This window comes from Lissotriton vulgaris, chromosome 7 (assembly GCF_964263255.1).
Source record: "Lissotriton vulgaris chromosome 7, aLisVul1.2, whole genome shotgun sequence".
Taxonomy (NCBI): Eukaryota; Metazoa; Chordata; class Amphibia; order Caudata; family Salamandridae; genus Lissotriton; species Lissotriton vulgaris.
In genome coordinates this window covers 1065454534-1065598712 of record NC_141695.1, presented here as the reverse complement: position 1 = coordinate 1065598712, position 144179 = coordinate 1065454534, and positions in this window count along the sequence as shown.

Genomic DNA, 144179 nt, shown 5'->3' with positions numbered 1-144179 from the left:
TTCCCCCATCCTTCTTTCCTCCCTTGCTGCATTTCTTCTTTCTTCCTTCATTCGTTCCTTACTTTCTTTTTTTCCTGGTCCTTCCTTCATCCCTTCTTTAAGTTCTTCCTCAACCCTTTCTTCGGCTTTTCCTCTTCCTTTCCTTTCCTTTCCTTTCCTTTCCTTTGCTTTCCTTTCCTTTCCTTTCCTTTCCTTTCCTTTCCTTTCCTTTCCTTTCCTCCATCACACACCATTCACTTCCTTTCTCCCTCCATTTCTTCCTTTCACATTCTTTTCTTATTTCCTTCTTCTTTCATCCATTACTTATTTATTTACTCCCTTTCCTACCAGCAGATTTCCCTGTTTTCTGTAATATATTACTTCCTTCACCCCTTCCTATCTTTTAAACAGCACAGTGCAAGAACATTGTCTTTAGATTGTAAAGCTGACTCAAGTCCTCAAATAACCTTTCCTAAAGCCGCAATTTGAGATTTACATGCATTCCCTAATTTGAGTTCACTTTTAAGTTGTCATAGGTGTTTCATATTTTATATTAAGTTATTTTATATTGATTTGTATAGCACACTAATGACCCGAGAGGGTGTCTACACACTTGGGCAGGTATGTAGATGTGAGGTGCCAAGGTGCTTATGTGAAAAGCCAGGTCTTCCGCTTCTTGTGGAACTCGAGGAGTGAGGAAGCCACTCTGATGTGTTGAGGCTTGTGGATGTGAGTGGACCCAATAAAGGAAGTGGGTGGGGCCACAGTATGAAGTTGGCAGGTCGGAGAATTAGGTGTTTCCTCCTAAAAAAATTTGAGCACCTGCGCTTAATATTTTACAAATTATGCACTGGTGTCAATCAGTCATTAAGCTCCACCTCCTACATCTGCCCTCACTCTCCAGAAACTGGCAAACTCTGCTCCAGCATGCTGAAATGAAAGCAGTGTGCTGCCTGCAGCCAGGTGAAATTAAATCAAAATATTATGGTTCCTGGGGAAAAAAACTAAACAGGGGGCAATGTCCCCATGCACCAATAAAGAAATCACCCCTGTTCCTACTGAGGGCACTGGCACTTATTTTTCTTTACAAATTAAGCACTGATTGACACGCAGGAGTTCAGCTCGGCCTTGCATTAAAGTGTGAAAGTCAGGCTGGACAGGTGCCCAGTCTGACATGCGCATTCACTCCAACCTTCTCCTACCTATGTTAAAGGATAAACAGTGAAGATTGGCCAGCCCATTGAGGCTGAGAGGCTACGTCCCCTCTACTTTTGCCCCTCTCGACAATGTCTGTCAGGCAGAGCAAGGATCATCCTGAATGACACTGTTCATTTTCAGGGTAGGCAGCCAGGTGGTAGTCATGCGCTAAATGCTCTGACTCCTCGCTACCTGGGCTGAAATTTGCCGGACTGAGGAAGTCACAGCTCTTGTGGGCATGACCTCCTCAGGCCAGCAAAGGCCCTTGCAACCCTCCCCCTCGTGATGAGGGGTAGCGTCACTCATTGCCTCACACCTGGGCGCTTCAGTTTTAAGCCCTGAAGCACCCAGGGTGGAGTGTCAATCAGTGACACGTTATCACAGAGTGGGGTGGGGTCAGCAATCTCACTGACCCAATCTCACTTGTGACGACGGAGGTACTGTTGTCTTCCCTCATTCGATGAACTTAGGTCAGCCAATGAGGGAAGATAGTAGTCCAAAGCCTCCTTGGACCTCCAAGGAAGAGCTGCAGGTAAGTGTGATTTTTTATTTTTATTAATGTTTGGTGTGTTCATGTACATTTGAATATTTAGTAATGAGTGTTGTGAATGGATGTGTGGTGCACATGTGTCAATACATTGTGAGTCTGTATGTGTGCATCCCATTCACCCCCATCCTTCAGTTACCAGCCGCCACTGGAAGATTGTAGTTTATTCAGGCTTTGATGACGGTCAGGAAGTCATTTTTTAAAAGGTGGATATCCACTAATGATGAAACTCAGAACAGATAGTGTGCTTGTTTTATACCTTCAGCAGTAAAATAGAGCTATCTCAGCACAATCAAGAGTGCATCATTTGTTACACGCTGTAACCGCCTACAGAAGATGCTCTGTGTTTGATTTCTAAAGTTTAATATATTTTCTTTTATACCACAATACTCAGCATGTATTGTTTGAGAAATGTGTGAATATCTGAACAATTTAACACCTACAGTTACACATTTCATTTTGAGTCTACCGCACTATTCTCACCCCGAGTTCAACACCTTGTCAGCTCTAAGAAGGGTACTCAGCTAAAAGCTTTTGGGTGGGAGTGAGAAAGGATAATGCAATTCAATATACATTTCATGTCTGAAACTGTTCGATGTGCTAAACGTACACCCCAGAGACTGAGTTACTGTATTTCAGTGATAGTTCTGCAGCTGTTATTAGTTAGGAAATCTGACCAGTTTATTGAAGAAAATGCTTGCATTTGTTATAAAAATATTTACTTTATTGCATGGTACTTCTTGCCCATTTTGGCAGCGTTCTGGAGCAATGGTTTGCGGATGCTTATATGAAAGAACTATAAACTACAAATGTAATCAACCTTTAAACATAGAAGAATAGGTGTATCAACTAGAAGTTAAAATATTGACCCTGTGAATATATATGTTTCTGCTGAAGGCGTATCCCTTCTAAAGCACACTAACCCATGACTTGCCCTAACATCTTTAAAATATATGATGCCAAGCAAGGATCGGGGCTGGCCCTAGATATTTACACAGCAATGTCTAGTTAAACAAAGCAGTGACTATCTCTTGCTCCTTCTCCTGGCTATGCTCACAAATCTTCATGTCTTTGTGTAATTAACATTCAGATTGTATATTTTCTGCAGTAGTTTGGCAGAGAAAAGATGGCACATAGTGGCTTACATGAATAAACCTCACTTCTGATGACTTGCAGGGCCTTATGTGGATGAGCCATGTCTTGTTGGTCGAGGGCTCTGGCTCAGACTCATTCTAAAACACAATATTTTTTAAATCAAGGGTAAATGCTGACAGTCCTCAGAGTCAAAACAAAGTGAGGCATAGAGCATTTCCATAATTGATAGTTGTGAGGAATTGGGTTTTTGGTTGAGGGGGATGTGACTCATGTGAGCCCTTCTCAAGCAGCAGCCAAAATCCTTGTCAGGGTTTACCACAAAAGTCACTAAATTAACCTGTGCTTAAACCTCTGGTAGCTTGTCACAGAAGCAGTCAGTCTTAACGTAGAGACAATGTGTACTTTTTATGCAGTACTCAAACAATAATACAGTGAAAACACACAAAAGAAGAATCCCACACCAATTTGAAAAAAAAATTGTAAAATGTAATACATTATTTGGAACCAGTGTGATAAAAATCCAATCAGTAGAACCTGAGATATGTAATTTCAAAGATTTAAGCAGGTATAGCTCCTAACAACAACAAAAGCACCACTCATGGCCATCCGGTTGTGCTAAACTGTAGGAAAGTCACAGGTTTAGGCCGACCACAGTGGATTGCGGACTGGACACAGAAAGCAGTTTGGACCAGCTGAAAAAGTGACCCTCTCAAAGTCTGTCACAAAGTGTCCAGTTTGGGGTGGAGGATGCAGCGAGGAGTAGGGAGAGTGTTGCAGATGGTAGTTACGGTAGCATGTAGAGTTGGCCGGGTGGCACAGACAGTTGTTTCTGTAGCACGACCGATCGGTTGGGGCTCTGGGACTTTGTTGCTGGAGCTCCACATTGATGGTCACAGTGGGCTGTCGATGCTGTAGTGCAAAGTGCAGATCTCGCATTGCCAGTTGTCGCTCGTGGTCACATTGGGCAAACACACACAACCACACACAACCACACACACAACCACACACACACAACCACACACACAACCAGACATACAACCAAACACACACAACCACACACACAACCACACACACACACAACCACACACATACACACACAACCACACACAGCCCCACACACACCCACACAAACACAACCACACACACAACCACACGCACAGCCACATAACCACACACACAACCACACAAAACAACACACACAGCCACACCCAACCACCCAAACAAACAACCACAACCACACACATAACCACAACCACACACACATAAACACACACAACCACAAACACAGAACCACACTCACAACCAGACACACAACCACAACCACACGTACAACCACACAACCCTACACACTACACACAACCACACACACACAACCACCCCCACAACCACACACACAACCACACACAACCACACACAACCACAACACACAACCACACACACAACCACACAAACACACACAACCACAACTACACACAACCACACACACACAACCACACACATAACCACACACACAACAACACACACACAACCACACACCCATACACAACTACACACACACAACCACACACATACATACACACACAACCACACCCACAGCCACACACACACAACAACCACACAACCACACACACATACACACACAACCCCATACACAACCACACACATAACCACACACACAACCCACACACAACCACACACAACCACACACACAACCACAGACAGAATCACATAACTACACACAACCACACACACAACCACACAAAACAACACACATAACCACACACAACCACCCAACCCCACAACCACAACCACACACACAACCACAACTACACACACAACCACACCCACAACACACCCTACCACACAACCACTCACAGCCACACAACCACACACACAACCACAGCCACACACACAACCACACACACACAACCACACACACATAAACACTCACAACCACACACACAACCACACACCACACACACAAACACACAAACACACACACATAAACACACCCAACCACACCCAACCACACACACACACAATGACACACACAACCACACACCCAACCACACCCACACAACCACACCCATACAACTACTCCCACAACCCCAACCACACAACCACACAACCCTACACACACAACCACACATGCACACACATACCCAACGACACAACCACACACACAACCACAACCACACACACATTCACACACACAAACACACACAACCACACTCACACACAACCACACACAACCACAAACACAACCACACACACACAACCACACCCACACAACCACACCCACAACCACACACACACACCCAACCACAACCACACCCAACCACGCAACCACACACACAACCACACACACAACTGCACACAGAACAACAACCATACACACAACCACACACAACCACACACACAACCACACACTGGGCGCAAACACCACCAGCCATCAGTGCACGCTTCCACCAGGCACACACCACCAGATGTCAGTGCATGCTTTCACCAGGCCCACACACCACCAGCTGTCAGTGCACGCTTTAACCAGGCACACACACATCACCAGCCATCAGTGCACACTTTCACCAGGCACACACAACCAGCCGTCAGTGCACGATTTCACCAGGCACACACACACCACCAGCCGTCTCTGCACGCTTCTGCCAGGCACATACACCACCAGCCATCAGTGCACAATTGCTACAGGCACTCACACCACAAGTCATCAGTGCACACATCAATTGTTAACGCATCCACAATTAACTATTGTAGCAATCGCAGTATGGTGCACTTAATTTTAAACAAATTAATCTAAAGCACAGCATGCCACCATTGCTAACAAAAATAAATACACATTTTTTTGGCTTATAATTTATAGACTTTTGTTGCAATTGGTGTTGCAATATTTAGCAATGCCTTTAGCTCAAACGTAATTAATGCAAGACCTATTGCATTGCAAATGCTAGTTAAATTCTGTGTTTGAAAATGCCCCTGTTAGAAAGTGGTTAAGAACAAAGTGGTTCTGTTGGGCAGCTAACAATTGCTTTAAAGATGGCTATATTAGCTCATTAAACATTGAAATGAATAAACCTCTCTGCAAACAACTGAAATTCAAGTTTTTATATCAGTAAAAAGTAAAAAACACAATCACGATATACAGGAATTACTTCATTCCATGATGACACAAGTTTCAATACGTGATGAACCGTTACGAAAACATGTGATAAACGTGACTGTTGGTGAACAAAGTGATCAGTGCATTGAGTTCAGTGACACAAATATACAATTTTTACCCTTCGGCGCCCCAGTTGGTGGTCGCGGCGGGTCTTTATCAAGACAGGGGAAGGTATTGGGAATGGGTCAAGCAGGTGGAATTATCACAGCCTGGGGGGCAGCAAAATGGTCAACCCCGAGTAAATCAAGTTGGCAGTCCGTCCGATCACGATTGCTGCCAAAGGGTTGAAACGTCGACGCTCAATATTGGCTAAGATAATTCCAGGCACCTGCAAAGTTACCTCTTGTTTCCTTGGAGTATTAACTCAACACTCTGGCCTTTTTAACAATCCCCATGATGCTGAAGTGGCCAGTGAAGGGTGTTGTGCCCCTTCATTTCATTTAAAGTGTGTGAGGAGCACTTTCGTCTGCCCTGCAGCGCATGCAGCGATGCACTTTCCAAATAATTCTGTAGGGGAATTCCTGGAAATTAACCGGCCCCCGCTGCTGCTAGTTCCGGAGTTCTGGGCTGAGCCCCACTCACTGCTGACCTTGCCTTGATGAGGTGTAAATTGGAGACAGCCCGGCCCCAGCAGGTTGATGTAGTGACAAGAGAGCCACGAAGGAGACTGGCCCCACCCTCTTATTGCCATAGCAGCCCTTGAGTTGGACGAGGCAAGGCTTCTACAAAAGGAGAGCAAGGTATCATTGTGAGCCAGATCCTACAAAGCGGAGCACCTCAGAAGCCTCCCTTAAGCAGGTTGGGCCTGTGAGGGTAAGTACACCCGTAATCTCACCGCTCACTCTGGCACCATGCAAGAAGGAGCTGCTCCATGTGTCTGGGGTAGCAGCTGCCTTGTGTAGAAGTGAGCAGCTGCCCTGCACAGACTGAGGGGTTCTGGCTACCCACGGGTGACCACCAGAGGTCGCCCCACAGTGGGAGATGGTCTGCCCCCCCCCCCCCCTCCCCCGTCCTGACATGTAGCTTGGGGGCATTAGTGGTGCTCCTAGTGCATTTGGGACATGGCTTGGTGACTGGCATATCTTCCACAGTCTACGAGGAATTAAGATTATGGAGGACAGTGTCAATTACCGTAGGACAGGTAATCAGCATACAGGAGTTAGTAGGGGCTACAATTGAAGCCCCAGTTACCCCGTGTCCATGGTAGTGCAGGTGTGCTGCATCCTATGCATGGTGGTGATTGTGTGTTTTACTCATCACAGGCTGCATGTAGTAGCTGACCCCAGTTGGTGATGAGGGGTTTCATTCAGCCATGATCTATGTATGACCTAAACTGCAGTTTATGCACTGATGTGGAGATGTATGTTGTGGTTATGCTTTATACTGACAAGCTAGCGAAAACATTTCCAGGACCTGCATAAATGTGCAACGTGATGGTGTAAAATGGTGTTAGACCTAATGTCTTCACTGGGGTTTATGGCGTGTGCCCCATAGAAGTATTGACTTTAGTTCACTAACTATGATCATGTGCCTACTATTTCCTAACGTGTGCAATCTATGAGTATTTACCCTATTGCACCACCTAAGCTGTTATGACCATTGACTAGTGGCAAAGTGATTTTATGATCTATGTGAAGTTATGATAAGTGCCTAGTGGCACTGTGATGTATGTGACTGTGTTCTACTGTGTTTTAAGTATAATACAAAAGATATTTTTATATAGCGTTTAGTGGAGTCTCTTTTTGTGGTGTGCCTAGTGTGTCACTGATATGTGTGTGTGTTGCACAAAAGCTTTACACATTGCTTCTGGGATAAGCCTGACTGCTCTGCCAAGCTACTAAGGAAGTGAGCTGGAGTTATCTAGGGTGTGTAACTCCCTTATCCTACTAGAGTGGTGGGTTCTGCCTGGCTTAGGTGAATACCGTCGCCAACCAGAAACCCCATTTCTAACAGTCAGTCAGCTGACCCTTCCAGTCACTTCAGGTAGCCTGGGATGAAGGGAGCAAGGTCAAGTCTACTTTCTCAGACAGCAGAGCAGGCTTTAAGCAGCAGGGCAGTCCTTATTCTGTTGCATCAACAGGCCCAGAAGTGTACTGAAGAGTTGGTCTGAGGGTCCAGTATTTATACCTGGTGGCAGCTTTGAAGTGGGCGAAACTTCTAGGCTTCCTCCCACATCTGGTTCTGAAATTTCTTTGTTCCCTGTCGTGGTCAGAGAATGTCTGGAGTCACAAAAGGCTAGTGTGAAGTTCTTTGTGTGTGCTGTAGATGTAGATTTAAAATGCAAGTGTGGTAGATGACAGCTCCGCCCCTCCCATCAGGTCAGAATGGCCTATCCTGCCAAAACCGAGCTCTCCTGGTCGGTATCGATATTTCAGCTCCATACGCCTGGGAGCTGCTTTCTATATGCAATGCCATGCCAAGTACTACTCCCACCTTAGGTTCTTATAACCTATTCACATGGAAAGTTCGTGGGCTGGGTGCAGTCCGGAAGCGTCATCGAGTACATGCATTCCTCCTTAGGCGCAGGGCACACACAGTATTCTTGCAGGAATCCCACTTCACTGACTCGGAGACACAAAAAACTCGCAGAAAATGGTGGGGTCATATATACTCCACTAAGTACTCGGCATTTGCCAGGGGAGCTACTATCTGAATACATCACGGGGTCCCCTTTGTTGAACTGGAGCCCGGGGTTGATGATCAGGGGAGGTACATACTGTTAAAAGGCATACTAGATGAAACCTTGGTGATCCTGAGCAGTGTTTATTCCCCTAACTTTGAACAGGACCGCTTCCTGCACCGGCTGGGTGAGGCGCTGGTGGACTGGGACGGTATCCCCTGGGTGTTGGGAGGAGACCGGGACGCTGTCCTAGATATTACCCTAGATAGATCTCATCCCCCCCTTCACGGTACGATGGCCAGTTAACTGGCTTACATATTTGCTACCTGGGCTGACGGATGGGCGCTCTCTGACGCGTGGTGATGTCTTCACCCTATTCTTAAAGAATACTCCTTTTACTCCCCAGTCCACGGTCTTCATACAAGGATTGACATATTTATTTGCTCTAAATCCTTTATTCCACTGGTCTGCCAATCCACATACCTAGCTAAAACTTTCTCCGAGCACAACCTCTTAGAGCTCACACTTAATTGGGGAAAGGTACCCACTCCAGTGCCCACTTGAAAGTTGCACCCACAATTATTGGAGGACGGCCCATTTTGGAGGGCCCTTTCCAATATTATCACTACTTACCTTGCCAAAAATTGGAACACAGCCTCTTCTAACCTGACTGAATGGGACACACTGAAGGTGGTGGTGTGAGGAAGATCTATAGGTCAATTAGTAGGGGCACGGCAAGAAACACACCATAAATAACTTAGAGTGGAACAGCGGCTGACTACGCTAGAACAGGAAGTAGTAGCAAACCCAGACAAAAAAGAAGAGCTGTAGACTGCCCGTATTGAACACACCGAAACGCTAGAAACTCTGAGAAAAATTGATTATAGGGCATTCCTGCAACGCAAACACACTGAGGCAGACAGGTCCTGCACGCTGCTAGCCCGCATCATCCAGGATAGGCCTGACCCACCGGTCATCACTAGCATTCGTACACCTACTGGACGTATAGTCCATACTCAACAAGAAATAAACTTGGCCTTCCAAGATGACCTTACTACACTTTATGCTGCGCCCACATAGGTGGAACACTCCTCCATGACTGAATTCTTGCAGGATTTACCCATCCTGGTACTTCCTGATGAGATACGAAAAGGAATGGACGGTCCTATAACTCAACCGGAAATTCGAGCTACGATAAAAGGGCTAAATCGTAATAAAACTCCTGGGATGGACGGGCTACCCACTGAGTTCTATCACACATACTCGGAAACTCTGGTACCCATGCTAGAACTAGTATATAAAGCTGCTTATGAGGCTGGACATCAACCACACTCCACCATGCAAGCAATGGCCACATCCATACCTATGCCGGGCCGTGACAGCCTGGACTTGCCTAATTCCAGACCCCTCTCCCTACTGGCTACCAAATACAACATTTTAAGTAAGGCTCTGGCCAATCGCATACAGCCCTACCTCATTACACTCATACACACTAACCAGTGCGGATTTCTGTCGAATCGAAGCACATCTCTCAACACCAGGCGGTTACATTATGTAATGAAGGCCACACCAAGGGCTTACCAGTCTGCGGGTTGCATAGCACTTGACCTCCGACAGGCCTTTGATTCCCTCTTGTGGAACTTTATGTTCATAGCTCTCCAACTGTTTGGGTTTCCCAAAACATTTCTCAAATGGGTATGCCTATTATATATGTCCCCCACAGCCGGAGCCCGTACAGGGGGGTACATCTCTAAGCAATACACAATCCATAGAGGCACACAACAGGGATGTCCATTATTCCTACTTTTGTTTGTCCTTGCACTGGAACCCCTGGCTATAGCGCTTTGAGAGTCGACAAAACGGCTGGGTATACCTATTGATGGTGCAACTCACTTAACATCCATCTATGCTGATGAAATTTTTTTGTATTTAAGGGACCTGACGGCCAAAAATGCTCCCCTCCCCAATATTTTCGCCACCTTTGAGCGCCTCTCTGGCTTGGTCATTAACCCAGGGAAATCTATGGCATTCTTTTTCCAGGGCATACAATTCCCAAATAGTTTACGGTTTGGCGATTATGCCTTGCCAGTGGCTCCCACCACCTTCAAATACTTAGGGATTCAAATCTACAGAACACAAGGGGATCAAATCAAAGGTAACATAATGGGAGCCATAACGGCTCTCCGTGCTAGTATGGCCTTCTGGTCCTCCCTGCCGTTGTCAGTGATGGGCCGTATCGCCATATCAAAGATTGTGATGCTCCCTCGTCTACTATACTACTTTGTGAACCTACCGGTCGTAATCCCACTGTCTGTTTTCAAAACATTGGATACACTGCTGATAGATCTTATCCGGGGAAAGGGCCGCAGACAAATGAGTCTACAGAAACTCGAACTGGGGACGGGCAGTGGTGGACTGGGAGTACCTGACTTCAGAGCCTATTACTACACTAGTCAACTCCAATGGCTGTCTTTGTGGATGATTTAGAAAAGGGGGTGGTGATGAACAGAGTGTCTGAATTGAGCAGACCACTCTTACCCAGTCCAAAGATCAGGGCTTGATCCATCACCGTTATTTATCTCACTGCCCCACCCCGGCTCAGAACCTGGCTATATGCAAATCAGTCTGTCCCTGGCCCAGTGCATCATGGGAACAGGGCAGACTAAACTACCAAGCCAATTCTTCACCAGAAAGGAGACAAGCTACCGGGGACCGGTTTCTGGCATTTCAGCCGTCTTCGGCCCGGCTTGCTTGAATCCTGATGGAGCAGTGAGAAAGGGACTCATGTCTGAGTATACCCTGCCACACCTATAGTGGCCAAAAACGGTGTTGGATCTAGCCCTGATCTCTTGACTGGGTGAGAGCTTTCTGCTTAATTCAGAGACTCTGTCCCTCACCACCCCTTGTTGTAAATATTTTTGTCCATCCTTGCACCATCAGGATTCAAGCAAACCGGGCCGAAGACGGCTGTAATGCCAGAAACCGGTCCCCGGGAGCTTGTTTCCTTCCCAGTGTAAGAATTGGCTTTTGTAGTTTGGTTTGCCCTGTTCCCATCATGCACTGGGACAGGAACAGACTAATTTGCATACAGCCAGGTTCTGAAACTGGGATGGTGCAGTGAGCTAAAAAACGGTGTTGGATCTAGCCCTGATCTCTTGACTGGGTGAGAGCTTTCTGCTTAATTCAGAGACTCTGTCCCTCACCACCCCTTGTTGTAAATATTTTTGTCCACCCTAAGCGTGGAAGGGTATTCTCAGATGTGAGACCCTTGCTCATTGCACCATCAGGATTCAAGTAAACCGGGCCGAAGACGGCTGTAATGCCAGAAACCGGTCCCCGGGAGCTTGTTTCCTTCCCAGTGTAAGAATTGGCTTTTGTAGTTTGGTTTGCCCTGTTCCCATCATGCACTGGGACAGGAACAGACTAATTTGCATACAGCCAGGTTCTGAAACTGGGATGGTGCAGTGAGCTAAAAAACGGTGTTGGATCTAGCCCTGATCTCTTGACTGGGTGAGAGCTTTCTGCTTAATTCAGAGACTCTGTCCCTCACCACCCCTTGTTGTAAATATTTTTGTCCACCCTAAGCGTGGAAGGGTATTCTCAGATGTGAGACCCTTGCTCATTGGACCATCAGGATTCAAGCAAACCGGGCCGAAGACGGCTGTAATGCCAGAAACCGGTCCCCGGGAGCTTGTTTCCTTCCCAGTGTAAGAATTGGCTTTTGTAGTTTGGTTTGCCCTGTTCCCATCATGCACTGGGACAGGAACAGACTAATTTGCATACAGCCAGGTTCTGTAACTGGGATGGTGCAGTGAGCTAAAAAACGGTGTTGGATCTAGCCCTGATCTCTTGACTGGGTGAGAGCTTTCTGCTTAATTCAGAGACTCTGTCCCTCACCACCCCTTGTTGTAAATATTTTTGTCCACCCTAAGCGTGGAAGGGTATTCTCAGATGTGAGACCCTTGCTCATTGCACCATCAGGATTCAAGCAAACCGGGCCGAAGACGGCTGTAATGCCAGAAACCGGTCCCCGGGAGCTTGTTTCCTTCCCAGTGTAAGAATTGGCTTTTGTAGTTTGGTTTGCCCTGTTCCCATCATGCACTGGGACAGGAACAGACTAATTTGCATACAGCCAGGTTCTGAAACTGGGGTGGTGCAGTGAGCTAAAAAACGGTGTTGGATCTAGCCCTGATCTCTTGACTGGGTGAGAGCTTTCTGCTTAATTCAGAGACTCTGTCCCTCACCACCCCTTGTTGTAAATGTCTTTGTGGATGGCGGGCAAAAACTTACGAGAGGTTGGGCTCACACCAAGAGATCTGGACCTGGGCGCACTGCACTCCTTACTCTTACCCAAGACCAAAATTCCCAGAGACAGCCCCCCCCCTATTACAGATGGCCCCGCACTGCTGGAAGAAGGCACTGGGTTATACTCCCCGGGTAGTCCCCTATTCGTCAAACATTCCCCTCCTAGACATACCCACCCCGCAAGGTAGACTCACAAAGGCTCAGATAGGGGTGGAGGACGTTGGGGCGTTCTTTAGTGATGGCGGCCTGTTAGACCACGACTCCTTCCTGCAGAGTACGGGCGCACCGGCACGACTATACTTACTACATGCTACCGTATCCCACTACATAAAAAACACATGGGCCCCACAGGGCAGTGAACCCCCACAACATGACCTGGTACTGCTCTTATACTACATGGGTAGGGGGGGGACACTTAGTACATTGGTTATATACAGGTATAAGGGCACACGCTGCAATTACACTTACCTCACTTAGAGAACAGTGATCTGAGGTCTCAGCTGTGGAGATTACAGACAAAGCATGGCAGAGCATGCTTGATCACCCAAAAAGGGCGTAATGGCAAACTAAAATAGATCCAAACTATGGTTCTTCCCAGATCATATCTCACCCCAAGCAGATTCACCGCATGTTTCCCGACGCCTCACACCGTTGTCCCCAATGTCAAGAAGAGGAGGCTGACTTCCTCCACATTCTTTGGTCCTGCCCTCGCCTCCAGGGTTTCTGGGAGTGGGTTTGTCAATCCCTGTCGGAAGTCACACATATTCCTTTATCGGATGATGCCCTGTCCTGCCTTGTGGGCCTCCGCAGACGATCGAAGGTCCAGAAGGTACTACTGAAGTTCACTGACTTGGCCCTCATATTAGCAATTAGAGCCCTCACCATGAGATGCAAATCCCCTAGATGCTCAACATTATCCAGCTGGCAAGATGACATGGTACAATGGGGAAAGACCGAAGGCGCAGCTCTTCAGAGGGAAGAAGTAAGGGGCCTTCCAAAACAACCCATTTCCATGGACTGGGAGATCATGCTACATGAGTTTGAATCGCTTGACCTACTGCCCCAGGGGATGCCCGACCCCATAATACACTGAGTCAGAATACGACTCGTTCAGGATGGGTTTCGGGACCCTGACCTACAAGTCACGTCCCATGTTCCCTGCGGACCCCCTAACACTGCATTGCTGGCACCCTTTCAGACCCTAATTACCAATGTAGACATCAACCGACCAGGAGCAGGGCTTGGGTGGGTTAGAGTGGGAGAGGACATGGTTTGAATCTGTTGTTCATGTTGACTAGAAACGTAACTACTTTATGCTGCACGTTTATCCGTTATACCTGCAATGGCTGATTACTTACATTAGCTACTGATACCATTTATCCTCTGTTTCTTGTTAACCATTACGGAAGCAAAAGGGCAGATTCATGACATATATCTGCTGCAATTACTGTAAGTCCAAAAGGACTGTATATGCATGTTGTTCCTTGCACTGACTTTGAAATTACGGTCATTATTAAAGTATGTTAAAAAAAAATCCTGCCAAAACAGAGCTCCCCTTTGTGATACTGTCTGGGAGGAATGCACAAAGGCCAACTGCCAACTATACCTAGTCATGTGAACTAGGAAACAGGCTGCAGCTACCAAATGGTTAGGACAAGAAAATGCCAACTTTCGAAAAGTGGCATTTTTAGAATTGTGACATAAAATCCAAATTTACTATTAAAGAGTGTTTTTAATTATAATTCATTAGAGACCAAACATGTTATTTTTACTCATTCCCAAGCACAAGCTATCACTTATAAAATGTGATAAGGTAACCCAATGTTATCATTTAGAAGAGGTAGTTCTTGTAATAGTTAAAAAGTAACAAGAGTTTTTCACTTAAAAGTCCATATCCACATTTTTTAATACACTGCACTCTGCCCTAAGAGCCGTTTAGCGCCTACACAAGAGTGGCTTATATGTATTAAAAAAAGAAGGATTAGGCCTGGCAATATGTTTGTTTTCCATCAGGTGTGGAGTGTAGTTTTCGAGTCCATTAGTACACACAATATAGCATCTCAATAAGGTAATCCATGTTTATACATTTTATTCCAATTCATCCAGTATCTTTTCAATTCTTTCACTGTCCACATGTAAGGTAGCATGCTTTTCCATAGTTTCTAATGCTAGAGATTTTACATAATGCGTGCCACTGGGGCAAAGCACATGCCTAAGTCTGCACGCGCAAATTGAAACATTTTGTGTTCAAAATAACTGTGAAAAAATCGGCATAAAAACTTGAGTGCATTCTATCACCTATTTTGTAATTGAATTTACTCATTGCCCTTTCAGAGCGTTTGCACCCGAAGGACACACAGGATTAACAGGTAGATTCCTCAAAGACCCATTTTACGAGTCTTTAATAGCGATTCATAAGGAATCGCTATTACAGACTCGCAAAACGGGATTCATGTAGGAATCGCAAAATAAATTGCGATTCCTACACATTCCTTATTTGCGATTAGCAAATTGCTAATCGCAAATAAGGAATAACTCCCCATTCATCCCTATGGGCCTAATAGGAATGAATGGGGAGTATTCCTTATTTGCGATTAGCAATTAGCTAATCGCAAATAAGATAGCGATTTCAAGGGTGCCCGGGGTGTCCAAAGGACACCCTGTAGCACCCCTGAAATGCAAATTTACACAGGTGTTGCGCACACACATGTCCAAAGGACATGTGTGTGTGTAACATGCCACAGAGAAAAATGCACTAAAGTGCTTTTTTCAATATTTTCGCAATTTACGACGAAGTCAGACTTCGTGGTAAATAGCGACCAAATATTGCGAATTCGCAATTTCAAATTGGTTAATGAATTGCATGTAAGGAATCTTTAATAGAGATTCCTTAAATCCAATTCCTCGCAAATATGCGATTTCGCAAATAGCGATTTTTGCATTTGGGATGATGAATCCCAAATGCAAAAATTGCACTCGCAAAGGGCCATATTCTCAGAATCTGGCCCTTTGCGAGCGCAATTTAGCTTGATGAATCTACCTGTAAATATTAAATTTTAAAGCCACATGTAAGGCGGAAAATCAAGTTCATAAGTGGATGTTATTCTTGCTTAATGAGAACCATCAGAGCGTTTTCATGTCTTTTATTGTGAAGATATTGTAAAGATTTTCGATTTGACCTGTGAAAATACCTATTGAGTGTAACAACGAAAGGCTGTCAACCGAAATGTATAATGTAAATTATATCCAGCAAAACATCAACACAAGCGATGTAGTGTCCTATGGGATTTGTAGTTTTTGGAGCACGTGGGGCTCTTAGACAGGTAGTTTCGAGTAACTTGGGTGATTGGCACTTACATAGGAGGGAGTGGTAACGTTTTTTCAGTTTATAATGGGTGAGTCAAGTGGGAGATGATAGCTAAGCACTTTAACGGTGGAGTTTCGTAAACGACTGAGGCTGTTTTTCTGTCAAGCGTAAGACAATGTTTTTGCAGGTATTGTTTGAAGCTTAGATTGCTTTTGCATTTTGAACATGGTATGGCTGAGTTGCATTTTGAACACAGTATGGGTGTGTTGTTTAGTAGCATAAGTGGGGTGGTTACACAGGTGAGTCCGGATTGGTTAGAGGAGGGAGAGCGTTTGTTTGTGAGGCAATGATGAGGATTGTCACTGATCCAATGGTGTAATGTAGGGCACAACGGGTGTTACTTTTGATGAAAATTGTGAAAGAACCAAGCCACTAGGGGTCTCAATAAACATTATAGAAAAGCATTGGCAGAAGAACGGTCACATTTTGTAATGAAGAGATCAGAGTCTTTTTACATTGTGATGAGAGACGCATAGATCGTGTTACTTGCTAAAAAGTGATAACACAAGTGATATCTGGTTTTAGGTCGAGCCTAGTGCAGCGTGCATGCAAATTGAAACATTTTGTGTTAAAAATAACTGTGAAAAATTGGCATAAAAACTGGAGTGCGTTCTATCACCTATTTTGAACATGTTTGTTTTGCCAGGTCGAAATGGTAGTTTAAAACTGCACCCAGGCTGCAATGGCAAACCTGAGCCATATTTAAAAAGGCTACTTGAGTGGGTGGCAGAATAAGCGTTGTAGGCCCACTAGTAGCATATAATTTACAGGCCCTGGGTGCACGTAGTACCACTTTACCTGGGACTTACAAGTAAAACAATGTGCCATTTGGGTACAAGCCAATTTCACCATGTTTAAAGGAGAAAGCACAAGCACCTTAACACTGGTTAGCAGTGGTAAAGTGCAAAGAGCCCTAAAAGCCAACACAAAGGGTTTAAGGAAACAAGAGGGATAGCAGCAAAGGGTTTGGGGGTTACCCTGAAGAGAAGGTCAAGTCCAACTTAAACCCCCTCTAGACAAATGCTACGTTAGAGTAAACAATACCTTGATAGGGTTCCGTGTTTAGGCGATAGAACATGGACAGTGGGCCTCTTCTGCAGAGTCGCTTGTCAGCTCTATGCCCCTCTGAACTCAGTTGAATCCCTCTGTTGCTACTCTCCTGAGCCACTGAAGTGACCCATGGGGAACTTTTCTCCCCACATGTGGATACCTTCTGTGATATTCCCAAATTACTTTGCTCACATATGCATTTCAGTAGGCAGACAGTACCACCATTGCCAACAAAGTGAAATGGCCAGTTCCACTGCTTGGATTAGACTTTTGTCTGCAACCCAAGGAAACCTCTTGCCATAAGGGCAGCAACCAGCAGAGGCCACTGACAGCAGTCAGTGTCAAGAGACAGGCCCCAGGTCACCCGCTTCCAGATGGAGGCTCCAAGCAGGGGCCTTGGGTATGCCTCTCTTCCCGCCTTGTGACTAGCAGGTGCTCCCTTACTACTTTGAGGGTTCTCTGACCTCTGAGGTTTCTCAGAGAAGGGGGAAGCAACCTGGGTTTTAGGCACCCAACTTTTACTCTCTCTCCTACCAGTCCAGGGGCGGTAGCCTAAAACTAGCCAATCAACCTAGGGTCTGTGTACAAGGGCAGGAGGGACCAGAAGCCCCCTCAAGGGTGACACATTGTGTCTGTGTCATGCAGGGGTCTGCATGATGCATGTCTTCAAGACCTCTGTCTCTGTGACAGTGCAAGCCACCTCCCTTGCTGCAACCATTTTGGCCCATCACTGAGGGCCATCATAGTGTGAATTTATATGCATGGCTTATTGGTGACTGCATAGTGCATGCCTCCAATTGTCTGACCATTCATCATCTTGAAAATTAGTGTGGGTAGGGGCATGTGAAAGTTTAATGTGGCTGCATCACACGATTTTAAATGCTCCTCTTTAAGATATTCATCCCTGTACTATGAGCCATCTCATTGCCACACCTTCTAATTTTCTCTTATGGGTCCTTATTACAGTAATGGTGCACTGAAAGAGTGTCACCTTCTTCTGCTGCCTTGTGAGCAGTACATTAGTAAAAGACAAACCGACTGGTTGAAGCAGCATGTCCCTACTCACAGTGTAGGTGGCCCATGGCCTGCATTTTCAAGGGGGACAGAGATACACCTGCAGGTGGTGGAGTGAGTAACTGCACCTGTCTGCTGGGGGGCATTGAACCTCTTTTCTCCCCTCCAGAGGGGCACCCTTGGGAGGTGCACTGACTGTGCACTTCTTCTTTGTTGCACATAGTCTGGGCACCTACTGATAGATGGTGACTTTGCCTCCACATCCACAGTACAGTTCCGGAGCAGTTGCAAAGTGTTTCCCTAATTTGCATAAGGGCATTCTACTCTTGTAAATAAGGGACCACCTCTTGATGTTAGCACTGTGTGCTGGTGTTATCTGCATTAAAGAAGGGCCTGTGAAAGCATATATGGCCCCTTCCAGAATTCCAAGGTACCCCAGGATGCAGAAAGCGGGCACACTCACCATTGGTGGCCCCGGGGCACTTTACATAATATGGCCTATGTGGTATGCCTGGGCAGCATATTTTGAAAAATGTCCAATTATGCAACCATGTTAGCCTGGGTGGCACATGTACACAGTAGAGCTATTGATACTGTGGGATATAAGCTGTTGTAGACATCAATGACTGTCGCATTGTCATTAAGCCCTTTGCTTCTAATCTGTGCATATGAATCTGAACTGTTAAAAAGTTGGTTAAGAATTCTTACATCCTACCAAACTGATTTGGACTGCTTTGTAGCATTGTAGCATAGAAGCAGCAATTGTCCGGATACTGGCACATTGCATGATGATGAACCCTGAACCCTGAATGCTCTTACTTTTAAACTTCCCAGATACATTAATCACATTCAACCATGCACTTCTATGAAACACTCTTTCCATGAGAGCAAATGTGGGTGTACTAATTTAAGCTGGCTCCCACCATTTCTCATTGTTAGGTCTCAATTTGTAAGGTCTGAGATCCTAATGTAGACTCTGCAGACAGAGTAAAGGCAGTCAGGGTGGTGGAGGACTTTAAGTCCACCACTCTGCCTTTACTCTGGCCACCACATTTAGAGTCCACCTCTGGTCCTGCAGTTATCTCTGAGACTTTGAAAGGCAGAACAGTTCAGACAAAGCAATTCAAAGTTTGGTGTGCGTCTGTCATTGGTGATGGATGCTTATACACAACTTTTGAAAGCTTTTTCTTTTCCAAAAAACAAACTCCCGTTTTGGGAGTTTGATTTTGGTAAATAAAAAAGTAATTGCTTCAACACCATGGGAGTTTTCCCTCTAGAGGAATCACTCCCTGGGCGGATAATTGCTTTTTACTAGTATGCAAAGGACACACATATTATATTTAAAAAAAATTATATTATTATAATTTACAAATACAATCAATACATGAACAAGATAACAGGTAACATGTTGCCAAAGAAAATCTGCTATTTTACACATTAGTTATAAAAAATGTACATTACTTTGTTACATATCTTTTCCTACAAAAATAAACAAACTACATTTGCATATTGCACACGTAAGAATTTTTTTACATTTTTCACTTATAAAAAGAAAAACATGAGATTCAAAGGAAAAAGAGGACATTGATTATATACAATAATTTGGAAGACCATATCGTTTCATTTTTGCCAAAACTGGCAACTTTTAAAGTAGAATTTTAGTCTAGAAAGGGCTAAGATAGTTCTTGAATTTTTAGTTTTTAGAATTCACTTCTTGGCCACCTTAAAAGCCCCAAAAATTCACAAGCTTTTGTTTGAATTTAATCTATTACTGACCCAATTATATTTCAATAACCTACTCACTGAAGCACAATTAAGTTTCCTTCCAAGGTTCAATTTCTAGCAATAGGGCACATATGTCAAACACAATAATACCTTCAGACAGCTCCAAAATATGAAAGCATGCCTGGGACCAATTTACAATTCAAACAAAGTTCAAAATTACAGAGTGACAAGGCAGCCTTTCTAACAGACATCCGGTGTAATCTAAAAGCCACACTTTTTTTCTGGTGTAATACAATATAATATATATTTTTGATCAAATAGTCCCATTGCATACCGCTTTTCACTTAAATATAAATATATATATCCACTGAAAAAACATAGGTTTCAGGGCTGTTATAGTTAGCTGGACATTTCACTCGTACAAAACCATTGAAATCCCTCCGTCATAGTTAGTTGTACTAAATATAACTGTGCGCCCGCAATCCACTGCTGATGATATATATTTAGTGAGACACTTTAAATTAGTCACTCACAGTGCTACTAAATCCTCCATCCAGACACTTATACATCCATTCAGTCTTCAATGCAGATTCCTATATATATCATATTTATTTAAATATGGAAGCAAACCGCATTCACTGGATGATGTCATTAGTGATGTCATTTGAGATGTCATCAGTGATGTCATCAGTGATGTCACTGACCTATGTCATAAATGATGTAATATTTGACATCATCAGCAGTGGATTGCGGGTGCGCGAGTTATAGTTAGTACAACTAACTATAACAGAGGAATTTCAATGGTTTTGTAGGAGTGAAATGTCCATAACAGCCCTGAAACCTATGGATTTTCCAGTGAATTTCTAAGGTTTTTTAAATGCTTAATCCTAACTATAACATCTCTGAAAGCTATGTTTTTTTCAGTGAATTTCGAAGATATTTTAAATGATATTTATTTTTTGTGGAAAACCTTTATTTACGACACAGTAGTACACAGCTATTCAGCCATACATCCCGGAGGCTAGGCAGCAAGTCGTTATGCAGCATGAGTGGTGCACACAGAATACAGTACAAAATCATATGAGGTTTATTTTATTTTATGAAAAAGAGAAAAAACAGTGCAATAAAGGAAAGGCACCTAAAACGGTGCAAGAAGGCAAGGCAAAGGAACGTGAATGCGCCATCGCCCCACACCAGGGGAAGGATGGGCCTATATGCGGAACAGGAAATGCAAACAGGTCATATGTATGGATAACGGGGGAGGGAGGGAGACAGGACATTGCATACCAATAATTCAGCCGGAGTCAAGAGCTAAGGGGACAGTCGCTCCTCCGAGGGCGCTGTGTCCGGCGGGAGGCACATATCACCCCTATACTCATTCCAGGGCCCCCAAATCTTGTTCCATTTCTTGGGCCTGCCTCTGGGGACCTCACCCCTCAGGACATACAGGTGGGACTTCGACCAATTAATGACGAGGCCAGAATGTCTGCCGAAGGTGCGCAGTACATCACATACAACAATAAGGGACATACACGGTGAGGTGAGGTACAGGAGAATGTCATCTGCGTACAGAGACACCCTATCCTCAAAGCCCGGGGACCACTTGATCCCCCTGATGTCTGGATGCCCTCTCAGCCACGCCGCCAGTGGTTCCAGTGCCAGTGCAAACAAAAGGGGCGACAGGCGGCCTCCCTGCCTAGTACCCCTGCCGAGAGCAAATGAAGCCAATGCGCAGCCGTTGACCACCACGTTGGCAAGCGGGCTGGCGTATAGGAGCTTGACCCATCCTTTGAACCCCGGACCAAACCCAAGCTTCTCCAGCACCGCCCACAAGTATGACCACTCATGGGAGTCAAAGGCCATCGTGGCATCCAAGGACGCCAAGATGGCCGGCTCCTGGAGGAAGCGGACCCTCGCAAGGGCCTGTGAAGTCTTCTAAATTGAGGGCGGTGTTATGATGTGGGATAAAGTCAGACTGGTCCGGGTGCACCAAGTCGCCAATCGCTCCAACCAGTCGGTTGGCGAGCAATTTAGCCAAGATCTTGGGCTCGGCGTTCAGTAACGAGATAGGACGATACGACCGACACAAATCTCTGGGCTTCCCTTCCTTGTGAATGACCATAATGGTGGCCAGCCTCTGGTCGGGGGGAAGTGTACCCGACTCCCGCGCCTCAAGAATCATAGCCCGCAAGGGCGAAGCAACGAGATCCGGTTTAATCCTATACAGCTCCACTGGGATGCCGTTGGGGCCAGGAGCCTTGCCAGATCGCAGGGAGCGAATCGCCAGAGCGATCGCGTCCACCGTGATGTCCCTATCCATGTCCTCTTTTTCAGTCTCCGACAAACACGGTACCTCTATGTCTCGCAGCAAGACTCCAGAGTCTTCCTCTGACATCTCGGAGGCCGAGGCATAGACGGACGCAAAATATTCAGCGAAGACCAGAGCAATAGCACTGGGGTCGGTGACAACCGTGCCATCCTCCCCCAGCACCTCCGGGACCACGCGGATGGCTCTCTCCTTCTTATCAAGCCAGGCAATGAGCTTGCTGGCCTTGTCCCCGACCTCATAGATCCGCCCCTGCTGCTCTCTACCCATGGCCTTCGCCGCCTCCGTGACAATAGCTCGGTACTCCGACTGTTTGAGTGAGAGAGCATGTAGGAGGCCCGGCGTCTGGCCGACCTCCAACTGAGAGTCTATATCCGCTATATCGGACTCGATTGACACCACGTCCACGTCTCTGCGTCTCCGCACCTCAGCTATTAAGGAGAACTCCTCCCCCCTCAGGACGGTTTTAAAGGCCTCCCATAAGGAGACAGCAGATGTAACCGAGCCTGTGTTTTCGGAGAAGTAGAGCTCCATGGCTTTGGCCAGGAGTCCACGAGTCTTGGGATCACGAAAGTATCACGGGTTAATCGGCGCCACCCTCTCAGCTACCCCAATATCAAAATCAAAGGACACCCAGACCGGAGAATGGTCTGAGATGCCCCTCGCCATCAGTCTGGCCTCAGAGACCGCCGATGCGTGGGCGGCTAATGTCAGGACATAATCAATTCTGGAGAGGCTACCGTGAGCCCCTGAATGAAACAAGTATTGACGCTGGGTAGGATGCAGAAGCCTCCAGCAGTCAACAAGTCCCAAGGTGTCCAGAAAGTCGGGAAGCCAGGTCTGCGCACCTCGGAGGTCTCTGGATGGGAATCTGTCTAACGTCCCTGAGCCTACAGCATTGAAGTCGCCTCCCATAAGAAGCAGACCCTCAGGAAGACCTAAAATGGCGCCCCCAAGGTCCTTGAAGGTGTCCGTCTATAACCCAGGGGGAACATAGATCGAAACTAAAACCAGGGTACGCCCCTCCCACCTCCCCGTGACGACGACGTAACGTCCTCGCTCATCGACCACTCTTGAGTCTATCTCCAAGGGGAGGGTCGAGCGCACCATAATCCCCACCCCCCGGGACCCCGAGGAGAACCCCGAGTGTGCCACCATTTTGAAGCCCTTTCTGTTAAGTGTGTGAGACGTGTTACCTACCAAATGCGTTTCCTGCAACAGTATTACATCAGGCACACACCTCTTGAACATTTGTAGTACGATACCCCTCTTAATACGGTCCCCCAGCCCATTGACATTCCAGCTTAAAAGATTCAGTTTCCTACCCCCCATCATCAAAATCCACACCCATCCCACCCTCAGCGGGCACAGTCGCTACATGACCAGAATCAAACCACCAGTTGCCTTGCCAAAAAGGGAACGAAGAGAAAAAGGGATCAAACCAAGAACAAAAACAAGGAAACCGTCCACCCCCCATCCTGCACCCCTGCATTAGACTAAAGAGCCCACCCAACTCGCAGTGTGCCTGTCGCCCCTAGAAAAAACGAATCTACGAAAAGCCCCCAAGGAGAAAGGAGGTGACCCTATCCCCCCCCCCCCATCCTCCAAATAGAAAAATACAGGGAAAGCCCCCCATGAGTACAGGATTACCAAACCGAACTGCTTAGGGTAGACCCATTGTCCCAAAAGTCATGTTCCCATCAATCACTCCTGCCGGTCGTGGCCACCTGTAGCCTCTTCCGACCGCTCCTCGTTGTCTTCACGCCGCTGGGGTAAGGTGTCGAGCCAGTCCGCCACCACCTCCGGCAAGTCAAAGAACAGAGCCCGGCCTCCATGTTCGATCCTCAGTTTTGCAGGAAGCAGCATAGCATATTCCATGCCCATGTCCCGCAAGCGCCGTTTCACTCCCATGAAGCTTTGTCTCCGTCTCCGCACGGACTGAGTGAAGTCCGGAAAGAAGTTAATGGCAGCGTTCTGGAACTGCAATGGCCCACCGCTCCTTAAAGCCTGCAAAATGGAGTCACGGTCCCTAAAGTTGAACACTTGGGCGATGATGGGTCTCAGAGGGGCACCCTCCTTCGGCCGGCCCCCAGGCATCCTGTGGGCCCGTTCCACGGAGAAGAACTTACTAAGTCCCTTAGGGGCTAGATGGTTCTGGACCAAGTCCTCGTCGAATAGGTTCACAGCCGAATCCTCGGCCCCCTTCAGTACACCGATAATGCGGACGTTCTGCCGCCTGGCCCGACCCTCATAATCCTCAAGCCTCCTCGCAAAAAGGTCGTTGGCCGACGTCAAATTCCGGACCTCAGTTTGCAGGTCCGAGACGTCCGTGGTGAGGCTCGAGGTCTTGATGTCTAGCGACTTGACTCGCTCATTTGTTTTGCCCAAGTCTGCTCTAATCAGGTTAACTTCAATTGCCAGGGTGTCCACCTTGTGCGCCATCACCTCGTGCTGCTGGTGCATCTCGGCCTTCATGCCTTCAATGGTGCCCATTATGTCGCGGAGCGTGGGGTCTTGAGCCTCAGGCGACACTTCTCGGTGTAGGTCTTTGGGTCTCGCAGAGACACCAGGCGAGCCCTTCGGCTGAGCGTATTGCTCCATATTATTGGAATGCGAGTAAGTAGACTTTCTGCTGACCCGAGGCTTTGATCTATCGGGGTCTCCTTTGACGGCCATGGTTAGTCACCGGGTCACCTCTTCCGTCCACACCCCGGGCCTCACCGGCCCACCAATGCTAGGGATTAGCTGACCCGCACTCCGTCTGGTAAGCGCTCACTCCGCCACTACGCCAGCTCCGCTGTGGGCCGGAACAGTCAGTCGAGCGCCTCGTCACCTCCGGCTGGCAGTGTCGCACCCGCCAGCCCCGGCCCGGGCCCTGGTCCCACTGCAGTCCGCGAACTTCCACACGGTGTAACTGCGCCAAGGAATGTCGGATTTGAGATCGAACAACGGGTCCTGTGTCAGCATCGGTTCACAGTTAATATTCCACAAACACAGACAAGGATATGTGACAGGATTAATGCGGAGGATCGGAGGGTCTTCGGAGCTCCGAGCTCACGCAGCCATCTTGGTTGCCAGCGAAGCTCCTCCTCTCTAAATGATAATTTTTAAATGTAATAATAGTTATATGTATTTTTTTATACTGATTTTCTACAGATTTCTAACTGTTTTTTTTACATATTTTATTTTTTAAATACATTATATATTTTTAATATAAGTGTTTTTTTAAATATTGAAACTGAAATATTGTTTTTTTTATTGAATGTTTGAGTGCAGAACTATAAGTGTGTTAGTTAGTTACGGGACTGCATGCATAGTGATAGGGGTTTGAAGCAGTCCATGTGCTAAGGCCTGCCTCAGTGAATGTTTAGAGTACTGCAAGGAGAGTAACTGGGTGAATTTATAAGTGGTTGGGCTTTGGCGCAGTGAATAGATTAGTGCATGGTGCTGAATGGGTCCTAGAGGAGTGCAAGGGGAGTGACAGGGTGTTTGCTGGAAGTGTATAGATACTGACTGGGGAATTGAAGGTGTGAAAGACAAGTGTGTAGGTGGTTAGAGGACTGCATGCATAGTGGATAAAGGTTTGAAGCAGTCCATGTGCTAAGGCCTGGCTCACTGCATCAATACTTGGGTACTGACTGAATAATTAGAGTACTGCAAGGAGAGTGCCTGGGTGAATTTATAAGTGTTTGGGTTTTTGTGATGTGAATGGATTAGTACATGATGCTGAATGGGTCACTAGAGGAGTGCAAGGGGAGTGACAGGGTGTTTGTTGGAAGTGTATGAATACTGACTGGGGAATTGAAGGTGTGAGGTGGTTACAGGACTGCATTCTTAGTGGATAGGCTTTTGAAGCAGTCCTTGTGGAAGCATCTGGTGGGCTTGTTGGCCCCCAGAGTCCCTCAGGATTGAAGGGGAATTATTTTGCCAACTTAAAACGTGCCGCAGGGCATGTTTGCACATGTCACCTCACGCCCCGTCTCCTCTCTTCACCACTGTGTAAACGTGCCTGTGGCCATTCTAAGTTGAGAGATTAAGTCCCCTTGAAACCTAAGGGTCCCTAGGCTCAAACTAGCCCACTAGGTACCTCCAGCCAGTAAGCGCCACAGAGCTGCGTTGAAGAGAGCTGTAAAAAGGGGAGTGGCCTCTGAACACCTGTCTGCAACGCAGCTCCCTGGCACATACTGGAGATACATGTTGGGCTAGTTGGCCCTCTGTGACTCTCAGTATTGAAAGGGAATGAATTCCCCAACTTACAACTTGCAACAGGGTGCGTTTGCACAGTGGTGAAGGGAGGGGGTGGGGCCTGAGGTGACTTGTGTGCAACTATGCCCTGCGCGCGTTTTAAGTTGGGAAATTAATTGCTCTTCAATCCTGAGGGTCCCTGGGGAGTAGAAATAAAGTATTTTAATAGCCTGCAAAAGCCCCTATGCAATTCCAAACCCTGACAGGGTCTTCCATAAGAAAGGCAATGAGACCCTATCAAAGGCCTTTTCTGCATCTAGCAAAACTAGTGCTATTGGGACCATGGAAATGTTTGTAGCATCCAAGAGTGAAATAACCCTTCTTGTATGACCCGTCGTCCCCCTTCCTGGGATAAATCCATAGTGCCAGATAGAAATTACTTTATGAATATCAGAAGCCATGCAAGTGGCAAGGATGTTTTTGTAGATCTTACTATCGCTATTGATTAATGTTATAGGGCGGTATGAGCCGGGTTCACATGATGTTTTATTTTTTTAAAGAAAGATTACAATTTTCGCCTGTGACCAGGACTCTGGTGGTGTTCCACCCTTGAATATGTGTACGAATAGCTATATCATACAATCTGTAAGCTGTGACAAGAATTTCTTATACATTTAGAGAGGTATACTATCTAGACTAGAGCCCTTGCCATTGGGAAGTCTGTTGATGCACAGTAATATCTCGATCCATTGCGGAAGTTCATCCAGCAGGAGCTGGTCTTCCTGAGAAAATTGCTCTGTTGGACTTGAGTTAAGATATGCCGCAACATCTCCCGAATTCCCAGATGAATCCTCACGATATAGCTCTTTATAGTATGCATAGAAAACATTTGTCTGTGATCATCCCTAGCACGGGGTCTTTGGAATTCTTGTATTGTATTCCGAGTTGCTTTTTGCCTAGCTCTAATTGCCAGGTTATGCCCTACCTTCTCACTGCACTCATACGCTTCCTCCCGCCATACTGTAAGTTTATCCACAGCATATTTCGCAATTATCTCCATAATCGCAGACTTAGCAGCTGCCACTTTTGCCTGTTCTTATACGGGGTCCCCCCTAAGTCTGGAGCACTGTAATCAGATCTTCAGCGGCAGCCAATCTAATTTGTGTATTGTTGTCAATGAGCGTTTTTTTGTTCAGACATAGTGAAAATCTGAGGGTTTCCCCCGTATTCCAGATTTTAACGTGTCCCATACAACTTCCATTCCTACACTCCCTAGATTCTCATTAAGAAACTGAGGTATCCACTCCCTCATATGATCACAATGTTCTTCATTGACAAGCAGAGCTCATTCAAAACTCCATGTAATGCCCTTTTGGCACTTTCACCTTAATCTCTACAATTAGAGGTTTGTGATCAGCCATTATGTGTGGGGCTTTCACAATAGAATAGTTGTTGAGAAGGAAGTAAGATACTGATATAAAATCTAATCTTTCATGTTTTCTGTGTGGTAAAGAAAATTAGTTAAAACCAGGATCACAAGGGTTCTGCCAGTTCCAAAGATCGCAAAGCGCATGCTCTGAACATAGTGTCCTTAAAGGCCGAAACACTTTTGGTTTCCTGCCATTATATACCCAGCTAGTTTCTGAACTCAGTTTCCTATCCACAGGTATATTTATGTTAAAATCCCTGTATGATGGCCTTTGTATTCTGCACACCTTTCCACTGCTGACTAGTGCTAAAGTGCTTGTGCTCTTTCCCTAAAACATCAATCAATCAATCAATCAAAGACATTTATATAGCGCACTACTTACCCGTAGGGTCTCAAGGCGCTAAAAGGGGGGGGCGGGTGCCGTTACTGCTCGAACAGCCAGGTCTTGAGCTTCTTCCTGAAGGAGAGGTGGTCTTGGGTCAGGCGCAGGTTGGTCGGGAGGGAGTTCCAGGTCTTGGCGGCCAGGTAGAAGAAGGACCTTCCTCCTGTTGTTGCTCTACGGATGCGTGGGACGGCGGCGAGGGCGTGGCTGGCTGATCGGAGGTGGCGTTTGGGAGCGTAGAAGTTGACTCGGTTGTTGAGGTAGCTCGGGCCTTGATCGTGAACATGGTAACATTGTCTTATTCACAAGTGGCATATTTAATTTACTTATAAGTCCCTAATAATGTGCACTACCTGTTCCCAGGGCCTATAAATTAATTCTACTAGTGGACCTGCAGCACTGATTGTGCCACCTTCTTAGGTAGCCCTTTCAACATGCCTCAGGGCCGCCATCACATAGCCTGTATATGCAGTTTTAAACTGCCATGTCAGCCTAGCAAATTAAACCTCTTGCCAAGCTCAAACTTCCATCTTAAAACATATAAGTCGGCCCGGGATAGCCCAGAGGGCAGAGTTCAATGTATTTAAAAAGCAGGACATGTACGTTTAAGTTTTAAATGTCCTGGTAGTGAAAAACTCATACATTTGTTTTTTACTACTGAAAGGCCTATATTTCATAAGCATAATTTCCAAATGGGAAGATATGACAGGTTCATGTTTGGTGTCTCTGGAATCCTAATTTAAAATCCTAACTTATGGTGAAGTCGAATTTTAAATTACAATTCTGAAAATGCCACTTTAAGAAAGGTGCCATTTCCTTGCCGTAGCATTTGATGCCTGTGCCTATCTCTGATCACATGATTGGCAGAGGTAGGTACCACTGTCCAAATAGGGACCCTTGCTTCTAGTCAGGGTAAGAAGGATACACTCTTCAGATAACCCCTGCTCACCCCCTTGGTAGCTTGGCACGAGCAGTCATGCTTATCGAAGGCAATAAGCAAAGAATTTGTAACAACACTCACAGTAACACAGTGAAAACACCACAAACTGACTCCACAACACTTTAGAAAAATAAAGGTATTTAATCTAAACTACACAAGACCAAAACGACAAAAATCCAATATACACAGTTCAAGAATATGGTTTAAATGAGTTCTTAATGTTGCATTAAAATAATCCACAGTTGCGTCACGTTTTAGCCAACAGTACCTTTAGATGTGACAAAAGTTCCAAGTGAAAGCTGCAGCTTTGGAAAGAAAACGATGTGTCACTCCTGAAACCCTGGGTAGGCGATGCGACAGCCCCGCTGGACGTAGCAGGCGTGTTGCGGTGACTCCAGCCTGTATGGGGAGGGATCCGATACCTTGCGTGGATTCCGGTGCACAGGTTTCAGTGGAAGCGACTCGCAAAAGGTACGATGCAATGATCTTCAGGTCGGCGCCGATCTCCGGTGCGGCGATGATGCGCAGCTCAGCGACAATCTTCTCCTCTTGCGGCCCCTCGATACGATGGTTCTGCGACGACTATCACAGCGACACAAAGTGGAGTGGTGTGGCTTACTGGTTAGAGGCGGCAGACCCGGAAGCAGAGAACGGCCCGGGACCAGGGTTCAATTCCCGATGTGGCAGGGTCGTGGACCAGGGACAGTGGACTCGATAATTCTCGCCCCGGTGCCCACTCTAACCAAGGATCACACTCGGCAACTCTGGGCATTAGCTTGCCTCATCTCTACAACGGCCCCCCACATTCGCCAGGGATTTCTGGTTTCATCTTGGAGATACCCAGTAGGGACCATCTCACAGGGATAGCAGGACGGGTTCCCCAGCGGTCTACAGTGCCATGACGCCTCAGGGCAGCAATGCGCTTTACAAGACACATACATACATACATACATACAATGCGGTCTGCAAGCAAGCGGTGCGGTGATCTCACCCAGTGATGACAGGCTCTGCAATGATACTTGCAGCGATGGTAATCTTCCCGCACAGGTCTGGTGCGTCCCGCAAGCGAAGGATGCAACAACTCTGGCATTGGCAACAGGCGCTGCAATGATCTCGGCCTTCACGGCGGCGGGAATTTCCTCGCACTGACAGGGATGTGCTCCGTAAGCGAGCGATGTGTTAAAACTTGCAGAAAGTCTTTAGAATCTTGGTTTCCAGCTTCCCAACACAGGTACAACTTCCAGAGGCACCACAACTGGCCCAAACACTGTAGGATGGACAGAACTCTCTCAGTAGAGTTCAGGGAAGCTGGGGGTGAAGTCCTTTTGTTCCTGGGACTTCTTAACAGGGAGCCAGCTCTTCTTCAGGCCCTTGGAGATTCCTTCAAGAAAGGGGACACAGCACAAAGCAAAGTCCTTCCCCTCTTATTGGCAGAAAAGCAACTGCAGGCCAGTCCAGCAAAGCAACAGCAGGACAGTCTTCCTTCTTCAGTCTTCCAGCTTTTTCCTTGGCAGAGGTTCCTTCTTGATTCCAGGATGATCTCATTTTATGTAGTCTGGGGTCCTGTACTTATACCCCTAAAAGTCTTTGTTCCCTTTGTGCAGGAGGGCTCTGAGCCCGGTCTGAACCAGTGCTGGGTGTTCCTTGAGCACTTTGTTTTCCTGGCCTCACCTTTACATTCAGAGAGGGGCAGGGTTGTCAGCCGCCCAGCAGGAGGTGGAGTCAGCATTGTGGAGGGAAAGCACCTCCCTGGAGCACTTTGTTGACATGATTCCTTATCTCCTTACACAGTGCAGGGCAGAGAAATTAGACTCACCACAGGGGGTGAGCCAGCACTGTGGGGGACAGGCACAGACCCATTCAGGTCCCAGGTGCAACTCCTCCCTCCCATCTAGATGCAGATCTCTCTATTCACCACTGGGCGAACTCATTCTGTCTCCTGGAATCCCCCAGTCCTGTCACTCACAAACCAGACAGTCAATTCACAAACAGCCAAAGTACACAGAAAGGTCAGACAAGAGAACAGCCACTTTCTAAAAAGTGCTGTTCTCAAACACAGTATTTAAAAAACACCTTTCCTAAAAGATGTGTTATTAAATTCTGAATTCAGGGATACCAGGCTTTTATGCCCTATCTTGCTCCTATGGGAAGATATGCAGGTAACCACTGTACACAGCATTCCCCATTATGGCCTAAGGGCAAGATAGCCTTACAATAGTGAAGAACGAAAATGGCTGTAATTCATTACCAGAACATGTCACCTGCACTAGTACATGCTCTACCTTTCACATACACTGCACCCTGCCCAGGGGGGGTACCTTGGGCCTTCCATAGGGGTGTCCAATGTGTACAGAAAGTGAAGGGTTAGGCCTGGTCAGTGGGGACACTGGCCAGGTTGACATGGAAGTCCACAGACTGCACGCAGGAACTGCGGTGGCAGGCCTGAGACACCATTTTAGGGCTACTCATGTGGGTGGCACAATCAGTGCTGCAGGCCCACTAGTAACATTTGAATCATCAGCCCTGGCACATTCAGTGCACTTTACTAGGGACTTCCTGGTGATGCAAATATGCCAATCATGGATAACCAATTACAATAACAATTTACACAGAGAGCATATGCACTTTAGCACTGATCAGCAGTGGTAAAGTGCCCAAAGTCCTATTGCTAACAACCACAGGTCAGGAAAAAAAAAGGAGGAAAAAGCAAAAAGTTTGGGGATAACCCTGCAAAAAGGGCCATTTCCAACAGTTGAAAATTGGGATTTGTAAGTTCCACCTAGACAGCCACACAGAATGGTAGCTTAGGTATGACAAAGTGGGTTATCCGATAAGATGGGAGGAAGGAGCTGTACCCATCCTCACTTATAACTGAATAGGCTGTGTCCTTACCACACACAAAGGGTTGCCTACCCCCTGTAGTTAGTCTGGAGCCAGGGCTGGTAGGGCATCTGTGCGCTTCAAAGGCATGTCTCTAGAAGTTTTTCCCCAATTGAAGGGCACAACTGTGTATACAAGAAGGATCTCAGACACAACCTCTTTAGTACACTTCTGGACCTGTGGATACTCTGCCAGGAAGAAGGACTGCTATGCTTCTGAAAGTACTGTCACTCTGCTTGAATGCTACTCTTCTGGACTCCTGCTTTGCTGTGTTGACCTGCTGCCCTTTTGCCTGGATGAGAAGGACTGGGCCTGGATCTCTTGACTCCAGGCCCAGAGTGACTCCAAGTTGGCTAACCTCCTGATCTGAAGCATCAGGGACTTAAAAGGCTTCCAACAACCTTTCACCTGCACCTGGACTCTGCCATCTGTGTGTCTACTTTGACAAGTGGTGCCATCTCAGTCCTGAAACTTTGGAAGAGGGCCTAAGGTGCTTACCAGTAGATCTCTCTTTATTATTTTATTATTTTATAGCCACAGAGATAAATAAATTTCATTGACAGATGATTTCATAGACAATATACCATTATACCAATAGTGATCAAAACAGGACAGGAAAAAAGATAAAAGAATATAAAAAAAGAAACCAGGGAATATATAGGAGCATGAACACAAGACAAAGACATAACCACAATATAATTTGGCAGATACAGTTGCCTTTTGATACCGTTGTATAGAAAAAAAGAAATTCCTTAAACTCTCAGTCCCATTGAAGGCAGGACCATGTCCTTTTCAATTTAAGCCAAGTCCGAGGGCCTCTAACTTTAGCTAATGCCATCTCCAGTTCATAGATTTCTCTTAGTAAGACCCAAAATTAATTAACACTTGGACTCCTGCTCTGGATCCAGAAGTGAGCTATACATAGACGAGCACAAGCTGATAGAATAGAAGTGAAGGACTTAGTAAGACAGCCTAACTCTGTGAATATTCCCAATGCTAGCTCTTTCTCGGTGACCGCATTATCGTATCCAGACCAAACTGCGAGAGCGAGGGTAATACCAGACCAAAATTCCTTTAGTTTAGGACATAAAAAGAACATATGGCTCAAATCTGTGGAAAATTCCTGGCATTTTGGACAGTATAATTTAGTATTGTTTGAGCTAGTAGCCCATTTAGAGATTCGCTCCGGAGTAATAAAGCATAAAAATTAATCTACTTTGCTGGAGCTTCAGATTGACTTAAGTTACTGCAGAGTCTAGTTTCCAGAGATTTGTTAATCTCTTCCTTAGTAACATTGCGGTTAAAAATCCAACTTAATTTATCCGCTGTCTGTATGCTGTCATCGCTAACCCCCCCCTATAAGTTTCTGGTAAGTTTTGCCAATAACACCTTGTCTAGTAGCCCCCCAAAAAATGCAGACAAACCCTCAGAGGGGCTAGATAGCTCTAGCAGACCTCGGCATCAGATAAAATAGTCCCTGATTTGCAAGTACTTATAAAAATATTTTTGTGACAGGCCGTATTCTTCTTTCAAAGACTGAAAAGATCGTAAACCCTGCCCGTCGTATAGATGACCCAGCCGACTCTCGCCCTTACGTTGCCATTCTTTTCCGACGTGGTCATGGAATATACTTGCCAATAGAGGATTCCCCCATAATACAGTATATACGTGAAAATCAGGAAGTTCGTAAGTCTTAGGAATTTCGCGCCATATATTATTATGTCCCTTACTATCTCGAATCACCCTTTCTTGAAGTAGTTCGGATCAGATGTTTTATATAGCAAATACCGAGAGTCTGATCCACAAGCCAGCGGGTATGAAAGCCAGCTAGCGCCGGCTTGAGGTCCTTTGACTAAACTCTGTATTCGCCCAGTGAAAGCAGCCCAAAAGTATAACTTAAAATCTGGAAGTTTGAAACCATCCTGCTTAAATGATAATTTCATAACTCGTAAGGCTCTCCTGGCATTCCTGTATCCCCAAATAAAACTGCCAACAGCGCTATCCAAGCGCTTACAACAAGTTTGGGGCACCCTCAGTTGAATGTGTTGTGTCTGTCACCAACAATCCCAAAGCTACGCCTTCCCACTTTCATGACTGTATGGCTCATATAGGGATTGGATGAGTAGTAACTGTCTAAAACTTAATTCCTCGAAGACCGAGGTCCTGCTGTTCGGTAATAATCTCTCTTTCTGGTCAATCAACTGGTGGCCCCAGGAACCTATTCCCAGGGACAGAGCAAACATTCTTGGAGTAACCATTGATACCAAACTCTCCTTTAATGGTCGAATAAATCACCTCTGCATGTTTTTTTATCTTAAAAAGCTTAAGAAAAGTGTTGCCTTTTATTTCGTCCAGTCTGCAGAAATCGGTAGTTACTACTCTTATGTAACGTAGACTACTGCAGTGCAGACTACTGCAGTGCGCTATTCATCAATATTTGCAACAATTTTTACATAAGCTCCAAACTCTGTAAAATGCTGCAGCACAGCTACTGTTAGGCATTCCAAAACATAAATCAATATCTCAAGCACTGATCCAACTACACTGGCTTCCTATACATGAACGGATTCAGTTTAAGGCACTCTGCATTACCTTTAGAGCACTTCAAAGCATTGGCTTGGGGTACCTGAAGCAGCGCTTTCAGTGCTACCTCACGGCATGATCCCTAAGTTCACCCACCAGCGGAAATCTCACGATCCCCAGATTTAAGAAAAACAACTGGGGAGGGAGAGGTTTCATTCTAAGCACTTAGAGGCTGTGGAACACTCTTCAAATAGAACTACAATCTAAGACTAATCTTTTGAAATTCAGGAAGAGACTGCTAGATGTAGGTAATTCTCATTTACCGACTCTAGAATACCGGATTTTACCGAATCGGTATTCTAGATTCAGTAAATGAGATGTAGTTAAAAATTCGGGTTTTTTACCGATTCTGTATGATTCGGTAAATACCAAATCGGTATTTACCGATTCGGTAAGTGTCATTGATTCCTATGGGCCCGAATCAGTAAATACCAATTCGGAAAAATACCGAATTTGCAAGGTGGACAGGGTGTCACTTTGACACCCTGTTGCACCCCTGATTCTGGCTTGTGTGCTATGTGACACACATACATGCCCTAAGGGCATGTATGTGCCCTAAGGGCATGTATGTGTGTCACATGGCACAGGTGTACATTCACAGATGTGCATGTACACAGGAATTCGTTATTTACCACCAAATAGTATTTGGTGGTAAATAACAAATCGGTAAGGGCCTGTGGTACTGATTACAGTGCCACCTACATGTAGATTTTCCGATTCGGTAAATCGACAATAAAATCAAGAAAATCCTTTCCTCCCTCCCTGCCACCAACCAGGCCACCTCTGGAATAGCCAAGGATCCATCCCCTTCGTCAGGGAACCCCCCTGACAAACCCGATCCGCCTCGTTTAGCTTCATTTGGACCAGTCACAGAAGAAGAAGTGGCAACTACTCTAGCAGCCACGAAGAGTGGTGCTCCCAGCGATTCAGTTCCCATACGGTTCACCAAAAACATCGCTCGGACCATCACAGCTAGACTCACGGCCCTCATTAACACCTCGTTTGTCCAAGGAGAAGTCCCACAAAGCTGGAAGGAGGCCGTTGTCAAAGGACTTCTTAAGAAGCCGTCGCTAGATCCCGCGGACCTATCCAACTACAGACCCATCTCGCTCCTCCCTTGGATAGGTAAGGTCGTGGAGAAGCTTGCAAACAAAAAGCTGTCCCACTTCCTAGAAACAAACCATCTCCTGAGAAACTCCCAAACGGGCTTCAGACCAGGTCAGGGCACGGACACCGCCCTCCTGGCGGCCGTAGAGAAAGCTAGGGAAATCATTGACACAGGAGGATCAGTGGCAGTGGTCCTCCTAGATCTTAGCGCGGCATTCGACACTGTCAGCCACCAGGTCCTAGCCCAGCGCCTGGATAACTCAGGCGTGAAAGACAGTGCGTTGAAATGGCTCACATCCTTTCTCTCCCGACGTTCTTTCCAAGTCTGGGAAGGAGAAAGCCGTTCCCCCTCGATCCCCCTCCGGTGTGGAGTGCCTCAGGGCTCCTCATTGAGCCCCACGCTTTTCAACGTGTATATGGCCCCACTGGAGGAGCTGGTCGCCCCATTTGGAGTCACGATCGTCAGCTATGCTGACGACACTCAGCTGGTGGTGACCCTCTCACACCCCAAGCTAGAGCCCTCCAACCTGCGAGACTGCCTCTCCAACGTCCATCAATGGATGAGCGACTCCGACCTAAAGCTAAACGGATCAAAAACGGAGATCCTGCTCCTCGGTCACAAATCTCCGAGCCTCCCCTCTAACCTCTGGCCCGCCTGTATGGGTGAACCCCCCCTCTCCCAAGACAGAGGTTAAAAGTCTGGGAGTGTGGCTGGAGACAGATCTCTCCTTCAGGACACAGGCTAGGAAAACAGCCGGCATCTGCTATGGTCTTCTCAGATCTTGCAGAAAGGTGCTCCCCCTACTACCACCCCAGTCCCGTCTCTTGCTAATTCAAGGCCTAGTGCTATCCAGGCTAGACTATGGCAACGCCATTTACCTCGGGGCGCCGGAAGCCACCTTCCAAATACTGCAAAAAACCCAAAATGCCGCAGCTCGCCTTCTCACGAACACCCCAGCAAGAACATCAGCCAAACCTGCTCTGAGAAAACTTCACTGGCTCCCCGTGAGGGAAAGAGTCGCCTTCAAGGCCCTCTGCCTGGCCCACAAGGTTTTGCACAACGCGGGTCCCCCCATTCTGAATACGTGGATCATTCCATATAGACCGACGAGAGCGCTCCGGTCTGAACAGGGAAACCTTATCGTTGTCCCGAGGGTGAAGAAAGCCCGCATCGGCGGCCGCCGATTCTCGGTAAACACGGCCAAGAAATGGAACGCCCTCCCCCCAAGCCTCAGAGCTGAACCTAACCTCCTACGATTTAGGAAGTCCCTCAAAACCCTTCTTTTCCCCTGATGCATTTGCAGCTTCCCTGTGCCCCCCCTAAGGAGTCCGAGGTTTCAGCGCTGGGATACTCGAGGGTGACTACGCGCTCTATAAAAACCTAAAATAAATAAATAAATAAATACCAATTCGGTATTTTACCGAATCTGTAAATTTACAGATTCGGTAAATATACCGATTTGTTACATTTTCAGGCCCCTACATCTCCATCTGCAAATACCGGTCGGTAACGGCCGAAATCGGCCGTTACCGACCGGTATTTTCCGTCCTACATCTGGCCCCAGATCTTTTCCAGAGTCTTCATGCTGCCCATTCCTCTTAGCACCTGGATCCCTCCTGGTAATTGTTGCGCTAAAAAAATTCTATTTCATTCATTCATTCATTCATTCATTCATTCATTCATTCATTCATTCATTCGTTCATGTATTCATTCATTCATTCATTCACAGCCCAATCTTATTTTTCCCAATTTGCTCATCCCCCACCTTTACTCGTCATTGCCAATGATTGAGTGTCACCTCCCGTTACATTATTGAAATCCATCATGTCTGTCATCTGCAGCCCTCCCCTGTTCATCACTGAATGATGCAGCTGGCAGGGAAGATGGGACTTCTAGAATTTCTTACAATGAGAGTAATAAGTACGAATGAGTGTGTTGGCTCAGATGATGTTTTTACATGGTGGAGAATTGTAATTTCCAATGAGGAGAAGATGTATGGGAGTAAGTGGAAGAAGAGATGAAGGAACAAAAACAAGAGGATTGGGCAATCCTGAGGGAGGAGGCAGGCTCAGGAAAGAGATTTTCAGAGGTGGCTAAGGCATGCGGGTCCTTTTTCTATGAGTGGTGTGGTGGCACGGCATTGTGTACGAGTGTTGTTATCACCTCATAGTGGCTTTTATTTCTGGCCCTTGTATTATCCTGTGTGGCTCAGCTAACGAATTCCTGGTGCACTTTCTGTTCTTCTGTTTGAAGGTGCATCTGGTTCTCAGTCAGGTGAAAAATCTGTTTTATGTTTATTTTATGCTGGGTGGTACCAAAGCTCATCATAAATGCCCATCTTTCATATTGCTTTTATTGGTTTGAATATAGCAATTGATAGAAACTGGCTAACTGGTTGACTGGATTGTAAGACATAGTCAAGCATTAACCACAATCCTAGTGAGGGGAAGACACAAGCAAACACCTAATTAACCCATGCTCAACCCTCTGGTAGCTTGACACAGAGCAGTCTGGCTTAAGTTTATTTTTACAACACTTGAAACAGTAAAATAGTGAAATGACCCCACAAAAAGACCAACAATAGGTTGGAAAATTGCTTTTAATATAATGAACAAAACAAAACCAAAGTGACAAAAATCCAATCAGTAGAGCTGAAATTATGAATATTTAAAGAATAAACTGCAATTGGGCGCCTAAAAGCATAAGGTGATAATCACGGCTATCTGGGTGCACAGGACCGGGTCACAGTCAAAAGTTCAGGCCGACAGTGATGGAGGGCAGGTCAGATACATTCCCACATTCGTCCCGTTGAAGTTTTACATCCTCAAGTTTTTGAGGCAAGAGTCCTGTTAAAGTTGAAGAAAGTCTCCGGGAGCAAACACAGCGTAGTTGGTAGTGGCCCGGCATGGCATGAAGAGCAGGATTGGTGTCGCAGATTGGCAGGCTGGTTCTGTGCATTGGCAGACCTCCATGGGCAATTGATTCTTGTTGGACCAAGTGACAGGCTTGCGGCGGCTTGCTCTGATTTTCGCTGTGAGCTGCGTGTTTCCGGTGTGAGCTGGCCCGTTTGCCATCGTAAAGAGCCCAAAAAGCTTAAATATGAAAACTCGAGAGCCACACCAAGGGTCCAGAACCTGAGAGGCACCTCTTGGGTTCAGGAACTCATTGAAGGGAGGCCCAGGAGCAGTTGGTGAGCCTTTTTTGTCCCTGAGGCTCTGATCAGTCTATGCCTTTCAGTCACTCTGGGATCCTCTGTTTAAAAAGGGTTGCAGGTTCAGAGGGCAGTAGTCAGCAGGGGAGCACAGCAAGGCAGGAGCTCCTTCAGACTGGCAGTCCAGCAGACTGGCAGTCTTTTCAGCAAGCACAGCAGTCCTTCTACCTGGCAGAGTATTCACAGGTCCAGAAGTGTACTGAAGGGGTGGTATCTGAGGTTCCTCTTATGCCCTGGTTCCGGAAGGTGGGAGAAGCTTCTAGACAGTGGCTTTGAAGTGCATGGATTTCCCTGCCTCCCCATCCATGGCTCCAAGCTGGCTGAAGTGACAATGCAGATTTATTAAGCCCTTTATGTGGAGACAGGACACAGCTTCAGGTGTATGTGAGACAGTCACATGTCCACCCTCCCATCCTGCCAGCGATGGCCCATCCAATCACTCCTAAGCTCCCATTGTGTATGACTGACTAGGAGGAATACACAAAGCCCATCAGAAGTCATCAAATGGCTAAGGCAAAAAAATACCAACTTTAAAAAAAGGTAAACAACAACAAACACAGTTCCAGTACTGACACAACTTCAACTAAACTTTTTTATGAATGCCCCTGGTACTTCGTTTCACTATTAGTGAGCACACACTAACTTTGTAAGGTGTTGGGTGCTCATCTCGTAAAAAATTGTGTGAACTTGGATTTGTTTTCTCATATTTGTTTTTTTCATATTTGTTCTTTCATGTTTGTTTCTGATGAATGTAATTTTGTTTTGCTTTCACCAAACTCTGTTTACATTTTTGTTTTACCCTTCATTGTATAAAATTGCACAGAGGTCTTTGAAATGTATGTGATGTCCTCTGGATTGTTGTCATGTGTTTGACAGAAACCTATACAATGATTGAATCAACTGTTTAAATTCATAGCTACAAGCAATGAAAGAAATGAGATGTGATGATGTTGAATAAGAGTCGTGATCAGACAAAAAAGTTTAGTTTAAATTGTGTCAGTACTGGCATTGTAATTGCTGTTGTTTTAGTATAGAGTGGTCTAGCCTTGCTGACTTTAAGTGGCCCAACCCTGGCTGTTTACTCAACATTCTAATAGTGACATTTTCAGAATTGTATTTTAAAATCTGACTTCACCATAATTTAGGATTTTATAATAGGATTCAAGAGATACCATACATGAACAGTCATCCTTACCCATATGCAAATTACACTTATCAAAAGTAATAAGGCAACTCCAATGTTATCTTATGGGAGAGTATATGTGAAAAACAAATTTAAGAGTTTTTACTACCAGGACATATAAAAATTAAAAGTGTATGTCCCATTTTTCTTAATACACCCCACCTTGGGGCTTTACAGGGCCTACCTTAGGGGTGACTTATATGTACTAAAAAGGAACGTTTGGGCCTGGCAAATTGTTTATTTTGACAGGTTGAAATGGCAGTTTAGTACTGCACACACAGGCTCTGGAATGGTAGGCCTAAGACATCTTTAAAAGAGGCTACTTCAGTGGGGGGCACAATCAGTGTTGCAAGCACACTAGAAGCATTTCATGTACAGGCCCTGGGCAGATGTAGTGCCACTTTACTAGGGACCTATAAGTAAATTTAATAACCCAATTGGTTATGAGCCTATTCCGCCACGTTTATGAGGAGAGAGCACAAGCATTTTGGCACTGGTTGAACAAAATTAGCAAAAAGTAGGAGAATAAAGACAAAATGTTTGGGGGTGACCCTGGAAAAAGGGTCCTGTCCAGCAATAATGTTAAGTTATATTATGTTTATAAAGTGCACTATCACCCTCAAGGATATTATGGCACTGAGAAGATGTGTGTGCATATGATAGTTTGGTTAATTGGAAAGCAAACACAAAGCCAGCCCTGGACCGGAAACAAGCATCCTGGGACCGGTTTCAGGGTAACTCCCCTCATCAGCCTGGCTAGCTTGAATCCAGCGGCAAAGTGAGCAAGGATCCACATCTGGGCATACCCTGCCAACTTAGGGCAAACAAAGCAAACACAAAGATATGATGGACGGAGCACTGAAACCTTTCAGACACCCACCCTCAGTCACAGATCTGGGTTGAATCCGTTAGAAATAGTTCAGCGCTCTGTCCATCATCTCCTTGTGTTCAGTTAATTGAAAAGCCAAGTCTTCACCATTTTGTGGAATTCAGTAAGAGAGGGGGAGCTCTAACGTGGAGTGGGGGCAGTTCCATGCTTTAGGATCAATGTAAGAGAAAGCCCGTCCTCCTAATCTGGTTCTGTGTATGCATGGGATGCGTACGAACAGGAGTCCTGTGAAGCGTAGGTGTATGGGCGGTTGATGAAAAGGAGATGTGACTGTTCAGGTAAGTGCAGCGGCTGCTTACTTTTATGGTTATTTTATAAAGAGGCCTCGCTCTATGGGGCTCCGAGATCCTCAACACAATAAAATAATTACAAATAGGAAACCTTATTCACTGAAAAGGCAAAAAATATTAAATAAAATCGCACTCTACAAATTATTCTGATCAGTTTGTAATTGGAATTTCTGTGCACAATGAGGAGTCATGGACTTTAAAAGTTTGATAATTAAATGTGTGAAACTTTTGCTTAATAGCCAGATATCTTCCTGCAGGTTAAAATTAAGCCACTCTGTGTTCATTTTAATATTTCTTGCATTGTATTCCAAATAGGACCTGCCAGGATGAATTAAGGACCCTGTGTGTATTCAGCATTTGCAATTCACATTGTTCCATCAGTACAATTTCCCTTGTTTCTTTCACAGTGTTTATTTATAATACATCATACCTGTTCATTATAATTGCCAACAGACCCGCTCACTAACATTTCTGACAGCGGGTTGTAATGAAAACTGCATCTGCACTCACACGGAGTAGAGATATGTGACAATCAATCTAGAGCTTTCCGAAGAGTATAGATATAAACAAACACATATCTCATGCAATTAATAAGTGCGAAGCATCCGTTGTTTAATAAGTCAATATGTCCGCATCTTAAATCTTATATCATTGTTTTCAAATCTCTATTTAATATGTCGACCTCCTATTAGGTAAACTACTTTCTGTCAAAAGTAAGTAATTCCAAAATATTTAGTTTTGAAAAAAAATGGATTTTAATTATTTGTATTAGCTCTCGGAAAAAAACAACACCAGGTTCTCTGTTTTAGCAGAATGGATGAATGAGCAAAGAGGTTCACAGTAAACATTCATTTTCAGAGCACTTAAGGCGTGATATAAATCTTGTGGTATAGATACTCCTGCACAATGGTTATGGAGGATCAATATTCCCAAGACAGTGGTCCGCCCACCAAACTGAAATGCATATGGACTTTAGGTTTAATCACGCAGAGACTACTCAGTCTCTGCCATGTTGAAACCACTCCGATGGCAGACCTTTAATTCCACCCACCATATGTAGATGGGCGGAATTTCAAGCCAGTTTTCACTTCCTGTCACCACCAGGAAAGCGCTGGCTATAAAGGGCAGTGAAAACTGCTATATGCCCCCTTCGCCATGAAAGAGGTCTTCCATGGCGAGAGGAGAATTTCTTTGGATTTTCTTTTTGAAATTAAACAAAGAAAACAGTTTGATGCAGGGTTCCGTACTGTTGACGGAGCCTTGCACTAAACAGCATTGACAGTAAACTGCCATTACAGTGGTTCCTACTAATGCTGTAGAACTTTAGAACTTACCTGAATTTGGTGGGAGACTCTTCCGTCAGAGTGATGGAGTAATTTACTCCATCTCCTTGAAGGTGGAATGTGACAAAATAAATCAAGCTCATAGTCTTGTGCATTGTAGTGTGATCTCATTCAATGAACATGGTCACATATGTGTTCCATACTTGTATTCCAAAGCTATTGCTTTATGTCCCTACTTTACACCAGCCTCTACCCCACACTCTCTGTTGTTTTAAATCAATTGCCTCCTCCTTTTTAATTAAATCGCCTTTTTGTACCTTTTCTGTGGGTCGCATGACAAAACTATGGCATGTCATAAATATTCTTTTGAAAACATAATTTGCAAAAATCTTATCCTGTTGAGTGTAAATTTTCAATTTTCAATTTTCAACAATTAATTCCAGTGTGGGATATTTTTGTAAACAAAATTCGGGGCACAGAATTTTTAACAGACGATATTTAGTTCATGTCTACCACATTACGTTTGTAGTGCTGTGAATTGTTTATCCGCCAGGTGAAATTAGAAAATCCTTCCAGTGCAGGAATCAGAAGGGTTTTGTTTTTAAAAAGCTGGGACACGAGGCAAGAGCTTTGGGAGGAAGGGGGGCAAGTCAAACTGAGACCAAATTTGTGTGTCTAAAAGGCCGCTTTATTGAAATAGGTGATATCAAATTAAAAACACTGGCAACTGCCTTACAAAACTAAAACCTCACTATACATCAAATAACTGAGCCCCTGGTCCCCTCTGCCCCTACAATCCCCTCTTGTTACCATGAAGGAGTTAGGTCATTAAATAATGGGGAAGGCTGGACCTTGATTACAGTTTAGTAGAAAAAGAGTGCCCCCCCCACTTGTTTTTTAGAAAAAGCTCTTAATTATGAGCAACGCATCCACAGAGGTTAGATATGTTCGGTATATTTATTTGTACCTTGAAATCAACAATTATTTGAAAAATTCTGGACATTACAAGTCAGACAAAGAACACCACAAATATGACATAAGTTGAACATAAAAAGAACAGAAAAAATCACCAAATACATATACTGTACACAACACAGCATTTACGTCTGTATTCAGACTATTCCACAAGAAAAGTCACAAAAGTCAACAATGAAAAATTATTTACACAGTAATAGACAAAGTCATGAATGAAAGGAGATATCACGACACATGAATTGTGTCAGTCATTCCACAACGATAGTATTTTGGTCGTGTTAATTATTTAATATGGGTGCTTGTTGCCAAGAAAGGGGATAGAAACAACAAGCACCCATATTAAATAATTAACACAACCAAAATACTACCCAAAAAGCACTGAAAAACATCCACACAATCACTGTGGAAAATAGACACAACTCAAATTCATCTGTGCACACCTGCGGCAGTACCTGTAATATTCTCCCCAATAGATGCAACAATACTGGTTTACTCACCCTTTCCCTGGCTCAACCTTCCAGCATCTGCATGCCTAGCTCCCCCTCAGATGGTGCATAGCCCAATAAAAGCTTGCCCATAAAATCTATACCAGCCAGCTTCCCCGTGATTGAAACTCGAGATAGGCCTCTGTCTATAAAATGTAATATGATTTGCACCACATCTTCTCTTCTGTGCTCTAATGTGGAACCCGGCTGGTCTCCGGAGAGCGAAAATTCTTCCCACGCTAAACTGTACGCCACCCGCGTATATGTGGCCAGTGATCCTACCACCAGTTGTGGCATCCTGTGCTGCCTGCGTACCACAACTGCTGGTGCATGGGCGTCAAGGTCCTGACGGCGTCTTTGGCTAGCCCACAGAATCTCACCAACTATGAATGAGACAAAGCATCCGCTATGTCATTGTCCACTCCCGGTACGAGCAAAGCTCTTGTAGTGTAGTTCCTGTATTCCCAATAGGCTCTGCGCATTGGAATAATATACCCTATAGATTAGACGTAGGACTGAGGTCAACAAGGTCTCTATCGAATATACTAAACTTAATTTTGTGTGTGCCAGCTAACTCAGAGGTCACTAGAAACTTTCTTGAAAACACAAGAAGGGATTAGTTTCTAACAACAGCATAAACATGACAACTTTGTAGGAATATATCTCTCAGAGTCCCAGAAACAATAGATACGAATTTCCCTCAGTCAATCGTGCATGCTTCATTTCTACAGAGTTGCAGACAAATAGTGAGACTGGCGTTCTCAATAAAAAGGTTTATTGTACAGTCTTCTTTCTCATGCAAGAGAGGTGAACTGGTACAATCGTTATGCAGACTGTAAACTATAATGCGTACAGCATAAACAGTAATATGAAATAATACTGTAAGAGCATTGTATGGTTTCTAAGCCATATAAAAATACATACATAAATAACATTGACTAAAATACTCAACTGGTGCTTCTAAAATACCTACCCCAATGTACCTAACCTAAGTCTAGTACGAGGGAAGAAGTAAGTATTGTGTAGCACAGGTTTAGTTTTGCCAAGAATCTACCAAAGGTTTCTCTTGGTTCTAATCAGCTCCATACCTTGGTTAGAATGAAGGAGGTCTGGTATCTCTGTCTCAGGACTCGATTTCCCAACACCCTGCAAGGGGAGCTGGAAACACTGGAGCTGGATTCTCGGCAGGAGAAGGGCAGCTTCCTGATCAGTGCGTTAGCTGGAGAGTCGGCTTCCTTCTGCACTTGCTGTAGTGGTCTGCATCGGGCAAGTAGGTCTTCGAACTGCTCCGAACCACCGTATCTTGCTAGAGCAAGTGTAGGTATATTTATACCTTGAAGGTGTTTAGGAATGCCATAGTTTGACGTAAAGTCGGGCATATGAACGTCAGGAAAAAACCCCTAGAGAAGAGTTGTTCTTTGTAAAGTAACTGAGTTCTTGGACAAATCAATATTCAAGCAAGTTGAAGTCCCTGACTGCTTAAACTGGTTTTCCCAGAAATCGTTATGACGTTTGGTACGGGTGAAAGTAGCCATGCCTGTATTTGGATAGCATGGGCTACACCTAAATAAGGGCTTGATTTCTATGCCTATAAAAGGGCAATGTGAATTGTATCTATATAAGGGCATGAATCTGGAAAATCCATTCGGAGCTTAAAACGCCACACAACACCCACTCCACATTTCTTATGTTTGACATTACTAAGTTCTAAACACATAAAAACATATCTAAATATGATGTGTTAAAACCCACCCAAAATTTATAAAAATGCATTGGTACTGGTTCTACACGAAAATCATTTGTGCTGTTCGCATTTAAAGCAATGTTTCATTCAAAGCATATAGATAACATTTGAAAATATCTATTCAAATGAATCATGAAAATACATTTATGAAATGGCTCTTAATTACAGAAGAAAAAGTCGAGACCATTTCATGGCAGATTATATAAACTGGTTGATTGTGGACAAGATCAAATATTGTCTCTTGGAAGTTTTCAAAGAAGTCTAGCTCTCTATGAATAGTTCTACTTTAAGCAGATTACTTTGTGCCAAAAAAGGAAAAAATACAAATTTGGAAAAACAAAACTTTGATCATAGAAAAAAGAAATAGAGTTCCAAAGTTAGGACTTTATTTTGAATAAAATGAAGGTCGAATACAGAGTCTGTCAGAACACTGTGTGCCAAATCAAAAGTCAGTGTTATTGTTTGGTGAAAACATCAAGGGCCAGATGTAGGTCGCCCAATATTGGTCGGTAACGGCCAAAATTACCGAATTTCGGCCGTTACCGACCGTATTTGGCATTTGGAATGAAGGTGGCATGATTGTAGGATTTGGTATTTTACCGAATCGGTAACTTAAGGAATCGGTAAATTACCGACTTCTTAACATACCAATTTGGTAAATTAACGAATCCTTAATGTAGGAAGCACTCAAGTGAGAGCTTCTCACATTTAAGGATTCGTTATTTACCACCAACTACAAGTTGGTGGTAAATAACGAAAACCGTTAAAAAAGCAATTTTGTTCTTTTTTTAACAGTGCCATGTGGCAGAAAATCATGCCCTTAGGGCATGTATGTGTGCCACATGTGCACCTATTCACTATTCAGGGGTGCAACAGGGTGTCAATGTGACACCCTGCCACCCTTGTAAGTCTACCTCCTATTACCGATTCGGTTTTTACCAAATCAGTAATTCTCATTCATTCCTATGGGCCTCCAGGCCCATGGAAATGAATGGGGAATACCAAATCGGTATTTACCGAATTTGACCGATTCAGTCAAATTTACCGAATCATTAGCTACATACCATTTACCGATTCTAAAATACCGAATCGGTAAAATTTGATATTTTAGAATCGGTAAATGATATTTACCTACATCTGGCCCCAAATGTTCTAAGTCTTTAAATAATTTGTCTACCATTGTAGGTGAAAGTTGGGTTACCTCGTTAAGAAGACTTATCGCACATAGATGTGAAGAATCACCGTCAGCCTTGGTTGCATTAGCAATGTTCGAATTGGAAGGTACCTGTGTGCCGCTTTCCTTTCGTCCCTCACCGTCAACATTTTGCGTCCGTGAGATCTCAATGAATGGCGTCATCAGAATTGGTAGCCGCTGGGGACAACACAGTGCATGAGCCGTCACTGGTTCAAGCAAAGTATCAACATCCGTTGGCATGACTGAAGGGAGTGTCAGACAGATGTCTAGCACGCATTCTTCTCCACATAGCACGCCTCGTGGAACAGGTAAGATGTAAACTTGGCAGATTGGTCTGAATGACATAAAACATGTGGTATTCAATTCTCTTGACCGAGTTAATCCCAAAATGTGGACTATGCGCTCAACACACTTCATCGCCAGTAGAGTATTCTCCACAGTGAACTGGGTATCGCTGGTGACTTGGCTTGCCATATCGAAGCAGTAGGAGCAAAATTAGTATCCCTGCAGTGAGTCCCAAAATGAGAGGCAGTCCGCCAAACACAGAGTGCCTGAAGTTTGGAAATATGCCTAGGACTGCTTCAAAAGGTGCTAACAGTCCCGAAAAAACTGTATTAAATACAGGTACAATACTGCTCGTATCAGACATGTTTAAGATATGACCTAACATTTCTGAGAAATGTACAGGGCAATTTGTAGTTAATAGGGTGCGTATCTCCGCAGAAGTCCTTGCAACTTGCAGATCATAGGTCTCTTTGGCCGAGGTCAGTGGCACAGTTTTCTGCAAAAGAATAGCTTTCATTCTGCTTAGAGTATCAATTTGTATAGACAAGATGTTCAGTGATGGCCATAAAGGCAACTCCCTGGCCGTCTTGGTTTTTGGAAACAATACTTGCGTACAGCAAGTGACCCTGGTTGACGCAGTTACGAGATAGGTTAAACCTGCCAACATGCCACAGCAGCTGTGATCATTCAACATAATGTAACTTCCATTAGAAAGTTGCCTTAAAACTGGATCAATCACTGCAGCTGTGAACCTTGCAGGTGGCAGGATAAATTGTTAGAGGAACCATCGCAGGCCCCGTGTAAATTAATACCCTGACAAAGGAGAGAACCGCTTAGTGCGTTTTCATAATTTTTACCACTAAGAAACACTTCTTTCCCCCCACTCTAACATTTGTGTGTGTATGGTAATTTCCAGGATGTCTTGATGTATTCTTTACCCAACCTTTCATATGTGTCTGTTGGTATATGTTTTAGGCAATACTGAAAATGGAAGATTGTAACAGGTAGAGTGATTGTTCCGTGTACTATCCATTCAATGGCTGACTTTTCAGCGACAGTAAATGGCAATCTTTCCAGTTTTTCAATGGGGAGCACAGTATAGTCTACTCCCCTCTGTGCCAGTTTGATCTAATTATCAGTGAAATTGAATTCTGAAAACAGTGACGTAGTGTTGATTAAATGCCAAGGCACATAGCCTGAACAAAGGTTTTGTAACGCCCAACCTAATAGCATGATAGAATGTAATTGCGACTGACCATGTTGTAACATGACCAAGTCCTGTTCAATTATTTCTATGGCGGAGGATACTATGCTGTACAAAGAATATATCCTGTACGACAGAGTCATTAACCCATTGTCAAGAGATTTCTCTAAATTAATACGATCAGTTTCTCGTATTCGTTCTGCAGTCTCTGCTTGCGTAATCTTCCATGCTTCATTATAAGCAGCAAAGATACCGCCATATATAAAACGTTTATAATGTACGTCCTTGTAAGAAGTCCCTCAGATCAGCGCCATCTTTAAGTAAAGATAAGTGTTGTTTTACTTCCTTTAGTGTAGACTTGTGTAGCCATTCAAGGCATAGTTTCCCTACACTGTATTTTGTTATTATTCCTGGATGTTGTCTCTGAACATAGCTTGGATCTGGCATAGTGAATGTGAACCCTTGTGTCTCATTCAGGAATCAGTCTTTACAGTTGTTTGTGTCTGTGTCCAGATTAACCATTTTTTCCAACCTGGATCTGCTCTGTTGTGATGCAAAATAGTTTGTAGTCGACCTCCCCCTCTGAAGTGTTATTGATGTCAGGTGTAAGTGTAAGTATAGCCGGTTTGTTTAACTCCTTGATCTTGGCTAACCCAAGACAAGATGTCTGTTGTACAGTGTCATTCAAAAACATTATTTGCTCGGGGAGGATGCAGGCTCCAAATAAGGCTTCCAATCCCTGCACCTGACAGTCTTTTGTGTCCCAGAGAGTTTTTGTCTCAATGTTGTCTTTCCAAAAGTCGAAACCTAATGAAGACAGCTGAGCATAAAAGGCCGCAGAATAAATTTGCTTGGTATTTGTCTACATACTTTTCATTCCTGTCCTATTAACATTTTTAAAGTAAAATGATTCTGGATTTAAAACAATAAAACCTGAAAGGTATGGAAATTTGCCATAAAATGTGCTTGAGCTACCCTTTGGTGACGTTGGACAATGTTCCCATTAGTTATATTTTAATACATTTCTAGGATTTGCAGATTTGTGCAAGAAATGATGACCATAGTGATTATAACAATACATTTGTTCATAATCTAATGAACCTCCTAAGTATTCATGATTTGTAAATACAGCAGACATTTCTAAGTCTGACATCATATTATTAACAATCTCGAAGTCCCAATCATCAGAAAAGGTAGTAGATGAAAAAAAGTCATTCAAGGAAATCTTGAAATTGTGTGGAATCTTCAACAGCTCTGCCGGTCCGTAAATATCATATTCAGTTCTGTTCCAAGCTATACCACCAGGTATAGGAACGGCAGTGATGTTCACTGATGACAAGTCTCTTTGTTCATGATGAGATGATTTCTGTGGCTTGAGGAGTAAGTTGATGTTCTTACTTGCTGTGTCTTTTTTAACATATCTTCTATTTATCAGCATTCCCAAAGTTATTACAAGAGTCAACCAAAGTAGAAGAAAAAGTAAACCCAACACAATCCAAAGTTCTATCCATGGTGAAACCAGATAAGTATTTTCCAGGTGATGAAAAAGTTCTGTTGCTTGTTCTTTCAAAGTTCTTTTACTGGCGTTGTTTCAGGTTCACTGGGATTCTCGGAAGTGTATCAAAGTTGATGAAATAACCAGAGGCAGTTCTCTCAATTGTAGGGATTGCATCAGGATTCGTTGAAATCGCTGGAATCACTTGTTCACTTGTTACATTTGTATAGTCAGATGCTATTTCATTGTAGACAGGCGTTTCTTGACGAACTGTTATTTGGGTCTCAAGAAGTTCCATGGCTTTGTTGCATAGTCCTTCTTTTCACACTACAGATTCTTCAAAGGTGATGAGTCTCTCAGCTTGAACCTCTAGGATAGTAGCCAGATTAGGGCGTCTGCTACATCTTTGGAGTCAACTTGGCCTACTGCTTATGAGGCTTGGCCTATTAAGCATTTTTAATTATCAAGCAGGCAATGGATTTTCTCCTCTGGAGCTGCTTTTATTTTTGATACAGGGCTTACATTGCTAGAGGTATTCATATTTGGACTTTTGGTGCACCTTTTGCGTGCATGCGCGCCACGAAAGGAGCGTTTATCGAATCGAACGCTACTCCCCTCGGTTTTCTATGGTGACTGCACCCGGTGATGAGATTAGTGGTAGCATTACCAGTTTGTTTACAATCTAAGTCTGCAATGAAAGGCTTGTCTAATTAAGCAATTTTAAACTGAGTCATTTTTGAAAGTAAGCTTGGTTACTTTAATTAGCAAGTCGCAGTTGCTTGTATTCTGAAACCGTGCTCTGATTGCCAGAGGAACTTTTACTTTGACACCGTGTGCACGCTTCTGGCTGCGTACACGCCACGAAAGAAGCATTTATCTGATCGAACGCCACTTCCCTCAGGTTGTTTATGGTGACGGCACCCGTTGAGATCAGAGCTGGTAGTACCAGGTATGTTGACATTTCTAGTCTGCCCTTGCATAATTTTAGGACTTAATGCCACATTAACGATAATTCTTTGGAGATATGCTCATTCTGACCTTGTTTTTGGGCTTAACCTTTTAGGCCACGCCTTTGGAATTACCTGACTGGCGTTTTTGGTCGATAAATTATATTTTCTTGATCTGCCTGAATAAGGATTCACCCTTTGGTGAGTGTCTTTCCTGAAATCCATTGGTGCATAAGTGTGTTATATTGAGCTGTTTGTTTGTTTGGTTGTTTGGGCAATATAATGATGTTGTCCTTTTATGATTGTTTTTAGCGATTTGGAATTATATCCCAATCTGCCCTCTCCAGTAACAGGAAGAGCATTGTACAGAGTTTTCATTTGGCGAAATTGTATAGCACGCCATTCATTGGTGAGTCCTTTTGCTTTTCTTCTGTAAGAAGAGATTTTGCTTCATGTGAAACTATAAAGTGCTGGTAATTGGTTGATGGGCACTTAGCCATATGCGTTCTTTGTCTGTAGGTAGCTATCCTCATTCTTGGTGTGCTGTCTCTCTGCAGTATAGGTATCGTACCCAAACCCCTTTGACTGGGTTTCTTTTTAATATTTTGTAATTTTTTTTGCGTCAGTTGGTTGATTCTTCGTATGGTTTTCTCTCCCCAGGTTTTTTAAACCTCCCCCCCCTCTCCTTCCGTCCTGAGGAAGACTCGTAGCTGAGGTGTTGAACCCCCCTCCAAAGCGCCAGGGTCGAAACGTCGACGATTCCCCCCCCCTTTTTATTGATGCGGGTACCCCTATCCCTGCCCTTTTTGAAAACTTATACTCAAACCGTGTGATTAATATACCTGAGGCTGGCATAATACTAAGGGAACAGAACCTTAGTCCCTGTTAAAAATCATTTGATTATGACGGTTATTCACTTTTTCTTCTTTACTTTCACTTGAGCACAAAAACCTTTGCACTTTCTACTGCGCCTGGCAGAATTCCTCCAACTTTTTGGGTTTTTGTAAATATGTATATATGATTGTGAAATAAATTGCGAACTCACATTGCTATATACAAACTCAGTGTCATACAATTTGTTTTGGGTGTTTAGGATAATACTGCAAACGCATTTGGCTTGTTGTTTCTGTCTCCTTCCTTTCCAGGATCAAGTCCTACAAAGAGTAAAAAAGTGAATAATTCATCTTTATGTGTTTGAAAAATTGTGTCTAGGACCACTCTGTTTTTATACCACGAATCCTTAATGTAGGAAGCACTCAAGTGAGAGCTTCTCACATTTAAGGATTCGTTATTTACCACCAACTACAAGTTGGTGGTAAATAACGAAAACCGTTAAAAAAGCAATTTTGTTCTTTTTTTAACAGTGCCATGTGGCAGACATACATGCCCTTAGGGCATGTATGTCTGCCACATGTGCACCTATTCACTATTCAGGGGTGCAACAGGGTGTCAATGTGACACCCTGCCACCCTTGTAAGTCTACCCCCTATTACCGATTCGGTTTTTACCAAATCAGTAATTCTCATTCATTCCTATGGGCCTCCAGGCCCATGGAAATGAATGGGGAATACCGAATCGGTATTTACCGAATTTGACCGATTCAGTCAAATTTACTGAATCATTAGCAACATACCATTTACCGATTCTAAAATACCGAATCGGTAAAATTTGGTATTTTAGAATCGGTAAATGATATTTACCTACATCTGGCCCCAAATCTTCTAAGTCTTTAAATAATTTGTCTACCATTGTAGGTGAAAGTTGGGTTACCTCGTTAAGAAGACTTATCGCACATAGATGTGAAGAATCACCGTCAGCCGTGGTTGCATTAGCAATGTTCCAAATTGGAAGGTACCTGTGTGCCGCTTTCCTTTCGTCCCTCACCGTCAACATTTTGCGTCTGTGAGATCTCAATGAATGCCGTCATCAGAATTGGTAGCCGCTGGGGACAACACAGTGCATGAGCCGTCACTGGTTCAAGCAAAGTATCAACATCCGTTGGCATGACTGAAGGGAGTGTCAGACAGATGTCTAGCACGCATTCTTCTCCACATAGCACGCCTCGTAGAACAGGTAAGATGTAAACTTGGCAGATTGGTCTGAATGACATAAACCATGTGGTATTCAATTCTCTTAACCGAGTTAATTCCAAAATGTGGACTATGCGCTCAACACACTTCATCGCCAGTAGAGTATTCTCCACAGTGAACTGGGTATCGCTGGTGACTTGGCTTGCCATATCGAAGCAGTAGGAGCAAAAATAGTATCCCTGCAGTGAGTCCCAAAATGAGAGGCAGTCCGCCAAACACAGAGTGCCTGAAGTTTGGAAATATGCCTAGGACTGCTTCAAAAGGTGCTAACAGTCCCGAAAAAACTGTATTAAATACAGGTACAATACTGCTCGTATCAGACATGTTTAAGATATGACCTAACATTTCTGAGAAATGTACAGGGCAATTTGTAGTTAATAGGGTGCGTATCTCCGCAGAAGTCCTTGCAACTTGCAGATCATAGGTCTCTTTGGCCGAGGTCAGTGGCACAGTTTTCTGCAAAAGAATAGCTTTCATTCTGCTTAGAGTATCAATTTGTATAGACAAGATGTTCAGTGATGGACATAAAGGCAACTCCCTGGACGTCTTGGTTTTTGGAAACAATACTTGCGTACAGCAAGTGACCCTGGCTGACGCAGTTACGAGATAGGCTAAACCTGCCAACATGCCACAGCAGCTGTGATCATTCAACATAATGTAACTTCCATTAGAAAGTTGCCTAAAAACTGGATCAATCACTGCAGCTGTGAACCTTGCAGGTGGCAGGATAAATTGTTAGAGGAACCATCGCAGGCCCCGTGTAAATTAATACCCTGACAAAGGAGAGAACCGCTTAGTGCGTTTTCACAATTTTTACCACTAAGAAACACTTCTTTCCCCCCACTCCAACATTTGTGTGTGTATGGTAATTCCCAGGATGTCTTGATGTATTCTTTACCCAACCTTTCATATGTGTCTGTTGGTATATGTTTTAGGCAATACTGAAAATGGAAAATTGTAACAGGTAGAGCGATTGTTCCGTGTACTATCCATTCAATGGCTGACTTTTCAGAGACAGTAAATGGCAATCTTTCCAGTTTTTCAATGGGGAGCACAGTATAGTCTACTCCCCTCTGTGCCAGTTTGATCTAATTATCAGTGAAATTGAATTCTGAAAACAGTGACGTAGTGTTGATTAAATGCCAAGGCACATAGCCTGAACAAAGGTTTTGTAACGCCCAACCTAATAGCATGATAGAATGTAATTGCGACTGACCATGTTGTAACATGACCAAATCCTGTTCAATTATGTCTAATGCGGGGTATACTATGCTGTCCAAAGAATATATCCTGTACGACAGAGTCATTAACCCATTGTCAAGTACCAAGAGATTTCTCTAAATTAATACGATCAGTTTCTCGTATTCGTTCTGCAGTCTCTGCTTGCGTAATCTTCCATGCTTCATTATAAGCAGCAAAGATACCGCCATATATAAAACATTTATAATGTACGTCCTTGTAAGAAGTCCCTCAGATCAGCGCCATCTTTAAGTAAAGATAAGTGTTGTTTTACTTCCTTTAGTGTAGACTTGTGTAGCCATTCAAGGCATAGTTTCCCTACACTGTATTTTGTTATTATTCCTGGATGCTGTCTCTGAACATAGTTTGGATCTGGCATAGTGAATGTGAACCCTTGTGTCTCATTCAGGAATCAGTCTTTACAGTTGTTTGTGTCTGTGTCCAGATTAACCATTTTTTCCAACCTGGATCTGCTCTGTTGTGATGCAAAATAGTTTGTAGTCGACCTCCCCCTCTGAAGTGTTATTGATGTCAGGTGTAAGTGTAGGTATAGCCGGTTTGTTTAACTCCTTGATCTTGGCTAACCCAAGACAAGATGTCTGTTGTACAGTGTCATTCAAAAACATTATTTGCTCGGGGAGGATGCAGGCTCCAAATAAGGCTTCCAATCCCTGCACCTGACAGTCTTTTGTGTCCCAGAGAGTTTTTGTCTCAATGTTGTCTTTCCAAAAGTCCAAACCTAATGAAGACAGCTGAGCATAAAAGGCCGCAGAATAAATTTGCTTGGTATTTGTCTACATACTTTTCATTCCTGTCCTATTAACATTTTTAAAGTAAAATGATTCTGGATTTGAAACATTAAAACCTGAAAGGTATGGAAATTTGCCATAAAATGTGTTTGAGCTACCCTTTGGTGACGTTGGACAATGTTCCCATTAGTTATATTTTAATACATTTCTAGGATTTGCAGATTTGTGCAAGAAATGATGACCATAGTGATTATAACAATGCATTTGTTCATAATATAATGAACCTCCTAAGTATTCATGATTTGTAAATACAGCAGACATTTCTAAGTCTGACATCATATTATTAACAATCTCGAAGTCCCAATCATCAGAAAAGGTATTAGATGAAAAAAAGTCATTCAAGGAAATCTTGAAATTGTGTGGAATCTTCAACAGCTCTGCCGGTCTGTAAATATCATATTCAGTTCTGTTCCAAGCTATACCACCAGGTATAGGAACGGCTGTGATGTTCACTGATGACAAGTCTCTTTGTTCATGATGAGATGATTTCTGTGGCTTGAGGAGTAAGTTGATGTTCTTACTTGCTGTGTCTTTTTTAACATATCTTCTATTTATCAGCATTCCCAAAGTTATTACAAGAGTCAACCAAAGTAGAAGAAAAAGTAAACCCAACACAATCCAAAGTTCTATCCATGGTGAAACCAGATAAGTATTTTCCAGGTGATGAAAAAGTTCTGTTGCTTGTTCTTTCAAAGTTCTTTTACTGGCGTTGTTTCAGGTTCACTGGGATTCTCGGAAGTGTATCAAAGTTGATGAAATAACCAGAGGCAGTTCTGTCAATTGTAGGGATTGCATCAGGATTCGTTGAAATCGCTGGAATCACTTGTTCACTTGTTACATTTGTATAGTCAGATGCTATTTCATTGTAGACAGGCGTTTCTTGACGAACTGTTATTTGGGTCTCAAGAAGTTCCATGGCTTTGTTGCATAGTCCTTCTTTTCACACTACAGATTCTTCAAAGGTGATGAGTCTCTCAGCTTGAACCTCTAGGATAGTAGCCAGATTAGGGCGTCTGCTACATCTTTGGAGTCAACTTGGCCTACTGCTTATGAGGCTTGCCCTATTAAGCATTTTTAATTATCAAGCAGGGAATGGATTTTCTCCTCTAGAGCTGCTTTTATTTTTGATACAGGGCTTACATTGCTAGAGGTATTCATATTTGGACTTTTGGTGCACCTTTTGCGTGCATGCGTGCCACGAAAGGAGCGTTTATCGAATCGAACGCCACTCCCCTCGGTTTTCTATGGTGACTGCACCCGGTGATGAGATTAGTGGTAGCATTACCAGTTTGTTTACAATCTAAGTCTGCAATGAAAGGCTTGTCTAATTAAGCAATTTTAAACTGAGTCATTTTTGAAAGTAAGCTTGGTTACTTTAATTAGCAAGTCGGAGTTGCTTGTATTCTGAAACGGTGCTCTGATTGCCAGAGGAACTTTTACTTTGACACCGTGCGCACGCTTCTGGCTGCGTACACGCCACGAAAGAAGCATTTATCTGATCGAACGCCACTTCCCTCAGGTTGTTTATGGTGACGGCACCCGTTGAGATCAGCACTGGTAGTACCAGGTATGTTGACATTTCTAGTCTGCCCTTGCATAATTTTAGGACTTAATGCCACATTAACGATAATTCTTTGGAGATATGCTCATTCTGACCTTGTTTTTGGGCTTAACCTTTTAGGCCACGTCTTTGGAATTACCTGACTGGCGTTTATGGTCGATAAATTATATTTTCTTGATCTGCCTGAATAAGGATTCACCCTTTGGTGAGTGTCTTTCCTGAAATCCATTGGTGCATAAGTGTGTTATATTGAGCTGTTTGTTTGTTTGGTTGTTTAGGCAATATAATGATGTTGTCCTTTTATGATTGTTTTTAGCGATTTGGAATTATATCCCAATCTGCCCTCTCCAGTAACAGGAAGAGCATTGTACAGAGTTTTCATTTGGCGAAATTGTATAGCACGCCATTCATTGGTGAGTCCTTTTGCTTTTCTTCTGTAAGAAGAGATTTTGCTTCATGTGAAACTATAAAGTGCTGGTAATTGGTTGATGGGCACCTAGCCATATGCGTTCTTTGTCTGTAGGTAGCTATCCTTATTCTTGATGTGCTGTCTCTCTGCAGTATAGGTATCGTACCCAAACCCCTTTGACTGGGTTTCTTTTTAATATTTTGTAATTTTTTTGCGTCAGTTGGTTGATTCTTCGTATGGTTTTTCTCTCCCCAGGTTTTCTAAACCTCCCCCCCCTCTCCTTCCGTCCTGAGGAAGACTCGTAGCTGAGGTGTTGAACCCCCCTCCAAAGCGCCAGGGTCGAAACGTCGACGATTTCCCCCCCCCTTTTTATTGATGCGGGTACCCCTATCCCTGCCCTTTTTGAAAACTTATACTCAAACCGTGTGAATAATATACGTGGGGCTGGCATAATACTAAGGGAACAGAACCTTAGTCCCTGTTAAAAATCATTTGATTATGACGGTTATTCACTTTTTCTTCTTTACTTTCCCTTGAGCACAAAAACCTTTGCACTTTCTACTGCGCCTGGCAGAATTCCCCCAACTTTTTGGGTTTTTGTAAATATGTATATATGATTGTGAAATAAATTGTGAACTCATATTGCTATATACAAACTCAGTGTCATACAATTTGCTTTGGGTGTTTAGGATAATACTGCAAACACATTTGGCTTGTTGTTTCTGTCTCCTTCCTTTCCAGGATCAAGTCCTACAAAGAGTAAAAAGTGAATAATTCATCTTTATGTGTTTGAAAAATTGTGTCTAGGACCACTCTGTTTTTATACCATACTGCTTACGATAGGCCACATGATGTGGTTTTACCAGGTCGATGGACGCAAACCTGTTCTCCTTTTTACCAGCAAGGGGCGGCAGTAATAATGTTCTTGATTCGTGGATTGCTAGTACAGGTACTGGTACTGGTTGTCTGTAAGAAGAGCCAATTTCCTTCTTGTCCGCAATCTTTGGAATCCAGACAGGTCTTGCTGGAACAGTCGGTTTCTCTTCGGTGGTTGTTTGCTTCAGGAACACATTACTTTGGCTTTTCCTTATTTTATTTAAGTCCTGTAAAGCAGCCAAACGATCTTTGATATCAAAGGGTTTTTGTTCTACCACTGAAGTCTGACAATCGAGATCCGAAATAATCATCCTTGTTCCAAAAAGGATTTCATTTGGAGTAAATCCCCCTAGTGAACTTCTTGGCAGATTATTAATACTACGTTGGACACTTATTAGATGTTTGAATCACCCATCACCCTAGCCCAGCGGTCTCCAACCGGTCGATCGCGAGCTACTGGTAGCTCGCCAAGGCCCCGTAATTAGCTCGCGCTGGTAGAGTCACAATTTACTAGCCCATTAACATCCTTATAATATTGAGGCCTTTTTTTATGGCGACGTTACTCGCCCTCACCCAAACCAGCTGCTCAAATTGAGCTTAGCTGGGGAGGGGCGGGCCAAAGAGGATTACGTAGTTCCTCCAGTTGTAGTCTCTGCGCCGCCGCCACCTGCCTTTCAAACCATATCACCGCGCTTTTCATCCTGCGCAACGTGTGCCAGTGCACAGCAGCAGGCATGGCAGAGCGGAGCGGCCGGTGCTGGAATGCGTGCAGGTGGCGCAAGCAGTATTAAACTGCTACCGGGACCTGTGCCAAATGCCTTGTTCAGCCTGCCACCAGTTCGACCAGAGCAACAGGTAAGCTTTAAGGAGCCCTGCACAGGCCTGCTCAGCTCCACACCCGTAGCGAGCCCCTACCCTGGCCTGTTAGTTGTATAGGCAAGGTGGCTCATTGCAGTCCACGGAGATTTCAATTTCTGCATGTTTTTCAAGGTTTTTGTTTTTATTTTACTTAATTTAAGCAGCATTATTTTGTTTTTCATGTCATTTTTGGCCGCATTTGTAGGATGGTATGATTTGGGAGGAAATAGTATTTGAGATGGGTAAAGGAGTGTGCGCTTATTGATTATGTGAATTATGGGTGAAGACTGGGGGTGATTACTTTTTTGTTTTCATGCAATGATTATGAAGCTGTTTCTTGAAGTGTTCTTGCAGTGCACGTAAATTATTTTCAATGCGGTCTCTTAAATGTTTAAACTGCTCTAGCTGATCTGGTCATGGGGTTAGAATTACACCTGGTTTTTTGGCGCCTACGTGCTTTAAAATAACGCATGATAGTGATTTGAACAAAACGTAATGCTGGCAGCAGAGAATGGAAGTGGACATGATGATGAGGTTGCTGGTTGTGACTTTGTAAGTGATTTATTTGTTTATCCATTTGTTCAGAGATTATGAGGCAAGAAAAGTGACTGTTATCTGCAAAAGAGTGATTTAATAGCTGGTTAAAGAGGGAAGCAGTAATAGCTGAGAGAACAGGCGTTGGGTTTGCTTTTAAGCACCTGCAAAAGTAATCTGGTAACACACTACTAATACAAAGGAAGGCTGGAAGAGCAACATGTAAATGTGTCTTAATAAAAATAAATGTCCATCTTCCATTTCCAGAGATGCCAGTTGACACGTCACATGCAACTCTCATACAATCTTGGCTTTCTGCTCAATAGAACATTGCATTGTGGGCCTTGTGTATGTGCTTTTTGGATTGGAATTTTGGGCTCTAACTGTCGCCATGCAAAATGTTATCTAAAAGCCTGAAGTGTTTGAAAGTGTTACAACCAATATGAAGTCACTTGGCTAGGCCGGATAATATTATATTCATGTCAGTACAAATAAGTATAATCCTCCTACCCTCATCAATACACAAACTACACTCAGCGGTTGCACAGCCAACTGTAGTAGTTTCCTTGCAGGTGTGCGTGGGGGTCTCTGGAAAAATGCATGAGCTGCTGGGTCTTTAGTAGCTCACGATGAATTTGATTGACTAGAAGTAGCTCTCACTACCGAAAAGGTTGGAGACCCCTGCCCTAGCCTAATACCCTAGCTGTTATAGATTGCTTTATGTCCCGGTTTTTTCTCTCTACTACGTAATTTCCCTTAGGATGGAATGGACTAGAGTACCGCAATGCAATGCCCAATTTGGCCATGGCCTCCTTGTAAGCTCGAGAGCTAAACGCAGGACCCTGGTCGGAATGTAGTGTGCTGACTTGGTATGTGCCGATAACGACTCGCAAAAAAGTTCGAGCGTCAGCCGAGCGCTGAGGCCATATCCAAATGAATCTTGTTCTAATATTTGTGGGACCGCATTTGTCCATAGGGACTTCTGCGTGTAGAAAGTCTAATGCTGTCTAACAATGGTGTTTGTACTGGGCTGGCTACACTGTAGTCAGGTATCTGGCAGCGGTCTCTGCTGCGATCTCTGTTGCAGTTATGGCAGTTAATTGCTAATGTATGAATGTGACCATTCATCCCTGGCCACCAGTGCATCTCTTTTAATTCTAGTATAGATTTAGAGATCCCCTGATGTATCAGACCCTCTCCCAAATGTGCTTCGTGTATCAAAGCTACTCTACGTTTCCTGTTTGGAATTATTCTATCCCCACTCCAAGAATTCGAGCAAACGAAACAGAGTTTGCATCAATTATGTATGAGTATTTGAGTGGATAGTTTTGAGGTAACGCTGCACTGCTGCCTTTGCTTGTGGCATTGACAGCTAGCATTTTTTTGCCGTCTATTTTCGTTTTTGAACAAGTGATTACAGCTAAGAAAGTGGTTTGCACAGCTGCCTTCACGGCTTCATCAGCCAATGAATTCCCTGCAACGTGAATGCCATCACGTTTTTGACTCAGTGTATGTATCACATGAGCCTTTTATTGTTCTTGTCGTAACTGAACTACTTGTTTCAAATGCAATTTATGCTTGATTGTGCCACCTTTTGCATCTTTGTAACCGTTTTGAATCCAGTTTTGCAAGTATTCATTGTAAGATTGAACACAATAATACCAATCGCACACTATGAGTGTGGGGAATTCGCGATCAGTATTTTCAAGCGCCATCAGGAATGCTTATAGTTCAGCTCGCTGAGCTGTACAATCTCCTAGAGATTGTGTTTTAGTAACCATTGGTCGGAATTTACCATCGTGCCAGGAGCCTTTAACAATCGCGCACTAAGCACTATTAGCTTGTTTACCCTCCATAGCGGGTTGGGCTGATTCTTCAGTATAAATTATACATTCATACTGCTCTAGAGGCAGAATCTCAGTAGGCAGAGGACGTTCTTGTTCATATTGTGGAAATGCTTGTGTTTTCAAATAAGGGTCAAAAACGTATTCAACGTCTGTTGCAGCAAGAGAATTAACACATTGTATCCATCTCGGATGTAAAGCTTTAGCATTCGGAATGCTCGCTTTCGTCACTGCCTCTAAGGCAGGTACAGGAGTAACAACCATTATGCGCTTACCCTGTACGAGGGCTCTCTCTTTTGCTACTCCAGTTTGAACCGCTGTCAGAATTTTTTCTGTTGAAGTGAATTTCATTTCTGCTTGTGTGTACAAATGTGATTTGTAAGCTATTTTTACTTTTTCTCCTTCGTTAAAGGTTAAGTATGTGAATCCGAATTGTCCTGGAATGATTCAGATCTCTAAGTTGCGTACGTTTACGTGTGTTTGTAAATGTTTTGTTGCTAACATGCCTGTTTGCAATGAACGCAAAATTTCCATGTGTTTTTGAGTCCAATTAACTGTTTTGAAATCAGGTTTAATTAATTCGTAGAGAGGTTTAACCCTTTCTGCATAGTTTAGAATGTAAGTTGTTCCGAAATTCAGGAAACCTAGAATCGATTGTAAGTTTTTCAGCATTTTCGGAGGTTGGAGCAGCGCAAATTTCTCTAGAAAGTTTTCTGCCAGATTTTTGCCTTTACTTGATAACTCGTATCCTAGAAAAAGGACGTTGAGGTGGGCAATTCTTGATTTCTTGAAATTGAATTTGTACCCTTCAGAGGCGAAGCCCAAAATTATGGTGTTCACCCTGTTCAAGTGCCTATCCAAGTCATTGTCTGTTAGATAGATGTCATCGACATATGATAATGCCTCATCATCATAGGTTTCTAGTAACTCTGTTACTCTGGCTGAAAATAACCCTGGACTATTCTTGAATCCCTGAGCGAGACGACAGAAGTGACACTGTGTCCCCATAATTGATAAAGCGGTCAAGTACCTAATTTCTGGTGCAATGTTTTGACAGAAGAAACCTTTAAAAATATCTAATACTTTTTACGCACAGTGTTATTCTTTAGTGCAACACTATGTGCATTTTGTACTGCAAAGGTTTTGCAACAAGAGTTTAAATGTCTGTAATCCAAAACTAGATGAAATGTATTGGTTGGTTTGGAGACAGGAAATAAAGGATTGTTCATTGACGAGGTGCTTGTTCCAATCACCCCTTGGTATTCAAGTTGATCTAATATCTCTCTGACTTATTTTTTTAGCTTCTTGCTTAACTGGGTACTGCCTTTGTGCAGTTGGTTGATTGTTTATCTGGATTTTATGGTGAGGAGAGTCCTCATCCCATCCTACATGATTTTTATATAATGCAGGAGCCTAGGCTACTGCCCATTTCCTGGCATAAGTATATTTTGAATGATTTGGAATGTGGTTGGAGAAAGCTGGCATAATGATTTCTTCGCCATGTGGGCACTCCCTGACAAATCCAGGTGGCCAGTCTTGTTCAGCTAGAAGAATGTCATAATCCTGAGAGAGATGTATGTCGTTACAACGCATACTTTTACAACGCATACCTTTACAATGCATTTTTTACACCGCAACATCCATTACAATGCATTCCATTACAACGCATGCCATTACAACGAATTCTTTGAAACTACCTTTACAACGCATTCCACTACAACGCATACTACATTTACAACGCATATCATTACAACGCATACCATTACATTGGATGTATGGTAAGTATTGGATAGTGTAGGGGTAAAAATTACTATTCTAACTCCAGGGGGTGCAGCAGTAGGGTAAGTGTTGGATAGTGTCGGGCAAGTTCTTGCGAGCTATGGTGTCTTCTGCTGTCCAACATCATTTGAGCCCATTCCCTGTTCTTGAGTTGTGTCCTCAAGATCCTGACAGAACAGTCAGTATGCACAATAGTGGGCACAATAGTGGGCTAGTCACTCCCCCCTGCCCTCGAGCAGGACCGCCCACTCTCCCTGTTTCAATGTAGACTGCTGCTACATCGAGAAAATGGCCCGGGTGGTTCGCGCTCCGCTGCGCCTCACCAATCACAACACTGCCATTGCAGCATTGTAATTGGCGGAGGGGAGGGAGGGAGGCTACCTCCTGGCTGATGACGAGGCAGGAATTCAATTCAGGGACGGCGGGAGTCGGGAGTCGGACGGTTGAACTTCTGGAAGCTGAGGTTGCAGGATGGTAGGTTAGGTTTTTAATTATTTCATATAATTGTTTAATTAAACAACACCATCCCGCCTCCCCCATGCCCCCACCTGCTCGTCATGCTGGCCACAACTGGAGAGGGTACAAACAGTCAGAGCACACAGTGACACCAAAACGACATGCACCGAACAAGGTGGATGCCAATAGCGAACAACGTGCTCTTCAACCAGCCTGTGATGTTGTTAACCATGATGTGTGCACCAGAGTTTGTGCACTAGTGAAAGGATGCACTAGATATGATGGTGCCAGTTGTGGGGGGCACTCACCCAACAGGCTGTGCTGCACTCCGCCGTCCATGGTCTGGTCCTAGGGGTCGAGGCCAGAGACACCCATGCGTCCGGCTAAGAGTATCAGGGTGTCACCACAGAGGGCTGCAGACATCTCGGTCCTACAGCCTGGCAAACCGGGCAAGCAGTAGGGGCCTCGACAGAGGGGCAGCACGCGCAGGTCTCTCTCCTGCAGGGTTCTCTCTCTCCCACAGAAGGTCTCTTTCCTCTCTCTCGCTCGCAGTACTAGAGCCACTAACGCAGCGCTGTCTTTCTCGCAGCGTTTCCTGTTCTACGCTCTGCTGGATTTACTCTCAGGCAACGCTTGTGACTTGCTGGAAGAGCTGTTTCTCTCAAATAGCGCTGAGTACCCTCTTCTGCAGTAGTGCCTCTCACCTGCAGCACGCTCTTGTGCAATGCTCGGGATGCTAACCCCCCAGGAAGCGCTGTTTCTCTAACAGTGCAGTCTTGTTGTGCAGTGCTTTGCCGTCACTATTTTTTGCAGTGCTGTTTATTCCTCCCCCAGCACTCTCCCTCCCTGCGGGGCTGTTTGCATTGCTGAGATGCTTCCTGTGCTCTGCGATGTAACCTTTCCCCGCGGCACTCTCGATGTCTGTCCCATGCGACCCTTGGATCCCCACTTTGGATGCAAGTACAATTTTAAAGCTAAGCGCAAAAGTCAAGTCTTAAAAAAGTCCTGTGCTGAAAATGTCATAAACTACGCATATTAATTGTGAGAAAAACTGGTAGTTTGTAAGAGAAAATATTTACATTGTCGAAATTCGAAAATCTACAATTATTATCATTGCATGCAACCCTTTTGTTGTACACCGTTACACTGCAGCAAGAGACTGTGCATCATCATAGACATATCCAGTAGTGGGAATCTACGGCCCTCTGGCTGCTGTGGTTGAAGAGGCAACCCTAGGTTAAAACAGGAAGTCTGTGCCCCTAATTTAGAATTCACGGCCCAGGTTAACACAAAGATCCTCTGTGTTACGGTATTATTTCCAGATTCAGGCAGTGTGTTATGTTGGCACATTAGTGAGTGCCGTCCCCTCTTGCCCTGGTGAATCCATTTACTGTCTTCCATATGGCACAGTGTTTCCCATTTGCTAATGCCCCCTGTTGGCCCACTGCCCCCAGCTCTTACTGCTCATACAGTTTCTTACAAGCTGTTTAATCCTATGTGTGTTGTGTGAATCCATGGGCTACCGCTGGGCGTGCTGGTGTGAATCAGAAACAGAGTGCCAGTCGAAATGTGTGTTTGTTTGTGATGCAAAAGAGTGTGGGCCGCTTCACACACAAACACACATTCAGACAAGTCAAGCTGCAGCAGGGCCTATAGAGGAACAATAGGCGGACTAGCCATGTGTCCTTTCTTTGGGCCCTGGGTCTCTTTGGCGATGGTAGGTGTTCACTGGCTATACGTCCTCCTCTGTCTGAATCTGATAGCTCGACCCTCAAGAGTAAGCAAGCCAGAAAGCTCCAGAAACAACCACCGTCCATAAACTGGGGTGAGCTGACCTCTAGATTTGAAGGATTCTCTAAAGCCCCCTTATATTTTTATTCCATGCTCCGGAAGTGGCGCAACCAACCAAGAACACAATCATATTCCTAATCAAATACTACAGCAGCATAATCACTCCACCACCACAGCAAGTCTCCGCTTTCACCATCATTACTTGTCATTAAGTGCAAGCTACTCAACAGAACTGCCAAGTGATCCCTCTCGTGGTTTATATGGCTCTCTTGTTCTCCTAAAGTTTATTATTATTCGCACTTGCTGTCGCAAATGTCTTAAATATTCTGTTGTTGCTGTAATATTGTTTGTAACCTGCCATTGCGATCAGTAATCAAGCAATTTTAATTCTGTAAATATGGAGTATTATTAATATTTCAATATTCTAAGTCTACACTGTCAGAATTGCTTTATAAACCATCTTGCATCATCAAATGTACTTTAAAATGCACTATTATCCTACTTATTTTTGAAATTGTCACGACACAACACTCATGAAGAACTTTTACGCCCTACCACTTTCAATTGTCACCAGCCGCCACTGATCAGGAAATACTGCCTCGATTTGAGTAATTTTTTGAGCTATCCAGAATGGAATTTGTTCCCTTTTTGTGGGTAATTTACCAACGACTGAGTGTAAAGTTTGTGCTGTAATTTTATTTGTGTTCCCCTGGTTAGGGGTGTGTTGTGGAATCCTTATTGCCATTTGGACAGTAAAAGTCTGCATGACATATTGAACCAATTGTCTATACATTTTTATCAGCTCTTTTAGTTGAACTAATAGTTCCTCATCCGACGTTTCTTCAATGGCAGGATGTGGTGTATGGCTGGCTAATACTGGCATGTTGCTCCTGGTCTACCTAGTGGACCGAGCCTGATAAAGTGATGTATATGTTTTAAGGCACCTTTAAACCAGAGCGCATGCTCTTGGTATGTTAGTGGAATTTCAATGTCCTCGAAAGGAATGTATTCCTCTGGTGGTTCATCTTCTTTGTGGAAGTGAAACACTTTTGTTCTTGGATCTGCTTCAGGGAAAACTATCCATGAATAGAATACCTCTGTCTGGTGATATTCATGTGCCTCTATCACAAAAACTGCCCTACCGCCTCTTGCTGATAGGCCATTTCATATGAGTTTTATAGTGATGGCTTTCCTTAAAGTTTCTGGATTGCTTATAGCATCATCGTCGGTCTCTTGGAAACCTGTAAACTTTAAAACTTGTACAGCTGCATCTGCTGCAGCTCCACCAGTTTTGGTGTTATTCGATATTGTTTAATGAAAGTTGCAGAGCAAGTTTCAAGGAAACAAAGATAAGGTGCACAATATTTTGGAACACTGTATCCTTCAATGTTGAAAAACCAAAAACTAATGCATAGGATGTTTCGTCCTACTCAGCTATGGCTGATATAATCCTTTTACCCACTCCAGATGTCTATTGGAGTATTTTGCGGCAAAAAGGAGTATTTGAGAAAAACACGACTGAGTTACTTTAGTATCTAGCGTTAAATTAGTGCCTTACCAAACGATGGGTGCCATGTAGTGTAGTTCCTATATTCCCAATAGGCTCTGCGCATTGGAATAATATATCCTATAGATTAGACGTAGGACTGAGGTCAACTAGGTCTCTATCGAATATACTAAACTTAATTGTGTATGTGCCAGCTAACTCAGAGGTCACTAGAAACTTTCTTGAATGCACAAGAAGGGATTCGTTTCTGACGACCGCATAAACATGACAACTTTGTTTCCCAAGAATAAGAATATATCTCTCAGAGTCGCGGAAACAATAGATAAGTATTTCACTCAGTAAATCATGCATGCTTCGTTTCTACAGAGTTGCAGAGGAATAGTGAGACAGGCTTTTTCAATCAAAAGGTTTATTGAACAGTCTTCTTTCTCATGCAAGAGAGGTGAACTGCTACAATCGTTATGCAGACTGCAAAGTATAATGCGTACAGCGTAAACAGTTACATGAAATAACACTGTAAGAGCATTGTATGGTTTTTAAGCCATATAAAAATACATACATAAATAACATTGACTAAAATACTCAACTGGTGCTTCTTAAATACGCCTACCCCAATGTACCTAACCTAAGTCTAGTACGAGTGAAGAAGTAAATATTGTGTAGCATAGGTTTAGTTTTTCCAAGAATCCACCCAAGGTTTCTCTAGGTTCTAATCAGCTCCATACCTTGGTTAGAATGAAGGAGGTCTGGTATCTCTGACTCAGGACTCGATTTCCCAACACCCCGCAAGGGGAGCCAGAAACACTGGAGCTGGATTCTCGGCAGGAGAAGGGAAGCTGCCTGATCAGTGCATCAGCTGGAGAGTTGGCTTATTTCTGCACTTGCTGTAACGAGCTGCGTCAGGCAAGTAGGTCTTCGAACTGCTCGGAACCACCGTATCTTGCTAGAGCAAGTGTAGGTATTTTTATACCTTGAAAGAGTTAAGGAATGCCATAGTTTGACGTGGAGTCGGGCTTTTGAATGTCAGGAAAGAACCCCTAGGGAATAGTTGTTTTTGTAAAGTAACTGAGTTCTTTGGCAAATCAAAATTCAAGCAAGGGGTAGTCCCTGACTGCTTAAGCTGGTTTTCCAAGAAATTGTTGTGACGTTTGGTACGGGTGGAAGTAGCCATGCCTGTATTTGGATAGCATGGGCTATGCCTACATAAGGGCTTGATTTCTATGCTTATATAAAGGCAATGTGAATTGTACCTATATAAGGGCAAGAATTGGGAAAATTCACTCGGAGCTTAAAACGCCACACAACACTCTGAATGCTATGTCGTGGCGCAAACAGGCCAGTACAAACACAATCAACAGCTTTAAAACCTGCTTGTCCCTGGCTGAGTGATGGTTCACAATCTCCACCGCTGCCATGTTGTCAATTCTAAATGTCACTCTCTTGTGTGCCAGCTGTTCACCCCACAATGTCACTGCTATCACTTGCTGAAAGAATTCCAAAAACGCTATACTCCTACCCCTTCCCGCCCACTTTGTTGGCCATTGTTCAGCACACCATTTCGATTGCCAGAAAAGGCCAAAACCCGTACTGCCTGCCGCATCTGAAAAGATTTGTACGTCTCAGACTAGGTCCTCCTCTCTTGTCAATGGAATGTCATTATAATCCTGCAAGAATACTCTACATTCTCAGATCCTCCCTCACACCTGCTGAAAGTCTCGCATGGTGGTGTGGTGGTCTCTGTCCTGTAAGCGCCCTACCTAGCCTTCTACAGAAAGTCCTCCCCACTCTCACCACTCTGCAGGAAATATTAAGATGCCCTAGCAGCACTTGGATCTTTTTGACAGTAATCTTGTCTCGAGCTAGAATTTCGTTAAGCAGTTCCAACATTCTCAATCTTTTTTCTTCTGGTAAGTGTGCCTGCATTGCCCTGGCATTGATTTCTATACCCGAAAAGGAAAGAGTCGTGCTGGGCCCCATTGTCTTCTCAGGTGCCAGAGGCACACCTCACTCCCTCATCAGCTCTTTGAAGTTTTCCAGAGCTGCCTGGCACTCCGTGGAGATGAGGTGCCCACAAAAAAGGAATCATCCAGATAATGCATCACCAATTGGTGACCTGTGCAATTTAAAAACAGCCACTGGAGAAATGTGCTAAAGCACTCAAATAATGCACAAGACATAGAACAGTCCATCGGTAATGCTTTGTCCGTGTACCATCTTCCATTGAAATGGATAGCCAGAAGATGCCAATCATCTGGATGGACTAGAAGCAAACAGAAAGCCGATTTTATGTCACATTTTGCCATTTCTGCAGTTGCACCCGCCGTCACAACTAGTGACATGGCCACGTCAACTGACGAATATGAAACAGTAGCCTCTTTCTCATCGATAAAATCATTCACCGAGCTCCCTTCTGTCCATGACAACTGTTGAAAAAGACAGAACTGTCCCTGTTCCTTCTTTGGAACCACCCCGATCGGTGAATTAATCACATTTCTCAAAGGCCAATCCATGGAGGGGCCCACCATCCTTCCCTCGCGCACTTCCTTGTCTTATTTCTTCTAAACTATTTTGGGCTGTTCCTTTGCTTATTACAAATTCTCCGCTCACCTTCTGCATTGTGGTCCTCGATACCCAAATCTAAACCCCCATTTGAAACCCTCTCTAAATACATCTGCAGCCTTCTGGTTGTCATAACCCCGTAGGACTGCCTCCACCTTGTCCACATTAACCGGTGTAGGAGCCCTTTGGCCCAGCCCCCTTTGCCCCTCATGCTCCTGAGAAATGCTGTGACTGCTGTCCCCCTGTACTACCTCCCTTGTTGCCAACAATGGCTTCCCTGTTGGTGTCCTGGCCCTCCCAACGATTGACCAACATGTGTTTACCTCCGCATTTTGAGCAATCATGTTTAAATGTACAAAATTCCAGAGTGCAGAATCCCTTGTTAAAGTCCCTGCAGGACCTCCCCAAGTTCACCTCCCCTCTCCCTGTTCCTCCCCCCCCTCCCCAGGTGGGCTCCTCCTGTATGGACCGGTAAACTAATGGAAGCCCACTGGCTGTGCAAATGGTTATTCCCACACTAGAAGCCCCCATCGTGTGTTGCCACAGGTCCATGTCTAACTCTCCCTACTTTGCTTCGGGATCCCAAGCCATACGTGCCCTAAATTCATTATCGTACCGTACCCAAATGTATCCCCCCCTGTTTATCTGGGCCTTCCGGATCGCATCCATATATTTGAAAAGGGCCACACAGCATTCCGGGTACTTCTCGCAGTAAACACTTGCGTAAATCAACAATGCCGCTGTCCAATTTTCTATTGTGAGTGGGAGCCATGGCCTCTTGGCCAACTCATATTCCTCTTCTTTTGAACCCTCTTTCGCATGCACTTCCTTGTGCAACAGCTTGAGCATCTCGACATACTCGCCCCTTAAAGGCGCTCTTTCGTTGTCAGCATCTGATCCGCAACCAGCGGCTTGGTCACCCCCATGAACGGCATTTTTTTTTTAATCTCCTTACTTTCCACTTTATCTGTGCTCTCTGGCAGGGTTTCCTCCCTTTTTTCTGACTTAATTGGATTTTTACTATCCTCCTTTTTCGCTGTAGCTGTCTTAATGTCATCCTCGGTACCCACACCTATAACCAATACGTATTTGCCCTTCCTCAGTGTACCCGCCTCCCCTTCTCTATCTCCCCCCCCACTCCTACAGAGATCATTTTAGGCTTTTCTCCAATCCCTTGGGCTTTACCTGGCTCTAAGGAGGGTGCCCATGATGCTGCAGTCCGCCTTGCCATGTGGGTCATGTTCCGAGCCGCCTTGTCAATCCTTTCCGCAGGGTCCGTAACCCAACGTGTAACCTGCAACATACTATGAGACACGTTACTCTGCTCCCATCATCAACTTCCCTTAATTCACCTTCTTCAAGGCTTGCTTCATCTTATTCTAATTCCTCGCACAATTCATTACTTTCCTTATGCTGGCCCCCAGAGGGTCCCACATCCCATCCTTCAGGGGGTGCTGACTGCACCCGCCGTATTCCCCGGCATCCTGTGACGGTGTATTCCTGTGTCCTTGTTGCCCTGAGGATGGCTGAGGTCCCTCGGATGTTGGGGCCAGCGAGAACGCTCAAGGCCTACATCTGCCAGCCCCGACGGGATCCACCGCCAGTACTGGGCGTGCCCCGTGAGGCTCCGCCCTCCCTTCTCCTCTGCGCCTCTGAGCCGCTCCAAGCTCTGCCAAGTCTGACCCCTGGCGATGCTCCCTCATCTGAAGTAAAAAGAATTGGTCTGGTGTGCTGGGCCTAAATGACCTCTCCTCTACCTCCCTTCGACTCTTCTTACTAACCCCCAACGTACTCTCTGCCCAACTCCTTCACATTTTTATTAAGTCCTCTGTCTCATACTCGCAACCCCCCCTCCTCCCCTTCACTTCATTCCAGGCTTGCCATGAAACCTGCCTGTGCTGCCTGCTTCCCCTCTCCCAACTCTGAATCTGGGTTTTAAAAGATAAATCATTATCAAATTGAACTCCAAGATTGCGGGCCACCCTCACCGGGGAAGGTGGTGGGTTGAGTTCCACAGGCTACCAGGTGGAGGGGGATAAGGCCCATCCTACTATTGACTCCCCCCTGCTGGCTCCAAATCACCAGGTAACCCCTCCCCATCTCCCTTCCCTTCTAAAACCCTTGGCTCCCCCTCCCCTTCCTACATGGCATCACTGTGCCCTCCATATGGTGATACCCCTTCTTCCCCGGAAGTGCCCTCCTGCCCCTGATGTCCCAATCCAAGGTCCAGCTCATCCCCAGATTCCCCTGAACACAGCCCCAGCCCCGCCTGTTCCCCTTGCCCTCCTGATCCTTCCCCATATCCTGTATGGCTATAGAGCGGGCACCCCCTTTCTATTACCTGGGTGCCCGACTGCCCTACCAGCCTGCTACCCCTCCTCTCTGCACTCTCTTGGGGACTCCCTCCCTTCCCTTCTCTCCCTGCCTCCCCACTTTTTCCTATTTTCCCCGCTCAGGGGGCCTCATGCTCTTTCGAGTCCTTCCCCCAAGCAGACAAAATCTCTTGTAGGCGCTGAGCCGGAGGACCGCGTGATGTGCTCCTCCATGTGGGCCCACCCCTGGACCTTTCGCCGGAGCCTCCACCCGCGTGCAAGGCTCTGACTCTGAAACCAGAGGCAAGGCCACATTTCCCCCTCAAAGCCTCCGCGCAAACGCGAGGCTTCGGTTTCCCAACCCAGGATGGGGCTGCTCTTCTGGTATACGAGCGGTCCCATACACTCACCTCGCTGCCACGCGCTTGCTTCGGGACGTGCTAACCGCAATGGCTGCCTCAACCCCAGCAGAAGCGCGCCGCGGTGGGTGCGCCCCTCCTGCAGCTTCCGGCATGAGCAGATTGAGGCGTCCTGCCTTGCTGAGGAGCCACACCGCCTCCAGAACGCGGTAATCCTCAATTTCTTCTTTTTGCTAGACAAAACGTCCTAACTATATCAAAAACTAGCTCCCTCACCTAGCTTACTACCACTGCTACCAATAACTCGCTAACTCCACTAACGTTCTTAACCTACCAAAAATTGCATTACGCTACGCCACTCCCAGCCACCAGGTCACCAAACCTAAAATGGTGGCTGGGAGTGGCATGAGCAGTGCACCCTTTTATCGATTGGAATACATTAGGCTATTTGGGAGGAGCCAAGATGGCGGGCTGAGCACCGCCGAGTGAGGACGTGTATGTGTGGTCTGCAGCGATAACTCACTACGCTTGCCTTAAATGAGCAAAGTTTACGCTTTTTAAACCTAATACAAGGATGAAGGAAAAGAAAGCTTAAGGCGCCCGTGTACTCGCTGTAAAAATCGGCAGGCGACTGGCTGGAGATCGGTGCTTTCGGCAAGGGGCTGAGGTGCTCGGCGTTTTGGGGAAGGGAGAAAGCGAAGAAAACGAAGCGCTCGCTTACCTGAACCTTTCTAACGAGAAGAACGAGAGGAACGGCTGGAATCCGGTTGAAGACCGGGTTTTGACGGGGGCCGATGCTCTGGAAACTGTTGCAGCAGGGAGGCAGGAAATTGCTTCGCTCCTGGATTCACGTAGCGAGCTTCACTCGCTTATCGCCGCTCCCTAACCTCTCAGTCGGCTGGGCGTTCCCAGCCCCGATTCAGCAAAGTGCACACCTGAGGTCTTCCCTGATTACACGGCCAAGGCAGCTGAAACTGACAGAAACAGTGGAAACGACTACAGCACATGAACTAATCTCAATGCGCCAGACCAGATCCAGGAAGACTGCTCCGACAGTGAAAAAAGCACTCTCAGGTACTATGACTGCAGTGGCTGCAGGGGTAACGGTGGTGGGGGATAAAAATGAGATTAATAACTCGGTTAAACTCAAACAGCACCCTGAGCATTTAAAACCTGTGGATACAAAGGGAGGTGCTAGTGTCTGTGGTGAAGTCAATGTGGACTCAGATATAATAGAGATACAAGTAACAGACAAACAAAAGAGGAGTAGCAACGACAAAGGTGAAAAAAACAGGGATAAATCCAATGGGATATTGGTAGATAAAGAACTTGCTGTACCTATGGTGCCCACAGTGCCCATAGTGCCATGTAACAAAAACGGAGAGACTTTGTCAGGAAAAACTACTCCACAGGCAATTAAAGATAATGGGCTTGCTACTGAGACACGAGGAGGCAAGAAAGGGTCAGATAAACTTCACATGGATAAAGGGCCTACATGTTTAGCATTGAAAGAAGCCAGTGAGATAAAGCTGGTTAAGACAAATGAAATTGGTAAAAATATGGAGGTTGCAGCGGAGAGTGAATTAATAAATAGCCCTTTGCACGTAGTACAAGACCAAGCAGGAGGCTCTGTACACCTTAAGGTTAATAACACGGCATCAGCACTGACTGAAAAGATCAACTCAAAGGAGAAAGAGAAGGTGAAAGAGGGGGTGATTGAATCTGAGGCTAAGTCAGATGAAGATTCAAATGTTGACTACGAGGAGTTAACAGAACCTGAAGAAGAAGGGCATAATGAGGCCTCCAAAGCAATAGTTAACAAAAAACTGTTATCGAGGAAAACCAAGAGAAAGGTCAAGACTAAACAAAAAATCCTCCTACTAAAAACAACAGGGAAAGAAATGGCAGAAAGCAAAAAAACTCGGTTAATAGACGACAGCCCTCTGAGAAGATAGATAGAGGCGAAAGGTGGGGTTAAGAACATGGCCCTAAGACTTTCAGGGGCAAGTCCTGACGAGCTGAAAAGTCAACTTAGTAAAATACAAGAAGATAACCTAAGTAATGACTTAAGCTTAAAACTGAACAAGCCTATGGATCTATCAACTGACCCTAGCTCGAGTGCATTTCCCCTAAACCAAGAGGTATCTGGCAACATGGTTATAATCTCGGAGGAAGGAAATGGGGACTTAAGTACTGAGATTTACTCAGGGATTTCTAGAGCTTCACTTAACGATATTTCAGATACCCCGCTGTCTCATACTATACTAAACATTGCTGAGAAATCCAGTGAGGAGCAAGATCCTGAACTCTCAATTCTGAATTCTGAAACGATGAATGAAACTATAGTATCCAGTTTGAGGAAAACTCCAACGCAGTTAGAACATAACTTTAGTGCTAAACCAAGAGAAAATGTGGAACACGAATCTTTGGTTGATGTGTCCGATGAGATCAATTTTGGAGAAACAGTACCTGATACATCTACTACACAAACTAGTAAATCCGCGCTACAGTGCGCTTCTGACATCTCAGATCCTATACCTCCGAAAGCTATCTCAATGGAGGCAATTATGCAGATTCTGATAGAACAGAGAGTAGAGATACAACAACAATACTCTCAACTAAGAGAAGACAATACTAAAATACAAGGAACTATGATGGAGATATGTCAGAATCTAGGAGGAGTAACAAAAGAAATAGAAGACATCAAATCACGAATAGTAGAGGTGGAGGAAGATGTGAACCAAACTACATCAATTGTCAGACAAAATACCTCAAGAGTGTCCCTTCTGGAAGCTAAAGTGGAAGACTTGGAAAATAGGGCCCGGAGACAGAACCTTAGACTTTTCGGAATACCTGAAGGAATTGAGGGGTCAGATCCGAGAGCCTTTATGGTTAAACTTTTTCAAAGGGCCTTCCTGGACCTCACGGATTGGGACTGGGACTCCCAACTCCAGAGAGTACATAGACTTCCGCTAGTCCAAAGAAATACTAATAGCAAATTTCCGAGACCCTTTTTGATTTATTTTGGTAACTTTATTTTGAGACAAGCAGTAGCATTAAAAGCAAAACCTAATAACCCGGTTACTGTTGATAACTTCACTTTTTTTGTGAAGTCAGACTTAACTAAGGCCACTATGGATAAACGGTGGGAACTTCGGAAGCTGATTGATGCCTTTAAAAATTTAGGATGTTTGGCCTATCTTCAAGAGCCTGCTCGCCTTAAGGTTATTCGGGATGGGCAAGTGGTCTTCTTTACTGATCCTCTATCTGCGGAACAATGTCTGGAAAAATTTTCCCGGGACAATGAAAGAAGAAAGCAAAAAGAAAAAGAAAATTAGTGCTGCACTCTTTTGTAAAATTCTAGAGAGACAGGCTTATATATGTTGATATGTTTATATATGTTTATACTTCTTCTCCCTCTTTTTCTCTTTTTCTTTCTCTTTTTTTCTTTTTCTTTTTCTCTTTTTCTTCTTGATTTAGGTGGATTTTTTGGGTTTGAATCGAATCGAATTGAATATAGACACAATAAGATACAATTAGGCATGAATTAAATATGGTTAGAGCAGCCACTCATACATGTTTCTTCACTGCGCTGCCACGCTAGCGGCAGCAACGCTAAAGGGGAGCTCCCCCCAAGAAACGGGTTGCAGCAAGGGAGGGGGTGGGGTTGCCACAAGGGCAGGGGTGGCAACGGGTGTCGTGGGTGGGGGGTGGTGATAAAAGTAAAAAATATGATTGCAAGATTTGACGATTTATTTTTGCTTAGGAAACGTAGAAACGAAATGGTAACGAAGGTAAAACATATCGAGGAAAAGGAAAACAACATATTTACGATCAATATCAAATAAATGCTTAAGCTAAGAATTCTATGCTGGAATGTAGATGGCCTAAACAGTAAAAGTAAAAGAAAATTAGTACAGGAAGAGATTAAATTGTATAACCCCAATGTAGTGCTGCTGACAGAAACTCATATAAAATATCAAGACAGAAAGGTGTTAACCCAACTAGGCTATGAATTGGTTGTTTGTACTTCTTTAAATGAGACCATAAGGGGGGTCGCTATTTTAAAACAAAAAACACTCCCATTAGAGATAATTAAAACTGCCTCTGATATTAGAGGTAGATGGGTAATAGCACAGATGCAAGGAGTGAAGGCTAAGTTGGTACTTTGTGTGGTATATGGCCCAAATATTGATAAGCCTAAAGTTTATGAAGACCTAAGTTTAGAACTATTAGAGTGGGAAGGGGAAACTATGATTGCTGGAGATTTTAACTGTGTTATGAACTATAAAATAGACTCTACGGGGCCAATGAACTTTAAAAGAATGTATAAAGTAAGAGCTGCAATTTTAGAGCTTGCAAGATTAAACAACATTAGAGATTTATGGCGGTCTAAACATCCTAGGGTGCCCGGCTTTACTTACTATTCCGCCCCGCACAGGTCATGCTCTAGGATTGACATGGTATGGGCCTCGCAACTAATCTTAGAAAATTGTGCGATTGAAATCTGTCCCAAAGTCACATCGGATCATAACCCTCTTCTTCTGGATGTTAATATTGAAAATCAGAATGTAAAACCACGAAACTTCACTTTTCCTAGACATTTGCTAGGTGACCAAACGTTTATTTCACTAATTAAAAAACACATACAAGAGTTTATTGAGTTAAATGTTGATACAGCTAGTATCAATACGGTATGGGATGCTTGTAAGTGTAGCATTAGAGGGTGTGTCCAGCAATATGTATACAGGCTCAATGCAGAAAATTATAATAAGAACAAAGATATGACATCTAAATTGTTGGACCTGGAAACACAATTGGCTGAAGCGACTTTGCAATCAAAAAGCGATATTGAGGTGCTTAGAGCACAATTGGTGGAACTGCAAGCTGGACTCAGAAAAGTGCTGAGAGAAAGATATGCAACTAAACTACATAAATACAAGTTAGATCAGTATGAAGGTGGGGACTGTATCGGAAAAATATTGGCTTTTAAAACTGCAGATAGAAAAGCAAAAACTAGAATAAAGGAAATAATTGGACCAGATTCAGTGATATATGGACAAGAGGATCAAATATTAAAACAATTTGTAAAATTCTATCAACACTTATATACCCCTGAGGAGCCATCGAATGAAACAGAGGTTGTAAAATATCTAGATCAATACTTAGGACCATCGCGAGCATTACATCACGAAGTAATTCAGCAACTAAACACTGATATCACTACTGAGGAGATTAAATTGGCTATCGACCATTTACCATTAGGTAAGGCGGTAGGTGAGGATTGCATACCAGGGGAACTTTATAAACTGTGTTATCAAGAGCTGGCTCCATTACTTCAAAAAGTCATAAACTCAATTATTGTCTCTAAACAATCACCATCTTCATGGAAACTTGCTAAAATCATATTTTTTCTGAAGAAGGGAAAACCGGAAAAAGAGTGTGGCTCATACCGGCCCATATCTCTACTCAACTCTGATGTGAAAATTTTTGCAAAAATTTTAGCTAATCGGTTAGCACCCCATATGCCGGATATTGTTAATCCCCAACAACATGGCTTTGTGATTGGTAGAGATACTACATTGCATGTTAATACTTCCATAACTGCTTTGGATGTAGCTGAAACTACTAACACCCCACTCGGTATGATAATGTTAGATGCTGAAAAAGCATTTGACCGAGTGGGGTGGGAATATCTGTGGACAGTATTAAGTAAAATGGGCATAAATGGTTCTTATCTAGATTGGGTTAAATCTCTCTATGATGATCCACGAGCCGTGATCAGCTATGGAGGTATAGACTCTGACAACTTCAAGATTGCAAGAGGTACAAGACAGGGATGCCCTCTTTCCCCATTATTATTTGCTTTATCTCTAGAACCTTTTCTAAATGCTTTAAATGATCAAACTAATATAATTCCAGCTCAACATGGGGATATAACCCTTAAATTAACTGCCTTTGCGGATGATATCGCAATATATACACCGGATGTTTGTAAAGCTATGCCCGCAATTATAGAAGAAGCACATAAGTATGGGAAAATCTCCGGGTACAAATTAAATGTTAACAAAACTCAAATTATACTTAATTATACTCCGGTTATATGTAACTACAAAACCTGTAAAGAAGCCGTATACTTAGGTATTAAACTTACTGCTAAAGTGGAGAAAATTGTGGAATTAAATTATGGGTTATTCCTTAAAGAAACAGCTGCGAGCTTTAAAAAATGGCACAAGATACCTTTGAGTTTGTTAGGGAGACTAAACCTGATAAAGATGAAAATCTTACCCAAGTTACTTTATTTGTGCAGAGCTATACCGCTTCAACCAAATAAGCTTTTTTTTAGAAAATTAGATGGCATTTGTAGTAGCTTTATCTGGGGGTATAAAAAAGCACGAAGGGCGGTAACATTTTTGACACTTCCAATCTCTAAAGGGGGTCTTACCTTACCGGATTTTAATCGTTATTTTTTAGCTACTTTTCTTTTACGCACTAGGAGCCTATTAAAAAATACTCCCTCTTTATTTTTTCATCAATACATGTTGGGGGCAGATGCTAATCAATTTCTACTACGGGTCCATGATCCAAATTATTTCAAAAGAGTAAAGTTCAAGACTGCAAAACATGCCATACGAATTTGGGATAAAATTCTGTACATTAGTAATAGTTCATTTTACAATACTGAACTTAGATTATGGAACAATCCGGGTCTTCCTGACATATTTTCGGACGGTTTGGGTAATCGATGGATTAGACAGGATATAAGCACACTGGGAGATCTTTATTGCACTACTGGGCTGAGGGACTTCGAGAATTTAAAAATTACAAACGGGCTTACGGATGACATGCATTTTAAATATAGACAACTAAGAGATTATTTCTGTAATAAACTGAAAATAACGGAAGTTAAACAATCTGATATTGTTGAAGGTATTTACTCAGAAAAAACTAAATCATTAATCAGGTTGGGATATCAATGGCTGATTAAGGAGAAGGGCGAAAACACATCTCAAATTGCAGCCAAATGATCTCGTAGATTAAATCAAAACATAAATTCAGCACAAATTGGAAATGCCCTAACTCATTTAAGTGAAATAGTTCACTCGTCTAAGCTGAAAATGCAGCTATATAGGACAATCACGGAATTGTATTACACGCCGCAAAGAATATCCAGATGGGCACATGGTAACTCGGTGACAGAGAAATCTAGGTGTGCTAAATGTAACACTGTTGCGGCTGGAATTGAACACATGTTATTCTCATGTCCTGCACTCTCCAATTTCTGGAATCGCATATCTTACCATCTTCAATTTAACCAGATAAATTCATCGGATCTTACGGTACAAATGGTATTATTAGACATCCAAGACGAGAACTATCCCAATAAGGATCTCTTAACGATTTTGCTAGCATGTGCTAGATTAACAATAGCTAGAGTCTGGATTTCTAAAGAACCCCCTAATGTTGCGGATTGGTTAGCTTTGGTTTATGAAATTAGAACAATGGAATTTGCTTTAGCTAAACTTAGGGGCCCTAAAGCTCTTCTGAGAAAAGAAAAGGTATGGAAGCACTTTTTTGAAAGCCAAGATGCATGATTTAGTTTAGTTTTGTTTATCTGCTCTAGTAGCTTATTACTGTAATAGTAGAGCTAATGTGAAATATAGGTTTATTTATTAACTATACGTTGTTATCATTCCTCAAATTTTGTTGCTGCTCATATTAACTGTATTTGTATGTTAAGTATCGAACTGAATTGTAATGAATCATATCATTTCTTGCAATCAATAAAAATGTAAAAAAAAAAAAAAAAAAGGAATACATTAGGCTATTTTCCAAAGAAGTCCAAAATGTACACAACATGGCCTCAATCAGCCAGCCCCATCCCTTCTCAATCTACCCGGGGAGCAAACCTCACAGGCAACCAGGTTCATCCAAACCCCCTTCTTTGTGTCCCAAATTTGCAGGTTTTCTTTCTGGTTTGCGCACTGATGTCACGTAACTGACACTGACACCAGCTGACGTCATTAGGCAAGACAGGGCACAACAGTCTTCCTGCCACTCTGAAGGGCAGATTTGGAATGTTCAACCCCAATTAGCCTTCCCAGAGTCAGAAAGCTCTGGACACCAGGGATTGGATAAACCCCCACAAAAAATGAAGAAGGCGTAGAGGATGCCTGAGCAGGCTACTGGCTAGACCCCTATCCCCAAAGTACATGGCATCCTTTCTTTCACCCTGGGGGGGGAGGCAAAAAGATCATAATACTCCTGGGGAAAATGGCAAAAACAAAAAGAAAGGGTGGCCTCAGCAGGCAAATTTTCAGGGTTTCTGGAACAAATTCTCTGGGGCACGTTTAAGGCTCCTAGGACCTCGGGCACAGCATGTAGGGGGCCAGGACTCCAGCAGAGGCCTCCACAAAGCCCATTCAAGATCCCGTTGCTACTGGCCAGCTGGGCACTCCAGGGACCTCTTCCAGTTTGCTGCCCTGTAGCCACACAGAAGTTCTTCCAACTGACCATTGGAGTCCACTTTTTCTCCGGAGCAGATCCCTCTCCTCTTTTCTTAGGTCAGAGGCAGCAGATGCAGTCCTCTTTTGCTCTTTTGCTCTCCAAAAGTGGGTTCCTGAGGTGTCACATGTATGCCTGACACTAACTAGGGGTTGGGGGGGACTCCTTGGCACCCTCTAACCAGTGCTTTAAAAGTTCCTGGCGTCATCTCTATCCAATGTCTCAGTTGTCTATGGTGCCCTTACTGCAAACATGCACTACGTGCCTTTTTTCAGGGCATTTTCAAGGTGGCCAAAGTATTTGGCCACACTAAACTTGGATTTTGAGGTCTGGGGGAGTATTTGGATATTATGCTGTGGTAATCCTAGTGTTCTCCCATATCTAACACTACATTCTTGTTTAGAGTACTGTACACAAAACAAACAGACAGCATTGTGTTAGAACAAAAGGTGGGTTCTTCACCAACCAATCAATCAATCAATCAGAGTTCTTATGAACCACAACTACTCACCTGTCAAGGTCTCAAGGTGCTGATTCGGGATGGGGTAGCTGTAGTCCAGTTGAAGAGCCAGTTCTTGCAGTCCTTCCTGAACTGATCCGGCAGAGGTGTTCCCGAGGTTCTGCAGTTTCTTTAGATGTTTTTGTGTGTTGCCAACGTGGAGTGCATTGCCGTAGTCAAGTCTGCTGCTTACAAGTTCATGGGTGACCATATTCCTGGTCTCGGTGGGGATCCACTTGAAGATCTTCCAAAGCAGGTGAAGCATGTGGAAGCAGGAGGACGTGACGGTGTTGATTTGGTGGTTCATTGAGACCAAGGAGTCCAAGATGATGCAAGAATTGGCTTGGTACCTTGTTCTCTCCCCAAGTGTTATGTGTGGCTCAAAAGACCTGTCAAGCTGAATTGTACAGTGTGATCTCACAGGCTGCCCACAGCCCCCTCTCTTAATATTCTGTGGAGCTCAGAGGAGTCATCTCTGCCCATTCAGGTCAGCCTTTTGTTTGCTCTTGGGAGGCATTTCAAACCTATTGCCGGGCTAAGTAGACACTGAGAGTTGCTGAAAAGTTAATGCAAAGTAGCCTCCAGGAATTTCAGACAGGGAAAAGGTAACTGTTAGAACCGGCTGTCTCTAGTTGGCAGAGGTATGTACTTCTGACAAATAGGGACACACCTTTTCTAGTCAAGGCAAGGGGATCACCCTTAGATAACCCCTGCTCACCCCCTTGGTAGCTTGGCAGAGCAGACAGGCTTATCTCAGAGGCTGTGTGTTAAGCATTTATGACCACATACAGTAATAAAGTGAATACAAATGGGCACGACACAGTAGTATTATAAAAATAAGTATTTTTATATAAGGCTTAGCACAAGACCGAATAACGACAAAAATATACCACAGTCTTAATAAATACTCTTGGAAGGAAAAATAATAGTTCAAATGTAATTTCTTCTTAGCACAAAGTCTTTAGTATCAAAAGCAACTCTTCTTCTTTAAAACACAGTTCTTGGCAACAATGTAACCCACACGGGAGTTACACAACGTCGAGGCAAAGTTAATCCAATGGGTTTGGCGTCGACCGCGAGGAGCGCTACGTCGAGCCCGGAGTCGCACTGACCCCCACAACACAGTACCTTGGAAATGTGAAGCACTCGATGATCAGCGGCGTCGAGATGTCCGGCGTCGCGTCTTCGGCGTCGATCCGGCCTCGGAGTCGGGGCGACCTGCAGCGGCGTTGATCGAAGTCGGGCAGGAGCAGCGCTCACGAGGCGAAGCAGGATGCGGCGTCGTCGTCGATGTCGATGATGTTGCAAAGGTGAGCGGCGCTCACGGCGTCGAGAGGGCTCGAAGTCGATGCGATCAGCAGCGGTGCAGACACGAGGTCACTTGGAGCTGGAGCCGAACTCACTACTCACTGGCGTTGCTGCTGGCGTCGATCGGGCCCGGCGGCCGGCGTCGAGGAAGCGGGACACTGGAGCCGTTACTCACGATGTCGAGCTGGATTCGGCGACGTCCGTCGGCGTCGAGATTGCTGGATTCTTTCAGAGATGCTGGATTCACAAGTTCCAGCACCAAGCACTTTTAGCAAATGAAGTCCTTTAGCCCTGTGACTTCAGCAGGAGACTGGCACTCTTCCAGTCCTTGGAGATTTTCTTAGCAAAGTCTGAGAGTACACACAAAGTTCCTCTCTCCTGGTTCCTTGGCAAAAATAAAGAAGCAATGCAGGATTCCCCCCAGCAAACAGCACTCTGGCAGAAGGGGTAGGCAAGTCCTTGGATCAGCAGGCTTCTTGTCCTTGGTTTCAGGGTTCCTTGTCAGAAGTGATCTAAAGTCTTGGTTCAGGGGTCCTTCTCTTATACCCCTTTTTGGCTTTGACCCCTTTGTCCATGCAGGGGAATTTCCCAACATCCTGGGTTTGTTGTGGGTGTAGCCAGGCAGAGGCACCTGGCCTATTCACTGTGCAGGGCAGAGTCCTCAGCCGCCCAGTAGGAGGTGGAGCCAGTATTGTCACTGGCAGGAGCAGAGCTATCAGCCTCTTGGCAGGAGGTGGGGCTAGGATCGTCCCTGGCAGGCACAGAGCCATCAGTCGCCTGGCAGGAGGTGGAGCCAGCATTGTGTCAGGCAGGGCAGGCTATCAGAAGCTACTCTCCCCCTACTCTCAATGCAAATGTCCCACTCATCCCACACTGACTCAGCAGATCTCTGGAGCCACCCAGCTCCTGTCACACACACACCAAACCAGCAGAAACCAGAAATAGTTAGACAAGAAAATAGCCACTTTCTAAAAGTGCTATTTTCAAACCCAGAGTCCAAAAACCATCCACACAAATGGATGCGTGATTAAACCCCGAGTTCAGGGATACCAAACTCGACCACCATGCTCCCCGAAAAATCTGGACAGACCATCAGCGTTGGCGTGATCTGTGCCAGGGCGGTGTCCCACCGTAAAGTCCATCCCCTGTAGGGAAATGGACCACCTCAACAGTTTTGGATTCTCACCCCTCATCTGCATCAACCATCTGAGGGGCCTGTGGTCTGTCTGAACCCGGAAGTGAGTCCCAAACAGGTAGGGTCTTAGCTTCTTCAGCGCCCAGACCACAGCAAATGCTTCTCGCTCTATCGCACTCCACCTTGTTTCCCTGGGAAGTAACCTCCTGCTGATGAAGGCTACAGGTAAGTCTCGGCCCTCTTCATTCACCTGAGCTAGAACAGCCCCCACGCCATGCTCTGAAGCGTCCGTCTGGACAACAAATTCTTTAGAAAAGTCGGGTGCCTGGAGTATAGGTGCTGTGCACATTGCAGCTTTCAGGGTGTCAAAGGCTGTTTGACAGGCGTCAGTCCAGATCGCATTTCGTGGCTGCTTCCTGGAAGTCAGCGACGTCAAGGGGTGCACAATGTTACCATAATCCTTGACGAACCTCCTGTAGTAACCCGTGAGACCTAAGAAGGCTCTCACCTGAGTTTGGGTTTTGGGCGGGGCCCAAGCCAGGATGGTATCAATCTTGGGTTGCAGGGGGCCACTTTGCCGCTCCCTACTTGGTGCCCCAAGTACACCACAGAACCCTGCCCAATCTGGCACTTACTGGCTTTGATTGTGAGGCCTGCTCTGCGCAAGGCCAACAACACTTCCTGGAGGTGGCGCAAGTGTTCCTCCCAGCTGGCGCTGAACACTGCAATGTCGTCCAGGTAGGCGGCACTGAAATCCTCCAGTCCAGCCAAGACCTGGTTGACCAACCTCTGGAAGGTGGCAGGGGCATTCTTCATCCCAAAGGGCATCACCCGGAACTGGTAGAGCCCATCTGGTGTGGAGAATGCTGGCCTCTCTTTTGCCCCATCAGTTAAGGTGATCTGCCAGTACCCAGACGTCAAATCAAACGTACTAAGGTACCGGGCAGCCCCCAACCGATCTATGAGCTCATCAGCTCTGGGGATGGGGTTCGCGTCAGTCTTGGTGACTGAATTGAGTCCTCGGTAATCCACACAGAACCGAAGTTCTGGTGAAGCACCAGGCGCTGCAGCCTTCGGGACCAAGACCACTGGGCTGGCCCAAGGACTGCTAGAGGACTCAACCACCCCTAAGACAAACATTTTGGAGACCTCCTCCTTAATGTATGCTCTGACCTTGTCAGTCACCCTGTAAGCCTTGTGCTTCACAGGAGTGCTGTCTCCGGTGTCCACATCATGGACACACCAATGAGTGACACCAGGAACCAAGGAAAACAGATCATGGAATTGTCCCAACAGGTGGCGACAATCTTGCTGCTGCTCAAGGGTCAGTGTGCCAGAGAGGACAACACCATCCACTGACCCATCTTGCTCTTTTGCATACAGGAGGTCAGGAAGAGGCTCACTCTCCTCCTCCATTCCAGCATCTGTAGCTAGGAGCATGCCCACCTCAGACCTTTCTAAGTGGGGCTTCAAACGGTTGACATGCAGGACCCTCAAGGGGTTCCTGGGAGATTTCAAGTCCACCAAGTAGGTGACATCGCTCTTCTTCTCCACAACCTTAAACGGTCCAGTCCACCTGTCCTTAAGCGCACAAGGTTCCACAGGGGACATGACCCAAACTTCCTGACCAGGCTGAAGCTCAACCAGAGTGGCATTCCGGTCGTACCACCGCTTCATCTCTTCCTGGCTGGCCTCCAGATTTGCCTGAGCAAGATCTCTGAAGCGCCTAGTCTGGTTCCTAAAGGCCAGCATGTAACTGTAAACATCCTGGGGAGGTTTCCTGGGAGATTGCTCCCAGCCTTCTTTGACCAGACTCAAAGGTCCTCTTACCAGGTGACCATACAAAAGTTCAAAGGGGCTGAACCCTAGAGACTTCTGTGGCACCTCACGGTAAGCAAACAACAGGCATGGCAAGAGGACGTCCCATTTCCGCCTCATTGGTTCTTCAAGACCCATGATCATGCCTTAAAGGGTCCGGTTGAATCTCTCAACCAGCCCATTACCTTGAGGGTGGTAAGGAGTGGTGAACTTGTAGGTTACCCCACACTCCTTCCACAGAGACTTCATATAGTTGGAAATGAAGTTGGTGCCCCGGTCTGACACCACCTCTCTGGGGAACCCCATGCGGGAGAAAACACCCATCAGTGCCCGTCTCACCACGGGGGCCGTCACTGTTCTGAGAGGGATGGCTTCGGGGTACCGTGTGGCATGGTCCACCAAGACCAGGATAAACCTGTTGCCCAGGGCTGTCTTGGGGTCCAGGGGCAGTGTGAGAAAGACATTATGAAGAGAAAGGGTTAATTAGCCTAGTCAGTGTTGAGTGTAAATTCATGCAGAAAACCTCTGTACCACGTTGAGATAGCAGAAAATCTTAAGACACTTGTTTTTTCCATTTTCAACAGGCGCAACTATCTGCTAAGTTGCCGTGTTTACGGTACCAGGCTAAGGCATGCGGGTCATGGGAGACATACCGTTTAGGTTGTACTGACCTCCAACACACCTGGGAGTAGCTGAAGGCCCTAGGAGTATGATTGATTGGTAGCAGGGAAGGGAAGGTGCAACATGCAGCTGGGATGAGTGTGAAGGATCCCAGGTGAGCGAAAACACTGTTAACACCACAAGAGCAACATGCACGGGAAAGGAACATGATCTTGTGTATGCCAACTTTTACTGTATAAACGTAGGGGTGTAGATCCATTGGGGAAGCTCATAGACAGAGTTGTGCAGATCAGCCATCGCACCCATACTTGCATATATATATATATTGACTGAAAAAAACATGGGTTTCAGGGACATTATAGTTAGAAATTATCATTTATAAAACCATAGAAATTCACAGAAAAAAACATTGGTTTCATTGACGTTATAGTTAGTTGGACATTTCACTCATACAAAACCATTGAAATTCCGCCGTTCTAGTTAGTTGAGCTAACTATAACTTGCGCCCCCTGATGACGTCACATATTACATCATTCATGACATGGTCAGTGATATCACTGATGACATCTCAAATGAAATCACTGATGACATCACTGATAACATCATCCAGTGACTGTATGTTTCTATAAAGTTTAAATATGTTTTATATATACATGCAAAGATGTATTGAAGAATGAGTGGGTGTATAAGTGTCTGGGTCGAGTGTTTAGTAGGTGCGTGACTGACTGTATAAGTGAGTGATTAAATGTATCTTACTGAATGCATGGGTTAGTGACTAAACTGTGTGAATGTCTGTATCAGTCTATCTATTGCTGTGTAAGCTGCTGCATTGGTTGGTGAGTAGCTACATGAGTGTCTATATGGGTTATTGATTGGTTGCGTGAGTATTTTTATGGGTGCCTGATTGTGTGTGTTGGTGGATGGGAGGTGTGTGCCTCTGTGCATAGATGTGTGAGTGCTTCATTCACTGGGTGTATTTGTTCAATAGTGCATGTGGACACAGCTGTATGAGTGGGTGAGTGTGTGTATGGGTGTGTTGGTGAGTGAATGCACATCTGAGTGCTACATGTCCAAGTAACTACATATGTAAAACACAGTGCATGTGAGAGTTGGAGTATATAAATGACTATACATGACAGCCATTGATTGTGAGATTGGTTGTATTTGATCAGTATGTACTTGTATCAGTGATTATATAAGAGAGTAAGTATATGGTAGTATCTTTATGAATAAGTGAGGTTGTGTGTTTAACTGTAGAGGTGAGTAAATAGAAGTGTGATTGATTCTTTGCACGACTGACTAGGTGTTTGAGCAACTCTGGATGTGCGGTAGTGTGTGAGTGTTTGTGTAGGTGTATGAGTGCCTATTATAGTCTTGTGTGGATGAGTCACTGCATCTATGACTAACTGTATGGATGAATGACGCATGGGCGAATTTTGTAAATTCGCGATCCGCGAATTTGCGGATTAGCGAATTCGCGATCCGCAAAATTCGCGAATTAGTGCGAATTTGCGGATTTTTGTTTTTTTGCGTGTTCGCGGGGTTTTTTGCATGTTCGCGGGGTTTTTTGCGTGTTCGCGGGGCTTTTTGCATCTTCGCGAGCCGCTTGTATAGCGAAGTTACCCATGCAGTCGTTTATGGGAGAGGGAGAGATAGATGGATAGATAGATACAAAGAAATTAGGTTCAACTTTTGCACCTGCTGCTGTAACCCTTGCTTGGCTGAAAATTCGTCCCCGCTGATTCGCGGATTTTACCGCGATTTCGCGATATTCGCGGATCGCGAAATCGCGGAAAATCCACAAATTCGCCCGCGGAACGGATTTTACGCCCACCCTAAATGACATAATCTGTGTGTAGACCTAGGAATTCGTGAATGCATACTTAGTAACTGGTATTGGTGTCTCTATTCTTTCAAAAATGTAGTCTGTGTTTTAGTATGAGTGTACAAAGATTTTATTAAGGTATGAGGGGGTGCATCAGATTTTCACGTGGATGATGTCATCAGTGATGTCATTTGAGATGTCATCAGTGATGTCGTCAGTGATGTCACTGACCATGTCGTGAATGATCTAATATGTGATGTCATCAGCAATGCATTGCGGTGGTGCAAATTATAGTTAGCTCAACTAAGTATAATAGCAGAATTTCAATGGTTTTGTATGAGTCAAATGTCCAACTAACTATATGAAACCCAAGTTTTTTGAGTAAATTTCTATGGGTTTTTTTAAATGCTAATTTCTAACTATAACGTCCCTGAAACCCATGGTTTTTTCAATGAATTTCTATGGTTTTGAAATGCTAATTTCTAACTATAATGTCCCTGAAACCTATGGTTTTTTTAGTAAATTTCAAAGGTTTTTTTAAATGATAATTTCTTATTATTTTCTTCTTTAAACCTATAGTTTTTTCAGTGATTTTAAATTATCACTTCATTGTCAACCTAGTAAAAACAGCCGATATCCCCAGTTTTCCAGCAATAGCTTCCACAAAAAAAATCATTAAAAATGAGAACAACAACTAATGGTAATAATATGCAGTGTAGACGTCCCCGTGCAAAAATAACACAAAAGCACCAGTTCCCGATATTTTCAACGATCAGCCAAATCTGGGGTGCGATCCAAAAACAGGGAATATCCAGGACGACTACCTATAATGTGAAAGGGATCGCAGCCCAGATTCACATCTGAAGCGCAACATATGTCATAGAATTACTGATCACGCAGCTCAAACACTCTTGAAGGCCACAACAATCACTGCCACCAGCCTCAGGACGTCCCCCTCGGACCACCCCCCTCACTACTACCACTGAGGTAGCGAAGAACAGGACAGCAGAGCTTCCAAAAATGGCATTGTCCCTCAGCCACTCAATACTTGAATGTTGGCAGATATGGCAAGAAGGTATGTGTGAAGGACGCAACCCATCCATCAATAATAATAATGCACACAATACCAAGTGTAACTGTGATGTGCTGGACAGACCTCACTAATTTTAAAGAAGACAAAGGTCCTAAACTTTTAGATGCAAGGCAAAATAATAAGCACAGGCTTAGAATAAGAACTGTGTGTATTTTTCCTCCAATGTCCAGCCGGACAAGGGGGTATTTATTTCAAAAGATTAAGTAAAAGGATACAGATTATAAAGTGAAACAAACCACAAATTGATAACTGGGCACAAGCCTGTACCAAGTCAGAAAGGAAAAAACATAGCAAGAGGTGGCTTACAATACAATGAAATCCTGTGTAAGCTCAAACCAATAGTGACTGCAACACATATTACAAAATGAAAAGGAAGCAGCACTGTACAAACAGTCGACGTAACGTTTCGATCCCTATCTCCAAAATTAAATTGGGATCATCTTCAGGACTATCAATTTCATGTTTGCCTGATTGTATTTATAAAAGCCTAATCACTAAATTTGTAGTGCAGTCACGACGTAAACAATTAGATATGAGCAGGAAAATTGGTTGCGGCTTCTTCCACGGAATCGCGGTTGAATGTAGAAACGGCGATAGCGTTCTTTCCCAATTACGAACTATATGACCTTTTGCAATAGTTCAATTCCTGCAAGCTTGGAGGGCTTAAGAATGGCCGCGGCACGATGAGGCGATCCTGTTCATTGTGATCCTCGATATAATCACGGCAAGACGGCGTGTGGGTCCCGTCTGGTCAGCCACCACGCTGGACATTGGAGGAAAAATACACACGTTCTTATTCTAAACCTGTGCTTATTATTTTGCCTTGCATCTAAAAGTTTAGGACCTTTGTCTTCTTTAAAATCAGTAACTACCCGAGGTCCTCTACTACCTAGACGGGTTCCCTTGTTTCTTATATTGGGACAGACCTCAATATGCAGATCACAAACCTCTCAATGTGTACATATACTGCTGGTGCTTGTAGTGTTGTGCACAATAGACGCAACCATGTTACCTCAGGGCGTGGGGAAAATCTCGGACATGTAGCTGTGTTGTCCTCCCCTGGAGGCGGAAGCTCAATGGGCTGGTCCAACGTACGCTACTCCAGCGTAAGAGTATGAAGAAATAGGCTGGGGCTCTGGGGGTGGTTTACTTGTGAACTGTGATAGACCAACGAGTCTTCCAGAGTGGCGGGCCTCACTCTGCACGTGACTGCCGCCATGACCGCAGATCTCCTCGACACAGGCCCCCTGCGAACCCAGCTGCACAGCACCGCAGACTTATATCTGTGCAGACTACTGCCTTCAATCTACACTGCGGACAGCAGGCCTCACAATTCAGATGGAGTTGCAATTGCAGATCACGCAGTCCAGTACGCAAGACACATTGCTCCCAGTGCGGCCCTCAGACCACGCATCATCGCAAGGTGCGCACACTCTGAGCGCCAGAGGTACCACTAACTTAGTGCACCACAAGTCATTGCCACATGGCCTTATTAAGGCAGAATTCATTATACAAAAGACATGGCTATCTGTGCGGCCCCCCGGATGTCGCATCATCGCAGGGTACATACACGCTGAGCAACAAAAGTACTACTAACTCAGTGCACCATAAGTCATTGCCACGTGGCCTTATTAAGGCAGAATTAAAAAGACACAAGACGTTGCTCCGAGTGCGGCCCCCCCAGACCATGCATCATCGCAGGGTATGTACATGCTGAGCACCAAAGGTACCACTAACTCAGTGCACCGTAAGTCATCGCCACGTGGCATGATTGAGGCGGAATTCAATAGCCAAAAAGACATTGATCCAAGTGCGGCCCTCTCGGACCACGCATCATCGCAGGGTACGCCAAAGGTACTACTAACTCAGTGTACCATAAGTCATCACAAGGAAGAGTGAACAGTTTTATGTCAGCAGTAAGGCATACTATCACTCGAAAATCACCCACCCACAAATACTTATAATATAAAAAGACCAGAAGAATCGAAGTACACTAATGATTACAATGCGGTGATTTTGAAGATGTGGATATACAATATGTTGCCGATAACTCAATTGCTGTTGCTCGCTATTTCACATCATATATTACCAAGTCTGGGAAAACAGAATTGAAAGAAATCTGGGAGGAAATTTCACAGGAGAAGGCACTTAGCAAAAAATGGTACAGCTTCAGTTTGAAGATGCTTTCACATAGAGAAATTGGATCCTACGAACGTCCCTGAAATCTACATATTTCGAGAGTGTATTCCATAAATGTTTCATCTTTTGTTCCATACACCTACACTGTGGTCAGAAGAGCTCACAATTTAAATTGAGGCATGTGTTATTTATTACAGAGAGAAATGTACTCTAAGTCCTCGACCAGAGGAAGTGACTAAAAACATTCCTCGATGTCTGTACTGACTACAGCACCTGAGAGGTTGATAACGTTATGATGCCAGATGTGATGTGGCAGAGATGGTACTTGCACCTTTCTTTATAGCTGGATGAAGTTACCAATAAATTATCACTGAAATTACAAATACGTCTGTGGAGTGGTCACTACAACCCTTTATGATACAATATTTTGTATATAATTTCACATCTGCTGGCCTACCTCAGTGTAACACAAGTCATGAACCCTTTACGATAGAATCTTTTCTGTATTATTTCATATCTGGTGACTGTACCTTAGTGCAGCACAAATCATTGACCCTTTATGATTGAATCTCTGTGTCTGATCCAATGATTACTGTTGTACTTGTTGCCAGCATCAACCATTACCGGAGGGTTGGCTTACAATCACCCCACACGCATCCACCACAGACGTCATTGGACATGTGATCCTGGTAATAAAAGGAGTCGAGCTCACGTGCCCGTACCCAGTTCCACTATCTATCTGTGTCCGTGTGTTCATTATGTATGCAACATGCTGCCTCTGGGCCCTACCACATTACATAGTGCTCTGGACAGCGTAAGCAACCATATTACCTTTGACAGTGGGGGGAAGAATGTAGTTATGTAACTTTGCCTCGGTCATTGTACAAGTACGTATGTAGAGACTGCATCATTAGAGTACTGCAAGGAGAGTGTATAGTGAATTTATAAGTGCGCGAGGATCGTCAGAATGATTGTATAAGTACGTATGTTGGCTCAGCCGAACTCCGACAACAAGCTTGTCTCTAATTGGCTGCCCTCCATGTACCAAAAACTGAAACTTCAACTTTCCATGGCCCTGTATTGCTACAGCTGCAACACTCCACCATCTTTCATGTGTGGAAGTATGGATGAATGTAGGGTCAGTGATTCCCCGTACCTTCCATGTTGGCCATGTTGTGGGACTTGGGTCACAGAGTGACACTTTGGCTTCTGCAACCCGGGTGATGGCAGCACTCCAACACCGACATCCGCATCCAGTGTTGTCAGATTTTGTAAGCTTTCTATAGCCCAACACCAAACAAAAAGTAGCCCAAAGTAGCCCAATATTGCTAGTTTAAGGAAGGAGGGGCAGGGACAGCGTCAAGCAGGTGGTGAATGCATTGCAATTGATGTTGCAGCATACTGCCAAGTAAATATTTTTGTAATAAAGCACTTTAACATGCTACTTTGCTGGAGCGCTGTATATATATTTATAATCTGGCAAATAGCAAGACCTGGAACAACATGCCCCTCCACCTCCAAACAGCTCCCTCCCTGGCGGAAGTCAGAAAGAAACTCAAGACCTGGCTTTTCGACAGAGACACTGCATCCTCAGCGCCCAGATACCCCTAGGCTGCACTCTACGAATACTTATTGATTGACTGTCTTTGACTGTTGGTTCTTTGCAAGTAGGGACACTGTATTGACAAAACAGTGACAGATTCCATCATGTTAGTAAAGAGTGACATTTATACCTGTAACAGTTTAGAGATCATTTTTAGATACAGTCACACACATGATATCAGTTTCATAATGGCTGAGAATTTTGAACTGATTCTTGCTGACGAAGATGTGAGTCTCCTTTTGGCAAGTGCCCCTTTGTTTGACCATATTAACATTGGTCAGATGTTAACCAGACCAGAAGATTGGGATGCCTTGAACACACTGCAGATGGATCAGGTTAAGAAGTATTACATGGAAGTATCCTCACAGAGTATTTATGTAAGAATGTATCTGCTAGGGGGTTAATTGTCACAAATGCACCACACATATTCTTGACAAATGCCACATTCAGAAAAGAATGGACTGAAGTGGCATGAAGATATACGCATATTTGGCTCATGCTAATAATTAAAACAGTAAAAACGAGTGTCTGATGCCTTTTTTCATTGAAATACAGACATGTGAGAATAACTTAAAAATGAATGGTTCTTAGTAGCACATCCAAGAACAAACTGCATGACATCAACAAACAGTTGAAAGACTTAAAAGAGTATCTGAAATATCCAAAAGCTGAGAAACTTCAGAAGCATTTGAAAAAGTTTGCCTTTGTAATGGTATGGCCCTACTCAGTAGATGATTACACACCTCTCACTACAAAAACGTAGAAAAGTGTTGATGAGGACACATCTTGGGTTATCAGGATCTGCCAGTTTGGACTACTCGTACAAACAGAACCAGAAAGAGAGAGGTAGAGGTAGGTGACAGAGAGGATTCACCCCTTTTATTGGATATCAGCCAGTTCCTCAGCTCTATCCTGGCACACCAAATCATGGATATTGTTGGTAGGGTGCATACCCTCTAATTTTGGACTAAACTTTATAACAATATTAAACAGGATGCCTTTTTTATGAAGATACCTTGAACGAGAAAGGAACAAGCAATGCCAGGAAAACCACGCATAGTGGAAAGACTCCTGCACAAGGGTGAAAACCAGAAGTATGATGAGGTAGAATGCCCCGAGTTCAAGCCTAGAGATTTAGTTGGTAATTCCTCAGACAGTTCAATGTCTCTAGCTGAGAGGTTGCTGTTATACAAGGGTTTGGATTTTGTTCCCACGCTTTGATAAATTCAGACTACACTAAGAACTGGAGGAATTCATCTGAAAAATACTGCTGAATGCTTGCTTCAAAGGAAGAGAAATATGGTTGACAGGGGAGTTAGGACAAAGTCTACCTTCAAACCATCCACCAACATAATAGCTAACAAATTTGAGACATTTGAAGGACGTTTGATCAAAGAGGTGGAAAAGATTGACGCCTCTACACAAAAAAAGTTCCAGAACTTGACCAGAGATGAAAGAGTGGCATTGTAGTCCTTCAGTAAATTCAACAATGTTGCCATAGAATTGTGAAACAGTGATTCTGAACCTCAACAGTTGCAATACAGAATGCCTACGTCTGCGGCCAATAGAAGGAATTACCAGCTTTAGGTAGAAAATCTAATCCAGGATCTCTGGATTGAAATTTTCTCACCCGCAGAGGATAGAGAGACAAATGGCTGAATATTTAAAAAATAGGCTCATTTGTTTGGTAGCAGATAATACCAGAACATCTACATTTTAAACTCTACCTAAAATACATAAAGGGATTGTTTCTGGCCCGGGTCGTCCCATAATGTCTTGCTACTCTGAAATGCTTAAGACATGTTCCTCTAGTAAAGCCTGACTGCTCTTTGCCTCTCTAACAGGACTGAATTAAGGATTTATTAGTGTGAATTCAATGGCCATCTTTGGGGTATTGTGATAGTACCACATGGTGAGGACTAACACACACACCATATAATACTCCATTTTCCTACATCTCTGATGCAGAAGAACAACTACCAATATGCCCATACATTACATTATTAAAAACCACACTGTCAAATAATTTTCATTGAACTGTTATAGAATGCATTCAGCCTCACCAAACTAATACTGATTTGAGCAAACTATTTCTAGAAAAGGACAGCTGTGGATTTACAGGTTGGGCACACATATCCATGGTCTCAACGACAACATCCCGTAGACCCAGTTGAACTAAGATATATGGGTTTTTATATAAGTAGTCACTATATTATCCTTTTCAGGGTCACATTATGACATACTAATATGTAATGATTCACAGTGTACACACAGAGAGTGCTCGGGGGACATGTAAAAGAAACATGGACATTCTATTAGCAGGTGATCTCACATTCTTAATTTTATTTTGTAGTTTTTTCCTGGGGAGCCATTGAGTTAGAATCCAACGCACTAACCAATTTCCATCTATTGTAGATGACAGGAATGTATTGTTAATCTTCTAATTAGCTACTGTGCTGCTCCCAAAAGTGTTATTAAAGATATTGCACCAAGCTGTATTAGATGACCCTCTGAGAAAATCAAGAAAGCTGCCACATTCCAGCATTTCAGAGCAGATTAGTTACATCAGCTGGCTAGCTTGACATGCTGCTATAAAGGTCTGCCAAGAATTTCAAGATTGCCACCTGATTCCCACTCATTAGGCAGTCCAGCAAATTCAGCTATTGGGCGAGCGCTGCAGGGGAGCTGACAACAGGGAGGAGATCGCCCGGGGAGGTCCAGCAACACTCACCAAGTGCCGTGAGGGGAACGGCCGAAGAGACTCTTGCGCCACATTAGCGCCAGCACCCTGACTGCCGCGAGGGCAAGGGACTACATCCCCCAGGTGCCCCGGCGGTCAGGTGACGTCAGCGGAGCGCCCGGAGGCACCGGCAAAAGGCAGGAGAACCTCTCGCAACGCGAGGCGCGCGCGGGAGCGCCGGGCTAAGCCCGGGCAAAGGGCGGGCCCTCTACGGCCCTCATCGGACAGAAGAAGCCGGACGGGCCACCCCCCCTGGCCGTGCACTTATAATAGGTAAGCCATCTCGTGCCAAACCACTCTCACTCCTCGTAGGTGCCAACTGCTACTTACAACATGTCTCGTAAGGGGGCCCCGAAGATTCCCACTGTGACTAGGGACTTGGCAAAGGGGACAATGGTTCATTATCTAATCAAAACAACACCGCCTGTTGTCGCATCACCAAACCTATCATTTCTGGAGGAACTTAACAGTTTATGCAAAACTAAGTATGCGGCCGTTAAGTCGACATCGGAGCATATTAATGCCTCCTTTTGCCCCTCAGCCATCACAAGCCCCCATCCCAGTACATCATCCCCACCCTATGGAAATCTCCTGGCTACTTCCCCCTGCCCACCTGAAATAGGCAGTACGAACCCTATAATGTTCTCCCAGGACTTTTCAGGTGAAAGAAAACGACCAGCCGAAAAACAAACAGACTCCCAAGCCAAGGAAAATAAATTACCTGCACCCCCAACTTCACCAGCCCTCTTGGCCCAGATACAGACTATGTTTAATGCTGCAATACACCCTTTAATAGAAAGAATGAACGATCTTGGGGACAGGATTGCGGCAATAGAGGAAATGACTAGGACAAACTCGATACTCCTAAAAAACAAGGCCGACCCCAACCAACCACAGCCTTTACGCGATATTGTTAAAGCCTCTGACAACTCCACAAAGTAGTGTTCTTCAACTCCATCGGGCATCACCAGGCACACTAACCCAAGCTACCGAGAAAGTTTCCACCAAAATAAAAACAGCAAACAGCTGTTCCTTTAAGACAGAACAGAACAAAGTAACCACGCCACCTAAAGGGTCACCTTCCAAGATAAGGAACATACAAAGAGGAACAAATCATATCCACCTACCACCAGAAGCTGCCCCGTTCGTGGGTGTCCTTTCTGGGGTCCCTTAACTCACAAAGGGAAAAACTGAAAGTGAACAGGAGCTGAGAAATAAGGCCCTATTTTGGCTAACAAAAAATAGACCCCTACCCCCTGACATTGATGGTAGTATACAATGTGTTAGAAGGGTGGGATGGTTGGGTCCGCTCCGAAAAGAGAGATCCGGTGACCTGGTTCTGATAAAGTTTATAAACAGTAATGTCGTCCCTTACCTCCAGTCCTGGAAACCACAGATAGGAGATGGTCCTATACATACCTGTGGATTATCTGACTTTTATCCCAGAGAATCACTTTATCCCCATACAAGAACATCGAAGAGGCCAATTTTTGGCTGGACCAAAACGGCTCCGGGTTGAGGGGTTTTTAATACCCAGACTCTTACTTGATACACTGTTGATTTGGTACCTGATTTTTCTTAAAGATTTTTAGCTGTAACGTTATTTACCGTGATATGATTTGAAATGTAATTGTGTATATATTTTGCAATGTGCTTTTATGATTTTATACCTAAAAAATCGAATAAAGCTAAAAGTTCAGCTATTGGCTTTAACATGTGCTTTCTTGTTTGCATATATACTTATGGCTTAGTCCTCCTCATTTTGGGAATCCGTAATTAGTGATTTTGTCAAGCTTGGAAGGACCGGGCAATGAATTGTACCAATCAATAGCAATAGAGTACATTTAACAGTTAAACCTATTATGAGATGGCCACTGCTATCCACGTCAGCTGAGATCCATTCTCTCAAACTATTTCAGTTATACCTGATCATCAGAGCATACATTGCACTATTTGAGGACTAGCTGGAGCTGCCTCTCCACCACTTTCGGCATATGCGATCCATGGAACTAGGTTTGTACAGTGCTTGACCTTTGATCCAAGCAAGTCTACACATTTGCTTCCATGAGGCCTGCATAGTCTTCAATCCAGGTATGTCGACCACTGAAAATACAGGGAGCCTGATGGCTTACATTCATTTATTTGTTCTCCTCTTTGTCTGTGGATATGTGATACACTCTGTGAATACTCTTGGATAATGAGATGACTGAATGATATTTTGAACATAAGCTGTTACAGTTACTTTAAATCACACTAGGATACTTATCCTGGCTTATAGATGAAAGTATCTCTAAGGTTAGCCATCTCTCCGCTTTAGAGTGTTCAGTATAGAGTACGAGTTTCATTGTGAAAACTGCACAAATTGTAATACCAAAATAATTCTGTTTCTGTGTTCCTTCTCCTTTGGATAAAGTCCAGTTGTCAATCAACTCACCCTGTAAAGTAGGGTTGGGCAACTATCTCTTGATCTTGCATGGAAAGCAGGTGGTTAGACCTGTCAGCCTTAGGATAGTCTTTTCCCAAATGTTTTATCTTCATACCTCCCATATTTTGCTAACCACATTTTTGAGTCCTTAGAACTCTTTGCACTTTACCACTGGTAGCCAGTGCTAATGTGTTTGTCCTTTCGCCGCAGACACATTGTAAAATTGGCTTATTCCCAATTGGCATATTTAATGCACATGTAAGTTCCTATTAAAGTGGAATCACATATACCCAAGGGCCAGTAAATTATATACTACTAGTGGGCCTTCAGTACTGATTGTGCCACCTACTTAAGAAGCCCTTCTGAACATTTTTCAGGCCTACCAAGGTAAGCATCTTTCCAGGCCCAAACCTTCCCATTTAATACATATATGTCACCCATAAGGTAGCCCTACACAGGCTAGAGAGCATGATACAATGTATTTAAAATTTGACATGTCTCGGTACTGAAAACTCGTAAAAAGTTTTTTCACTACTGCGAGGCCTACCTCTCCCATATTACAGCATTGGGTTATCTTATGACATTAAATAGGTGATAACTTTCAATTGGAAGCAGGTAGACAGGTCGAGTTTGGTTTCTAAAGAAGTCTAATTAAAAGCCATCTTTAATGGCAAAGTTAGATTTTTAGTCACAATTCTGAAAATGCCACTTTTGGAAAGTTGCCATTTTCTTGTCCCAACCATTTGGTTGTCTGCTGCCTGTATCCTGGGTCACATGATTTGGTGTAGGTGGACGTTGGTCTTTGTATATTGCTTCCAGTGAGATAAAGAGAAGCAAGGTGTTGGCAGGATCGGGCACTCTGAGTTTACAAGGGGGAGGAGCTATCACCTACCATACTTGCACTTCAAAGAAGCCCTGCCTGGGGACTCCCCCAAAGGGTTTGACATTAGTCTATTGTGACCCAGGAAAAACCTGGGGCCATGGCAGGGAGCAGAAAATTCCAAGCCCATCTGGGGTTGGGGCGGAAACCTCTAGATGCGTCTCCTACTCCTACAAAGTGATCACCAGGTATAACTATTAGACCTCAGACCTGAACTCTTCAGTACACATCTGGACCTGTGGAAGACTCAGAATAAGGACTGCTGTGCTGCTGTGCTGCCCTGCTTTGTAGCCCTGCTGCCCTCTTACCTGTGTGAAGTGACTCCAAGAGCTAGTTGGCTAGCCTCATGATCAGAAGCCTCAGCCTCAGGGACAGAAATGGCTTCTTCCATCTTCTACCCAGCAGATGAATGCTGCCAGCTTTGAGTTCTACCCTCCCAAGTGTTACCATCCCAAGTCCTGGATCCTTGGAAGTGGGTCTGAAGGTGCTCTACCAACTATGGTCCCAGTAGAATTGATGCATCGCCTCACCTAACACTACATTGGGACAGCTGCATGGTTTGTCTTTGGCACAAAACTTTACATCATCACCTTCAAGGAACTGCAGCTGTGCAATGCATCATTGATGCAGGCCTTTGCAGCATAAGCTCCTTGTCAACTGCACCCTCAAAGACGACACAAGATTCCACATTGCAAGCCCCTCAGCTTCTGTAGGACCAGCTGGTGTGGGACACATCTCAATGCAGGACTTCGCATCACAAGCCCCTTGTCAACTAAATCCTCAATGACGATGCAGGACTTTGCATCACAGCTTCGCCGCTTTGCGGCTCCTAAGAATCGCCACTGCTCAACACATCTTCGACTCAGGCCTCTACATCTCCATAACCTGGATTTAAGGTACTCTTGTTCAGCAGGCGTAATTGGGTTCCTGTTGCCATCTCAAACTCCATCATGATTAACCTGAACTTGCGACTTTGTCCCAGCTTGGCACGACCAGATGTCCACACTTGGAGATTGTGCTTTTTAGTGCTATTTCAACGTAAATCTTTAAAGTTGCATTGCTCTGATTCTACTGATTGGATTTTGTGTTGTTTTGGTCTTCAATTATTTATTACAGTTTCATCTATTGTTCTAAATTGGTGTGGGATTGTTTCACTTTATTACTGTTTGAGGTGCTGCATAAATACTTTACACATTGCCTCTAAGCCTGACTGCTTTTGTGCAAAGCTGCCACAGGGTTAAGCACAGGTTAATTTGGGGTTTGCTTGTGACCTCACTCTAACAAAAATTGTGATTGCTGCCTTAGTAGGGGTTCACCCCGCCTCAAACAGTAACCCATTGTCTTACACTTGTGGAGGCATAACTTCTGCTCAGTATAGGTTAGGAGCACAAAGGTATTAGCGGTCTGATGAAATCTGCACATTTTGTGAAGCAGATGAATCATTTCTCCCTCAAATAGAATAGACACACTGGCTCAGTAATGCCTCTTTGTGTCATGTTATGTTTTTAACTATGAGGTACTTCTGAAATGTGAGTAAAATGATTGTTGTATTGTACATTAATCGTAGGTCATGGGTAGAGTGATGGGAATCCTATACATGATCAGTGATTCTGCTTATGTTATGCTTAGTACCGATTTCGCTTATTCAAATGTATGTACTTTTACATAGTTTACTTCATAGAATGTAACTGTCCTGGTATATAAAACTCAATAAAATGTGTTTAAAGAAATAAAATAAAATGGAGAAGTGGCTTGGAGACGGCACTGCATCAGCATACTGAAGCAAAATCAAGACCTCTGACCTCTTCAGCTACAACAATGGCCCTGGTACTCCAATTGTTTTGAGTTTAGAAAATAACTGTCATGAACCACTCTAAACATTGGCCTGCTGCCTACCAACAGTTATCAAATGGATGGACAGTGGTGGCTCCTCCACTAGGGTGGAGGAGTGTCACCCCACTGCTTTCAGCAATGGAATTAAAGAAAAAATAAAATGATAATAACTCATTGTTATTATCATATTATTTGATCCTGCTGTGGCATCTTTGCAGGGTGGGGTGGGGCTGCTCTGCTTGGCACTCTATGAGTGCGTAATGAGTGATTGGCTGGCCTTCTCAGGCCGGCCAAAAAGTCATGCGTACTTTACATGTTCTCCAACCAGGCTGTATTACGTGAGGGTTAAAGAATATGTCAGCAAAACAAGAATCCCTGTTTCAACAATAGTAGGCTAGAGTGGCCGGACACAATAGTGCTAGAAGGGGTAGGAGATATATATATAGTTCTCCCTATATTATTTCACTCATAGAAACCTATTAAAGCAGGCAAAGAAAAGACATTCACACAAAAGTATCCAAAAGTATACTCAAAGAATCAATTTTTGTTGGTTGCAAAAAGATTAAAACAATTTATTACCTCCCAACACGGGTTACAATCTAAAACATGATAAAAACATTAGGATTAAAAACCACCTATGGTGGTAAGGCAATACCATATAATTGAATCAAAGGTGAACAAAACAGTTGATGCGGCGTTTCGGTGTTTTCTAAATCTTCACACCTTCTTCAGGACTTTTGTAAAATATTGACTCAATATCTATAAAATTAAAAAATACATTTTACTATGTGACTACATATATATAAAAAAAAACAACAACCTTACAATGCCACTGCCTTGCTCAAAAGGTACATAACTAATATTCTTAAATGCATTTCTTATTTAAGAACCCCTAGATAAACCTTTCTTCATCGAAGAAACACAGAATTTATTTGGAGCTTGGTGATAGAATCTCATTGAATTATTTTATGTGCATTCTCTTAAATGTAAAGAGCCTTCTTTATGCATGATTCTACGTTTGGTAATTATTAAGTATTACCTGGTTTGATGCGAAAAAAGGATTAAAATTTTCCTTCCCTCTAAATTTGGATTGCTGTCACAGGCTGTTTGGAGATAAGCAGTGCTATTTAGTGGTTTTGCCCTATTATGACATTATCAAAAAACAATTTTATTATGCATTTGTGGCCGGGGTTTACCTTCGTAATTGATTGAATGAAGCATACGTGTGCACGGAGGAGCCACCGTAAATATCAGGGATGGGTCATCTTTTTCTTAGGATCTAAAGGGTCATATAGTTCCAAAACTTATAGACTGTTTTTCCTTTTTAAGATTAGAGTAGACCTGGGAATGAGGATCAGACCATTTCCAGACATATTGGTAACTTGGCTACTTGTAGCTTTAATACTTCTTTCATAATAGCCAATAAGGGTCGTTTTGAAAGCTGTAATATTAGAATTTCTGATACCAAAATACTGCCGTTTTCTTTACTTAAATATCTTTTCAGTTAAGGTAAAACATAGACTACATGACAGACTAGCCCAGAGTCATGTTAGCAAATGCATACCAATCATGGTAAATATAACAAGCATGTAGCTCTCAGATTAATCACATAAAGTGGGATAAATACAAACAGTGATTCACCACTTTATAGAACTAGAAAAACCATTCTAACAAAACTATATAATAGGGGCAGGATCCTAAACATAATTCTTTTTATTGATATTAGACCACTTCATCAAAGCAAGAAGGTGAAGACTGGCACAAAGAGATTGTCGCACTTTGATCCATATTTTCAAGATCTTCTGTATAAATATAAACAGGTTAGTAACCTTGATCATTGTACTGACTAGTATGAAAATGTAGTCCTTACGCATTCATAATAAATAAGTTTTGGAAATATATGACCCTTTAGATCCTAAGAAAAAGATGACCCATCCCTGATATTTACGGTGGCTCCTCCGTGCACACGTATGCTTCATTCACTCAATTACGAAGGTAAACCCCGACCACAAATGCATAGTAAAATTGTTTTTTGATAATGTCATAATAGGGCAAAACCACTAAATAGCACTCTATGCTTATCTCCAAACAGCCTGTGAAAGACTATTATTCCAAGCAATCCAAATTTAGAGGGAAGGAAAATTGTAATCCTTTTTTCGCATCAAACCAGGTAATACTTAATAATTACCAAACGTAGAATCATGCATAAAGAAGGCTCTTTACATTTAAGAGAATGCACATAAAATAATTCAATGAGATTCTATCACCAAGCTCCAAATAAATTCTGTGTTTCTTCGGTTTATCTAGGGGTTCTTAAATAAGAAATGCATTTAAGAATATTAGTTATGTACCTTTTGAGCAAGGCAGTGGCATTGTAAGGTTGTTGTTTTTATTTATATATATGTAGTCACATAGTAAAATGTATTTTTTAATTTTATAGATATTGAGTCAATATTTTACAAAAGTCCTGAAGAAGGTGTGAAGATTTAGAAAACACCGAAACGCCGCGTCGACTGTTTTGTTCACCTTTGATTCAATTATATGGTATTGCCTTATCACCGTAGGTGGTTTTTAATCCTAATGTTTTTATCATGTTTTAGATTGTAACCCGTGTTGGGAGGTAATAAATTGTTTTAATCTTTTTGCAACCAACAAAAATTGATTCTTTGAGTATACTTTTGGATACTTTTGTGTGAATGTCTTTTCTTTGCCTGCTTTAATAGGTTTCTATGAGTGAAATAATATAGGGAGAACTATTTATATATCTCCTACCCCTTCTAGCACTATTGTGTCCGGCCACTCTAGCCTACTATTGTTGAAACAGGGATTCTTGTTTTGCTGACATAAATACCCCCTTCCCTGTTATATATACCAGGTGTACCTCCTTTTTTGAATTCTACGGTTAAAGAATATGCCCAGCCTCCCATTTCCTGGCTGAGCCCCAAATCACAGCACTCAGTCCAATCAATATCCTGCATTGCGGAGTTGTGATTGACTTAGTGGAGCCTGTAAGACTGGGTCCTTCCTGTTCCAGAGCGGAGGGACGATGAGGAGAGATGCGGCGAGGAGCTAAACATTTTTCCCCTTTACCCCTTCCCTCCCACACCCTCCCCATCCCAGCCCTCTGCCCTGCCACCCCGATCCGTGCCAGGTGCCACTGTGGACGGATGTCATCCACCTCTAATTGAGCAGAGGAAACTCAGAATTCCTTATGTGTGGGGATTCATCCCATTTCTAGACATGTATCAAAAGGTCAAAAGATGTTGGAGGCCCTGTTAAAGAAATCCTGGCAATGAAGACCGTATTACTTATTTTAGGGATCCCCAGATCTATCCGCCCTTTCCAGATGTTAATTCAGAGTGTCCAGGCATGCACTCTCAAAAATTAACTATGCTAACAGAAGCTATGTAGAGACCATTGTCTTCCTTTCAAAGAGGCTCTACTAAATCAGGAAAACACAGCACTCAGACTTCTCCTCCACCTGCCAGTACGGAGCCACACCACATCATCCAGGATCCCAGTATACATGTGGATCTTCTTCATGGTATTCCTTATCATACATTGGGTATTTAAAGGTGTATGTCTCCTCTTCTTGCCAAAACCAATGAGAGGAGAGGGAAACAATTATATGGGAAAGGACCTCAGTTTCCCCGAACTGATAAACATAAACCAAAAGTGGAGGGGATCTTCCAAAACAATCAGTCACTATGCCCTGCTCATTAGTGCTCGCCAAGCATACATGTGTTCTTGTAGAACCCTTACCCACATGCTAATCGTGGCAAACTTCATCATCAGGTTCTAACCTTTTGAGGTACTCACCACCAGGTAGGCTGAACCTCGCAGTGGAAGGAAGAACTTAAATATTCTCTTTATTGTTAGTGGGATCTTAGTAAAAAAAGGTTCAAAATGCCTCCTGGAAACTCTAATACAATTCTTTAATTAGAGGGGCCCTGTGATATTCCTAAACAATTCTACTCTTCTTAAAGCTGGGCCCCACCCATCCCTCCCACAAGGCGTGTCACTCCCAATCAGTTGATATGCAGACTAGGGTTTCTACAGTCTAGCTACACAAATGGAAATACAATAGTGCTTTGGGATCTAACCCTCAAGGAGGGCGGGGGCACAATGTGTGCAATGTCTGGGCCCCCACACCCTACTGTTCACAGGGATACACTACCTAATGTATTTCTCCAGGAGTCGCACCTACCGGATCCTGGTCATCATCAGTATACGGAGTCTTCAGTAACGGCACTAATGTTTGCCATACCTTCGCTGCCTCTAATGCCCTCTCACTTCCCGTTCTTGTTGCTAATTGCAGCCTAATTATGCCTTCACACTCTGCCCACTTAATTAGCTCTTTCTTCATCCTCTTTATATTTGGGACCCTCTTTGCTTTCCAATGCATAGTGATGTCGCTTAGCGAATAAAATACCCGTATCTAAAAATTTTCTTGTGATCTTATTTTTGGCCATGCTGGGAAACCAAGGTAAGAGGCAGAGTCCCATATTTTGCTCCAATTCCCTGTCAGTGATCTCGGTTAATAATGCCACCACTTCGACCCAATAGTTATCCAATTGCGGGCAATCCCAAAATATATGTCGGAAATCCGCTCCCTCCCTATTGCTGTGCGGGCATGCGGCTGTGTGGGTTCCTAAATACTTAATAATTTTCACCGGACAAGGGTATTCCAATTTCCTGTGTCATGCGCCTATATAGACATGTTACTGATTTAAAGGTTCCTGCCGCCGTCACTATGTATTGACACCCCATCAATGTCTGTGGTTCATTGAGACCCTCTCCCCAATGCTTTTGGATAGCCGCAGTGAGCACAGAGTGTAATAGTAAAAATCCCTCTGGGGTGGTCATAGCATTCCTGCAAGTCATTAAAGGGAATCATGGTGTTACCCTCATATAAGTCTCCTATAGTGGTCAATCACTGCATTCTCCAGATCGTCAGTCCCCTCCAGGTACCTCCATGCGGCAACGCCTCACACATGGACAGAGGGATTTCAGGTGCATAGGGAATTTTAATATGTGCCCGTTTTAGACTCCTATTCCAGCATTGCCTTGCTATTCTTGAGTCCCTCAGGATAGTGTGCATTCGGACAGGTAATTCCAGAAAATTTTGGGACAATACTGGCAGTGGAGGGGCTCTCTATCCCTTAGCTCTTCCGTCTGTCGAAGTCTAGATGCCACCTCCTGTGTGAACGATTGTAACTGAGTTGCCATATAGTAGGCCTCAAAATCGGGCGCTGCTAGACCCCCCCTCCGACCTTGATCTTTTGAGGACTGCCAGTGCTAATCTTAGTCTACCAGTTCCACATAAGAATCCGATGATCAGTGTCTTAAGTTGGGGGAAATATGTTGCTGGTATCCAAATCGGCAATGTCAGAAAATACTACAGCAGCATCCGGGGGGGGGTCACCATTTTAAGTAAGCCCACTCGTCTCGCGACTGACAGAAGCAATGCCCCCCAAAAATCAAAATTGCCTTTCAGTTCCCTGATGGCTCTACCTATATTGCCCTCCAGTAGATCTCCCTGTGTATGGTATATTTGCGTCCCTAAATATTCCAAGCCACTTCTCCATAATAGAAATTATGTCAAAGTTGGAATTTGTTATAAGATGCGAGATGTGGTACATTTTTTGTTGTTGGAGCTCATGTTAATAAGTTTGCACAAAGAGTGAGCCCTGAGGAAAAGATCCATGGGTAAAATGAGGCCTAGAGATTGGAATTTTGGTTGAGAATATGTAGTTAGAAGGCAAAGTGTGGAGAGGATAGTGAATGTAGTGGGAAATGGTTCAAAATGAGTGCAGTAAGGGATGTGAATGGGTATAGTGGTGTGGCAAGTCAAACAGGTGCTGGGATACACAGGAGAAAGAAACATAGCTTGGGGTGCAAATAGGAAGAGACTATGTCCAAATGCATACTATCCCGAGGGACTTAAGAATAGCAAGGCAAGAGAGTTAGGGGGTGGGCAGGAAGGTTTCGGTAGCACCAAACCTGCTCTGGAGGGAATGGGGATAATGGTGAAGAAGGGCAGATATTGCCAATTGATTACTTGTGGGGTAAGAACTAGAGGCAGGAGGGCTAGTAGGATAAGGGGCAAGAGGCAGTTTCTGCTGAGTGAGGAGACATAGGGTTAAGACAAAAAGGCAAGGGTAAAAATGAGGCCCTGGTGTGCATAGACGTGCAGAAAGAGAAAAAGTGAGAGAGATACTTGGGTAGGGGAGAGAGTAAGAGGTGAAAGAGGTATTAGACTTTTAGAGATGGAGGAAGTTCAATGGGGGAAACTGTTGCAAATGGGAGATGATTGGCGTCATGAACATTTTGGGAGGATAATTGGATGGAGATGAACTACATATCCATGTAATTTTTGTCACAACGCATAGTTACTGCTCATATCCTCATGAACTGCCCATACACCCCTTGAAGACGACGCAGTTTTTTCGGCTGCGATCATTTATCTCCCTGTGTCACCAGATCACTAACTTTACACTTGATCACTGCTCTCCCCTCAGCTTTTCAACATCTATATGGAACCCCTTACCTCTCTTCTCAGGAAATCCAACATCCCCTTTCACTTATATGCGGACGACACTCAGCTTTATCTAGAAACCACCTCCATTGACGACATCCAGAGACTTAACGCCACGCTCAAGGAGGTTCAACACTGGCTCTGAAGTAATCACATGAAACTCAATCAAGAGAAAACGGAAATTCTCCTCATCTCCAACAAAGCTGAAAACCCCCAAATTGAAGAATGGCTCAAAGCCATTGACGCCCTCAACTGTAACCTCATCCTGGCAGATTCAGTAAAATCTCTAGGGATCACCCTAGACCCGAAATTGGACATGAAGAAACATATTTCTAGATCCGCTAAAAGCGCCTTTCTCAACCTGAAATTACTTTACAAAATAAAACCCTTCCTCCCACCCAACGACCTTCAACAAGCCACCAAGGCACCAGTGCTCTCTAGAATTGACTATGGGATTGCAACCCTGACTGGAACAGCAAAATCACATCTGGCCCCCCTGAAGACAACCTTCAATGCAGCTGCTAGGATAGTCACTGGTACCAGGAAATTTGAACACATTTCTCCCGCGCTCAGAGAACTCAAATGGCTCCCAATCAAGTTGCGAGCCAGCTTCAGAACAGCCTGCCTCACACACAAAGCCCTGCACACAGGTAAACCAGAATACTTGGCCAACAAACTCAAAAGGGCCGGCCAGGCCAGAAACCTCAGGAGCTCCAACACTCTGCTACTCATCCCGTTGACAACTCATAAGCAAAAAACAGCAGTCAAATCATTTGCTGGAAACGCCCCAAAATCTGGAACACCATACCCCCCCACATAAGAATGACCCCCCTTGTTTCCAAAATTCAAGAAGCTACTCAAAGTCCTCTTCCTCGACCGCTAAAGACTAATCTGATAAGAGACAAGGAAGTTCCTCTGCCGGTGCTCCCCTTACCTCTAACCGGGAGACTGATGACACTAATTCGAACGAGAAATCTTCACTTTTATTTATTCCATTTTTTTTCCTTTTTTTCTGGGTCTGCTGCCCGGCTTGAACAACGAATCCGCTCAGATGTTTGCCTCGTTTAACCTGCACCCTCCTCCCCCTTTTGCCCCTTCCCTTGATTGTTTGTTCATCTCCTAGCCAGAATCCCCTTGTTCTACCAACTACCCGAATCGCCTATCTGCACATTATGGTATATGTTGTGAAGTTTGTTCTACCAACTACCTGTATCGCCTTTCTGCACATTAGTGTATTTGTTGTGAAGCGCTCGGATACCCTCGGGTCCAGCCTGCGCTATATAAAACTCCAAAAATAAAATAAATAAAATAAAATAAATAAGAGATCAGTGGCATCCATGTCATACATGCACTACCTCTTGTCTCCTCTCTCTGAGCCCTCGACTTGTCCCCTTTGTCAGCTCATGTGGATCATTGCACCATCTCTCTGTCCCCTCTGCCTTCTCATGTGGTCCCTTGGCCTCTCTTCCTGCAAAGTCTTCTCATCCCACGTTTTTCCCCAGTAAAACTCCCCCCTTGCCCTCTGTCGATCTGTCAAATGGCTCAAACGTACCCTTTCTCTGCATACTCATGTTGGCTCTCCCCCTTGCCGCCGTCACTCTTTATGCCTGCTCTGTTTGCAGCAGATGTGGCTCGCGTAAGGCTCTGCGGAGACAGTGTCATGAGGGATGTGTCACAGACATATAGGGGGCAGCAGTGATGGGTCATTGGTGTGTGGGTGAAGAACACCTGGTAACTCCTCTACTATGCTACCTCTGCCTTGTGGCCCTCTGCTGCCACGCATTGCTAAAGCCAAAAGGTACGGGCAGCATTCCCAGTTATTTACTTTTGGCTTTACAGATGTGTATTTTTGGATCCTATTTTTTTGTGTGTGAAGTGTGCAGAACAGGTCTTATTTTCAATATGCTAATTTTAAGTGTTTTTGCTTTAGTGCAGTACCTGTGAATGGGCTACAATTTGGAATACCACTAAAATGTCACTGTGAGGTGTAATGTATGTATACCATGTGCACTGTAAACTAGCTCTCTGTGTACAGGTTCATCCCTGTCAGGTTTTATGAGCACTTTTGCTAAAAGATAAGTATGTGACCCTTTCTTCCCTTAGCCTAATATTGTCTCACAAGATTTATGTAAACAGCAAATTGCTGACAAGTGGACGTTTGCTAAAATGATAGTTATGCGACCCTTAGCTAAACATTTTCGCAATTCATTTTCCCATTATGTGCTTGAATCACTTTATGTGATGCAGGAAATCTTTTGCTCGCATTTCTATGATGAGGATTTAGCCAGCACAATCAGAGATGCCACGCTTAGGTCTGAACACCCCCTGCTGTTTGCTCAAATTATGCTGACCCCTGTGGAGCCTAGGCTTGATTCCTCCATTGGCTCTTGTACACTGAAAGTTGCTTTTTTCACCCTACCGGCTACTGATGATGTGTTCTATTCCTCTTGTGCCACTGCATCGGACAGGCGTGATAACTCCACCATCAAGAATTCAATGTTCACTTCTACACCAGTAGATGTTAATTGGGTGTGTGTGGTGCAGTATGTGTGGGAGCAAGGAATGTTTTACTCTTGAATTAATTATTTGTGGAGTAACCATAAGATATGCATCTACACAACTCGGCAGCCAAAGCGAAAATACAGCTCAACATTGGAAATGCTGTGAGCTCCTCCCACAAGATGCAAGATTGCACAAACGTCCTGATGTACCAGCAACTGACAAAGAAAAATCATAGGTGTCATACTCACCGGCACAAGGAAATTTGATCACATTTCTCCACACCTGAAAATGCTGAACTGGCTTCCTCTCGAGGCCAGAATACAGCTTAAGCTGGCATGCATCACGCACAAGGCCTTATGCTCGAACTCCCCTGCATATCTGTCACAGAAACTCACGGTCCGCCAGAGACCTCCTACTCCAGCCCGCAAGCTTTTGGAAAAAAAAACTTATAATGGGGCTTTCACTGGGGCTGCGCCAAGAATATGGAACTCCCTCCCACCCGCCATCAGAAGAATCCCCTCTGTTGCACATTTCAAAAAGGAGGCCAAATCCTTCCTCATGAGTAAATTCCTCATCTAAACTCTGTCCCAAAACCCCAACAGAGACTATTGCCTACTTCTGTCGACCTTTCGCCCCACCGTGAAACCCGGGGCCTACCTTCCGCAACTATAATGTTAACAATACTTTGTATCCTCCCTCCCTCCCATTGTCCTCTGCTATTGTAATGCTAACTGAACCTTGTGTTAATTGCATCCCCTTGTACTCCTGTGATTCCCTGTCCATTATACAACTCCTTGACTATGTAAAGCAATGTGATATCCTAACGGTTCAAGTTTGCGCTCTATAAAACACAAAAAATAAAATAAAAAATAAATGTAAAATATTTACCTGAATAAAACAACAATGGCTTAACTGGAAATATGCGAAGCATCTCGCGGTAAAAATCTACCTTGTGAATTATTATGTTATGTTGCTGAAATATACAGATTTGATTTAGTGATTTAGTGAACAAGTGTATAGTATAGTGTATGGTATTTAGAGAACATTAAGCTAATCTTACTGATGCCTCATGGGAACAGTCCAGACCGAACTGCCAAGCCATGTCTTCCCTGGACCAGAATCAAGCATCCTAGGACCGTCTTCAGCCAAGCTATCCTGGCTGAAGACCGCTGATAGCCAGAAACCGGTCCTAGGATGCTTGATTCCGGTCCAGGAAAGACATGGCTTGGCAGTTCTGGCTGGACTGTTCCCATGAGGCACAGGGTCAAGACTGATTTGCATATGGCCATATTTGAACTTGGGTGCCGTGGTGAGCAAAATAACGATGGATTAAACCCAGATCTGTGATTGTGGTGAATATTTTGCCATTGTGCAACATTCCGTCCATCATCTTATGTGTTTTGCTGTTCACCCTATGTGGGAAGGGTATGCGCAGAGTGGGTCCCTTGCTCACTATGCCACTGGAGTCAAGCTATCCTGGCTGATGACGGCTGATAGCCAGAAACCGGTCCTAGGATGCGTGATTCTGGTCCAGGGAAGACATGGCTTGGCAGTTCGGGCTGGACTGTTCCCATGAGGCACAGGGTCAAGACTGATTTACATATGGCCATGTTTGAACTGGGGTGGCGTGGTGAGCAAAATAACAATGGATTCAACCCAGATCTGTGACTGGGGTTAAATGTTTTGCCATTGTGCAACATTCCGTCCATCATCTTATGTGTTTTGCTGTTCACCCTATGTGGGAAGGGTATGCCCAGACGTGGGTCCCGTGCTCACAAAGCCACTGGAGTCAAGCTATCCTGGCTGATGACAGCTGATAGCCAGAAACCAGTCCTAGGATACTTGATTCTGGTCCAGGGAAGACATGGCTTGGCAGTTCGGGCTGGACTGTTCCCATGAGGCACAGGGTCAAGACTGATTTGCATATGGCCATGTTTGAACTGGGGTGGCGAGGTGAGCAAAATACCCATGGATTAAACCCAGATCTGTGATTGTGGGTGAATGTTCTGCCATTGTGCAACATTCTGTCCATCATCTTACGTGTTTTAGTGTCACCAGATAACTGTGATTGGAGATTTGTGCCTTTTGGTGATTTTTCAATACAAACTTTAAAAATTATCTGTTTCTAAGTATTAGATTTTTGGCGTTCAGATTTCATTTTATTTATTACAATATACTGCATTTTTCTCAGTTGGTTTGGAAATGTTCTTGTATTTTCTTTTCACTATATTGCTGTTTAGGTACTGCCTAAATACTTTACACATTGCCTCTAAGTTAAACATGACTGCTTGTATGTAAAGTTACCAGAAGGTTAGCATATGTTTGTTTAGTGACTTTTGTAGTTCACCCTGACAATCATAGTGGTTATTCCTTGAAGTTTGCTCTCATCCCTTTGTCAAACTTACCATCTGTTTAGAGAGAGAGTAGAAATGGAAGAAGTGCAATATGAAGTGCTATAAAAAGTTGCTATTGAGCAGTGCAGCCTCCCCGAACTGCTTTGCAGAATTATGAAGACTATTTCCCCACTACTGCATTAATCTGAAGCTCATTAGAGAGCCGGTTAGTCCAAGTGTTAACTTCTCAGAAGGTAAATGTGTCAGTCAAGGGTTATTTCTGCAATATGATAGGCAGGGATATGGCATCCAAGTTTCTGAGTGGCAGGAAAACAGACTGAAGATGTATCCTAGGGATTTTGTGCAGACTTTCACAGTCTAACCTTTTTCAGGCCACCTGCCATCCTTCATTCTGTACAGAACTATAGTACTGTGGAGTTATTCCACGAACAGCATCATGACTCTTGAGAGAAAGGAGGTGTGGGGCATTATCCCTTAAAGCATGTGTAGCAGCAAGAAGCAGAATATCATAGTTGTCCCTATTTAGGGAGGGATTTACATCTCACCATCCGCTATTAATCACAAATCTTGACCTTGTCTGAGACCTTGAGAGCTTCTTTCCTCAGGTCCTCCAAAGGCTGGAAATGGCCATCTAGTTTTTATGTTCTTCCAATTAACTACGATAACCCATTACTTTAATAACTTTCCCTTGAATCTAACTTGCTCAGCAACAATGGGTTGTCCTTCTGGTGTCGGGTGATCAATTTCTATGAATCTTTTATCTGAGTCTTGGTTCAGGGATCTTTGCAACCCTCTGGTGTGAAGCTCCCACTGACTGGATGTGTATCGAGGTTTCTATTAGGATCAGTACGCCAGCTCCCTTGAGAGATTCATTGCCCAAGTTGCTTCACTTGAATTTGTTCTGCCTCCCCGTATTTGTACATTGTGGAGGATGGCTTGTGTCATTCAGATTTCCGATTTTAACTGCTAGTATAGAAGATTTTGAGCTAGGGCTACCTTTGGTTTAGTTATATAGTACTGCATTTCAGGAGCGGATTATTATAACATCAAACTTTTGTACTGGTGTGCCTTCCTTGACAGGACATGCTAAACCTCAAATACCCATCAGCTCTTGCACCTGTTCTGTTAACCAACAAATTATATTTGAGTGTGCTGTCAAGCCAGCCTGTCTCACAGTCACACAAGTAAGAGCTGTAACAGGTTCATGTCACTGTGCAATAATAGGGGTAATGCTGTTGTTTAAGGCACTCGGGGATTCCCATAAAAAGTGAGGTAAGTAGGTTTATCAGGTGCAAGCTTTGCCTTTAGAATAGGTAGGGTACTGAGTTGAATCCAAGCTGTCTGTTGTTTTGCCATTGGTTAGCTGATTTGTAAAAAATGAAACCAGAAAATGTTGGACTCGTTGTGGCTTCCTTGCTTAAATTGTGTTATTATGGCTTCCTTGCTTAAATTGGGTTATTGTGGCTTCTTTGCTTAAACTGTATTATCAGGCAAATCAATGATTTCACTAAAGCTCTTTTTTTATTCATTATTTCGTATGAATGCACTTCCAGATATGTGAGTTCAAACCATCAGTTATATAAAAAATAACACTTTAAATAGGCACTTCTAAATGGAGTGCTGCAATGTGCCTATTAGTGTCAAAGCTTCCACTTTAAAAAAGAACACTAGACGTTGTAGCACCCATGATATGGTGCTGCATGGCTAAATTCTTATATGGTCCCAAATGCAAGACCTATTGGCTATGTCAATGCTTGTATACAGTTTCCTTTCTTGTCTTGCCTCCTTTAAAGATATCTATTTGGAGCAGTTGTGCAACATGTATGGCTGCTTACAATGGTGTGCTGGCCTACATATAATTGGACATCGAATTACAGCCTGTGAAAACTAATGATTCTATAGTCAATTGCAACTTATTGCCTCCAGCGTAATCTAACCAAGATTGGATATTGGATATCTTAACAGGAGCTCATAACTAACTTTTCCCTTTACACCCATTTCCCAACCCCGCCTCCCTCCCCCCCCCACCCACCGGTTTGCATCTTTCCCATCCATTTTAAAGATTATTGTTTTCTGTTTTAAGTATTCTGATACATCATTCATTCGTTGACTTATCCAACCATTCTTCAAAACATTTACTCATTCATTCATCCCTTCATCCATCTGCACAACGACAAACAAATTGTCCAATCAGCAAACACTTGAAATTATAGGCCAGACCTGCTGATTTTACCAAATCCTTTTCACTGTAGATTTTTCGACATTATTGTTTTGCCAAGTAAATATTTGACCTATCCAGCGTCACCAAAAGTTGATACAGAGGATGCTTCGCTACATTTCATACAATGTTTCATCCACATTGACAAAAAGGCGGCAAGATTGTGGAACGTGTGCTTCTTACAAGAACTCAAGTCTTCAATTCCAACGTGTCCTGAGCTTTTTTGTGATGACAAGATGATTTCTAGTCACAGTATGTTCCATGAACATTTTCACCCAATGATATTCATTAATATGTTCTGAGTTCTGGTATATAATTCAGTGTATTTAGTGAGGAAATTGAAAAATACATTAAGCAGTTGAGATTCGACAAGAACACACTAAATTTGTTTTAAATGTAAACAAGTATATAGACATTTCTGACAGGGCACAGACAGAATTTATTACATCGACGAGACATTTTAATAACTTGATACAATTTCTTTCAATCAGAAGCGTTTCAAAATCATAACAATTTTTCTGTGCAGGAAGAAAAACAAAATCAACCTTAATTTGGGAAAAGGTAGCTAAGATAAGAACAACCAAGTAATGAAAAAGTGAAACTTTCTTTCAAGATACTTTCGGAATGTGTTCCCTCTGCCTGAGGTGTCCCTTCGTCCCACAATATGTAAAATTCTGTTGAAATGATTTGCAATAGTACACCAAAGGCAAATACTCATGATGCATCCTCATCTCAATGAGTGGAGAATTAGGCGTATAATTTGCAAAGCATGTAAGGGTCAACTGAAGGATTTCAGCACAATCAACCACATTTTTAGTTTCAAAATGGAAAGTTATTTTTTTCGTAAGAGAGCAGTTTTCATTTTTCTCTCGCCTAATCTAAAAATTTAAGCATATGTAAAAATTACCATATTTGCTTTCCAACGAGTACTTGGGTTGTGAACAGGCTCTGCAACATGTGAGGGTGTTCAGTTTTTTAAGAGTTTTCACTTTCCAATTAAATCAAAAACTCTTTCTCCGGTTCTTCACACTGATTGCCTCAAGACCACTGAGAATGGTAGTAAGATTTCATAAGGGCGCGCCCGCATTGTTTTGGCTAGCCATAAGGAAAAATCCTGCAGCATCTCTCACCAGGGAGATAATAGATGATTGCATTAGCTGTGAGAAAGGGATGGATATCCCATTGCTTGCTGGGTAAATAAGAGCCTAGTAAGTGTTAATTTTGAAGGGTTATTTTTAAATCCAGACACAGCTGAGACTGTAGATACAAAAGTTCTTAGGTCAGTACTGTATGTACTTTATATTGTGGAAAGACTAGAGAGGGAATTAAAGAAGCAAACTGATGTTAATTGTATGCCTATTGGGCAAACTGAACACTGCTTGCCTAGCAATATCACATTACCGATGTCGCACTGGGAGAGAGGACTCCTTTTTCGTTTAAGGGCTGGGGCCGTAAAATATTTTCTCTGTTTTCCCCTTGGGTATAATGTAAAACTCGATATCCTGCCATGCCCATGTGATGGACAGAGTGAACAGACACTCTTACATTTCTTCTTTTTTTGTAAGTACTACAGAAAATATGCACAATGGGTGATACCATTTTAAAAATTGTTACCTATCCAATTAGCTGATGCACTTAGTAGTATACTTAAATTGGAAAACGATGAATTGAATTTGCATGTTGTACTTTTTTGCAAATAGCTGCAGGGGCTCCCAAATTGAAGTGTAACCCATGAAGCCCATCTGTACTTTGTTTTTTACACTATGAATTTCTGGTTACGCAACTGTAATTGTTTTTACTGTGAAGTCCATCTGTTTCTTGTTCCTTACTCTGTGAACCTTTGATTACGCTATTATAATTGTTTTATTGTGATTTTAATCTTGTATGTGCTCTATTTTCATGGATACAGTGTTATCCGAATAAAGTCCTTTAGATTTAATTGGATTGGTAGTCATAAAGTAAAGTGTTTGCATTGCAATGCATGAGGAACTATTTTACATCTTGGAAGTACCCTGAATCATCACACATTAAATTCGTTATCTCATATATTAATTGTACTCAGAAAGTGATTTTGTTTTGTTTATTTCATTGCAGAAAGCTTTACTTTTCAACAGTTTGATGAGGACTCCAAATTGAAGCCATGCAATTTGGTTTGCCAATGATTGTTCTTTATTGCAAATCATATCCTATACTTTACAACAAGGAAAAAGGGTTCCTGAATGGGGCGCCAGTACACAGGATCATGTTTTTCGTGCACGCTGTACTTCTGCTACAGACATTATCACAAGATGGGGGACTACAGAATGTATAGTTTCTAGGGCCAAAGCCTCCCATGAGCTCTCATTGTGCTGGGTAGTAGAGCTTGCTTGCAAGCCCCTTTGTTCCAATTGCACATTTTGGTGCACATATCAGCACTTGAAATCCCATCTGTGCTATCTACCCACTACAATGAATCTAATTTGATTTCCTGAAAAATGTGTTTTCCCAACTTAAAAAATTGTGATTGATTGTTTCACATGCAAAACAAAGCAAACTGCCAAAAGACCTCATGTCATGAGTGAAACTTTAATCCTGGTCTGGATTTCTTTTTCTATCTCTAAATTCTTGAATTTGTAGGTTTTGTTTTTACTTTGAAGCTATCGGGCAGTGAATACCCAGGGTTATATCTCTCTACTCTCATTCTGTCCATTCTGCCACCATCCCATTTTCATCATTTGCACCAGTACCACATCCTTTTGTCCCACATCACAGTTCTAATAATTTTTTGCAGTTATACCACTGTAAGCGGTCCACTTGAGTGTGAATGTCATGATCCATATTGGAAGATGTAGGGATGGGAATGTTCCTTGCATGGTGTAAAATCGTGTTCCCCTGTCTTGAGTGTCTAACTGTGTGCAGCAGGTGAATTTGGATTTTGATTTTGGTGCTAACCTCACACTAATCTAGTATGTGGGCAGATGCATAAGCATGCCTCCTGTAACGAGAGTGGTCCTGGGCTTGTCCTGTGACCTCAAGGAGCACAAGTGTGCCCTCATTGTACAGACATTGTGGCTACAGTCCATGTCATGGGTTTAGTACATAGGAAAGTGATGGAACCATACTGTGATTTGTGAATTCTTAGTTGTGACCAGACCTTTAAATCTTTGTAACTGGAGTAGATGACTACTAGCCTACTTGTGTAAACTTAGATTCAAGTGGTATTTTCGGCATGTTTGTGTATGTGGTCTATGTGGTACAGGCTTGGAGAGTATCAGTGAACCAGAGTAATAGAGGTCTGTGGGATCAATTTTGGGTATGCCAAGGCTATGCTTGTGCACACAATAGATGTGAAATTGTTTCTCTAGGCTGTGGAAGTGAATTGTTCACATTCATTAATCTGGATGAAGGAGACCTAGAAAGTGAAGTCTGGAAAGAGAAGACAAGTCTGCTTTAGAAATGTAGGTATTTTGATGGGAAGAAATGCAGAATAGTTATCCTGAAGCATTGCCATTTGGTATGTGGTGTCTGAAGCGTGGGATGGAGTCTGTCTTGTTCAAGGTGAAAGGGGTCCCTTAGGTGAGGACAGCCTTTTGTTTTTCTCATGATCACACTTCAGTATGAATGATGAAAGTGAGGTACAGAAAGATCACACCTATTTTTGCCCCTGTCGTTGGTGCTCCAGGCTGAGGTGTACTCTGCTGAAAGATGCATCACTCTACACAAAGGCTGTGTCTGGAGAAAAGCCTGCAGAAGACACTTGAAATAAGAACCACCCCAAGCCCATAGTGGTAAGATTTTCGCAGTTTCCAGGAATCTCTTCAAATAATAATCTTTTATTGCATCTAATTGCTGAGCAACGATTAGGCTTGCCAGCATTTGACACACTGAGGAACATTGTTTGCTACTGTAATTTTTTAATACTTGTTTTTAAAAGCGACATACTTGTTTCTAAAAGCGACAACCTGCTCTCAAATAGTGCTGCCAATATACTCTCTTACCTTCCTTGTGCCGGTTCTAAGCCCTGTTCCACTGAGGCGTGTGCCGTTTGTTGTGGAGGGCAGACTGCACCAGCAGTACTCCAGCTGACTTCCGGGTCAGAGGGGGCAGCCTCTTGCCGGCGTGCCAACTCCCTGCTGCATTTCCATAAAAGCTGGATGCAGCAGTGGACGCGTGATCTATAGCGGTAAGATTTTCGCCGTTTCAAGGAATCTCTTCAAATAATAATCTTTTATCGCATCTAATTTCTGAGCAATGATTAGGCTTGCCAGCATTTGACACACCGAGGAACATTGTTTGCTACTGTCATTTTTAGGTTTCGGCTACCGTCGCACTGCGTAAGCAGTGGGCGGAGCCGAAATCTTATGTGTGTAGTATGGGGCCTGAACACGCCCCTCTTCTCCATTGGCTGGCCTCGTAAATGCTGGCCAGCCATTGGAGGAGAGGAGCGTCACTCAGTTCAGGGCCCGCCTTGGCGCGATTCGGGGGCGTTTCCGTGTCTTTTTTTAAGTCACGCCCTCTCCTCTTCCCAGTGGCTGGAATTTTACCTTCCAGCCAATGGGAAGGGGAGAGCATGCAAACACTCCCCCGAATCCCAAAATGACCTTGTTTTATTGGCTACTTGGGTCCCGGGCGGAATCCGACCTCCGCAGCAAGCTGCAGCGTCAAGGAGCAGAACGGTAAGGTGGCTGCCGCCGTGCCCCTGTTTATGTTACACATTCTGGTACAAGTGTATGTGTCCTCACATGCATTTTGCGAGGTTGCTCGGCTTGTTTTTAGATTGTTTTGTAGTTTTATTTAGAGCGAACTGGTCCCGAAGGTATTGGAGCGTGAGCACTAGATACATTGAGCAAGGGTTTTAGGCACGGGGAGATTAAGTAGTTTGCCCAGAATCACACGATGTTTAGCCGACGCAGAGACTCGAGCCGGGGATGCCACATCACGTACCCAGCCTCACTACTCTAGGTGAGCACGTCCCAGTGTTTACCGGAAAAGCTTCACCTTCTGAAGCAGCTGAGCGGCTGCAAGAGTGTGTGGCGCACACTGGGGTCGTCTCTACGGAGCCTTTGAGCCCGAACGTTCTCCACGACTCCGTCCGCAGGTCTCTGTGATTAAAAATGAATGGGCGCCATATATTGAATGTAACCAAAACATCAAAGGCGGGAATAAAACAGGACGAAATGCTAGCGCAAACCCTCGACCCCCGGAGAAGTAAACAGCGTGAACGTCCTTGCATCTGGTGAACGCACGCACATAAACATATAGAAGGGCACACTGCACAGCTAAGCGATATTTAGTTTATATACTGCCGAGGCCGCTCTTGCTGAACGATGAGCGCTTAGTTCCACTGATTGTTATTTAGGAGCTGAAAACAGGAGTATTATATAATTTGCTGAATTGAAGATTTGTTTCCTTACATGGCTTCAATTAATGTGCTACAAAACATTTATTTGGTCACCTCGGTTTCTCGATTATTCTAGTGTTCCATTAGACGTTTCTGCGTATATGTTAATTAGCCCCTGTAAATATTGTTTAAATGCGATGCTTGACAGGGAAGCTCAGTGCCCGGTGTGGTGGGGGTGACGGCGGTGTTTAGGAGGAGGAAAGTTTGATTTGTGTCTGTGGGGGGGTGTTCTCAATAAGGGGCACGGGTAGCCCTAGTCCCTCTGGGTAAGAACCCCTTGCTCACAAACAAGAGTGAGACAACCCATAGTCCTAAGGGGGGCTCAGTACTCTGTGGGAAAGGGGTGGGGGGGATGGGACACGAAATGCCACTGCCTCCTCCCCCTCCCCACCCCTACACTTTGTGTCGTCATCTCCCAATACTTTTCCTTTTTAACTTTAACATAATCACAGGCTCTCTGCACGAACTGTTATTGCATCATGAAATTTGACAAATGGCTATAAATGTGATAAACGTCAACATTTATACTTTCGTTTAATGTTCTTTCACCATGACTTAGTCTGCACTGCAGATGACTACACTGCTTTAGCTCTGAGATGCTAACTTTCCTTTAATTGCAATAACTCCACACGTAGAATCTAATTTGATTATCAGAGCTGGCTAACACTGTCATTAAAGTTTAATGCTTTTTGATTGATTGTGCCCATGTTAAAATCTAGAAAATATAATTGCAGTGTCAGCTTCTCCTTGTAAAGCGGATCTTCAAAGGTTCATTCAACTTTTGTTTTGTAATTAGATTTGACAAAGAATTATCATTTGCCTTCAGTAGTCAATTTTGCTTATTAATTGGTGCATTCTGTCTTTAAGAGACAAAAAGGTGCAGATATAACTCCATAATCGTATCTGCCCACATCTTAACCATAACATCATATGCGCACATACACTATGATTGGTAAGTGATGTACACTACGTCAGCGACGGTTGTATTTATAAAACTGACGTAACGTGCACACTCCTTATAAGGAAAGGCGTCACTTGGTGTTTACTCTTTACTAACCACAGATCTGCAGATTCCACTCTGAAGCCTGCAGCCGACGGTGTCTGCCTACAGTGGGTCTCTATAAATTGGTATTGACACAGAACAAGCCGTGGGTGGAAATATTTATTTAGCTCTTAAGTGGAACAATTGTCAGGCCGGCTAATCTGCAGGGATTCTCCCTGAGGCTTCGGGCAGAGACGGGCAATACGGTCTCTGGTTTCTAGATGTCTCTGCTGTTGAAGGTCAGGGACGTGGCTAGGCACAGAGAGCAGATGGGGACAAGACCCCCACCCCCATTTTAGCGGATCCCTAGCTCGACAACTCAGGGTGCATCTGGTATAACGCCCTATGGGCCATTATTACAGAACAAGCATTTACAATGCAACGGTTTCGCCTTTGGAAAAGTTAGAGCGATTGGCAATGTAAATGACAATGCCATTTATTTATCTGTTTTCAAAACCAACACATAAATACAAATTATGTCATTTACAATGCCAATAGCTCAAACTTTTCCAAAGGCGAAACCGTTGCATTGTAAATGCTTGTTTAATACTTGTTTTTAAAAGCGACATACTTGTTTCTAAAAGCGACAACCTACTCTCAAATAGTGCTGCCAATATACTCTCTTACCTTCCTTGTGCCGGTTCTAAGCCCTGTTCCACCGCGGAGTGTGCTGTTTGTTTTGGAGGGCAGACTGAACCAGAAGAACTCCAGCTGACTTCCGGGTCAGAGGGGGCAGCCTCTTGCCTGTGCACCAAGTCCTTGCTGCATTTCCATAAAAGCTGGATGCAGCAACGTACGCGCCTGACCGCGCCTGGACCGGGCCCAGGGCCTGGACCCCTGGTCATGAAACCTTGGTAGTGGAGACAAGACTGACATATACTAATTTCTCTCTTCGAAGTCTTAATAAAATCAATTTAATAGCCCCTTGTCATGAGATTGACCCTCTAGTAGAACCTAAGTCATGCCCTTATTGCAATATTAAGTTTTGGTTCACTAAGACGAGGGCTTGCTCCAAAACTGAGCAGACCACTTGTGAACATAAATTGGTTCCCAAAACATTTACAGGACTACTTATCAATACCCGTTCTTTGATAAAACGTAATGTTGAATTCGCGGAACTACTGTCTGCCCATGAAGTGGACATGGCTTTTGTCACAGAAACTTGGGCAAATAGCACCTCAGATATGGCCCTAGCTATACCCCAAGGTTTCTCCATCATTAAAAACAATAGACAATCTAAAAGGGGGGCGGATTAGCCATCATAGTTAACAACTCTTTGGATGTTAAAGGCTTCCCAGCATCACTCTAAGTGACAATTATACCTTCCATGGAACATTACTATACAGACCCCCTTGCACGACAAACAAATGCAAATTTGATGACATTTTAAGTCCAATATTAGAAGCTAGTACTGATTCTGAGGATTACTGCATATATAGGTTATTTTAATTACCATTTGGAAAATCTAGAAAATCAGAATACACAATCACTAATAGAGGCAATGGCCAACGCAGCGCTGGAACAGAAAGTCATGCACTCGACACATGACGCTGGCCACACTTTGGATGGGATATATACATCTAACCTTCACCTTAAAATAACAGAAGTGCTGCCAGTGCCATGGTCAGATCACCGAGCCATCCTTTTCACAGTAACCACCCGACACCACCTTCCCAACCCTCAAGACCCCCATAAAACATTAAAAAGGCACAATTTAAAGAAGATTATTCCTCATCAGCTGGAATATACTCTAGCATCCTCTTATCCTGACTTGAAACCAGAGTCAAACCGAGCAGCAAACAGTTTTCACAACTGGGTTAAGTCCACAATAGACCTGCTGGCACCGGAAAAGAGTGTCACTAGTAAACGTACAAAGAAATCAGAACCCTGGTTCTGTTATACCTTGCGCACACAGAAGCAGATTTGTAGAAAAGCCAAGCGGCGATGGAGAGGCAACTATACTACTGCTGACAAAGAAAGATATGCCCAATCATTGAATACTTATAAAAAAATGATAATGGACAAAAAAAGTAAATACTAGTCAGAAAAAATACAACAAGCAGGCAATTCCAGTAAAGAACTATTCTCAACGTTAAAGGAACTTATCAAACTTCCCAGAACCACTAGATACAGATACCAGTGAGGTTTTCCGCAATCAACTTACAGGATATTTTAAGGACAAGGTGCTCACCATCTTCAAGTCCCTCTCAGACGGAGATGATGAAATGTCAACCACCCCGCATCAAAAACTTTATCCCCCAATATCACCCTTGATGCCTTTGAGCCACCAAGCACTGAACTAGCTACTCTAACTATCAAATCCATCAAATCTGGAGCACCATCGGACCCATGTCCACCCATGATTTTTCATATGGCACCAGAGACTTTCAGTGAACATCTTAGCCTACTCCCCAAAGAAGTAATAACCTCTAGCATAGTTCCTGATGCATGGAAAAGAGTGTCAATCCTGCTTCTACTAAAAAAGGCAAACACAGATCCCAATGAACCCAGTAACTATAGGCCTATAGCCAGAATCCCTTTTCCTGCTAAAGTACTAGAAAAAGTGCTCAATTCTCAACTAACAGCCTTCATCTCCTCGGCAGACATACTGGACTCCTCCCAGTATGACTTCCGACAAGGGCACAGCACAGAAACCGCCCTGGTCACATCAATTGAAGAAATCCAGGCAATTCTAGACACGGGAGCTAGAGCCGCCCTAATCCTGTTGGACTTGTCAGCGGCTTTTGACACCGTGAATCATGCTATACTACTCAAACGGATTGAAGAAGCAGGAGTCAAAAACTCTGCCCTAAAATTGGTCAAGTCCTATCTGAACAACAGAAACCAATATGTCCAGATCGACAATTCCCGCTCAGAGGAATTTACGCTCCCTTGTGGAGTGCCGCAGGGCTCTTCACTGAGCCCTGCGCTGTTTAATCTTTACGTAACTCCTCTAGCCTACCTCATCAGGAAATACGGCTTTAAATTAATATCTTATGCCGATGATACCCAAATTGTGGTATCAATCTCAAGCAGCCCTAAAGACACAGCAGATAACTTTAGACAATGTATGCACCACATAAACCTATGGATGAAGTCGAACTGTCTGAAGCTAAACAGCTCTAAAACGGAGGTTCTACTATTTGGATCAGACGCTTCCTTCTGGGATCAGAACTGGTGGCAACACAGCATGGGTGCACACCCCACCCCAATTCAAAAAGTGAGGAACCTGGGCGTCATCTTTGTTGACAAATTGTCCTTTCAACATCAGGTCAACAAAGTTGTATCAATGACATACCTGATACTAAAATCCATACGAAAAATATGCACCTTCATTCCTCCAGAGGCAGTAAAAACGCTAGTCACAGTTCTAGCATTGGCTAAACTGGACTACGGAAATGCCCTATACCTAGGCATCCAAAAACAACATCTGGCCAAGCTCCAGCGAGCTCAAAATGCAGCTGCCAGAGTAATACTGAACATCACTAAATTTCAGCCCATCTCAGAAGACCTAAAAAAACTCCATTGGCTCCCCTTGAAAATGAGAATAGATTTTAAACAATCTGCCTGGCATATAAGGCATAATATGGTTTGGGTCCAGCCTATCTGAAACAACATCTTACCTGGTACCACCCCACAAGACATCTTCGCTCGGCAAAGAGCAAACTTCTTCAGACTCCAAAATACAGGAAAGCCAACTGGGGTGAAAGAAGCTTTGTCCTTGGAACAGCAAAACTGTGGATCTCACTTCCAATAAATATTAAGAGTTGTCCAACATTACTTGGATCTCAGAAAGCTGTTAAAGACATGGCTTTTCTTAAACTAACTTACTCAATCTAATTGACCCACTCCAGGAAACCAGGCCTTTCTTCTGCCGCTATGAGCTCCTGTACGCCCTTGGGCATTCGTGCACTATATAAATCTTTCTCACATCACATCACATTCTGAATCTGCAAAAAGCGCATCCACATCTCCTGTCTGGTTTGGCTGTATAAAAGTAGGAACCACTGATCCACTTTTTTCCCAGGACTAAGTTCTCAATGAGCAAGAAAACTAGTGCTCCAAAGAGTACTCAGAAGAATGCTGTGTAAGCAAAGCTGCTGTCTGCCTGACAGCCAACTTCCCAGCAGTGTGAGGGCTTCACCCCAGTCCACCCCTTGCTGCAAGAGCTGATTACTTTTTTTGAAGTGCCTAGAAGCAAGTCAGTCGATATCCTTGCAGAAGGCTCCCAGATAAAGAGGGAAGGAGTCTGACAACCTTGCAGGAGGAAGGACTATTATGAAGCGGCATGCTTGGTAGAGAGGAAGGATATGGTCCAGGCCAGGGCCTTCTCTTCCGGCGTCATGGAGGCGCGCTGATAGGGTGCAGTGGCAGACCGTGTCAAAGGCAGCTGACAGGTCCAGGAGGATGAGGGCAGCTGTTTCTCCTTTGTCCATCAGGATCCTGATGTCGTTGGTTACTTCTTTAAACCTGTACAGAGAGCAGGAAAACTGCAACGAAATGTGGACTTTCTATCATGGCTCACTTTTGTGGTTCTTCCAGAACAGATAATATGTAAAGGAGGGGTTCTTGAATAGGTTATTCTTCAACATCCCTCATTTCTGATGATCTGGAGGATCACAAGCAAGCACAGTGGGAATGAGACTGAGGCTATAGAAGGACACAAGCTTGGTAAGAAATCCCCAGCAGGACGCAGAGTAAGTGCTGCTAAGGTTTAATTTCATGTAGCCATGTGTTAGACTTGCGGTAGAAAGTACATCATCAAAACAAATCTGAGTAGTAGTAAAACAGAACAGCGTCAAACAGCAAACAGCTCATTGCCCCAATTCAACTCCCTTTGTGGGACAGTTTGTGCTGCACCCCTGGTAAATGTTGTTGAATTGATCTACTGTGTTAATGTTGGGCACGTCATAGAGGCGGCGTCCAGACTGATCGACTCCTTTATGGGGTGAAGTGCACAGCCTTTAAGGCTGTGTGCTGCACGGCGAACAACTGCTCGTTGTCCTGGCAGTCTGCGTGCCTCATCAGTTTTTGGCGTCCTGCTCACTTCAGGTCTGTTACCTCCGCGTCCTGTTTCGTTGCCTCTTCGAAGTTCCTGATCTTCATGTTGTTGGCGTCAGGTCCATCCTAGTGCATCTGGTAAGTGGTAAGCATCGGAAGATTTCTACTGCACCTGGAAATAAACAAAGAAGAAACAAACATTGAAAGCAGTAACTTTTTCAAACGGGTAATGCGCTTCTTTTGCTTGCACTACATTATAGAGATACGTATCTGATAAATTGTTGCTAAAGTGATGATATGAAAGTTGCCTAATAATTTTGACTCTGCAATAATTTGAAATACAGAAAGGGAGTTATTATAATTGTTGTTATATGAATGTGTAAGGAACACACCTGAATGAACTAAGCATTTGCTACATTGTTCGAAGATTTTGGTTAGAAGGACAGTGATCGAGCAAGGATTTGCATTTAAAGCAACTTGCTTGTATTCAGTCTCTCAACATAACGTTAAGAAATTAATCAACATGTTTGTTCTATTAATATCTCATTTTAAATAAACATTGGGTATCTAGATGAAGCTTGCATATGTGTTTTACTAACGATAACTTGCTTGCACTAAAATGGCTGCTGCTACGCGGGATTTTCTATTGTGCATGCGTCTGTCATAATCACGTGACATGGCGTATCTATCGCTTGAGGGGAAACTTTCGCTTCTGCGCACTAGAATTGAAATGGCTTCTTTGTGTAACCGCATGCATGAAGCTTGCACTGATGCTTTGCATAAGCTGTTCGTACTGCTTAACCATAACGCAATAGTTAAAAAATAAAGTAATGGGAATAGAGTAGAAATAAGTGGTATACAGTACAATCATTTATTCTGTGTTCTAAAATTGTTTCTTTTCCACTTTTCATGCATCGTAATCTTTGGGCCTGGAAGATGTTAATACTCCATCTTGAAAATATACTGCGCATGTCAAACTCCAGAGGGAGCTGAAGCCATTTGTCATTGAAACCCAGCTAAAGGACAGTCTCAGCCAAGATGCGCCTGGGAAGATCAACTAGTGAACCCACGAGAGGAAGACCAAATGTACTAATATTAAATACATTGTATGTAATATTAAATTCTACATTGTTGGGTTTAATAAAGATGTCATGAGAACCTAAATTGATGGGCGGAAACATACTTTTAAATATGAGGTGCAGAAAGTTTCTTTTGCTATGTGTGATGACCTCTCTTCTTTTGTCTAAACAAATTGTGGATTCTTACACTTCCAACATTGGGGGGTGGTACACTGACCTGGAAAATAGTATAACTAGGGTAGGTTTAGTTAGTTAATTTGTCCGACTTGTCCGAATAGCTGACCTGTCACTGACCCAAAGCACTCAATAGGTGATCGAGTGCAGAGTTGTTGCGAAGCACTCTGTTAGAAGATTTGCGGATCCAATCGGGGTCCGGGAAGCTGAGGTGCTGGCGAAGCACTTTGTCGGTGAAATCGATAACCCAATCGGGGTTCTGACTTTTAGCTGCAGAGAGGGAGTAGCGCAGGCATTGCAACTGAACTGCGGGTGCTGGTCTTAACCTTCGGTGGTCTTATCCTGATCCAAATCTGATTTTCCCTGTCCTGATTCTGGTTTGCACCTGCTGGCCTACTGGCAACTGCAACTTTTGTGGTTTTTCTGTCCTTCAAATGACCCGTGGCCAGGGTTGGTCTTTACACCATTTTAGGTAAATATAAATCTGTGTGGGTTTGCCTTCGTATTTTTATTCCTTCTCTTTACCCTCCCTAACGTGAAGCTTGATTACATATACATATATAGCATGTTCCTTTTTCTTACCCTTCCTTTGATCAATGCTAAAATCGTTTTGATTATATAGCATGTTCCTTTTTCTTACCCTCCCTTTGATAAATGCTCAAATTGTTTTGATTATATAGCATGTTCCTTTTCTTACCCTCCCTTTAATAAATGCTCAAAATCGTTTGATTATATAGCATGTTCCTTTTTCTTACCTTCCCTTTATTGCTAAATGATCTAAATAAGCTTAATAAATCTTTTACATAGTTACATTCTGGTTCTGATTTTCATTATTGAGAGTCTTTTGGTGTTTAATCTTTGGATCATGACCATTTAACAAATTTAGATAAAGAGATTAAAACTTTCCCGAGTCTGTAGTTATTATATGAGTGCAGATGTCACTTTCATATAATGCTAACTCCATGATCCAATAGGTTTACAGGAACCAGCGACAAGGGTTGGTAAGTCAATGGTATAGGACCTAGTATATAAAATAGACTGGTAGTAGAGCGAAGGTTACTTGGTTAAGTTATCAAGTTATTGATTTATGGGCCCAGGTGAGTATGATAAAATTATAGTTGGGTGACCTGCGCACTCTATCAGTATATTCTTTTGGTAGCAGTAGTATGGTTAGGGTTTAGTTAAGATAGGTACTTAGTTAGTTATGTACTGAATATTGATTGATCAAAATCTGATTTTACATTGATTATAATTAAGGGTGAGGGCAAAATCCGTTCCGCTTGCGGATTTCGCGGATTTTCGTTAAATCCGCAATCCGCGAACTACCGTGAATTTACCGGAAATCCGCGAAATCCGCGAGCGGCGGATTTGGGGGGCAAAAGTTCAAGCCTATTGAACTTGTAACTATTTTAGGATGGTGCCGGCAAGCCTACAGTGCCATCCTAAAATAGTTACTAAATTAGCTTCATCAGGAAGCACTAATAGATAAAGTAAAGCGGTTGCTCGAGCACCTGCTTTATTTTATCTATTAGTGCTTCCTGTTACAGGATGATGGGCACTGGCAGGCAGCTCACTAAAGGGACCCATGCGCTCTTCGGTGTGATGGCAAAGTTAATGAGCCCCCCCCCCCCAAACTGTGAGTTTTGTCGAGGCTGGGCAGGTGTGCGTTCTCCCCATATCTATCGTCGAAAATTAGCTTTGATGCTTGATGGAGGCCTTTGCATTATTGACTTTCACGAGCTCAATCCCTGTGCAGCTCCTGTGACCACGAGCTTCTCTGATCCGTGCCTGTCCTTCTATGCACACAAGAGGCATGTCAACTCGCATATATGCCCCGTCCGTTTGGACCCTCCCCACACACTAGTGGTGTGCACCGTCTTCGCGCCCTTTACCCACTTGATGGACAGCTCACTCGAGGGACCCCGGCGCTCTTTGGTGTGATGCCAAAGTTAATCAGCCCCCCCCCCAAAATGTGTGTTTTGTCGAGGCTAGGTAGGTGTCCGTTCTCCCCATATCTATCGTCGAAAATTAGCTTTGATGCTTGATGGAGGCCTTTGCATAATTGACTTTCACGAGCTCAATCCCTGTGCAGTTCCTGTGACCACGAGCTTCTCTGATCCGTGCCTGTCCTTTTATGCACACATGAGGCATGTGAACTCGCATATAAGCCCCGTCCGTTTGGCCCCTCCCCACACACTAGTGGTGTGCACCGTCTTCGCGCCCTTTACCCACTTGATGGACAGCTCACTCGAGGGACCCCGGCGCTCTTTGGTGTGATGCCAAAGTTAATCAGCCCCCCCCAAAATGTATGTTTTGTCGAGGCTGGGTAGGTGTGCGTTCTCCCCATATCTATCGTCGAAAATTAGCTTTGATGCTTGATGGAGGCCTTTGCATTATTGACTTTCACGAGCTCAATCCCTGTGCAGTTCCTGTGACCACGAGCTTCTCTGATCCGTGCCTGTCCTTTTATGCACACAAGAGGCATGTGAACTCGCATATAAGCCTCGCCCGTTTGGCCCTGCCCCTCACACTAGCGATGTGCACCGTTTTCCCGCCCGGCCTTTACCCACACAATCCGCAAAATCCGCAAATTTGCGGATTTTGCGGATCGCGAATTCGCAAATTCACGAATTGCAAATTTGCAAAATTCACCCATGCTTAATTATAATGATGCTGTATTGAATTTATGTATTAACCAAAATTGTTCGTACTTGTTATATGTTTTGTCTGAAATCCCCATGGGCAGAATAGCGCGTGGTAAATGGAAGCCACGCTGCAGTGAGCTCATTTAACTAGAGGAAATTAGTGCATGGTTAGGTAGAACCGGAAGCACTATTTAGGGTTTTCTGTATGAGTGTGTGAATAAATAATAGCAAAGAGTTCGCTATCAAAACTTTTTGTGTGATATCACCTAGAAGGGTCACAAGGAAGGAGTAGCAGGTTCGTCTGAGCTTGATTGAGAGCAAAGGGGTTCGCTAGTGAAACTTTGGCTTTAGTATATCCCGGAGTGGATAAGTCTGAAGGAGTAGCAAGTTCTCTAATGCTTGCATGAAGGGTAGACGGAAGGGATCTACTCATAGTACATGAAGAGTAAGCGGAAGGGATTTACTCGTAGTGAGTGAAATTCAACTTTCCTTTGAATTATCACTCAGGTACAGTGGCGAATGTTTTTACGTTGTTAAATAATAAAATCTGCACTTTAAAGAGAAAAGAAAAAGGTTTTCGTATTACCTTGCAAAGGAAGGAGTCAGTCGCGGTTCTGCGCTGATGTCACTCAGAGACGCCCTGGTATTGGTTAAGACAGCGGGTGTGTAGCTGAGGTAGTAATTGTAAAGGAGGGGTGAGCCAAGGAGCGTGGGGACTCGTCTCTCGAGAAAAGACGCGCAATCATTGGCTATTGTTATTTGAAACTACATTGTTGATTGACTAAAGAAAAAATAAGAAACGCACTGGTATTGGAAGCACTTTAGGTAAACAACCAAGTATAATTGAAAACTTTGAAATCCGGTTTTAAAATATATGTGGCATATAGGTCCACTTGACGGAAACAGACCTGATAGGAAATACTTAGGTTTTGTTAAATAACAGATGATAAGAGGCAGACCTTATATCATGTACGGAGGTAAAAGAAAAATGTCATTCGTAAAAAGAATTAAGAATTAAAAAAATAGATAGACCGAATAAAACTGGCGAAGAAATTATTATTCCACCACCGAATATGCCCGCATCATACATGATGTTTGACAGGGGCTACTACACATGTGTATGGTTAGAAAATTGGGTGGAATACACTAAAGCTGAGGGAGTTTTGGCATTTCCCCAATATGGTACTTTTAATGGCAGAGTTCTGTTTAATTTAAGGACACGTATGAATGACTTAAATCCCAGACCTAGACTAATGCAGTATGAGGCACTAGAAGAATGGGAGATTGAGGCTTTCGAGAGAGACAGACCCAGAAGTGACAAAGGGTTGAGTAAATTCTACCCTAAGTTTCCACGAGAAACTAGAGATAAACAAATGAAACAATGGCGACAGAACATGATAGTGGAAGGACTATATCCTGTATTAACTGTAGAAGAACCTACTGGAAGAAAAAGGACTGAGAAGACAAAACATTTAATGACTAGTGGTGAATCAGATGATGATTATTTTGAGGATTTATTCATGAAAAATCCACCACCTCCTAATGAGGAACCAATCACAGTAAATCCAAATGCTCCGTTTCTGATTCCGCAAGTGGTACATGAGACTTCAATAGAAAAGGTATTACAGGATAGAGAAAGGGAAGCATTAAATAAACAGAGAAGTAAATTAATTCAGAAGATTTCCCAATTAAATACAAGTGCCGAAGCCCTGTCAATACCGGTAACTATTGGCCCAGTTGTTCCTTTGTACGGAGACAAACAAGCTAGTCCTAAAACTCCTGTTTTAAATACATCGGCAGTACAGCCAAGAAAAGAACCTTTGATAATAGACAATCAGGCAAGTGAATGTGAATCAGTAATCTCCTTAATGGATTTACCAATAAGAGAACCATAAAGTAGTTCGATTAGGAAAACCACTCCTGTAAATTCGAGAGAAGTACAAATGGAGACATCCTCAAGTACAAGAAGTGCCACGGTAGTAACCCCAGAAGAAATGGAGAGATGGACACGCGAAATAGAGAAACCAAAATCACAGCCAAAGCCATTGGATATATATAAATTAAGAGTTGAATTGGTGGAAATGATGGCTGGAAATGTGGGATTGGACAGATTAAATACATTTAGTGAAGATGAATTGTTATTTATATGTAAAGGTATTACTAGAAATACAAAGGTGTTTCATGAAAAATTAATGGACACAGCAGCTAATATGGGAATTGACATTTGCAAATCTAAAGTATTACAGAAACCATATCGAGTTGAATTTTCTGACAAAGATCTAGAAAAGATGAATGTGTCAGGGAAAAAGGTACAAATAAAGGAACTGATGACTTTATTGCAAAAATGGGGTGAATTAGAAAAATGGAAAACTAGATGGGCAAAGAAAAAAGAAGAGGTTCGATCTAAACAAATTGCTTATGAATATGTTTTAAAAGAAACAGAAAAGGTGGAAAAATTATGTCCTATGAGAGAGGTACCAGGTGGAGGTTATGTGCATGTCCCATGGTCCCGACAGGATATTTTATCCTTTACAAATGATTTCCAAAAACTTCGTGAGAAACCTGTAGAATGGTACAGACAGGTCGAGAGATTTGTGAAAGTTTCAAAATGTCTTTTAAAAGATTTAGATGGTCTATTTGACATTGTGGTTCCTGTAGATTTATGGACAGAATGTAAAATTGCTGTTGATTGGCCTAGTGACGAGTACCCTAGAGACCCAAAGACAGGGGCCCCTTCCGAAGAAGTTATGAAAAAGTACAACCAGGTAATACTCTACCTCAAAGGGAAGGCGCCCGCAAAGGAGACAGATTAGATGAGAATATATAGAACCACTCAGAATAAAGACGAATCTGTGCATGCATATTATGAACGCTTATTACAAGTATTCAAACAGTATAGTGGTCTGGACAACATTGATATGAAGGACATGACGCATTTCATTTATTGATTTGTATCAGGATTAAGGCCAGAAATTTCACAATGGATTAAGGACCATAATATTTGTTGGCAGGCCAAACCAATTGATGAAATCCTTAAATATGCTAAATATTGTGAAGATGAGCTGGATAATAAAAGAAAAGAGTTAAAAGAAAAAGTAATGTGGGCCCAAGTAAAATTAGCAGAGCAACAAGAGCTTCAATTAAGCCAATTAAATAATAACCAGAATCAGGGTGACGTTAATGGAGAAAAGCCGAGGGGAAAGTTCAATAGAGAGGAGGCAAAGAAGAAGTTTCCTTGTCATGGGTGGGGCAAGTTGGGGCACTGGAGGAACGAGTGTAAGGCTGTGTAAAATGGTGATGGTCAAAATAATGATTTGAATCCACAGACGCAGAATGAGGTGCAACGGAAGCCACAGCAGCAGGTAATATAAAACCAGTTACCCCTTGCACCTATGCCAAATTACAGGAGCAAAGCACAACAGAGTGTAGATACCACAAATTGGGAGGGAAGTTAAAAGAGAGATACAGCAACCTCACAATTTCTTTTGAGTGATACATTATTCTGTGAAGACACCTACTGACGGTGCCTGAGAGGGGAGAATGAGAAGTACATGCTTGGTGCCTCCTTGCAGGTAGATCAGTCTGGTCCATACATTGAAGGAAAGGTAGAGGGAAATGATGTCACCTTTCTATTTGATACTGGTGCTATCCGTTCTAGTGGGCGTTTCTAATAAACAAATTAGTACCCCAGTTACAGAACCTATGGAAGTTAGAATAGGTAATTTTAAAGAAATGTATATATTTGTAAACCTATTAGGTCGAGACTTGTGTAAAATGAATTGCACCATTTTCTGCACCCCAAGTGGTTTTGAAATTCAAACCCCAGACAAAGACGGAATTTATAAACTAATGTTAGCAAAACAAGAAACATAGACTAAAAAGTTAATTATAGAGGACTTACCAGAAGAATTACAACAGACTGTAAAGCATAATGTATGGGATTTTACCGGAAAAGATGTAGGATTAATGGCAAATGTCGATCCAATAAAATGACAGTAAAGGAAGGTGCAGTTTACCAAAATACGCGACAGTACAAATTGAGCCCAGAAATAAAAGCAGGTGTTGCAGCAGAAATAAAACGTTTGGTTGAAGCAGGCATTTTACTAGAAATAATGAGTAGTCCATGTAATTTGCCCATAATTGGAATAAAGAAACCGAGTGGCAAGTCCAGGGTCATACAAGACCTTCACAAGATTAATAAGTAATTCTGTATCAGATACCAGGGGAGGCTGTATGGTTTACTGTGATAGACTTGTGTCACACATTTTTCTTGATTCCATTGCACCCAGATAGCAAATTTCTTTTCTCATTTGAATTCAACAGTCATGTGTACATCTGGAATCGAGTTCCTAAAGGGTATTCAGAGTGTCCATCGTTCAATCAGATTCTGAAAAAGTGCCTTGAGTCTTTGGTACTGCCTGGACAGTAGGTTCTGGTCCAGTATATAGACGACCTATTGGTAGCGTCTAAAACATGAAATGACTGTGTTATTGATACCATTGCTTTACTGAATCATTAAGGTGAAGGAGGACATAAAGTGTCACCAGAGAAGTTACAATTTTGTACCACGTCCGTAAAATATCTGGGACATTAGATAGAAAGAGGTGTCAGGAGGGTTACCTCAGAAAGAATCAGAATAATTAAAAACATGAATTTGCCTCAAACTCAGAAAGAGATCAGAATGTTTTTTGGAGTTGTAGGGTATTGCAGGGAATGGATTGTGGGATTGCAGTACTAGCGAAGCCATTGATACAATTGACAAAGAAAAGAGCCAAGGACCCAGTAGAATGGGATGACGAAAGCATGACTGCTTTCTTAAAATTACGAGAATGCCTGTGCACAGCTCCAGCATTAGGGATGTCTGACTATTCAAAAGATTTTGCACTTTTCTGTGACACACAAGATAATTGTGCACTTTCAGTTTTAACTCAAATACACGGTCTAATGAGACGTCCTGTAGAATATTTTTCTTCCACATTAGACCCAGTGGAATCTGCATTGCCCGGATGCCTGACAACAGTGACTGAAACTTGCATGAGCCTTGAGCAGAGTGAGTCCAATATTATGGGACATCCTGTGACTGTGTATGTTCCACATGCAGTTGTAATTTTGTTAACAAGGACCAAGACCCAGTATCTCACACCTAGTCGGCTGACTAAGTATGAGAGAATCCTTGTAGGTGCAGGAAATATAACCATTACCAGGTGTAATATTTCGAACCCAGCAACCTTACTCCCTAATTCACACTTTGCAGATGTGAAGGGAGAAATTGAACATGACTGCATTGATTTGACTGAATATAGTACAAAACCACGTCCAGACATAAGAGAAGAGTAGATGGCTCATGCATGAGACATGAGGAAGGAGGTCTAAGTGCTGCCTACTCGGTGTGTACTTTGGGAGGTCCAATTGAAGCATCCTATTTGCCTAGAGTCAAGTCTGCACAAATAGCAGAATTGATTGCATTAGCAAAAGCCTGCAAATTTGGGAAGAATTAGAAAATAACCATATACACTGACAGCCAGTATGGTTACGGAGTTGTGCATGACTATGTCCAACTATGGATGCAAAAGGAGTTTCTGACTTCTTCAGGTACTCCAATTAAAAATGATCATTTTGTAAAAGATTTACTTGAAGCGAACCAGTTACCAAAAGAAGTGGATGTGGTTAAGTGTGCTGCTCACAAATCTGGAAATGACAAAGTGACAGCCGGTAACTTATATGCTGACCAGTTAGCCCAACACTGTGCAAAATTTAAAAAGGCTGTTAATAAGAAAATTGAGGTGGACGGAAAAAGCTGCCAACTTATGTTGCTATAAGGTGTGAGTATGTGGGAAGAAGTGAGAGATTTGAAAAATGGAGCAGAACTAAAAGAAAAGGAAGAATGGAGGAAAATAGGTTGTCAGAGAAGGATGGAAGATGGGGTCATTGTTTATCTTGATGGGACGCCAACGTTACTAGACTGTATGCTTACTCCTATGGCTAGGATGTTTCACGGAGATTCTCATTTGGAAAGAGATGCTATGATGCGCCTGTTCAGACAGTCATGGTTTAATGTGAAATTCAGTAACATAGCAGAGGCACTTTGCCAGAGATGCCTGATTTGCCAACAAATGAACCCAGGGAAGAAAACAGTAGTACTACTACCAGGAAGGATTGGGAAAGCAGAGGGTCCTTTCATACGATTGCAGATTGATTTCATTCAGTTACCCCCCTTGTCGAGGACTAAAATATGTTCTTGTCATTGTCTGCCTATTTTCAAAATGGGTAGAAGCTTACCCCACACGTAGGACTGATAGCCTCACTATAGCCAAACTTTTGCTGAGGGAGCTTATTCCGAGGTTCGGTTTTCCAGTAACAATTGAATCAGACCGAGGAAAACATTTTAATAGTGAAACAATTCATCTAATCTGTGAAGCATTCAATGTAAAACAAAAACTACACTGTGCATATCACCCAGAGGCTTCTGGAGTAAGTATGGGCGAATTTTGCGAATCTCGCGTTCGCGAATTTTGCGGATTTGCAAACTCGCAATTTGCAAAATCCGTGAATTCTCGCGAATTTGCGGATTTTCTTTTTTTTATGTTCATTGGGGTTTCTGCAAGTTTGCGAGGGTTTTGTACAATTTCGCAAATTGCGAAATTGTACAAAACGCGTGCGAACTTGCAGAAACCCATGCGAACACAATGTGCCCAGTAGGGTATGTGCCTCTTGTGTGAATAAAAGGTCAGAGAAAGATCAGTTCAGCAGATGAAGAGAAAGAAGCTCCTGGTCACAGGAACAGCACGGGTATTGCGCTCGTGAAAGTCAAGGATGCAAAGCCTATCCAGCATCACAGCTGATTTTCCACGGTAGATTTGGGAAGAAGGCACACCTGTCCAGCCTCGACGACGCTCACGATTGTTTTTGGGCTAATGAATGAGTCACTGAATTTGAGCATCAACTAGTTCGAGCGACCAGGTGTGTGTGTTACTATGCAATCGCCCCGAAGGGCGCAGGGGTCCCTTGAGTGAGCTGCAGACCTGTGCCCAGCCATGCAACTATTTTACAATGGCGCCAGCAAGCTGCCAGCGCCGTTGTAAAATAGTTACAAAGTTAGCTTGCACAGGAAGCACTTAGATAAAATAAAGCAGCACCTGCTTCGTTTTATCTAGTGGTTCCTGTGCAAGCTAACTTTGTAACTATTTTACAACGGCGCTGGCAGCTTGCTGGCGCCATTGTAAAATAGTTGCATGAGTGGGGGTTCAACTTTTGAACCCGTTACGTTCGCGGATTTCTTTTTGCGGATTTTGCTGGAAATCCGCAAAATTCGCGGATTTCCCAAAAATCAGTAAAATCCGCGAGCGTAACGGATTTCCCGCTCACACTTATTCTGGAGTGGTAGAACAACTGAATGGCACAATCAAGTCAAGATTGGGAAAGATGTATGAGTCTACTTGATTGGAGTGGCCAGATGCTTTGCCACCTGTTCCGATGGGACTTAGAAGTATTCCAGACCGGAACACTGGCTTGAGTCCACATGAAATACTAATGGGAAGAGCAATGAGGCAAGCATGGGTGCCAGGACACAAGCTGATAAATATATCTGATGATTTAGTACTGGAGTACTGCAAAGAACTGGCTGACCAAGTGCGTTCTATCTCTCACCAAGTTGGGGAAGACGCTGTCGCCAGACAAGCAACTCCAGCACATGACCTGAACCCAGGTGATTGGGTAGTGCTAAAGAAACATACTCAAAAATCTTGCCTCGCACCAAGGTGGGGGAAACAACGTCAAGTGATTTTAGTTACCACCACAGCTGTAAAGTGCAAAGGAGTTCCACACTGGATTCACACCAGTGATACAAAAAGAGTGACTGAGCTGGATGAAACTGAAGCTGAAGGTTGTGCAGCTGAGGGGTCTCAAGATATCGATCCTGAAGTAGCTGAAGAGAAACAACCAAGCACCTGTCAAAATGACTGGATTCCAGTAATCAACATACCTGCAGAATATGTGAGAACCAGAAGTCAAACTTATCCAGATAGACAGAGTGATATTGAGGATGAGACAGGTTTAGAAGAAGGTACTCAGATCATAGAAATACAAATCAAAAGTGATTCTGAGGAGGACCAGATAGGGAAAAATCAGGAAATCAACACTCTACCAAGAACTCCAGAATCTGAGAAGGGACAGATAGGAGAAAGGGAAGAAGCTCGAGCAGAAGAAAATCAAGGGTTCGAAGAGCTTGAGCAGGACCAGATAGGGGTAGAAAAATGTGTTCAGGAAGAAGAAGGTGAATCAACTAAAAGTCAAATTCAGCAAATACCTGAACAAGGCCAGATCAGTAACTAGGCAGAAAAAGAAACTGAAATAAGACCTGGACCTAGTCAGATTGAGATGGATGCAGAAGACAGCATTGAAATCGATGTCCCACAACTGAATGAAAACAAAAGAGCTTGGGAAGAAGGCCAAAGCATAGTGCCATCTAAAAGACTCAGAAAAGGAGAAAAGTGGCCTAGATTTGTCAAAAGATTGAGACTTCATCTAAAGACAATAAATTAAGAACCAGAACAAGTAAATGAAATAACTGAACAGTCTGTAATACAACCAGGAAGGAAAAGTCCACGATTGAAAAGGCTGAATAATAAATTCAGAGGCCGAAAACTTAGAAATAAGCGATGAAAGTGATGACAAATTGATTCCTGATCAGACTGACGGAGAAGTGAGACCCACTTGCAAAATTTCACAGGTTAAAAGACTGTGTAAAAGCTCCAAAGAGGGGTTAAGTCTTCTTGATCAGAAATGGCTGATCGTACTGTTCATGGAAGACCGAAAAGAAATTGTTTAAAAACATGCTGTAGAATATACTCATGTATTATAGCAATAGTACTCATAGTATGATTAGGGCTGACAACAGCTATTCCTTAAATAATGAGTAGAGACATGAAGAATGAAACTAATGAGCAACAAACAGTAGATACAGATGAGTTGCAAACAATGAATACACCTACAAAAATAGATACACAAGAAAAAGCACTTAGCGTTAAACAGCAGAAGGTAGACTTAGAAGCATCAGATGAGGAAGGACTACATTATACTGGAATTAAAAACAGAACTCATTTAAATGTATTTGCAAACCTATTAGTACATTATGTAGAAGATATGGAAATAGAAGATTGTTATGTTTGTATAAAGTTGACTACTTCAGTAGCTGAAGGAGTGACTTACCATCATTTGCCACTAACATATGGAATTTCATATAGTATTTGAGCTAGTTTATTCTATAAGAAAGGACCTTTACAGTATTACTATTCAAATTCAGATGTGATATTTTCAGAACTCCCTATATGTAGTATCCTGAATCCTGTACATACTACTAGTGATGTGACACGTTATATGGGGAAATATTTTCTAACTATAGGTACCATAGATATAGGTGAAGCATACAAGAATAATTTAACATGTTTGTTACAAGAAAAGGAGAAAGTATTTTTGAATATGGTCGAGAAAAGGAGAGAGAATTTCCAAAGAAAGGCAAATGATAAAAATCATAAAATTCCTAAATGGGCTGAAAGTATAGGGTACACCCAAAATGTCAAAACCCATGCTGTTGTGTTGCTGGATTTCAAAAAGAAGGGGAAACTCTGTCTCTACAGGACAGGGAAATAACTAGTTATTATAACAATACTAGCAGCCCACCCCAGCGTTGCCTGGGGCAGAAAGGGGCTGGGGGCAGCATTTGAGGCTTGCGTGCACTTCTGCCCCTGGCCCCCTCCTGCCCCAGCCTGACTCGGCCCGTCCTGACCCGTCCCGGCCCCCTCCCGTCCCGGCCCCCCTCCCGGCTGATCATTACTTTAGCCGCCGGTCCCGCTCCAGATGCCCCGCCCGCACAGGCCGCCACTCTCCATGCGCCCCGCCTGCACAGGCCGCCACTCTCGAGGCGCCCCGCCCGCACAGGCCGCCACTCTCCAGGCGCCCCGCCCGCACAGGCCGCTACTCTCCATGCGCCCAGCCCGCGCAGGCCGCCACTTCGCCCAGCAGCAAGCAGGGCCGCGGCGGTCCTCCTAGCAGGTCGCGATCTTCGGCGCCATTTCCGGAAGTGTTGCCAGGGAGCGCAAATGCAAATTATGTCATCACGCAGACGTCGCAGCCGGCGCTACTTGCAAGGGACTACTTTATTTTTATTTCGAAATTTTTTAAACAACGTATACTTTTTATTTTTAATAGCCTATGTCCTTCTGCTTGCCCTGAGATTTTCAAAGATGTCTTGGGTGTTTTGATTGGTGGTGTACTTTTCGAGTTTACTTGGCTCAAAGGTTTGTGTTCTCTCTTTATAATAGTAGTATAGATATTCATTTGTTCCAGTAAATGTGAACACAATTATAAGTAAATTGGGGGTTGGAGTTTCAAAGATAGAACTGAACCTGTGTTTCCTGGAGTCTATTATATATGTGGAAACAAGGCTTATTACAAATTGCCAGATCACTGAAATGGGAGCTGGTATTTTGGAATAGCCTTCCCAAAAATATATCATGTAAATAAAATCACTGGAAACAATGAAGAAACTAATGGATTAATTTGTAGTAAAAGAGCTAGTTTGGGTGAAATAGTAGGTTATATATTTAGTGCATTGATACCTACAGTGGGAGTGGCTCTGAATACACACAGAATTAGCAAATTGTCAACAGTAGTGGATCGGTTATCAACTGACACTGCTGGAGGGTTCTCGTAGGTCTATACCGAATTGGTTGCGATCAGATCAATGGTTTTACAAAATCGACTTGCTCTTGATACAATATTGGCAAAAGAGGGCGGAGTCTGCAGAATGTTGAAAGCGCAACATTGTTGCACTTATATTCCTGACAAAAGTGTTGAAATTAAGAGGTATGTAAGAAATATTACTAATTTGGAAAAAGAGCCTAAACCACTGGAGGTTGATAGTGCATGGAAGAGACTTACTGATGATCGCTCCTCTATAGGTAGTTGGCTTTCTAATGTAGGAAAAAGTTTTGTAGGTAGAATACTGATGCCAATGGTGGGAATAGGCTTACTAGTTTTAGGAATATTAAACTGTTGCAAATGTCGGAAGCATAAAAAGACATACTCCATAAACAGGCGAGGAGTAAAAAGAAATATTGATGAGCTTGAATTAGAAGAGATGAATGGGAAAATATACAAGAAAACGAAAAATTTCCACAACAATAATGAAAAGAAACAAAATAGAAAGTTTGAAGCGATTGAGTTGGGTGAATTACGAGAAGTTGGCATCTGTTTCATTAATTAGTGATGATATAAAATATCATCAAAGAGGGGATTGATTGAGCAAGGATTCGCATTTAACGCGACTTGCTTGTATTCAGTCCTCCCACCATAACCGTAATAAATTAATCAACATGTTTGTTCTATTAATATCACATTTTACATAAAAATTTGGTATCTAGATGAAGCTTGCATATGTGTTTTACTAATGATAACCTGCTTGCACTAAAATGGCTGCTGCTATGCGGGATTTTCTATTGTGCATGCGTCTGTCACGTGACATGACATATCTTTCGTTTGGGGGGAAACTTTCGCTTCTGCACACTAGAATTAAAATGGCTTCTTTGTGTAACCGCATGCATGAAGCTTGAACTGCTGCTTTTGCTAAGCTGTTCATACTGCTTAACCATAACGCAATAGTTAAAAATTAAGTAATGGGAATAGAGTAGAAATAAGTGCAATACAGTACAATCATCTACTCTGTGTTCTAAAATTGTTTCTTTTCTACTTTTCATGCATCGTAATCTTTGGGCCTGGGAGATGTTAATACTCAATCTTGAAAATATACTGCGCATGTCAAACTCCAGAGGGAGCTGAAGCCATTTGTCATTGAAACCCAGCCAAAGGACAGTCTCAGCCAAGATGCGCCTGGGAAGATCAAATATTGACCCCACGAGAGGAAGACCAAATGTACTAATATTAAATACATTGTATGCAATATTAAATTCTCAATTGTTGGGTGGAATAAAGATGTCATGAGAACCTAAATTGATGGGCGGAAACATCAATTTAAATATGAGGTGCAGAAAGTTTCTTTTGCTATGGTGTGATAACCTCTCATCCTCTTTTGTCCAATCAAAATTGGGGATTCATACACTTGCAACATTGGGGGGTGGTACACTGACCTGGAAAATAGTATAAATAGGGTAGGTTTCGTTAGTTAATTTGTCCGACTTATCCGAATAGCTGACCTGTCACTGACCCAACGCACTCAATAGGTGATCGAGAGCAGAGGTGTTGCGAAGCACTCTGTCAGAAGATTCGCTGACCCAATCGGGGTCCGGGAAGCTGAGGTGCTGGCGAAGCACTTTGTCGGTGAAATTGATAACCCAATCGGGGTACTGACTGCAGATAGGGAGTAGCGCAGGTGTTGCAACTGAACTGTGGGTGCCGGTCTTAATCTCTGGTGGTCTTTTCCTGCTCCAAATATGATTTTCCCCGTCCTGATTCTGATCTGCACCTGCTGGCGTACTGGCAACTGCAACTTTTGGGGTTTTTCTGTCCTTCAACTGACCCGTGGCCAGTGTTGGTCCTTACACCATTTTAGGTAAATATAAATCTGTGTGGGTTTGTCTTTGTATTTTTGTTCCTTCTCTTTACCATCCTTAACGTGAAGCTTGATTACATATATCTATATAGCATGTTCCTTTTTCTTACCCTCCCTTTGATAAATGCTAAAATCGTTTTGATTATATAGTATATTCTTTTTTCTTACCCCCCCTTTGATAAATGCTCAAATCGTTTTGATTCTATAGCATGTTCCTTTTATTACCCTCCCTTTAATAAATGCTCAAAATCGTTTGATTATGTAGCATGTTCCTTTTTCTTACCTTCCCTTATTGCTAAATGATCAAATTCAGTTTAATACATCTTTTACATAGTTACATTCCGGTTCTGATTTTTATTTTTGAGAGTCTTTTGGTGTTTAATCTTTGGATCATGACCATTTAACAAATTTAGATAAAGAGTTTAAAAGTTTCCAAAGTCTGTGGTTAATATATGAGTGCAGATGTTATTTTCCAATTATGCTAACTCCCTGATCCAATAGGTTTACAGGTACCAGCGACAAGGATTGGTAAGTCAATGGTATAGGACCTAGTATATAAAATAGACTGGTAGTAGAGCGAAGGTTACCTGGTTAAGTGATCAAGTTATTGATTTATGGGCCCAGGTGAGTATGATAAAATTATAGTTTGGTGACCTGCGCTCTCTATCAGTATATGATGATGTTATTATTTTGATTTAATTTGTAATGTTTAGAATTCCTATCTTTTTTCAGAAGAAGAAGAATTGTTGTTAAAAAAGTGCATCAAAGCAAGAAACTGTCTATATAAATTGATAAATACATAGATAGATAAAATAGGTACATATGTAAATGTAAATTGATACTTGTATAGCGCACTACTCACCCGCAAGGGTCTCAAGGCGCTTTTACGAATACTGCTGTGGAACCCATCCTGGCTTTCCCTGTGAAGCATCCACTCCTGGGCACCCCCAAGGTGGAGGCCAGGCATCCTTAGCATTGTGGGGGCTGTTGTGGAGATTAAGCAAGCTATTGCCCAGAGGTGAAGAGTGGGAGTCCATGATTGGAATAGGCACCGAGGCGAGAATTATCAGGTCCGTGGAATTTTTGAGCACAAGACCCACCGAGGCGGGGAATTGAACCCTGGTCCCGGCTAGACCTCTGCATCAGGGTCTGCCACTCTAATCATTGAGCCACACTTCTCCACTTCTCCATATGTATATTTAAGTATGAGTCAGAGAGGTTAGATTCATACACTTATACACTTATTGCATACAAAGAGAACAACAATGTGTATTAACAACTTACATGGTAGTTCCTTTCATGGTCGATGGCGCAAGTGCACAATTGGGAAAATTAGCACCCTAATAGTCTTCATCTAAAATAGTCAGTCTCCATTAGCTATCATTACATAATAATACAGTACTATTTTCTTTTTTTAGAATCTACGGGAGTCAAAACAATCCCGAAGTCCGGAAGTGACATCTTGACGTCCATCAGTGCTTGTCCCTTGGTCCCCTTGGGTCAGGATAGAGTCACACGCATTCTCTGCCTGACCTATCGGGAAGCTGAAAATTCTCAGTATGCTCCTTTCACTTCTGTGAATAGAACTGGGTAACATCCTGACAGAACAACAAGACAATGTTCAATATTCGCCCAAGTTAAATGGAGACACGTGCTATTACCCTGGCCGATCAGGCTCATATGACTGGTAATTTACAGAAAGATACCCAGGCCTTATCAGCACAGAGAGTGGATGCCTTACAAAGCTTAACTAACACAAATCCACGTGTAACAAGTTTACTCCAGGCAGAGAAATCTTAAGAGGAAGTTTTTGCTCAGTTTGCTACTGCAGGATCTAGGTAGGGTACAGGAACCCCTGTAATCCAAGTCACTACTCCATTTACTATTCACTTAGCTCCTCCTGTGCTTTTTTCTGCACAAACTAATTATGAGATTCAGCAGAAGGTTGTTAAGCACTATATATTCTCGGAATACCACTTCAAATTTATTTTTCTCTTCCGTGTAACTGAGTTTAGAACATTCATTTACCTGGTACGGGCCTTCGGGCAACTCTGCAGGAGGTCTAGTGTTAGATATATGGGCACATGATCCACTATGCAACTAACCTCGATGTCACATGATTGCACTTTAGGAAAGATGGCCCTATTTAGTAAGAAAAAGTCTATACTGGATTCTGATTCA